This window comes from Schistocerca cancellata, unplaced genomic scaffold (genome assembly GCF_023864275.1).
Source record: "Schistocerca cancellata isolate TAMUIC-IGC-003103 unplaced genomic scaffold, iqSchCanc2.1 HiC_scaffold_1148, whole genome shotgun sequence".
NCBI lineage: Eukaryota > Metazoa > Arthropoda > Insecta > Orthoptera > Acrididae > Schistocerca > Schistocerca cancellata.
The window spans coordinates 2,184,219-2,328,397 of NW_026047147.1; positions in this window are offsets into that span (position 1 = coordinate 2,184,219).

Here is a 144,179-nt window from a genome sequence, read left to right on the forward strand (position 1 = left end):
AAAGACAAGTACGGTTTTGAGTGCATTTTCCTATTGGAATTTAATTTGGGGTCTATTTTTTCTGGGGGCTTAGGTTAGTGGATGTAGCACAATTGGTCTATTTAAATGACAATAAATGATAATGAATGTTAATAAATAATAATCAATAATAATCAATAATAATAATAAAGACAAGTACGGTTTTGCATGCATTATCCTGTTGGAATTCAAACTTGCCGCCAGTTTTTTTTCTTCTGGAGGCTTAGGTTAGTGGACATAGCACAACTGGTCTATTTTCCCGCCAAAATTCAAAATTCCCGCCATTTTTTCTGGAGGTTAGGTTAGTGGACATAGCACAATTGGCCTATTTTCCCACCAAAATAAGCCATCTTGGATGACGTCATGGGCTGTTGCCAAGTCTACATGCCGCCATCTTGGATGACGTCAGCGCCGCCATCTTGAATAAATGTGGCGACAATGGAGAGTAGGCAGCAACGAACCTTGCCCTGGTACTAATGATGATGACGATGATGATGAGGTTCCACATAAAGTGATGTACAAAAGTATTGTCCACGTGCGTGAAAGCGTTGGTAGCTGCTTTATTGAGCGACCGAAATTACGCTCTTTGTGGTAAGAAGAGAGAGGCGATCGCTGGTGTAAGAACAAAGACTTTAGGCGTTTAGGGATGTGCCAGAATACATCTGATCGAGTAAGGCCCCATCCGAACCGCTGTGCCCAGAGTCGCGGGATGCCGTGTCGCCGGCCACTGCTGGCGTGCGACAGCCTCTGCCGCCGAGTAGGTGGGTGGCTGTGGTCGTAGCTTCCGGTTTCCTGAACAGTTTCTCACACACCGCGTGGACTCGAAGAATACAGACGTGCAATATCAATAACGTTTGTTTCATTTACAGACTTTTAACAACTTCCATAAAAAAAATCGCAGGCATTACTTTACAGCACGCCCCTGTAGATGAATCTTGAGTCAGAGAGACAAAAATACGGAGACATGAAGACCTCTTGCTATCCTCTTACATACCTACGGCACAAGAATAATACTATACGGAACAAAAACACGTCATATATTCCTCCTGGCCAGAGTCTAACTTTATGACATATATTTACAGTTTTAACTACACTGCCTCACGTCTCAACGTAGGTCAACTACAAGAATTTAATAAGGTACCCGCTGAAAGTTTCCATGTTCATACTGAGGCACCAGTGTGGACAATAAAACAAACACAACGTTTACATGATCCACAAAACTAGTAAGGTGAAAATTTTTGTAAACTTGTTAGACGCGCATGGATTTTTTACATTGGTGTTACTTTTACACCCTTGGTCTCTGAATGACATTTACCCTGGTTGAATCGAACTTTGCAGTAATGTCATAATCATTTTTTTGAGAGTAGGAAAACAGTGGAATCTTACGGAGGTGGAGCATACGGCACAAGAGGCGTGTCCAAAACTCAAAAATACATCAGTCTATGCGTTCGAAGCCGCCTTATTAACCCCCACAGCACCACCGCACCCTGATTACGAGCGTTCTGTAAATAAATGAACTGGTCGCTGGTGGAAGATTATTCGACGCAAGGTTTCCGAGTCCAGGAATCGCTGCAAAACCTCCGACTGAGGAGAGGCACATAAACACTCCTGTACGTTCGGCTGGCAGCTGCGATGTCACCAGCCACCGGATGCGTACGAGAGCCTCTGCCACTCACTGAGGCGTTGGCTGTGGTCGCGGCAGGTTAGAAATCAGCCAGCGGTGGACGAGTCAGGACAGCTACGTGTCAGATGGATTTATGTGGTGCAGCAAAAATATAATTTCAGTATCTTCCAATTAAATAAAAAATTAAGTGCAATATTTTCAGTTAAATGCAATAAATACGAGAGCTGGAACTCAAATTGAGGCAACTATTTATTCACAACCGATACAAAAGAGTTACATGTTTTCACCTGTTACTGTCCTTCAAAATAGTCACCAGCCTTGTGTAGAACCCGTTGCCAGCAATGTGCAAGGCGTAGCAGAGCCTGATCTGTTGATGGTACAAATGGAGCGGACTGAAGATATGGTGATTCTCGTGTTCGACTGAGATGGTGTTATCCTAACGCATTACGTTTCTCCACGGCAGACCGTCAACGCACGGTATTACTGTTCGCTTTTGGAGCATCATCCGCGACCAGCTTTGCGAAAAAAGCGGCGACACTTTCTGCGCAACCCACACATCATTTTGCACGACAATGCGCGGGCGCATACAGCGCAAGCTGCGGCTGCTCTGTTCGGTCGATGGAACTGGGAAGTACTGTATCATCCACCATACTCCTTGTGACTTTGATTTGATTCCGAAGATGAAGGAACCAATTCGTGGCATTCGCTTCAGAACTGTTCCAGAGATTCGACAGGCAGTAGACCGCTCCATTCGCACCATCAGCAGAAGAGACTCTGCTGACGGTATACTACGCCTTCCACATCGCTGGCAACGGGCTCTACACAACGCTGCTGACTACTTTGAAGGACAATAACAGATGCAAACATGTAACTCTTTTGTATCGGTTGTGAATAACCAGTTGCCACTATTTAACTTCCTCCCCTCGTAACTTCTCGCCCGTTGCAGTAGTCATATATCTTTACACCGCATCAAATAACTTTGTCCACATTAACCAACATTTTTGGAAGCAAGAGGGAACGTGACAATGTGAGCATTTCCTAAAACGGTTGAGCGTCTCCGTGGGACCAAATATCGATTGTGGAGCTGGAACTCTTTTATCGGTAACCGCATTTCCAGAATCGATATAACAGTGTCAACATGACCAACGAGAAGCTGTTGTGTGAGATAGATCCGCCTTTGATGACTCCTCGTAGGACGCACTAAACAAACCGTACTATGCGTCATTCGCAGAAACGATTTCTGGATTACATACGCTTACCTTACGTGAGTGTCTTCCTGAGACGTTAAGGATTCAAATGCTAACAAATAATTCTAGCATAAGAGACTTGCTTGGCTCTTACTGGGACATGGTTTTGAAATAAATGCAGATACAGGCTGCGGACCTCTTTCTGTTACGGCTTTGTGCTGTCGACTGTCAAACACTATGGAGTATCGACATTATACTTGACAAGAGGTTATAAAAATGATAACTTTACTTGTTTCCGAATGTCAACAAGACTTGTTTGGGTCCGTTGCTACATACGACAGGACTGTTGATGAGATCACGGCACCATTTCCATACAGGAAATATAAATGTCACAGCAGTGTAAACACGTCGCCTACAGGGCTCGCGTGATCCTTGTGCTGAATCAGAAGACAGAGCGATTGATAATCGTATAGTTGGCAGCTGTAAACAGGAGAGTTAAAAGCGATCGGGCCGCGCGGGATTAGCCGAGCGGTCTCAGGCGCTGCAGTCATGGACTGGCCGGCTGGCCCTGGCGGAGGTTCGAGTCCTCCCTCGGGCATGGATGTGTGTGCTTGTCCTTAGGATAATTTAGGTTAAGCAGTGTGTAAGCTGAGGGACTGATGACCTTAGCAGTTGAGTCCGATAAGTTTTGACACACATCTGAACATTTTTTAACAAAACCGATCGGAAAGATTTCCGCCGTTTGCTTTTTCAAGATGTATCGGTGCCGACATTAGAACAAAAATGAGACACACTGGAAAGTAAAATTTAAAAAAAAAAGTTTTTCCATAAACGCACGGAACTTTCAGAGTAGTCATTGCATTACTTTAAGAAGCAGAATGTCAGAGCAGACACACTCGATTACAGGGGTAGCATATGCGGCAGTGCAGGATCGTTAATAATGAATGAGTCGCGAGTGTCGATGTTATGACGTCACCATAGTGTATCAGCAAGAGGCGTCCCCCGAGACCAGAATATACGTAACGGAAATGAAGCGAAGGGAACAGTTAATCCTGCGAGGCGCGCCATATTTCCAACATTTTCCGTCTTTTCTACTATAATATTTCAAACTAGTGTTTTAGGCGAAAATATTTACAGTACTGTTATCAACGCAAAACCGAGGGATACAGGTATTTTTTTATATCGTAAATAGGCTTCACATTTTCTGTCATCTGAGAGTCCTCACGGATCATATTTCGCAACAATAAATTCAACCTGAACAGCGGCTATTGTCTTAACGTCGAGTGACCACAGAGCAATTGGCAGAATTTATTAGGTATCCATGTGGGGAAACAGCGTCGCAGACATCGACACCTTATGTAGTAGCACGGCACCACTGATAGGGTCCCGGAAAAAAAGGCGATGATCATTTTCGAAATTATGTTGATTTGTTACTCAAGTTTGAGGGCAAGAATACGGATAACGTCTGACGCAAGAATGCTGTCGTGAACAATTCCGTTCCGGTTGTAAAGGAATTTTCGGCCTACAGTTGTTTTCGCGGCAATTTATCAACACCGTGTCATTATAATTGTCTCTCTATCTGATGCTGACGAATTACAGAGCGGTGAAGTGGAAAGACACGCGAGCACGATGATGAGATGGAGGCCATTTCTTAGCTGTAGTTTATTCGGAAGAGCCAGCCCTCTGACCGAGCAGTTCTAGGCCCTTCAGTCTGGAACCGCGCGACCGCATCGGTCGCAGGTTCGAATATGGATGTGTGTGATGTCCTTAGGTTAGTTGATTCCTTCAGCAGGGCATAAGAACGATTTGCTCTCTCCATCAATATTCCAAAGACAAAGGTGATGGTGCAGTCAACTCCTGGCTCCTCCGTTCCTGATTCCAGCATATCCATTTATGATACACCCTTGGAACAAGTGGACCATTTCCTCTACCTAGGAAGCATACTGTCATCTAACTGCTCATCTGGAAAGATGTGGAGAATGGATTACGTGCTGCCCATGTAGCATTTGGACGTCTTACAAAGCGTGTCTTCCTGAATAAAGATCTAAGTCTTACACCAAACTGATGGTGTACAAAGCTGTAGTCATTTCCACCCTGCTATATGGTTGCGAAACCTGGGCGTTACATTGCTGTGATCTGAAGAAACTAGAATGTTTCAACCAACAGAAGCTAAGATATATCATGAACCTGAAATGGGATGACATCATATCCAACATGGCTGTTCTTGGGAAAGCAAATATGTATAGCATGGAAGCTCTTATCATTGGGCATCAACTCAGATGGGTCGGACATGCTCTTCAAAACTTTGAGCTGGAACGTCGAAGAATGGAGAATGACAAACGCCGGAGACGTAAACTCCTCCAGGCTCAGCCACGTCCTCCACCTTCCATCAGCTGTAATGTCTGTGGCCGCCTGTTCCACGCTAGGATTGGATTGCTAAGCCATCAACGACACTTCCACGCGTGAACCGTGACAAAGGAAATCTCAGGAGAGAAATGAAAACTCGGATACGAGTATCAGCCGACGACGACGAGTTAGGTTTAAGTAATTCTAAGTTTAGGGGACTGATGACCTCAGAAGTTGAGTACCACAGTGCTCAGTGCCATTTGAACCATTTTATTCGGAAGAACGTAACTTTTCTTATTGTGTTTTCTGTGGATTAAGGGGGACATCACTATGCACTTTCAGTCTGTTCCCATAGGAAATGAAAGTAAAAGGCAGAACATTTGACGAGTTGGTCCAATCACTTCATCGCCTCGTTAGTAAGGGCGACCCGGTTTGATAGCGTCTCTGGTTTGGAAACGGAGATTCAGCCGTGGGCAAAAGTTTGCGGCCGTTGCTTAACTAGAGAGGCACGCCCCTACTCTCCAGACACAGCAGTGCACACATCGAGAGCTGAACAATAAACACAAAAATAAATGTGACGAAGTTACTACAGTGATTCTGTCATTTTTCTTCTGGTCTCAGTGTATATCTAGTGCAGAAGACTAACGTAATTTCGATGACGTTGTGGTGTACGTGGAGAAGGGGTTAAACATAATGTGTCGGAAAAAATGGGTGCTATCAGTTCCTTAGGGCATGACAACAACGTAGGTTCATTTGTTACCAATATTGAGTAAACTGAAAGTTGCTAAATATTGCCTCCAGAACCGTATGTGGATAATCTCTAAAACAGCAGCTACAAGATTCGATATTCACATCGAAGCATCGGTCTGAACGAAACAAAAGTAGAATGCGTCGTTCACAGAAATGTTCAGAGTACCGGAGAGGCTTTCCTACGTAAAGTCAGTCTACCAGAGAGAAATTAAAGACGCCACTAGTACACAGTACCTTTTGCTTAGCAAGTTTTTTTGCCCTAATTGGGACCTGGTTTTCAAAGATTAGCTATATAAACGATTTCCGCAAATTTCAAATACAGGTTTCTATTATGGACTATTCAGACACGTCGGAGGGCGGACACCAAATGTCGCACTAGCACCTACTAATGATAAATTTCTTCTCTTTCATTATCCATGCAACTATGATGCCGACTTGATACTTGGCCGGAATGTGTAAGAAATCACAGCATTACTTCCTGCAGGAGGATGGAACCACAACGTTAACACTTTGGCAACAGAGGTTGCACAATTTGATTGTGGGGTCAGAAAATAAAGCGATGGAAATTTGTGCGTTTGGCACTTGAACCCGCTGTGTGCCAAACGATTGGTTAGTTGTGCGCCAGTGATGTTTTAAGAGTGTTTAAAGCTGTAGCAGAGCAAAAAGGCAATCCCTTAGAAAGATAAACTAGATAATAGAACCAGTCTTTTGGAATACTGAACGTATCAACTTAGCTGCAAGAGTGTAAGGCCAAGCTCTGTAGATTGTAGGAGCTGCATTCTGTGGCGCTGAATAGTAAGACGCGAGTGTCCGTGTCACGTCGACAGTGTTTGTGTGTCACGAAACGAGGCCTGCCGTGACGTGTATAGAATACAGGGGAATGACTGTAATTCTGTCGTTCTTCAAAATATGGAATTTTCGGTATAGTGTTTGAAACGTTTGCTGTCATTCCACCTTCCCAAATGAACGGGGGTAGTCACGGCATTAACAATGTGAGTCTTGAGGAAGTTAGGTTAACTGAATTACAACATGTGTGATACTGGCACAACGAGGACTTCAATTGTAAAAATAAGTGCTCGATTCCAGCTACAGGTACTGTGACTGTCTAATTCATTTGGTTTCAAACAACTGCATACTTGCAGCGCTACAGAAACATAACTCAAATCTGACATACAGATGGCTTTACTCAACATGATGGGTAATATACAGAATGTGTATACATAAACGGGACCAATCGTCACGATGAGAACAAGATAAATTTCAAGTATCACTTACACGCATATCTGACTGAGCTGACGCACCAGAAAGTACTTTCTCAGAAGCCAACACAATAACATGTTCATGTTTCATTTTTGAATATTCCTTAAAAGGACCAAAGTAAATGGAATATGACCCTCCACTTAATTCACAAACTTACGTGTAACAAATGTTGAAACTGACCACCGTTTTCATGCTGGCGTAGCGCGTTAGGTATTCAATTGCGACCTCTAGGTTCTATACTGAGATTCCTTCATTTGACGCTGTCTTTGTGCCGTACACTTTCGGTCAAATTGTGTATCCGCACCCTGCACTTGCCAGACGAGGCGTCACGAAATGTCGGTCGAATTCTCAGGAGTCCAGTGCACTTAATCTCTGGAAGAAAGTGATGAAAACGGCAAAATGGCGGAACGCGTTGGTAGTGACCTGTAACTTTAAAATTCATTAGACGATAACTGTGATACGTTTAAGAAAGGCGCTAAGGAAATAGATGTAAAATACGTTACTTGATTACAAAAAGTCCTCTAGTAAAGTAGTAAATGTATAAGTGTCGTGACAAGAGTGTCAGTCATGTTATTATAGGGCAACTCATGAGACCCCACAGAATCGGTATTACAGAAAGCAAAGATTATGCACCGTTGGTCAATTGCCATAGCATTGAAAACGAAGCAAAATTTTTAGCTGCGTTGGTCACATTCTTCGTATCACCGTGAGTAATGACGGTACTCTTTTATATCGTCTGTGATTCGGTAACTGTTAAATACGGTGACATTAACTTCTCTTTGTATCTCAGTATATACCTACAACATATGGGCAATGAATGATCTATGGAACCACGCAGCCGTCTACCATAATTTAGTACTTGCTGCGTATTTCCATGTAGCCTGTTTACTGAGCAGGCAAGGTGAGCGGCACGACAGATACGACGTTTACACGGGACACAACATTCAGAAGGCGAAAATTTCGGAAATCGCTTTTCTCTAGTCGTGGTCACATATTGAACCTTAATAGGTTCTGCTAGTCTGAAGGAGCCTCCGTGTTGCGAGCTTCATAATTTTTAGGCGTATGGTCTCTGCAGTGCAACCGTCCTTGCTACAGCGAACTTGTCGTTGCTTTCCTAATATCGAGAGGAGACATTGCCAAGTAATGGAGGGTACGGATTTGTTACGGGCGGCAGTGAAAATATACGCAGGAAAAGAACATTAAACAAAAAGGTTTATCCACGTCCGTTAAAGCGTTCGAAGATACTTTATTGAGCCATCAATGTTACGCTTACTGGTGCACGGTTTTGAATTAAATGTAGATATACACTCCTGGAAATGGAAAAAAGAACACATTGACACCGGTGTGTCAGACCCACCATACTTGCTCCGGACACTGCGAGAGGGCTGTACAAGCAATGATCACACGCACGGCACAGCGGACACACCAGGAACCGCGGTGTTGGCCGTCGAATAGCGCTAGCTGCGCAGCATTTGTGCACCGCCGCCGTCAGTGTCAGCCAGTTTGCCGTGGCATACGGAGCTCCATCGCAGTCTTTAACACTGGTAGCATGCCGCGACAGCGTGGACGTGAACCGTATGCGCAGTTGACGGACTTTGAGCGAGGGCGTATAGTAGGCATGCGGGAGGCCGGGTAGACGTACCGCCGAATTGCTCAGCACGTGGGGCGTGAGGTCTCCACAGTACATCGATGTTGTCGCCAGTGGTCGGCGGAAGGTGCACGTGTCCGTCGACCTGGGACCGGACCGCAGCGACGCACGGATGCACGCCAAGACCGTAGGATCCTACGCAGTGCCGTAGGGGACCGCACCGCCACGTCCCAGCAAATTAGGGACACTGTTGCTCGTGGGGTATCGGCGAGGACCATTCGCAACCGTCTCCATGAAGCTGGGCTACGGTCCCGCACACCGTTAGGCCGTCTTCCGCTCACGCTCCAACATCGTGCAGCCCGCCTCCAGTGGTGTCGCGACAGGCGTGAATGGAGGGACGAATGGAGACGTGTCGTCTTCAGCGATGAGAGTCGCTTCTGCCTTGGTGCCAATGATGGTCGTATGCGTGTTTGGCGCCGTGCAGGTGAGCGCCATAATCAGGACTGCATACGACCGAGGCACACAGGGCCAACACCCGGCATCATGGTGTGGGGAGTGATCTCCTACACTGGCCGTACACCACTGGTGATCGTCGAGGGGACACTGAATAGTGCACGGTACATCCAAACCGTCATCGAACCCATCGTTCTACCATTCCTAGACCGGCAAGGGAACTTGCTGTTCCAACAGGACAATGCACGTCCGCATGTATCCCGTGCCACCCAACGTGCTCTAGAAGGTGTAAGTCAACTACCCTGGCCAGCAAGATCTCCGGATCTGTCCCCCATTGAGCATGTTTGGGACTGGATGAAGCGTCGTCTCACGCGGTCTGCACGTCCAGCACGAACGCTGGTCCAACTGAGGCGCCAGGTGGAAATGGCATGGCAAACCGTTCCACAGGACTACATCCAGCATCTCTACGATCGTCTCCATGGGAGAATAGCAGCCTGCATTGCTGCGAAAGGTGGATATACACTGTACTAGTGCCGACATTGTGCATGCTCTGTTGCCTGTGTCTATGTGCCTATGGTTCTGTCAGTGTGATCATGTGATGTATCTGACCCCAGGAATGTGTCAATAAAGTTTCCCCTTCCTGGGACAATGAATTCACGGTGTTCTTATTTCTATTTCCAGGAGTGTAGATTGCGAACATATTCTGATTGGCGGCTTTGTGGTATCGGCTATTCAACCACGATGGAGAATGGACGGCATACTTGATAAAGAGGTTACAAAAATGATAACTTTACGTGTTTCCACATTATCAACAAGACGAGTACGGGCCTGTTTTTATATTTGACCGGAATGTGCAGGAGATGACAGCACCATATCGGGAAAGAAGACGTCAGAGCGATGTAAACATGTCATCTACACGTCTCACGCGATCCTTTCGCTGTATCAGCAGACACAGCGATTAGTAATTATATAGTTGGCAGCTATAACCGGGAGAGTTGAAACCAGTCGGAAAGAAGTCTGCCGTTCGAGTTTTCAAACCGTATTAGGCCTGTACTAGAGCAAAAATGAGACTCATTAAAATGCGGGAAAATGTTTCTTCCGTACTCCAGTAATAAGAATGTGAGGCCAGGGTCACTCGATTACAGGGGTGGCGTGTTAGGCAGTGCAGGTTCGTTCGTAATGAATGAGTCGCAAGTGTGGATGTTACGACGTCACCATACGTCTCAACGATAGACGCCCTCCAGAGACTTGAATATATGTAACCCAACTGAAGCGAAAGGAACAGCTAATTCTGGGAAACGCGCCATATTTCTAACATTTACCGTCGTTTGCTACTTTCCTCTTCTCAGTGTCATGCTTCGCCTAGCGTTTTTACGCAAAGTTAGAACTGTTATCAACGAAAAACCGAGGAATACAGATATTATGTTGTATATGAAAAGGGTTTTTTTTCCTGTCATCAGAGAGGCCGCACTGTTCAGATTCGCAAAAATAATTTCACCCTGTTCAGCGGCTGTTCTGCAGAGCAGTTTGTCGAATCATTTGCTTCCCGACGTGGGGAAACAGCGTCGCAGACGTCGACACCTTCTCTGGCAGCACTACGGTAGTGATACGGTGCCGAAAAAATGGCGATGGACATTTCTACAGTGATCCTGAACTGCTACTAAGGTTTAGCTCGACAAGAGCACGGACAGCGTCTGGCGCAAGAATGCCGTCGCGAGCAACTCCGTTCCCCATTGTAACGGAATTTTAGGCCCACAGCTGTTTTCGCAGCAATTCATTGTGAACTCCGCGTCATCTTAATTATCCGTTACCTGACTCTGACGAATTACAGGGCGGTGAAATGGGAAGAACTACGATTACGATGATAAGCTCAAGGCTTTTCTTCGCTGTGCTTTAATCAGAAGAACTTAACATTTCTTATCGCGTTTTCTGTGGATTAAGGGAGAGAACACTATGCTGTTTTAGTCTGTTCCCCTAAGCAATGAAACTAAAAGACAGATTTACCCCGAGTTGGCAAATCGCTCCAACGTCTCGCTATTACGGAAGACTTCCAGCTTGAAAACGGAGATTCAGCCGTTGACAAAAGTTTGCTACCGACGCTTCCTCTGTTCCCAAACAGAGCAGTGCACAGAGCGAGAGGTGAGTAACACACAGGGAAACGAATGACTTCGCTAAGTATACTGATATCAGGTGTATTTTATTTCTTTCTGGTCTCACTATAAACTAGAGATGGGCAAAATTGTTCTTTTCAGAGATCGGATCAGAACTGTTCACTCCCTGAAATGAACTAGCTCTTTTTCATGACTCACCACTCATTCACAATAGAAAATAAATGGAAGGCACATTGCCCTTTAAACTTGGTTTATTCCAGTACTATACCTGTATTTTGATCTTATTTGATCCTATTTGGAAATAACACAGATAATAATTAAGAATTTTGTATTGTTTATTGAAATTTCCACGATATGACAAAGTTTTTGATTATTGATTTATTTTGCACTTTCGTGGTTTTGCCTTTGTAGCCATTATCATTGTCAAAGGTAATTTTGCAATACGTTTATCAGTTCGCTCGTAATCAAAGCGTACATTCGAGTGTCCATAATAAAAAATCCTATAGTAGGAGGAGTCGTGAGGAACCTAATCTGATCACTTTAAACAAATAAAAATAAAATAAAAACAAATGATGTATACATAACATAATTATGTAATATACATACCGGTATTACTACGAAGAACAATATCCAGTAGAGACAAACTCCGATGCAGAGGCGCTGAGTCGAGCAGGTCGAGCCGCGAGCTGTATTACTGCGTGAGCTGAGACCGCAGAGACCAGAGTGACACCTGAGTTGCTTTGCTCAACGTTCTGGCTTGAGTCGAGAAGGGTGGGGTGAGCGTTGAGCGGGCGAGTTCCGAGGGTGGGGGGAGTGGTGAACGGCCACCAGTCACCCGCTCCGAGACAAATCGTCCGTTCTCTTGCGAGCAGGTTGTTGCAAGTAGTTCTTATGTTCTCCGCCAGGAGGCTCTCTGTCCTGTTGCTCGCATCAACTGCCCTGAGGGCAGGACGTGCGACTGAAACGATCGCCAACAGAGTGCGATGCGAAGTTAAGCTGCGCCAGACACTGCATGCGGCAGACGACGCACAGAGACGGCACGGCATATGTCAAACACAAAATCCAATGGGGCACTGCACAATGCAGGCAGCCAAGGCAGAAGCAGGGCAGAGGCCGGCGCTGGCTGTGTTGTGCGGCGTGCACTGTGCTCTGACCAGCAGAGGCCCCACTCATCTGCTCCAACTCTCTCTCTCTCTCTTTCTCTCTCTCTCTCTCTCTCTCACTCTGCTGTAGGAAACGTTTGGAGCTACCGTTCTTTTTTTCTGAATCACTGATCGTTCACTCCTTTGAAAGATTCAACTCTATGAATCAGTTTAGGAGTGGATCCCCCATCTCTACTATAAACCAACGGCAGAAGAGTAACATAGAGTGACGTGCTGGTTGTAGGTGCAGGAACGGTGAAGTATAGTCGGTCAGAACAAAGAGGTGCTATCAATTTATTCTGACCAGAAGACAACGTACCCTACGTATACTACCAATATGTTACCAATTCTGACTAAACTGAAACCAGCTAAATACTTCCTCCCGAACCATATCTGCACTGGCTCCAAAACTTTAATAATGGCTGAAAGTTTCGATGTGTACTTCGAAGCAAAAGAGTCGTAGTATGCATTATTCATGGAAATTTTCTTAGTACAACAGACGCTATGTTACGTAAAGGTCAGTGTATCAATGACAAATTATGAATTCTAGTAGTACACAGTGATTGTAGTACATCAACCGTGTTTCCCGAAACTGTGTAACGGTTTTCAAAGATTATGCACATTTACGTTTGGCGCCAATTTCTACTACAGTTTTCTAGTCAGTACTCTTTAAACACGACGGAGAGTGCACAACTCATTTGGTAGAAGCAGATATTAATGACAAATGTATTCTTTGGCATTCAAACGCAACTTTGATACTGATTTGATACGTGGCCGGAATGTGTAAGACGTCGCAGAACTACTTTGCGGAGGGAGATGCAACACTTTGGCAAGAGAAGTTGTGCGATTCGATTTCCGAGACAGAAATCAAACCGATGCAAATTTGTACGTTTGGCACTTGTAACCCGCAATGTTGCTAACGAAGTCTTAGTTATACCGCATTAATATGTCGAAAACGTATATGAAATCTTCGCTCAACAAGGAGTACCCCTGTTTAAACGGTTAAACTTGATAATAGAGGAATATTTTGGAACACTAAACGTACTATCTTGTGTTAAGACCGTAATGTAGGATCTGTATATGTGACGTTTCAGAGTCGTCGTAGTAAAGAGGACGCGAGTGCAGATGTTATAACATCACCGTTGTGTATCAGGGAACGCGATGTGTATAGAACATACGCAGATTTTCCACACTAGGTCCAGACATCTGCATCTGCGTTTCTAGAGCCGGGCTGACAGCGATGAGCCGCCGCTGTGTCTTATGACGGAAGTGCTTGCCGACCGCCACAAACACACGTGAGAGAAAAGCCAAGTAGCGTTTTCTGGTACATCACGCTTCTTATCTCGATATTGTGCCGGTATCTGTGCTGGCTTAAGCACAAGTCATAGCTCTTTCTTCCGTGTAAAAATCGGACATGGCGGATGTCACTTCTTAAAGCATAATGCCACACGTGACACGCACTCCTGAGGAACTGACCAGAAGGCTACGTGCTTCGCGCCAAACCTATTCTGCGGAAGCGGCCAGCTAAATGAGCCACAGTCCAACAACGACAGGTATTCATCGAATTGCTGCAATTCTGTCGTTTATTAAAAAAAACAATTGTCAGGGCACTGTTTGAAAAGTTTGCTGGCGTTCCACCTGGCCAAACGTAACAAGGATAGTTATCGAATTAACATTGCGACTCTTGGGAAAAGTAGGTTACTTCAATTACTACATGTGTGACACTAATACAACAAACTCCGTTGTTGAAATCAGTACTTGATTCCATGTATAGACAATGTAACTGTCCAATTCATTTGGTTTCGAACCTAAACACGGCAGGAATGGATGCATGCTCCGTGTATCTCTACGGTCGAACACATGATACGTGGTGTATGTCCACAGTTTCACATGCGCCAACGAGCGGCGTATAACCAGTCAGGCACCGTAAATTAAAGCGTTGGTGGTCTGCGTTCTGCCGATCGGCGCTGCCCAGCGACACGACACAATAATATCTAAGACACGAGCTTTTTCCTTGTCATCGCCTTTTCAGTGAATTAACAGATTGTTTTTATCTGTTACCGTTTAACGAATGCAATTTGTAGAAACAGAACGTGAACAGTTAGATCCATTGCACCGAAGTAAAACAGGTTCTCGCACTGAGTTTGAATTTCGCTTCCATAAAAAACAGATCAAAATCAAATAGGGGTAATGCAGGAGTAGGTTTAATAATGAATAGGAAAATAGGAATGCGGGTGAGCTACTACAAACAGAATAGTGAACGCATTATTGTGGCCAAGATAGATACGAAGCCCACGCCTACCACAGTAGTACAAGTTTATATGCCTACTAGCTCTGCAGATGACGAAGAAATTGAAGAAATGTATAATGAAATAAAAGAAATTATTCAGATAGTGAAGGGAGACGAAAATTTAATAGTCATGGGTGACTGGAATTCGTAAGTAGGAAAAGGGAGAGAAGGAAACGTAGTAGGTGAATATGGATTGGGGGTAAGAAACGAAAGAGGAAGTCACCTGGTAGAATTTTGCACAGAGCACAACTTAATAATAGCTAACACTTGGTTCAAGAATCATAAAAGAAGATTGTATACATGGAAGACGCCTGGAGATAGTGACAGGTTTCAGATAGATTATATAATGGTAAGACAGAGATTTAGGAACCAGGTTTTAAATTGTAAGACATTTCCAGGGGCAGATGTGGACTCTGACCACAATCTATTGGTTATGAACTGTAGATTAAAACTGAAGAAACTGCAAAAATGTGGGAATTTAAGGAGATGGGACCTGGATAAACTGACTAAACAAGAGGTTGTACAGGGTTTCAGGGAGAGCGTAAGGGAACAAATGGTAGGAATGGGGGAAAGAAATACAGTGGAAGAAGAATGGGTTGCTTTGAGGGATGAAGTAGTGAAGGCAGCAGAGGAGCAAGTAGGTAAAAAGACGAGGGCTAGTAGAAATCCTTGCGTAACAGAGGAAATATTGAATTTAATTGGTGAAAGGAGAAAATATAAAAATGCAATAAATGAAGCAGGCAAAAATGAATACAAACATCTCAAAAATGAGCTCGATAGGAAGTGCAAAATGGCTAAGCAGGGATGGCTAGAGGACAAATGTAAGAATGTAGAGGCTTATCTCATTAGGGGTAAGATAGATACTGCCTACAGGAAAATTAGAGAGACCTTTGGAGAAAAGAGAACCACTTGTATGAATATCAAGAGCTCAGATGGAAACCCAGTTCTAAGCAAAGAAGGGAAAGCAGAAAGCTGGAAGGAGTATATAGAGGGTCTATACAAGGGCGATGTACTTGATGACTATATTATGGAAATGGAAGAGGATGTAGATGAAGATGAAATGGGAGATATGATACTGCGTGAAGGGTTTGACAGAGCACTGACACACCTGAGTCGAAACAAAGCTCCGGGAGTAGACAACATTCCATTAGAACTACTGACAGCCTTGGGAGAGCCGGTCCTGACAAAACTCTACCATCTGGCTAGATGTATGAGACAGGCGAAATTCCCTCAGACTTCAAGAAGAATATAATAATTCCAATCCCAAAGAAAGCAGGTGTTGACAGATGTGAAAATTACCGAACTATCAGTTTAATAAGTCACGGCTGCAAAATACTAACGCGAATTCTTTACAGACGAATGGAAAATCTTGTAGAAGCCGACCTCAAGGAAGATCAGTTTGGATTCCGTAGAAATATCGGAACACGTGAGGCAATACTGACCCTACGACTTATCTTAGAAGCTAGACTGAGGAAAGGCAAACCTACTTTTCTAGCATTTGTAGACTTAGAGAAAGCTTTTGACAATGTTGACTGGAATACTCTCTTTCAAATTCTGAGGGTGGCAGGGGTAAAATACAGGGAGCGAAAAGCTATTTACAATTTGTACAGAAACCAGATGGCAGTTATAAGAGTCGAGGGACATGAAAGGGAAGCAGTGGTTGGGAAGGGAGTGAGACAGGTTTGTAGCCACTCCCCGATGTTTTTCAATCTGTATATTGAACAAGCAGTGAAGGAACAAAAGAAAAATTTGGAGTAGGGTATTAAAATCCATGGAGAAGAAATAAAAACTTTAAGGTTTGCCGATGACATTGTAATTCTGTCAGAGACAGCAAAGGACTTGGAAGAGCAGTTGAACGGAATGGACAGTGTCTTAAAAGTTGGATATAAAATGAACATCAACAAAAGCAAAACAGGGATAATGGATTATCGTCGAATTAACTCGGGTGATGCTGAGGGAATTAGATTAGGAAATGACACACTTAAAGTAGTAAAGGAGTTTTGCTATTTGTGGAGCAAGATAACTGATGATGGCCGAAGTGGAGAGGATATAAAATGTAGTCTGGCAATGGCAAGGAAAGCATTTCTGAGAAACAGAAATTTGTTAAGATCGAGTATAGGTTTAAGTGTCAGGAAGTCGTTTCTGAAAGTATTTGTATGGAGTGTAGCCATGTATGGAAGTGAAACATGGTCGATAAATAGTTTGGACAAGAAGAGAGTTGAAGCTTTCGAAATGTGGTGCTACAGAAGAATGCTGAAGGTTAGATGGGTAGATCACATAACTAATGAGGAGGTACTGAATACGATTGGGGAGAAGAGAAGTTTGTGGCACAACTTGACTAGAAGAAGGGATCGGTTGATAGGACATGTTCTGAGGCATCAAGGGATCACCAATTTAGTATTGGAGGGCAGCGTGGAGGGTAAAAATCGTAGAGGGAGACCAAGAGATGAATACACTAAGCAGATTCAGAAGGATGTAGGTTGCAGTAGGTAGTGGGAGATGAAGAAGCTTGCACAGGATTGAGTAGCGTGGAGAGCTGCATCAAACCAGTCTCAGGACTGAAGACCACAACAATAACAACAACAAAAAAAACGATGATGCTGTCAACTTGATTATTATATGTTCACAAGCAGTGGCTAGAGACAACATATCCGCTAATCCTACTTAGATGATTAAGACTGCGCCTTGACTCCAGAGCAATTTTTCTATCCATTATATATGTCTTCAAAACCATGGAGTGTAAATACGTTCCACATATTATAGCTGTTCCTGTTCCGTACAACGCGTTTCATCCAAGTGAGTATAATAAAACTATCACATGTGTTAATTGGCTAGGATAAAAACATTGTGACGATTTCTACCCATGTTTATCGGGAGATTTTCTCACAGAATCGCCTCCTTCTCAGAAGCGTAGAGCTGGAGGCAGCTGAGACAGGAGGCCATCCACGAATGTGCGGAGTGCGAAACAGGAGGTGTGCGGGTGCGTCACAGCGGAGAGGCTGGCCAGCGACCGTCAGTGTGAGCCACATGTGGGAGTGGACACGCGTCTGGCAGCTGGGGCGATACGCGACGCTGTGCTGTGGGTTGATTTTATAAATGTAGTCGCCGCGTCAAATACGGATTCACTCTCATTTCGGTAATGAACTCGTGCATGTAAATTTCTTTACCGTTCTCATTTACTTCATATAACCGCCAATGCTCGCGGGAGAGTTAAAACTGCCAACATTCCGCGGAGCAAACAGCAACAATCAGTGGCTGAGGCAGCGACAAAGCTGTGTTGGTTGCAGGAGACGGAAAGTTAACGAAAAAATAAATTCAACTTTTACATTACTACTATCTGCACTTGCGATTTACATCTAAATGTGCTCATAATCGGTACACGTTAGGTATGCGGATCTGATGCTGCTTTCACGATGCGGGAACGTAATTTAAGACATAGGGACGTCTTGACTCAAAATGAAAGGAAATTCACAGAAAATGTACGCATGAACAGTCTCTGGACTAGCCAGTCTTCAGGATGAGAACAAGAAAAAATTAAAACATTACATACACTTTTATCATACTTGGCCGAAGTACTTCTTTAGAAATAAAGACAATCACAAGTCCATGTTTAATGTTTGAAGATGTCTTAAAAGATCAAACTAATGAAAAATGAGTAAAAAAATTAGTCACCACTTAATTAACGTAAGTATGTCGTAGCAAATGACATAATGATAGTCGAATTCTCAAGAGTCCATAGAAACTGCTGGAAACGGCAAAATGACGGAATGCGTTGGTAGCAATGTACAACTTTAAAATTACGTAGACCGTACGTACGTGAAGGAAAATGCGATACGTTTAACCATGGTGTTACTATGTAAGATGTAAAATATGTTTCTTGATTACAAAAAGTCCTCGACCGAAGTTGTAAATGTATAAATGTCGTGACAAAATCGTCTGTCACATTATTATGGGGCAACATATGAGCCGCTACAGCATCGGTACTAATGAAACGAGAGACAATGCACCATTGGTCAGTTCCCAATGCACCGACAATGAAACACAACTCAGCCCAGTTGCCCTCATTTGTTGTATTTATTTACAGTTTTGACTGAAATGTGGTAAATTTTGCCTGAAGTCCTCGATGTAGGTATCTAATACCTGCTGCAAGTTTCAATTTTTTTTACTCAGCAGTCAAGATGAACGGTACGACACAGACGAGGACAACACGGAACACAACATTCAGGTGAGGAAAATTTCGGAATCCGCTTTTCTCTAACCATGTGGTTATATGTTAGGCATTAATCGGCTTTGCTGGGGTCAACAAACGTCGATGTCCCGTGAATCATAATTTTTACACGCATGGTCTCTGCAATACAGCTGTCCTTGACGAAGAGAACCTATCAGTCTTTGTGTAATATGAAAGGCAGACATTAACAGGTAGTGGAGAGCACGGATTCCTGACAGACGCCAGTGAAATCATGATGCGGTGGAAGGCGAGGAAGGAACTGCGGGTAGATGGATGTTCAAAAGTCTCGTGCACGGCCATTGAAGCGTTCATAGCTGATTTGTTACGCGATCAGGATTACGATTGTTGTGGAAAGAAGTGGAAGATGGGCAAACACATTTCACCAAAGAGCATTAGGCGTTTAGACACGGCGACAAAACTTGTCAGAGAGTGAACACACAGTCACACCGCTGTGCACAGAGTCAGGGGGTGTCTTGTCACCGGCCACTGTTTGCCGTGGCCCTCGCCACTAAGCGAGAGGCTGGCTGTGGTCATAAGCACATTTCCAGGATAGGTGTCACAGAGTTTGCGTAATAGGACAGAACAGCTATTGGCAGATCGGCTTGGAAAGACTGCCCTATATGGTACGTAGTAGCAGTCCCTTCTGTTTGATGTTCAGAAAAATGGACTGAGTACCAGATACGCTTCCCTACGGAAGTATATTACTGGGAAACCGGAGATTCGAATACTAGAGAACAATTCTGTCATCGCTAATGTCCCGCAGATGGGTTTCTCTCATATTGGGCAATGACTTCGAGATAGTCTCGTAGATATACAAATCGCGCCGATTTGTGGTACAGCTTTGCGATGTCGACTGTTGAAACACGACGGATAGCACGTTTAATAACAGGAAATAAAAATCACAACTTTGTTTTCTTGGTCATCAAAAAAATTGCGGGTTTGTTTTAACATATAGCAAGAATGTGAAACCGACTTCGGTAGAATTTCGAGATGTAAGGCGCCCCAGGAATATTATTAGCATGTTGCCAACAGAGAGCACGTGATCCGTTTGTATAGGCGAACACAAGTTGTACTCTGGTGAGTTAGACACGATCGGAGAGATATCGACCATTTATACACTTTCAAAGTGTGTTAATAGCTATGCTAGAAAAAAAAGTGTCGTATTAAACGGAAAAAATCATCTCTTCAGAAAAGCATGGATTTTTTAGAGTAATTAATGTATTATTCTAGTGAGAACAAAAAGGCCAGGCTCACTCGATTCCAGGGCTAGGATATGTGGCAGCGCAGAACCGTTCGTAATGAATGAGAAGCGAGTCTGTGTGTTATGACGTAACCATAGCGTATCGCAAGAGACGACTGCCGTGGTCTTTAGTTAATGAAGTACTGTCACAAAGAAGCTGCAGAGTTACTCTTTAAGCTCTTAATAACAATAGATAAAATAATAACAACAAATATTTCTCTTTCCGTTATCATCACAATTGTAACACTCTTTTAATATGTGGCCAGAATATGTAAAGGGCCACAGCGCCACGTAGCAATAGAAGATGCCACATTAAGGAAAACATGTCAAGCAGTCAGCTGGTAAAACACATGTTTAGGCCGTAATAATTATACATAAGCGACAGAGTTGCAAACGGTTACATACACATCGCTGCTTTTAGAGCTCATTAAAGCTAGAGCCAAACAAAAAGCATGCCCCTTAAATTCCTTAACTTCCTAAAACGACGGAATGTTTAGGGTGCCAAATGCATTTTCTTAGTGTGCCAATAACAGTCGAAGGTCTGTCGATTCTAGAATACAAGTAAACTATCATAAGTAGCTTTCTAGATAAGCAAATTCGTCTCCAATGCTGGTTTGAACTTGTTTGCACTTGTTCATTATAGTGTCTGTTTACAAATTAATACAGTAGGAAATACAAATTGAACTGCCACATCAGACTCCTCCTTCTGACACCTTCTTGTCTGACATTTTTATTAAATCGACAGAAAATACCTCTCCACTTACACTGAAGTATCATTTACCATTTTCTATGTCAATTTGCGTCTCATGTCGTAAACTTGTCCATCCCCTATTATTAATTTGTCAATGATGAGGAAATGACATTTGACTAAAGTGTCCTATTTTAAATGGCATAAGTGCATGCAACTTCACTACTTTGGATTTGTTTCCACTGGCCGTCTGTATTCTACCGTTCTGCACTGGGAACATGAGAATTTTACCCCTTTCTCTTTAACTCTTGGAAAAGTTCAGTCGACATTAAGTTAGTCGTTGCACCTGTGTCTAGAACTAAGTGTACCTCTATGTCAGATATCGTTGTCTTTGTAACTGCGTGTACCTGCTCTTCGTACAACTGTTCCTGAACTTCCTCCTCATGTCAGTATAAACCATCTTTCACGTCACCTTGTTCGTCGCATGTCAGAAAACATGTGTTTACAGGTGTACTGGCCGCACTCGCTACCTGGTCAGCAGCGTGGGGCCTCACTGCGACCGGTTGGAGTTTGGAACCCCGGTGCAGGAGCGTTGACCTCCAGTCACCGGACTGAGGAATTTCAGCGAGATGTACGGTGTGTGTTGTGTTACGCCAGTTGGTGTCACTGGCTGCGGGTGACCCATTTTCGCCTGAATTCGTAGTTGTGAAATTATAGTTCGCGCTATTGTGTTGTCTGAAAGTGGGCTGAGGCACAGCGCGCGGCATTCGATTGTAGCCGACCGCTTGCCACAGCATCGGCTGGCTGTTACCACTTAATGGGCGGCGGGTCTTTTGCAGAGAGATGTTTTACATAAGACACTGTCTGTAAACTCAAGAGCGAGCAGCCCTTTTGGTGGGGGAAGTGGCCTTTCCCAGACGAACCCTGCCACTGGCCTACAGGGCCACCCAAAATCAGTTGCCCCTTACCTGCCTAGCGCTGTAGATCGGCGTGCAGTGATAGACGTCGTGGGATCTTAGTTGCCAGTGTCAGACAGTTAGTTCTGTATGCTTACTGATAGTCTTCGCTATTCGGAAGTGATGGATAATCACCCCGCATTGCAAGAAAATGTGCAGCGTTTGGAGAAGAGGAGGTATTTATGGAGTAACGAGCGTTCGATCTTCTCTAATGTTACAACATCATGTGTTGAAGAGGCGGCACAAAAAGAACTGTTGGCTAATATTACCAGTCCCAGTCAGAGGGCTGCAATTTATGCAAACGTCAGCCTCGCCACAATAGGACGCAGAAGGAAGAAACGCGAAAATAAACCGCGTGGTTTACTGGAACCGCCACGAGGTAAGACTGACAATTTTGGGAGGTCGTTATAGGCAGTTTCACAAAATAGTTCATTCGACAAACGATGGAGGACTTTCGCATAAACAAAAAAATAATGCCGACATTATGGACATTACTTACTGCCGTGAAAAAAAATCTATTTTCTTTTGCAGAAAGATGTCTTACATAAGACACTGCCTGAAATGGGATTTACTTGAAAAAGATCTATAAATAAACGAAAGATTCCGATAGAGAGAACGGATATAATTGACTGGCGACCAAGTGAGGAAATTATGGGAGCTAGGCAGAAAATTTGTTTTATATTGATGAAACTTGGGTGGACAACAATATTACTTACAGAAAATGTTGGCAGGGCCCTTGCGTTGATAGCATTATCGATAATGTTAGCTGAAGCAACAGGATTGTAGTGGTCAATATTGAGTAAAAAGATGGGTTTTAATCCAACGCACAGTTAATTTATAAAGCAGGATATGCAACAGGGGACTACCGTGGGCAAATGAACTACGAAAATGTTTCAAATTGGCTATCGACTAAAGTAATTCCGAATCTGCCACCGAACTTCGTTTTTGTAATGGACAACACTTCAAGTCACAACAAGGAGAATAACAAAGCTCCGACTAGGTCCTCGAATAAAAGGGAAATGATTGAATGGTTATTAAAAAAATGAGGTGGAAGATGAATTGTCAATGATAAAAACAAAATTATTTGATTTAGTTAAAGAACATAACCTGGAAGACAAATTATTTGAAATTAATAAAATACTTGAAGCTTATGGGCAGACTGTGCTGCGACTTCCACCATAAAACTGTGATTCAAATTCAATTGAAATGGCGTGGACAAAACTCAAAAATTTCCTCAGAGGAACAAATATTCTTGGAGATATTTACAAGACGAAGTTGCTGCAGTTGGTGAAAGAAGGTATGAAGCAGTTTTCCGAGATTCCGATTTTTATTACAAACTAAAGTTTGCAGTAACCGAAAAAAGCATATACAAACACTTGTCCCAACTGTAATAGGTTTTGAAACGATAGCTCAAGTTGACAGGAGTGCATAATGCCTCGACGTGGAGACACTTGAGACTACTGGGTTAAGGATGGGATTATTGAAGGCCTACTAGACGCCACAGTTATTAATTTAGAAAATGACGACGACGACGACGAGGACGATGACAATGATAGTGACAGTGACACTGTTGATGGTGACCTCTAAAGTAAGGTGTATGTAAATAGGGCGATAAGTAATTTCTTAACAAATACGTTGTGTATTCTTTCAAGCGTGACTCTGCTCATACACTATAAAGTTTCTTTTGGTAGAAATGTACTACATGGTAATAGAAGTGTTAAACAGTTTTCCAAGCTAAATACAGTCAAATGTGATTCAAAGCAATAAATACCTTATCACTAGTTGTACAAAATCAGTAATAATTTAAGAACTTTATGATAAAATTAATTAATTTAGAATGTGATTTAATCACGTAAAACCTTTGATGCTTAGGGAACGCCAGCATTTGACTATATTCTGTCGCTAAATTTCTATCTCGGTTACTAGTCAACTAATTCTAAGACATATTGCTTAAAAGCGCAATAACTACGCTAAACACTGCTAAAGTTTCCTTCGACACTTGTACACCGATTCTGGACTTCCATGTCAAAAGCTTGACTTAAGAGTTCCGTTCACATATTAATTTTTATTTTTTGGTAAGAACTTTATTTGTTAATCTACAGCAATGTTAACCTCTTCGAAATATTCCCCAATAGATACTCTATACTTATGTCAGTGATTTTTCCAATTACCGAAACACATTTGGAACGGTTTCTTCGGGATAGCTTATAGGTCTCCTAACTGTGTATTTTTAATCTCATCCATGCTAGTAAATCCGCTGTCTTTTAAGGCCTGTTGCCAATATACTAAAAATCTGATACACTTTATTCCATTCTTATAACAAAATTTACTATAGATTCTCTAATCTATTTATATACAAAACAAATAATCCTTGATACTACCAAAATACATGTAACCTTTTTGACAGCTGACAATAGAATAAATACCCAATATGCATAACATTATACACATACTCTTCAGACATGTTTCCGAAGACAGTGACAAAAGATGTAGCGCAAATAGGACTAATACAACAAGCGGAATTATAAATTTCTCCTTACTATTTAAACACTCTTCGTGTTGCAAGAATTGTCAAGTTTCGACGGAACCCTTCAAAGAAAATCTGTAGCTTTTAGTAGAAACACGAAATAAGAACAAGCCTTACATTCTACAGATTGATTGCACTATACTGGGTTCGTTTTACGAATAGCAGTAGAGGGAAAATACATTCACATGAACAGGCATTCGGTTCTGTGTTTGTATCAGAATCCTGACTTCCGTTCTTATGTTAATATTACTTACTCTATAATGTTGTGTTTCGGAAGAAGCTATCGTCTTTTGTATTCATTATTTATCTAAAAATAAACGCTACCGGGACGTATCTGTAGACTGCGTCGCCACAGATATGAAGCGCGCGCCGAGGCAGGGCCGGCACTACCTTGTGGGACAGCCTGTAGGAGCGCCTCGTGACGTAGCTGGGTAGGCACAGTGGGGACTCGCTCGCTCGCTCTTCAGTTCACTGACAGAACGTAGCCCTGTACTGGCGGACCGTAGTTCGCTTGCCCGTTGTAATTGTTCCTATTGTTCTGACAACCTCGCCTAAATCTTTCGTTTTTCCCATTTTCATTACCAAATCCATTCCCTTTTTGTATGTACTGTGTCGGTTATGGTTGCCGTACTTGTTGCGTAGTAACATTATTATTTACAGGTTAGTTTCCAAAGACGGGTTGAGGTGTTTCTTTATCTACTGATTTATGTTGCCGTGGCGCCTCTTCATAAATCAGGTCGATGGAATCCAAAACTGACAAAAAGTACTCAGTATCGTGTTGTGTTCTGATGTGCTTTTTCCCTTACGTGTGGCTGAAGTCGGCTCTTCAATATCTTCAATACATTCACCTGTGATATGGGAATTGTCCAACATGTGGTCTTACTTAAATAATCTTCGAAAGCTTTCGAGCTTTCAAGCTTGCCACTAAATGCAGTCGGTTTAAAGACTTCGTCTTAATCTGTCTTGAACGGCTTCCAACCAGTACTTACACAAGCGCGTTCAGATTGCTCGTAACTGTGACAACGTTCCGCCATTTCAGTGGCCCACAAAAGAACGCCACCTTGGGTGTAACCAACAACAAATCTTATCTTTTGAGCCTCCATCCCGTTGTGGAACGCACTGATAAAAACCACCCGGTTCATCCGCTTTCCGTCTGACGAATACGTGGCAAACTGCCTGTTTCTAAGTAACCCTTCACCGGCGGAGATGGATGTTAAACATGCGGCATTACGAGACATCGGTGTGTTGTTACAAGTGTGCGGAGCAGTGTGAGGCAATGGCGCTTGTGTTGCAGGTACTGCTGCAGGTAAATTACGAATTTTGCAATCTCCACTTGCGCTCGCTGTCGCGCTTGTGACAGGATGTGAGTTCTGTTGTTGATCGAGTCGTTACCAACGTGGTTGATGACAGGCCCAGTACTGAAATGCCTTTCTCGGATTCGTATACGGGAGGAATTGAGAGAACACCAGGCGACTGACCGTAAGTAATACGTTACGTGGCTTCAGTATTTAACTGTATGGTGAAATCCTTAGAATACACTTTTGCGTCACACATATCTCACGCAGATCGATTACCCTGCGTTTAAGTTAGGAATTTCCATCACTCGTGTTTTTAATTACAACGCTATGTTAGCTAAGAACGAGCGCGTGTTATGCTTTCTGTCTGGTCCCCTAAGAAACATGCGGTATTGCTGGAGTATAGCTAAACAGTATTTCATTCTCTTTAAAAATTAAATGACATTCGAAGCTACATTATTTCTGTGCTCGTCCCTTCTCACGATTTAACTGCAACGTTCAAATCAGTGCAGGTTAGTGCTGTCAAAGTTAAACGCGGTGGTAAAGCTGTTGTCCCGTTCTGTCGCTCAGTCGATGTACGCGTAACGCACAGCGCAAAACGTATCCTTATCATCGTACTTGACTCTACTCCAGTCGCCGGCCGGAGTGGCCGAGCGGTTCTAGGCGCTACAGTCTGGTTCCGCGCGACCGCTACGGTCGCAGGTTCGAATCCTGCCTCTGGCATGGATGTTTGTGATGTCCTTAGGTTAGTTACGTCTCAGTAGTTCTAAGTTCTAGGGGACTGATGACCTCAGAAGTTAAGTCCCATAGTGCTCAGAGCCATTTGAACCATTTCTTTTGTACTCCAGTCAGCTCGGCTTTCGCTCCATGTGAAACGCAACTCGATGAGATTCCAGGAAAAGCGGAGTAATACATGGTGTAACGATTACATCACGTTTACTCTTACGATGAACATAGTATAACGGCCAAATACTGTACTTGAACTACAAAATCCAGAGTTACTGATGGCGCTCTTGTTGAATTAAAGAACGAGACCAGGCAATAAAACATACTCAGTGCGACCTGTGGCTATCCTCAAAAACTTAAATACACACCCGTTCCAGAGACACAACTAATCGCTACTGAACCCACGAACGCGAACAGGCGTGACCACTAGCTGTGGGATTCCAGCGCCAACCAAACGTAGACCGAATCGCAACCGAGGCCAGCCGCTTCGTCGGCCAACGGAGCGGTTGCTGCCATTCGTTGGCCTCGGCTAGGGTGACCAGATTTTCCAAGTGAGAAAACGGGACATTTGCGAAACACTGGGATTAAAAAAAATGGAACAAATCGGGACACTAGGCAAAAAGAAAATATTCTGCATATATGGCTGAATCGCTTTACTAAAATAAATAAAAGCGAAAAGGCTCATAATTTAACAAGACACTTCGAAATAGGCTTATAATGGCAGAGCATCCTATGACACATCATTGTTTTTCCAGGAACTGATTACAATGCTAAATACTCAGAAACTGATTAAACGTTTTCTAACAAATGAACTCAAATGTAGACATCAAAAATATGTAAACCGTTTACCTTCTGTATCACGAACACTGCTGCTAACATTGTGCCAGACCTGTGGCCGAGCGGTTCTAGGAGCTTCAGCCTGGAACCGCGCTGCTGCTACGATCGCAAGTTCGAATCCTGCCTCAAACATGGGTCTGTGTGTGATGTCCTTAGGTTATTTGGGTGTACGTAGTTCTAAGTTTAGGCGACTGATGACCTCAGAGGTTTAGTTCCATAGTGCTTAGAGCCATTTGAACCATCTGAACTAACTTTGTGCTTATCAGAAGACCTAATACCTTTCAAAAGCTTTGACTTGGTTAATAGCACATTGCAGAACTCGTTGCAGATAAAATCTGCATAATGAGTCTTAACTATTCCAACTGCTGCAACAGTTTAGTGGTAAAACGGTTTTTCTTATCTATCCAAATGGAATTCACAGTTGAAAACACACTTTCCACATCAGCATTTGTGCCTGGTGAAGCAAGAACAAAACTCTCATGTGTCTCTATATTTCTACATGAAGTACCTGTGATTTGAAATGTATGGAATCATCACACCATGACTTACTTGTTTCCAAATTAGTTTTTTTTTCCCATTCCTCATGTTTCTGGGATACAATCTTGTTCACGCATCCAATCTCATCTGAAATATTGCACATCAGTCTACTGTCTCAAGATTCATCATACAATTTAAAAGTTAAGCCCAAGAAACTAAAATTTTCAGTGTTACCCAATGAAATGATTTCAGTGGTAGAAACGGAGAAGTTGACTTTTCTAAACAAGTCACGAAAGTGTCATAAAATAAACTGACAGCTGTCCCATACCAGACTGAAAATGCCTTTCTTTTTCAAGTTAATTACAATTGACTGCTCCAACTCTTCAGCTGATTGCGGAACTGTGGTTCTTTCCAATTTTTGAAAACATTTTCATTAGCTTTGTGTGAAATAAAGCCAAAGACGTATCTGTGGGTTCTCAAATTGCTTCAGCAATTTGGGACACCTATCTTGAGACAGAAAATAAGATTTCAAAGGTCCATGCATATCAATAACTCTTGTAACACCCGGCAACAATGACAACCATCTAGTGTTAATACTGCCTAGAACTTGTTTGTATTCTGTATCAACGAAATCACGGAATGATTTGAGTCCCCATACACACACCGAACGTAAATGTCAAAATACTGAAATATTTAATTCACTACTTTTTCTATGTTAATGGGAAGAATTTCTGCACTTGATCTCCACTTGTACCACATGGACTGCACAACCAATGCCTTAAAAGGTACTCTCGAGAACACTGTTAAGTTTGGAATAACCATTGTTTATTCCTGCCCTCTTGTATTCACCAAATTTGGTATTACAGTCATTTGTACAAAATGTGACAATCTTGTCAACCATATTTTTCTTTTTTAAATTATCGAGACTCAAGCTAGCTAATAATTCCGCCATTTCTCGACTAACGTTCTGAAGATGTATTACGTTGGATTGAACAACTTTTGTATGAATGAATTATCTAGTTAGGATTGTCACCAGCTTCAAGATTTTGTGATTTGATGCCTCAGCTATTACTCACACAGACGTACTATAAGCATCCTCAAATTCTGGTGCGGGATTAGTCGAGCGGTCTCAGGCACTGCAGTCATGGACTGTGCGGCTGGTCCCGCAGGAGGTTCGAGTCCTCCCTCGGGCATAGGTGTGTGTGTTTGTCCTTAGGATAATTTAGGTTAAGTAGTGTCTAATATTAGGGACTGATGACCTTAGCAGTTAAGTCCCGTAAGATTTAACACACATTTGAACATTTGAACTCAAATTCTGCGTGAACTTCTCGCAATTTGTATGGCTATAAAACGTTCATGAAGATCGACTCGCATTTTGTGTAGTTGTTCTCAAATTCGTCTCTGATAAGAAGAGCCATGAAGGCCGTAGAACGGAAAGAACGACCGTGTTTAGCGGTATGGAACCCAAACAGCACTTCTTCCGTAGCGGCACTTTTCTGTTCCTCTGTTTATAGTTTATGCGTAGTTACAAAGAAAGTTATGCTGCTAGAAATTCTTGCAGAAACTTTGTGTGCTGCGTTTTGTCGACACGTCCCCAATGTTCAGTGGAAAATACCAAACGACACGGCGTACATTCTACCCTCGTATAGTCGTGCTTTCCTACATCGTTTTAGAGGAAGAACACTTTCTTTCCCTCGTATTAACGGGCATGAGTTAGTTTTACACATGCAGCACACAACAATGGAACGCACTAAGGCGAGCTCTCGGAACCCATTGTTTCAACTGTTGTCTACTTCTCATTGTTGTCTGTAAAACTCCGAGGACATCGTGCCGGTTGCATCTACTACAAATTTGTCACAAACAGCGAATAACTAACTCGTAACTACAAATACAATTGAACATTGATAGCCCTATAACGTTCTTTCAACGAAAACTTGTTACATCTGTCCATTTCTGCAGTAGCAAATCATCGATACAAGCCGCCAAGGTGATTCATACGCCACTAGCAGTGAGCACGATGACGGAAAATCTCCTGTTTAGACCTCTCCTCATGCGGTGACCAAAATGCAGCTTCTTCGTTCCAAGACTCATTAAAATGTTAAAAAACCATGTCTGTGATGCTAAATTGATGTTAAAATAAATACAAAACACAAAATGAAGCAAAAAAAAAATGGTTACTCCTGATGTCGAAGGAACGGGGTATTTGGCAACCCGTTGAATATTCTGCTGGACAACGGGACGCAGAACGAGAAAAAGGGCGGCCTCGTTAAAAAAGGGACCACTTAAGTCACCCCAGTCTACGTGCTAGTGCGTACGCGACTTAAAACGGCACCCGTCACTACGTTTACGTGAGGCACATCTTCTGAAAGAAGAAAACTGTTTTTTGCTGTCTTGTTCACATATTAAGATCTGAAGCGCATTTGCTGGCGCGTGGAAAAGAGCTGTTACACTTTCTGATTTAGTCAGCGCAATCGCTATTTCTGTTCAATCAGACGAGCTGTAAATAGTTTAAAATTTACACTCACCCTTTACTGTACAAAAAGCCACTCTATGCATATTACCCGAAAAATTTTTAAAAATAACGCGAATGCTGAGAGCGCAAGCACATTTCAGGACCGGTTGCTTTTACATCGGAGCGAAAATCGATTGCGGAATTGGAAAACTGGCAACTAGAAGTGGTTTTGCAGAACTGATTTTAAAGTCTTTACATGACCACCCAGTAGTGGTGTTGGGAAATCGGTTTACGAAATCGGGTTTTTGGGAGCCGCAGGTGATCGGGGCTTGTGTCAGCAGCCGCATAGCGCGGTACGAGATAAGCGGACTGTGGCGGGGAAGCAGGCAGGCGGCGCGGCAGTGGCGACGGCTTACGCTTTGCAATATACAAACGGGCCTTGGCCTTGGCCCGAGGTGTAGGAGTTTAGACTTATTACAGTCGTTCCTCCTGTTTCTGGTGATGCGATGGTGATGTGGCCTCACTGTATGGTTTGTCCTCTGGTTGTCCGGTGTCTGTCCTGTCCTGGCTACTAGCATGCAGGCATACTAGTGGACTTTGATGTTTTAGGTCTTCTTTGTCTCGCGAGAGACGTTCTGCAGCGCTGTCTGCAGGTCTGCTCTGACAGCTTCCTCGTGCCGCCGCGAACCTCGTTCCTCAGCCGCACGACTGCGTCCTCTAGGATGTATTCCCAGTCGCGCGGCGTGAAGACCGGGTTCGTGTTGATGGTGTTGAGATCTTTCTTGGTGACGAACTCGAGCAGAATTGCCCGATGCCCGCCACGTATCTCAAACGGCCTGTGCGGGAGCGACGGCTTCCGTATCCCTTCCGCCTGGGCGAAGAGGTACGGGCTCTTTTGGGCGTTGAAGCGCCCATCCCGAACCATGGTGGCAATCTTCTTCAACACGTTTGGCATGTTCGTGCTGTCCGGGAAGGGTATGATGTCCGTGCGGAGATTGCCATCGTCTTGTTGCTTCCCCCTCTGTGTTGCCTTCCCGCCTGTAGCTGGAGAAAGAGAGGATGGTGCCACGTCCGTGGTCGTCTCCCCGGTGTCCTGCATTGCTACGTCCGTTTGAGTGGCCACGTCCTTCTGCGACGGTAGGTCCGTCTGCGTGACGGCGTCCACTCCCACCGGGCGCACCGCAAGGGGGGCGCGGGCGCGGGAACCATATTCTTGTTCAGACCCCGCAGCTCCTCGCGCAGCTGCTGGAGCTGCCGATGAACTTCGACAAGTTCTCCTTTGAGCGCGGCCGGTTCTGCCGCAAAGGGGACTCGGTGGCCGGCCGTGGCGTCGTCAGTGGCGGCTTCTGCTTCGTGGCGGCGCGGCTCGCACCCGTCGCCGGAGCGGGGGGCAGGCCGCACGCCGTGGCGCTTGACGCCGCCGCAGCGCGTGGTGCGGCGGGCTGACGGCGTGACTCCCTGAGGCAGCCGCAGCTACGCGAGTTGGCGGCGTGTGGACCGCCGCAGTCCGCGCAGCTGCTGGCCGCCCCGCGAGGCTTCGTGCAGCTGCGCGTGTCGTCAGCCGCCGCGCACTTCGAGCACGCGACGGCGTTCTCGCGGTCACGCGCAGTATGGCCCAGCTGCTGGCACTTGTAGCACTGCTGAGTCTTGCTCTTCTGCTGAGTGCGCCTGCGCTTTGGCTGCCGTTGGCGGCAGCTGTTGTTCCCCATCGCACGGATGAGAATTCCCAGTGCGGCTGCAACCTGCTTCCCCTTCCGTCCAGCCGTGGCGTCGGGCTAGTGGCGTCGGCGTGCGCGAGCGACGGTAACGATGTGAGCCGCAGCGAGTCGAGCAGCGGAGTGCGGTGGCGACAGCGACGTAGACGCCTCGCCCGCCCTGCCGCAGCCGTTCCCTCGCCTGCCTGGCAACCCGGCACCGTGACGTCATCGCCGGGTGGGGGCAGCCGCGCGCCCCGGCTGTCTGTGCGGCCCAGTTGTGTGCCAGGCGTGTAGCGGCGTGCGGCTCAGTCCAGCCTCGGCGAGAACACCGGAGACAGGAGGGGCGGGCAGCAGGGCTCTACTGGATTATGTGGAAGCGGCGGATGTTGTTCTGCACGCTTCTGTGTGGTTTGTCCCGTAACTCACGACAGGGCAACGTCAAGCAACAGCTGCTCCTGTCTAATACATTCTTACGTTAAAAAATTAGGATCGGTACGAACAGAGGGATGGCGAATACTGTGTTGAAACAGCGTGTCTAGTGCTTAGTAATTTATTACTCGTTATTTATCGCCTTCTTTCAGTCGTTTAATCGCTGATAATTTGAGCGAGAATAACGTGGAACGAACGGAAAATACCGCCACATTCGGCCGGGTACTGTTTCGATCTTCCAGTGTCGAATCCTGCAGAATTCTCGTACCACAGCTGTTGAAAACGAAAACCACGCGTTCCTGATTATGTCACTGCAAAGCAATAACCAATGGTCGTAGGACGCAAGTATGAGAAAACCATCAAAATCAGCACTTCGGACTAAGGGAATTTTACTGCTAGACGGCGTCTTCCGCCACCGATTCCATACTCCAGCAGCCGTGGTGGTCTGTAATGCTGGACCGCCAGCCCGCAAGCCGAGAGCGATTGCAGGTCGCCTATGCGGCGGCTTGCAGGGTTGACAATTTGCTTTTCAGCATTTCGCTTAATTTGGCCGAATTTAAACATCTAAAATATTGTCGTAATATTCAGAGGTATAATCTGCCATTACGGTTTGCATACAGTGAGGAAAGTATCACAGTTGGAAAATTGGCGTGTCTGGACGTAAGGTAAGGTAACGCACAGGGCTGAAATACGCGGACGTTATTCAACAAGTACTTGAGAATGAACACTTCGCGAGTTGGAACACACGTTAAGAATATTTTCAAACCGTTCCTAAACCTTTTCTCGCTTACGTGCTTAACGCCAGATATTACACACGTTAAGTCGTCTGCAAAGTAATCAGACGTCGGAAGTTGTTTTGTGCATGGGCATTCCGAATCCTGTGATCCACTCGCGATTCACAACACTTGGCGCCATGCCGACGTGCTTCTGGCGATCAAACGCAGCACTCGCGTTCATTTCACTATTGTTACAATTCTCTGGAGTTGGAAGTTGTCATGCACGAGCGATCTGTTGCTTTCCGTAACATCCTGGTTAAACTGAGGCGAAGATTTGGTTAGTAGTTGGCGAATTCTGGAGAATTCATCGTAATGTTTGTGCTTCGTGAAATAAACCCTTCGTATTATTTTTTATTGTTCTGTGACGTCTCGTCTCGGTTGAGATTTGCCGATGAAACGGAAGCGATCACACGCCACAATTCTTTTTGCACGATACAACGCTTTGTTTGGCAGTTCTCGTGTTAATATTTGTCTGATAAGAGAGCGTGGTGTCTTGACAAAGCAACACATCAGCGATCTTTGAGACGCGCCGTGTTCTGTGCAGCTCGTGTAGAAAAATTGTCGCAACCGTCCTTCCGCATTAGTCGTATCAAATGGTTCAAATGACTCTGAGCACTATGGGACTCAACTTCTGAGGTCATCAGTCCCCTAGGAATTAGAATTACATCACACACATCCATGCTCGAGGCAGGATTCGAACCTGCGACCGTAGCTGTCTCGCGATTCTAGACTGTAGCGCCTACAACCGCACGACAGCAGAATTTGGACTCAATTTCTCATTTTGAGTGCTATAATTGCGAGCATCGAGGTAGATTTCTGTTACTAGTTTCCGTCAGAAGAGTGAATCACGCCAGAATTATAACATTTGTGGAGACATTTGCTGATTATATTTGATTGAAACCTGTAGTTAACACTTCGTTTAGCCACGTACTGTTACAGCAGCCTCACATGTAATTGACGGTAAGTCACTGCCCTGGAGTGACGGGCAGCCCCTGACGTCGCATTTACCGACACTGTGGCATGACAAAGAGTCCTGAAAATGTGTGTCAGTTAGACGGCACGTCGTAAAATGTGTATCAGTTAGACCGCACATCGTCATAAAACGCAAATTTGAATACCATAACTATAAATTGTTAATTTTAACTTCACATACCGGTAGATCAACACAGCGACTGTCCAGTTTGGTCCCCGCATCGAATCGCAGCGCAGGACGCGTGATGTCACGGAAAAGTGACTGTGGTCAGACGTGAGGGACATGGTGATTTGATACAAGTTGCGCAAATTTTATGAATAATAAGTAACCCGATATCGGTGCTTGAAATGGCCTTCACTTTGGTGACATTGAACTGTCCGGTGGTTTCCGTATTTATACTGCTCCATCGTAAAATACGCAACGCAATTGATGCACCATATTACAGACGCGTCCAAAACGTCTCGTTTGTAGCGAGATTATTTGTGCTGAATTGTCGGGAAGTGTGACGTTGACAGATGAACAGTAGCGACGGCCACAACAGTGTCATAAAAAGGTCGCCATTTAATCGCTAATGTGTGGAATCCGCGCTTTGAGACACATCGATTGAACCATAATACGGGAGTAAGATCACTTGTGACTTAGGAATGGGTACCACGTTTCTAGGTGCTTTTAATTCTTTCGGTGTCTTGTCCGGCAGCAAAATATTTGATAGTGCGGTGTCTCACGTGATACTTGGGCCGGCGGTGGACGTCACTCGCGTGGAGAAGGTGGCGAGACCGCCCTGTCGCGTGGCTGGGGGTATCCTGCGTGGAAGAGCACCGCTGGCTGCTTATAATTCGTAGTCGAGCAACTCGCACGGGCCCAGTGTGGACTGTAACTGCTGTGTGGTAGCGAAACTTGGCACACCGATGCGCCCTTGCGGAACCGATTTGCACTGCGAAGGAATTATTTCCCATTCTGGCCACCAAGTGGCGCTATGAACGGAAGGAAGACGTTAATAGAAGTGTCCGTATGTGATGGAACGAAACGTGGGGAGGAAGGGTGAAACAAGTGAGAAGGGCAGAATGTTGATCCTCTTACTAACCGCCACTTGCACAATTTGTTCAGTATGAGCACCGCAGACTTCGGCGAGATGTTGCACAGCGATAGATTCACACCTGGTGTCCAACGTAGGAACTAATTTCCTCCGACGCAAACTGGTTTCGCTTTAATGCATTAGCATGTTATCTACCAAGTTTCGTTGCCTCACGATAATTACAGACCACAGTGGACCTCGGTGAATACCTGCAGTTTACTTCCGACCGCCCAGTACTTCCATGCCTCTGTTGAAGAAAACAACTATTCGTGAAAATTTCGCTGTAGCTTTTGTGGCCCATTTGTCGATAAACGATTTAGTAATTAGTCAGTTAAAGCAAATCTGCAGTTGTCTCAGACTTCCGTCGTGTGTTTCACTTTTCGTAAAGCACCAACACTCGTTACATTCTGAAAATACGCGTATTTCCCTTACAGGCGGCTGTCCGAACTGGAGTAGGTCGCAATTACCGATACCGGACGTAGCCACTGCCCCGTGGCGTAATGATGCGCTCTGTGTCGTCACACACTCTTACGGACGCAACAGAACGCAGTGATGTTTACATGGCTGGTACATTATTTTTTTTAATGTAGGCTGTGGTGGAAAACTGATCTGTTGCATAGCCCCAGGTCTAGGCTAGTCGACAGGTTCACAGTACGGTTGTCAGCGGAGCCAAAGAAATGGAATGTTATAGCAACAATAATTCTTGCGCATGTTTGATTTTGAAGAGTTGTAATGTTGTTGCTTTAATTTGATCTGCAAGCGGTGCTAACTGACAATAAAAGCGGGTTAAAGCTGTGAGCCGTCTGTAACGTTGTTACTTTAATTTGCTGTGAAAGCGGTACTGATGGACAATAAAAGCGGTTTAAAAGCTGTGAGCTGTCTGGGGAAGTTAACCTTGCATTACTGCGCAACTGTTTCACCAGGTATCCAGTCTAGCTAACCAAATTCCCAACCAGACTAACATTAATTGTAATCTTTTAATAGTCATACGACAACCGGTGATATATATAAAAAAAAGGAGAATTTAAATAAAGAGAAATAAATCAGTTTATATTTGGAAATTTATTTTAAGATTGATCATTGAAATTTCAGCATATTAAACTCGATTCATAACTAAGCTGGTGCCTTATTTAGGATTGTGAAAATGTGGGTTTGTAATCTTACGGAACACATCAAATATGGAGCCAAGATTGGGAGACTGCATACAACACTGCATTCATAAAATAACACACGAAGAACGTTGAAACATATGCAAGAGGAAATTAACCACAACCATCCGATTCAATTTTCACCCAAAGAAGTTACGTTCGTAGCACAATCCTGTCCGTCATGTAATTACCACACACTGGTATACTAAATTCATACTAACTCTCTGTGAAATCTTCCCAAAAAGAATAGCTGAGGGCTACTTTGATGATTACACCACATGCTTCACGTGGTCAACTTGGTTTACACAAAGCGTATAACTCCACAATAATTTTGATAATTAAAGTAAATTAGATCGGATAGCAATTTACAAAAGAAAAACCTCGAACTGGTTACTAACGTCTTACTATTAACCTGATGGGTCAAACAGTTATATAAGCACGTGGTACTGGTCTCGCAAAGTACACTCCACGTGGGTTGAACATAAAGAAAAGTTGCTATATTGAAAAATATTGTCAAGACGAGACGTTATAATCACACAAGCATTCGCATTTAAGATTGATCTTAGTTAGAGTTACTGATCAACACGTGGTTCCACTTTACTCACAAAGTAGTGACAAAGCAACTACCGGAAAATAATCTGAACTTCACACGAGAATTACACTGCGCTGCAATTTGAGATAACATTAGATATTTTAGAGCTAAACCTGAAATAAAGGTGATTAAATTTTCAGTTAGGCTGAACTTAAGAAATCCATTGTCCTACGGACTTGGCAGACACGCGCTTAGTCGGAGATCTTACCACTTCAGACGCTCGCCGCGGACAGACTGACCTGGGCTCCTACCAAGGGTGCTTCCGTATACAAAACGGAAGTGACCAGAGAGGCAGCTTCCTCTACCAACATGACAAGGGACGGACAGGACCATACTAAGGATAGAAACCTCTTTGCTTTTAGAAAGCGTAGCTAGCTGTTCCGACGTTGGTCCTACTGTTCTCTAGCAGACAGCCTTGTCTGCTACCCTCAAGCATGCAACTAGAAATACATTTGCTCATTCATCCTCTCACACAGAAGGGAAGGGGGATGACAGTATCTTATCATATACAGTATATAAAAGAAAGCGGATGTAGGTTCCGTATGAGACTGTGTGACATGAATTACATATAAACTGTGTTTTAAAGTGTAGTAGTGTGACAGATCGTTCTTGTTTATGTGTAAAAGTAACACGTTCCACTACTCAGTCTCCTCCCAGATAGAAACGCCACAGTAAATTTAGAAGAGGAATTTATGCCGTAAATGACAACAGATTTAAGAAATTAAACATGAAAGGAATCCAACAGAGACCTTTCAGAGTGTTTTATGTCTGTTTTGACATCGTCATGGATGGAAATGTGGCTGCAATCGGCAGGTTCAGTATTTTTCGGTATTGGGCACCGTTCGTCCCTGGTGCAGAGGTACGTTCCAAGACGCGCGCAGCCTGTGCACGAAGAGGCGTGGGTGCCGCCGGCCAGCGCCGCACGCCCCTGGCACGTGAGCACGGCGCCCCCGCGTCCCAGGCGAGTGCAGACGGGGCTGCTCCGTCCACGGTTTCGTTTCGGTTTGCTCCGTTTTACTGCGTCTTACTTTTAAGTTGGTCCAAAAAGAAACAAAACGGATCTGAACATTACTGTGCATATTTGTGACGCGAGTTATCGGTAACTTCCAGTGTGGCTTCTGAATGATGTAATGACAGGGTGTATACGACCCGGGACAACCGGGAGATTCGGGAAAAACCCGGGAATATTTTAGAATTCCGGGAATTTTTCATTGTTTTAGTTTTCAGTGAAATTTTTGTGTCTTCGGCTGGTAAGAAGCGATATTCTAACAAAGGATATAACTGTATTCCCTTACTACAGAATAATACTACAGCAATAAACGCTTCCCGCGCCCGGGTTCCCGGGTTCGATTCCCGGCGGGGTCAGGGATTTTCTCTGCCTCGTGATGACTGGGTGTTGTGTGCTGTCCTTAGGTTAGTTAGGTTCAAGTAGTTCTAAGTTCTAGGGGACCGATGACCTCAGATGTTAACTCCCATGGTGCTGAGAGTCATTTGTACCATTTATTTATTTATTTATCTTTTTTTTTTTGCAGCAATAAAAGATCAACGAGAGGAATCACGAAAATAAAACTTCAGTTGCAAAGGAAAGGCGCCACATACAACAAAAAACAAAGTGCTCATACAAGCGTTTGCCATCGACAAAATGTGTCAAAGGCTTTAGGAAGACAATGCAATGCTCAAAACAACAGATTGGCTCCGATGAATGTGACGTCACAACTGTTTACATTACATTAGTTTGAGACTTGCGAGTGGGATTATGCGCATGCGCAGTTGAGCCACGTATGAGTAGTACATTCGCGCGCTTCTGGCTGCTGAAGTGTGGCTGTTAGCTGTACAAGCAGTGGCAGCAAGCAGCCACATGCTACCCGTAAAAATCGACAGTTTCAACGGAGGGGGGGGGGGACGCCAAATTCATATTCTTGAGGGAAAAAACCTTGTTTCACATAGCGTCTAGCATCCAGAGCATGTCGGTCTGTGGATTATTCATATGATTTAGAAACGCATTGCTGTTGATTTCTTAATATTTTTGAACGTATTCCAAGTTGATTTCTGAATGAATCATAAGTTGATTTTTGAATGCATGCATAGAGTATGTGATGTCTCTGCCACAGGAACCTCGGTCGCATCTAGGAATAAACTTTCCTGCACACAAAAGCGGACAGGGCTATACGAGCTGAGCGGAATAAAGCCAAACGGGTGAATGCCTATAGCTGTTTGCTATGTGGTTGACGGGGTTTGCGAATGATCAGCTTTGTTATATATAATTACTAGCTAAATCCGTAGGTTTAGACTACCAGAGTACAAATAAACGACAAACACGAATAACAGTTTAAAGAAAGATTATATATTATCTACTCGGTGTATCTAAGAAAATGAAATTTTGACAGAAAAGCACGGCCAGATCGTTACACTTACTAGTGTACAGTCCCCAGCTAGCAGCCGCTTAAGTTAAATTCTGGGAGTAGCGCGGAAAACACGTTGTACGGATACGTAATAACGCATAACTAGAGAATAAACGCGGGATAACTAAACTGGTGGTTGTGGCAGGGTTGGTGAAGCTACGCAGAGAATGAGTCTTACTTAACACTGGCACGAAAAGTTACAGAATTAGTGATGACAAGGTTGTTCGTTGGAATGAGGAAGGAGAAGAAACGGGGACATGACACAAATTATGGAAGAATATGATGATTCCAAATTTACACAAAAATTTCATACCACTACTTTTCGATCTCATGCTTGAGAAGCTGGAGCGTATGAATGAAATGTGAAACTATTTCCTAACATAAAGCTTTTTGCTATTAATAGGCGTAATAGGCATCAGATTTTTTTTGTTGATACTTCGTCGTGATTCTGTCGTGCTATAAAAATGACTATTTCTGCCAAAACAGTCTTGGTTGCATTTTAATTTTTTTATTTTTCAACTACGCGTTTCGCCTTACTTAGGTATCTTCAGGTTGATCTTAATTTGATACTTCTTAGAATGATCCTTTAGACAGTGTAGCCAAAGGGCATCGTCAATACACCAGGCCAACATAGCCTTCGTTAAACTCGGTGAAAGCTTTTCTAGATGGACGCGAGTATGCACACTACCTGAGCCCCATCTCATTCTGTTACTCGCCACAGCTTTCCCACGAGCTGCAAACGGTACCTTTTGAAGTGTAAGCGCCGACGCACGGTCTTCCACACACTTTGTTGCGCTATTTAGAGTTCGCGGCTTGTGCCTCCTGTTGACTTCTTTGTACAAAAATCTCGTTCAGCCCCCCTCGCCTCCCACCCCCCTCCACGGTTGCAGCTGCCCACATTAGGTCGAGTATCTCGCGTATTCCAACGCACGAAATCGCTTCCCTTGCCTTGCCTCGTCGGCATTTTGGCAAGCCGGTGAATTCGTGATGTCAGGTGGTCGGCACAGTTTAAAATAGCTGCGTTTGTATTGATGGTCCAATAATATTTGTGCACGTAATATTTTGGAATATTCAGAATTCAGGAAACAAATCATTCCTGGTAGCTCTGTATTTCGCCTTCTGTCTGTCGTCTTGCTTTTCTACGCCAGTATGGTCACTGAGCCACTGAACTTATAATTTCGATCCGCTTGCTGCCTTCATGTAATGCCAAAAATTATTTTAATTTTTCGTCAGATCTGTTGAGAAATTTGTATTCGCGAGTTCTTCGAATGACCTAGAAAATATTTGTACACATAATCTGCCTCAAAGAACACTCCCGACAATGTTTACAACCACAGTACTCCTTTGCCCTTGCTATTAATCACTGCACCGTCCAGTATTAATTCACAGAGTAGCATTTTGGTATTTACTGACCACACAGTGCTGCCTATAATGCCAGTACATATACTGTGTACGTTACTGTCGGGAATCTATCCGTAAGCAATCAACGGTAACGTAGATAAATGGTGAGTATATGCCTATCGGTATCAGACCCATATTACTCCTTTGTGGTACACACTTTAATTACGCACATAGACGGGACCAACGCAGTTTCGCGTGTGGCTGACGTATACATAGACAAAAGACCCAGGTGTCGTTAATAGGTTGCGTTAAGTGTTTCAATTCTGGAATTGGATCTAGAAGTTCATTATGTGCAGAGTCAAGTACGAAAAACCACTGCACCACTGGCTTCATTCTTCTTGCTAAATAATACTGAGAAATTTGTCATAGTGTTTCCTAACACGTATGGTGAGCTATCAAAACAAATGGTTCAAATGGCTCTGAGCACTATGGGACTTAACTTCTGAGGTCATCAGTCCCCTAGAACTTAGAACTACTTAAACCTAACTATCCTAAGGACATGACACACATCTATGCCCGAGGCAGGATTCGAACTTGCGACCGTAGCGGTCACGCGGATCCAGACTGTAGCGCCTAGAACCGCACGGCCACTCCGGCCGGCGGTGAGCTATCAGTGTTGCTATTCATTAACTTGTAATTCACGTCTTAGTGACAGTTTACTTATAGTATCATTGGTTTCCTTGTGTAACATTCCGATTACAAGCTACGAAAGGCCACAGTAAGTGATGTAACGTTCTGTAAAGCACAGTTGGATCTCTACTATATCTCTGACTTGTACAGATAATACAATTAAATTTCGATACCACTCACGAATTAATCCATCTCTCGTTCATTCACGTTTAAAATGTTAAGTAGTTGGCAAATCTAGTGATAGCAAATATTGTTCTACTTACACTTTATCAAAATACGGCCTCGACCTTCGCGCCTTCTTTCTTTCGACGGGTAAATTTTTCCAACTCCAAGCATACATTTAACTGCCAAGTCAGAGATACAGTTTTAGTCCCCTTATTTATCAGTTTCAAACAGCTATTTCTCTTTATCTTTTCCTAGTGAGAAAATTAGTTTCGAATATTTCTTTGTTCGTATCGCGTGTGCAAATCATTTCATGTTTTTACTTCACAAAAAATATGCAAATGATCATTAGCACCTAGCCAGATGTAAAACAATTGATTCTGTGGTCGGTTACTCTCTGTTGCGGCTAGAAGAGAATTAGTTTCTTCTTCGTAATCTCTTTTGTGTTGGGGTCTTCCAAAACATTTTTCTTTGAAACCAAAAATTAATTAGGAGAAATTCTAACTTGAAATGATAATGAGGGAGCCGATTTTTAATTTTTTTGTTAACAAAATCTTTATTTGATGTTTATTGTCTTTACAACAGTTTATCGTCGGCTGTGAGCAGGTGGCGGCAAAGCTAAAACAACGAAAGTGAATAAAAATAAACAATGGAAAGAAAAATCCAGGGTCCCCTCCACGCCACATTCTTACACACCGCGACGAGTCACGGCTTTCTGAGTAGAAAAGCAACTGCTGGGAGAGAACCCACGACCCCTGTCGTCGATTCAGCACAGTCAGGACAGAGGAGCCGACACGGCGGTCAAATATTGTCCAAAATGTGCAGACACCACCCAGGAGGTCTTGAAAACAGTGTAATGACAGGTGTAGCAGTCTCCATTCTCACAGTGTGAAACGTAATACCCAGTCTTTACACGATGAATGGCGCAGTTTTTATAAATGCATGCAAGACTTTACTAACGTGAGTTTTCTCTAACGAAATATTTCCGACACGACTAAAGAAAACTACTACGGCATCAAGACTTGACAGTTTTGTGTCCACAGTGCTGACCTTACTGTAGTTAGTTCCTTACTGTAGTTAGTTTGAAAGGGCAGAAATTAAACTTGGTGTTTGACCCCAAAGTAAGTGCAGCTTGCGATGATGACGTCGTCATATAGCGCGTCATTTTGCGCTGTTCTATTGTAAGAATTCGCACCTATAAGTACGCGTTTCCGAGGGTTCTTTGTTTCCTTGCACTTATGTTCAATACAAAGCCACTAAATGTGGCACCAGTACTCCCGTAGTATAAAACCGAATACGGGACTGGGTAGTCTGTACTGCATCAACCAATCACAGCACAATAACAGCCAGTTACTAAGAACTGTTAAAAAATACTAGCGCAAAAGTGACGGTTACTACAAAAACAGCTGCCACGAAAGAACAATTTAGGCCCTCGTACTGGGCACAGCACAAGGGAACAGACGGAAGAATTTAAGTTCCTGGATGGATACCAGGGCAGCCAACAGTAAACTGAGTCGGTGAAATGTACTGAATGGCCATCTGATACGAATTAATTACGTTATGTACTTGCAACCCACCAGCTTCTCTGAAATCGAAATAACTGTAGAAAATACAAGCGGCCACCACTTCGAGTTAAAAGTACTTGTAGTACTGTAAGTGAAAATAGCCTTTAAGGATACGTTCGGAACGTAAGATTTTCTTGAGAACACGGGACTAGCGTCTGTTCTGTCGATGCTGAAAATGACTGTGGAAGACTTACAAGGGAACCTCCCCATCGCACCCCCCTCAGATTTAGTTATAAATTGATACAGTGGAGAGGCCTTGAAAAACTGAACACAGATCAATCGAGAAAACAGGAAGAAGTTGTCTGGAACTATGAAAAAATAAGCAAAATATACAAACTGAGTAGTCCAAGTGTAAGATATGCAACATCAAGGACTATGTGGTCCCGTGGTTAGAGTAACTGCGGAACGAGAGGTCCTTGGTTCGAGTCCTCCCTCGAGTAAAAATTTTACTTACTTTAGTTTCGCAAAGTTACGATCTGACCGTTCATTCATTGACGTCTCTGTTCACTGTAATAAGTTTAGTGTCTGTGTTTTGCGACCGCACCGCAAAACCGTGCGATTAGTAGACGAAAGGACGTGCCTCTCGAATAGGAACTGAAAACATTTGATCGCAAATTCATAGGTCAACCGATTCCTCCACAGGAAAACCCGTCTGAAATATTCTATACGACACTGGTGACGGCATGTGCGTCACATTACAGGAATATGTTGTCGACCCACCTAACTTGCACACTTGGCGAATGGGTAAAAAGTTTCTTCTACCTTGCCTGATTTAGGTTTTCTTGTGGATGTGATAATCACTCCCAAAAAAGTGATGAAAACATAAGAGTTTGTCACATAAACGGCAACAAATGAATGCAAGTTTCACAGTCGCACAGTTTTCCCTGTGCTCTGTCAAAACATACGTTTTTAACGTTTTCCAGTTTTTCCGTGTGTAGACCGTCAAATCCTGCATGTGTCCAAGCAAATCTTAACATGTCCTGGAATTTTGGAGAGCGAAGTTGATCATGTCTGAGTGCATGAACTTTCATAATTGTCTGAAAATAAAAACTTTTCACTCGAGGGAGGATTGAACCAGGGACCTTCCGTTCCGTAGCTGCTCACGGTAACCACGGGACCACGGTGCTCCTTAGTGCACACGTACCTTGATGTGGCTTATCTTCCACACGGACTACTCAGTTTGTATGTTTTGCTTATTTTTTTCATAGTTCCATACAACTTCTTCCTGTTTTCTCGATTGATCTGTGTTCAGTTTTTCATGGCCTATCCCTGTGCCAACTTATAACTACATCTGAGGGGGGTGCGATGGGGAGGTTCCCTTGTTAGAGGCAAGTGGAGGGCGAAATTGTTTATTCGGAATGCAGCGTTCTGTCACGGGAAGCGCTGCATGTGCTCGCATCTTGGAGAGAGAAAAAAAGCGGCCGAAGCGCCAAGGTCACGACTTGCAGCGTCCGTTGCTGGTGGCTGTTGACGCGGAAGTGGGGAGGGGTGGGGGAGGGGGCCACGTGACGTCAGAGCCGCTGCCCCGCCACTTCAGGGAACAGTGGCTCGCGACGCGGCGCTCAGTTACTTTCCTACATCACGGCGTGTGTGTGTGTGTGTGTGTGTGTGTGTGTGTGTGTGTGTGTGTAATTTCTCAGGTGGTAAAAAATATGTCACATGTGAGTCTCGCTTACCTATTTGACACTGACATCTAATTACTTTTCTTAGTTGTTATGCTCGGAATTTACGTGATGTGTGCAATTTAATTCCTAGACCTTGATTCAGAGAATGTAGGCACTGTCTGGTAATGCTGCGTAATATGTGGGTGACCTGTCTAAATCCTTTCAAAACCACAAGACAGCGTCTTGTTGCATGTTCCAGTATCGTCTGAATGCGCTCGTCGCTGCAGACACGCAACACCGCATACCCAGTGACGAACTCACCTGTACGACACGTATCACGCCCTGCTCTCTGAAGTGTGGACGCCCCGTATACAGAAAAATGTTGCGACCGTTGCCGGTAGCAATACCTTGAATTCAGTATAAAGAACGGCAAGTACGGACTGCTATTGTAACTGAATTGCCTCCCAAAACAAGGTTGTAACCGACAGAAGCAATTTTTTTTATCCAGGAAGAAGGAAAACATTATATTGCACAAATGTTTGTACTTCTAAATCCAAAATTCTAATGAAACAATTCTAGTGACTTCGTCATTTGACTGACAGACACTTGCGAACGCCACACGTAAACTAAAAAAAGAAATAATGGATAAACTACCATCTTGACAGAGAACAAGGTTTCAACCTCACACATAAGTGTACAAGATTGTAACCAACAACAGTATACAAAGGATTGTATTTAACCACAGTATTTAACAAAATCTTCATATGAAACATTGTGAATACTAAATTGTTGTTGCTATTGTGGTCTTCAGTCCAGAGACTCGTTTGATGCAGCTCTGCATGCTACTCTATCCTGTGCAACCTTCTTCATCTCCCAGTACTTACCGCAACCTACATCCTTCTGAATTTGTTTGGTGTTTTCATCTCCTGGTCTCCCTCCAATCTTGCCCTCCAATACTAAATTGGTGATCCCTTGATGCCTCAGAACGTGTCCTACCAATCGATCCCTTCTAGTCAAGTTGTGCCACGAACTCCTATTCTCCCCAGTTCTATTCAATACCTCCTCGTTAGTTATGTGATCTGTCCATCCAATCTTCAGCATTCTTCTGTAGCAACACATTTCGAAATCTTCTATTCTCTTCTTGTCTAAACTATTTATCGTCCACGTTTTACTTCCATACATGGCCACACTCCATACAAATACTTTCAGAAACGACTTCCTGACACTTGAATCTATACGCGATGTTAACAAATTTCTCTTCTCCAGAAACGCTTTCCTTGCCACTGCCAGTCTACATTTTATATCCTCTCTACTTCGACCATCATCAGTTATTTTGCTCCCCAAATAGCAAAACTCATTTACTACTTTAAGTGTCTCACTTCCTTAACTAATTCCAACATCACACGACTTCATTCGACTACGTTCCACTATCCTCGTTTGGCTTTTGTTGATGTTCATCTTGTATCCTCCTTTCAAGATAATGTCCATTCCGTTCAACTGCTCTCCCAAGTCCTTTGCTGTCTCTGACAGAATTACAATGTCATCGGCGAACCTCAGAGTTCTTATTTCTTCTCCATGTGTTTTAATACATACCCCGATTTTTCTTTTGTTTCCTTTACTGCTTGCTCAATATACAGATTGAATAACATCAGGGATAGGCTACGGCCCTGTCCCATTCCCTTCCCAACCACTGCTTCCCTTTCATGCTCCTCGACTCATATAACTGGCATCTGGTTTCTGTACTATTTGTAAATAGCCTTTCGCACCCTGTATTATATTCCTGCCACCTTCAGGATTTGAAAGAGTGTATTCCAGTCAGCATTGTCAAAAGCTTTCTCTAAGTCTACAAATGCTAGAAACGTAGGTTTGCCTTTCCTTAATCTATCTTCTAAGATAAATCGTAGGGTCAGTGTTGCCTCACGTGTTCCCGTGTTTCTACGGAATCCAAACTGACCTTCCCCGAGGTTTGCATCTACCAGTTTTTCCATTCGCCTGTAAAGAATTCGCGTTGGTATTTTGCAGTCGTGACTTATTAAACTGATAGTTCGGTAATTTTCATATCTGTCAACCCCTGCTTTCTTTGGGGTTTGAACTATTATATTGTTCTTGAAGTTTGCTGGTATTTCGCCTCTCTGATACATTTGTTCACCAGACGGTAGAGTTTTGTCAGGCTCTCCCAAGGCAGCCAGCACTTCTAATGGAATGTTGTCTACTCCTAGGGCCTTGTTTCGACTAAGGTCTTTCAGTGCTCTGTCAAACTCTTCACGCAGTATCATATCTCCCATCTCATCTTCATCTGCATCCTCTTCCATTTCCATAAAATTGTTCTCAAGTACATTTCCCTTTTATAGATTCTCTCCTTCCACATTTCTGCTTTCCCTTATTTGCTTATAACGGGGTTTTCATCTCAGCTCTTGGTATTCATACAAGTGGTTCTCTTTTGTGCAAAGTTCTCTTTAATTTTCCTGTAGGCAAGATCTATCTTACCCCTAGTGAGATATGCCTCTACATCCTTACATTTGTCCTCTAGGCGTCCCTGCTTAGCCATTTTGCACTTCCTGTCGATCTCATTTTTGAGACGTCTGTATTCCCTTTTGCCTGCTTCAGTTACTGCATTTTTTTATTTTCTACTTTCATCAGTTAAATTCAATATTTCTTCTGTTATCCAAGCTGGGTGTATACGTACCGGGAGATCCGGGAAAAACACGGGAATTTTTTAGAATTCCGGGAATTTTTCATTGTTATAGTTTTCAGTTAAAGTTTTGTAATTTTGATCGGTAAGAACCGATACTCTACCTAAGGATATTACTGTTTCCCCGTACTGCAGAATACTACTTCAACAATAAAACATAAACGAGAGAAAAAAAAAAGAAAATAATTTAAATTGCAAAGGAAATGCGCCATATCAACGACACCCAGTGATCATGCAAGCGTCTGTCAACAGCAAATGTGTCAAAGGCTTCAGGAAGACTATGCAGTGCTTCATAACAACAAATTGGCTCCGATGAGTGTGAAGCCGCAACTGTTTACATTATTTTCTTTTTAGCAGTTACGAGCGGGCTCATGCGCATGCGCAGTTGAGTCGTGTTTGAGCAGCAGATTTTCCCGCTTCTGGCTACAGGAATGTGGCTGTTGGCTGTGCAAGCAGTCGCAGCAAGTAACTAGATGCTACCGGGAAAAGGGGGCGCCAAATTCATATTCTCGTGGGGAAAATAGGTGTTTCACAAAATGCCAAGCATCCAGCTCACGTTGGTTGATCGATTATTCATAAGATTTTGAAACGCATCCCTGTTGATTTTTGAACATTTTTGAACACATTTTAAGTTGGTTTCTGAGTGAATCATAAGTTGATTTTTGAATGCGTGCATAGTGTACGTGATGTCTGTCAGGAAAATACTCGTCGCATTTAGAAATAAACTTCCGCAGACCAAAGGGAACGTGACTATACGAGCTGAGCGGAGTAAAGCCGAACGGATGAACGCCAATCGCTGTCTGATTATGTGGTTGACTGGGTTTGTAAATGTTCAGCGTTATTAACGAAATCCATAAATTCAGACTACCAGAGTGGAAATAAACGACTAACAGGAATAACAGCTAAGAAAGATTACGTATTATCTTCTCAGTGTATATAAAAAAATGAAATTTTGACAGTAAATTTTTGGCCAGATCGCTACACTTGTAAGGACCAGTTGTACAGTCCCCGGCTAGCAGCCGCTTAAGTTCTATTCTGATAGTAACGCGGAAAACGTGTTGTACCAACACGTAACAACGCCTAACCGGAGAATAATCGCGGGATAACTAAACCCGTGATTCTGGCAGGGTTTGTGAAGTTAATCGGCGAACAAATTTTCACAGTGGCAGGAATAGCCAGAGAATTCTTGATGACGAGATTGTTTGTTAGAGCGGGGAAGGAGAAGAAACGGGGACATCACACAAATTATGGAAGAATAAGACGATTCCAAATTTATATAAAAATTTCGTAATACTGCTTTTCGATCTCGTGCTTGAGGATCTGGTGCGTATGAATGACATGTGAAACTATTTCCTAACATAAAGCTTTTTGCTTGTAGTAGGTCTTATAGGCATTTGATATTGGTACTTCGTGAATTATATTGTCATGCTGTAAAAATGAACATTTGTGCCAGAACAGTGTCGTTTATTTGTTGTGTGTTTCAAAATTGCTGCAATATTAGAGAGGCCTAGTTTGTTTTATCTATCAGACAGTGACAAAATAGACGTAATCAGATCGAGAAACCACACCATCTTGGGTATGATTTGTGTCAACAGCTTTTTCAGTATTAGATAATGACATTTCGATTTTTCATGTAGCAAAACGTTTGACGAACTTTGAGGTAAGCACACCATGTAAAGCTGTAGCAAGATTAGAGGGAAAAAAATGCTAGGAGCTAAGGATTGAAGAAATGTGTACTTTCTTGCTTGTCTCTTGTCTTTATTGGTTTTGTGTATCCTAATATTTAATGTTATGCCCCACAAAAGAGCAAGTTATTAGCTAATAGACAATAAAGAGTGAAAATTTTCTGAAGAGTTCTTACTCTCCCCTTTACAAATAATCCCATTCACTATTAATTGCGAGATTTTTTTTTTTTTTTTTTTAAGGAGGAGCAGGCTGTCAAACGGGCCGACTGGGGGCAGGAGAGGCACAACGGGACATTTCAGTTTCCACTGTCCTAAATATAGTTTGATGGCATCCATTACAAAATACACACGTTTAAATTCCAGAGAGCGAAATACAGTGACGTGCTATAGAAGAATGGTGTATGAAGAGACGTGGCAATGCACTTTGGCGCACTTCAGACCATATAACATGTCTTACATTTCCTCGAACACATATGTTTTATGTTTCAGACTTTTCAGAAACATGTACGCTACAATATGAAGATATTTTTGAAAATTCGATTTTTTCGTATTGACCCGGTTCGCAAATGTCGTAGATCCGGGGCTGATGCGCAGAGCAGTCTGAGCTATAGTGGGCAGTCTCCACGTGACCCGTGTTTACATTTAGTGATTCTGCTGTTTCCCCTTCGTTTACTCTCACGTCAAATGAAAACAAAACGGATGGCTGTGGCCGGGAGCTATCATGTGAATTAAAATACATTCACATAATTATGGAAGGCTAAAATATCTTATTAGTTTCAGATTTTATTTTATTTCCACCTTTCTGACAGTCAAGCATTAATCACGTTGCAGAACAATGTAGTTATTTTTGTCTGTTTGCTAAAGAAATTTGATTTTATTAACCTTTTCCGCAGAGGCAGTCAATGTATTTGAAACGAAATTCCACAGTACTGGCTAGTTTCAACTGGTTGCTGAATTTCAAGTGCACGTTTTCATCTTCTAGCACGTATGACATTTTGCCACAATTAAGAGCCAGACATGATATAATACAGTACTGGTGCTCCAATAAAATTTACATCCCGAAAACCACACTGAAAAGCTTAGTATCAGGTCGAGGTCTACTTCATTGGGAATCTGGACATTGGAATGTGCACTTTAAATATGCACTCTAAATGTGCACATTTTAGTATGGTTCACGAAATTCCGATGCTCTTGCAGTAATCTCTGACGTCTTGTTTCTTTTGTGACATAATGTGTGATCTTTTAATGTTTTACACGTACGCACATACGGGCTTCCTACGTCATGGCAGCTTCGCAAGCGCGGCGTCGCGTTATCTGCGCTCTCTGGCAACTGCGGAAGCGGACCTGTTTCTAACAGGTCGCGGGAAAATATTGCGAATGGTGGTTTGAAAAGCGTTACTTTCAAAGTAAATATCCTTTTACGTAAGTTGAACTATGTGCGAGAATGTACAATGAATTTCTTAAATCAAAGAGCGTTTGACTCTCATTTACAAATCAGCTCTTCGATGACGAGCCATTTAGAAGGATTTCGAACCCTGAAGATCAGACATTTACGACATTATTGAAAATTTTACTGGCACATTTGTGTGATATATCTTAAAGTGTAACACGCGCTGAAAAGATCAACATTATATGCGAAAGCTTAGCTTCTCTTGCAGATTATTAACCTTAGAGACTAATTTTATATGTGAAAGCTTTCCTTTTCTTGTAACAACACAATGTATATTAATTTAAACTATTAACTTTCCCTGTTTGTGTGTTCACGCTACTTAACAGTGACGTTGCTCTGAATGTCCGCTGTCAACGGCCGGCGAGATCACGTGACATGAGCTGTGACTGGCTTACCAAAGCGCATCGCAATCTCGATTTCAATGATTCCGAAAGTAACATGCAGTGTTTGCTGGAATTCCAATGTGTACTTTCGTAATACGCAGCGTACATGTTGCTGCACGTTAGACATCTTTCCAAACGTGTTTTTTCCCCCGTGAGTTTCGTTTTCTAAAGTGCCGGGAAATTCCACGCCCGTGCATAGAACCATAACCATCCAAAGGATTGATAAGTTTTACAGTTCCGAGAGAAAATATAGTGTCACTTAACACAGAGAAATTGTGTTTTCACCCGGGAGAAAAAATATATTTTTTACCGGGAAATCCGGGAAAAAGCCGGGAATTTTTTTTCATTTTCCGCGTATACGCCCTGCCAAGGATTTCTACTAGTCCTCGTCTTTTTACCTATTTGATCCTGTGCTGCCTTCACTATTTCATCCCTCAAAACTACCCATTCTTCTTCTGCATTTCTTTCCCCCATTCCTGACAATCGTTCCCTTATTCTCTCCCTGAAACTCACTACAACCTCTGATTCTGTCAGTTTATCCAGGTCCCATGTCCTCAAATTCCCAACTTTTTGCAGTTTCTTCAGTTATAATGTACAGTTCATAACCAATAGATTGTAGTCAGTCCACATCTGCCCCTGGAAATGTCTTACGATTTAAAACCTGGTATCTGAATCTCTGTCTTACCATTATATAATCTATCTCAAACCTTTTAGTATCTCCATGTATACAACCTTCTTTCATGATTCTTGAACCAAGTGTTAGCTATGATTAAGTTATGCTCTGTGCAAAATTCTACCAGGCGGCTTTCTCTTTCATTTCTTACTCCCATTCCATATTCACCTACTACGTTTCCTTCTCCTCCTTTTCCTACTATCGAATTCCAGTCACCTATGACTATTTAATTTTTGTCTCCTTTCACTATCTGAATAACTTCTTTTATCTCATCATACATTTCATCAATCTTTTCGTCATCTGCGTAGCTAGTTGGCATATAAACTTGTACTACTGTGGTGGGGGGGGGGGGCTTCGTGTCTGTCTTGGCCACAATAATGCGTTCTCTATGCTGTTTGTAGTAGCTTACCTGCATTCCTATTTTTTATTTATTATTGAACGTACTCCAGCATTATCTCCATTTGATTTTGTATTTATTACCCTGTATTCACCTGACCAGATGTCTTGCTCCTCCAGCCACTTCACTAATTCCCATTATATCTAACTTTAACCTATCCATTTCCCTTTTTAAATTTTCTAACCTACCTGCCCGATTAAGAGATCTTAATTCCATGCTCCGATCCGTAGAACGCCAGTTTTCTTTCTCTTGAAAACAACGTCCTCCTGAGTAGCCCCTGCCCGGAGATCCAAATGTGGGACTATTTTACCTCCGGAATATTTTACCCAAGAGGACGCCATCATCATTTAACCATACAGTAAAGCTGCATGCCCTCGGGAAAAATTACGGCCGTAGTTTCCCCTTGCTTTCAGCCGTTAGGAGTACCAGCACAGCAAGGCCGTTTCGATTAGTGTTACAAGGCCAGATCAGTCAATCATCCAGACTGTTGCCCCTGCAACTACTGAAAAGGCTGCTGCCCCTCTTCAGGAACCACACGTTTGTCTGGCCTCTCAACAGATTCCCCTGCCGTTGTGGTTGCACCTACGGTACGGCCATCTGTATCACCGAGACACGCAAGCCTCCCCATCAGCGGCAAGGTCGATGGTTCATTGTGGGGGGGGGGGGGGGCGGCGGCGAGGTATCAAATATATGTGATAACATTGATAACATATATGGCCTCCCCGTAGATTTGATCGTAAGCGTCGTTCATCTTCCGTTCAGGGCAATGTAAAATGTAAGCTCTTGGAGCGCTGGTGTCGCTACAGCGTTTTGAGGTCTCCATAGTGTGTTTGTAAAGATGGCTTCAAAGTTGGTTTGTTGCTTTGACTCTTTTTTTTAATACTTTTGCTTCGACTAGGATGCGGGGTGAGCGAGGGGCACAGAGCACGCTATTGTGTGCTGATGGGCAGGTGGGGTATGCTGCAGGCGACTTCCTGTCCACAAGCACAGCTACAGCCAACCACCTCTACGTCTGCAAACATACAGGCAGATTTCCAGCAAGGCCGAATAGAGCATCTGGCCACACTCTAAAATAAAAAATCCTTTCTTAACTTTCCATCCTACTTTCTCTATTTTCGAACGCTGGATGCCACAAGTTAAAAAGCGGTTCATCTGTTTCGTAATTTAATTTTGTTGTTGTTGGAACACTAATTCCATTACTTAAATTATACAACATTAAGAATAGTTTTTATTGCCCATATAGTGTAGTAAACGTTTACTTACCTTGACATACTCCCCCTTCAGTGCTTTACAAATCACTGCTCACGTTTCTGGAATTATTTTGGTTAATGTGCACTGTGGTACTCGAGGGGTGTGTTGTAAACAAGAGTAGCTCTCTCGTGTTTTAAGAAGTCGCAGTGTCACAGCTTGTCTGCCTTCTGCATATATAGCATTTCTCAAGAGAGTATTCTGTTTTGTAGTATGAGAATGCACTTTACTAAGCAAGTACTGAAATACACACTGATCCATTCGCAAGTAATCTACATATTAAGACTTGAGTTCCTCGACTTGCAGCTCTCGTAACAAATGTTCGTCAGTGCTTTTATTGTCTCAACGCTGTACCTAGGGTTCATCCAAGCATGTTTCCTTTTTGCCGCCGCTTTTCTTCCAAATAAACACACAATGCAGTTGTTGTACAAGCAACTGCACGGCATAACAACTTTTCGTACGCGACCTTGAAATTTGACGAAAAATATGATGACAGTGTAATACCCCTTTCTAGCGCCACGTCAGAGAAATTCGACGAGTATTTGATCATTTTTCTTTGCCAAAGAAATATAACGGTCTTTGGATACACAGAGCGGCGTCAATAAAACAGGGAGCAGTGATTCCATTCTTTCAAAGTCGCCTCGTAGTGAGATGCAGGTTTTTCCGTTCCCACGGCTAAAATGTTGGCCGCACTTCTGTTTTGGCGTCGTGCTTCAGTCGGGTGGGCACCGGCTGCGTGCGTTGGGATTCACTGCCCGCCGAGGTGCGCGCGAGCTGTTTCAGCAGGTCGCCGGAGCGCCATGAAGTCCTCCACAAACAGGTAGTTGGTGCGGAAGTGTTTTACTCGCTACGTGGCGAATGTTTGCCATGAGATGTTGGTAGCACCGTTACCGCCAGCCACTTTCTCAGAGGGCTGTGCTCTGACGGCCAGTTCGTACTCCTCGCAGGGCTGGTGGAGGAAAATTCACGCGCTGGGGCTGCCTTCCGATTAAAACAAAATAAACCGATATTTATATATATAGGTAAATGACTACACTGGATGTGGTTTAGATTCTCTCTGTTACGACTTAGTGGAAAGGGGGGGGGGGGGAGGGGGCTTTTATTCAAGATCTAATGAGCATTAAACCCGAAAGTCAAAATGAATGAGAATAATACGTTGACGAGCGTCCCATTTTGGGCACGAGTATTTTGACAACCATTCTTGACCGCACCTATTACTGGCCCTGTTCAGCCGCGCGGGACTACCCGAGCGGTCTAAGGCGCTGCAGTCATAGACTGTGCGGCTGGTCCCGGCGGAGGTTCGAGTCCTTCCTTGGGCATGGGTGTGTGTGTTTGTCCTTAGGATAATTTAGGTTAAGTAGTGTGTAAGCTTAGAGACTGATAACCTTAGCAGTTAAGTCCCTTACGATTTCACACACACTTGAACACACTTGAACCTGGCCCTGTTGAGCAGTCAGAGCCGCCAAGTCCTTAGAAACAGGAAGCGAAAGGCCGCAGTGCCGGCTTACATTGTGTTGTCCTGACATAAAAATTGACCACCACGCACTGTACACCAGTTTCCAGAAGTGACAGAGCGCGCGTCGACCACTCAGAGGGCGGGCTAAACTTCGGGCCTGAGCGCAGTCGGCATCAGCCTCTTCAGTGTCCACACTTGACGCTTCTCGAATCTGTTTAGGGCGTTTGAAAGTCGGGTGGTGGTGCGTCGGCTCGATCAGGACAGTTCGCAGCGCACAGCCGCAGTCTGGTGAGATTCTCCACGAACGAAAAGCACGCCCACTGTCTGGACTTTACGTTGTGGGCGCCTGGAAGGCTCCAGCAGCAAGTCGTGTGACGGCTCCAGCCGCGGAGTACTGAGCGGTGGCCTTCCAGCGCGCAGCCCCACACCTGGTGTGCGGCAGGGCTGGCGGGACACGGGTTTGTGGAGCTGAGCCATGGCTACTGTGTCGTGAAGCTTCACGCTCGTCAGGCTGTTGAACGCTCTTTTTAATGCTCTGCCCAATGCTGCGTAAAAAGTATTTACTCCCACTTCAAAAAATAGCCGGGCTTCCCGCACCCCTCGATACGTTTACTCCGTTTTGGTTATACACAGCTTTTCCAAAGAGCGTGCAAATGCAGCGGGACGTGGAGAATGTTCCACTGGTGACTTTGAAGCAGGGGAACCTGTGGTCGGAGAAGCCATCTTAAAGGAGACGTGCAAGTAAACTTGCCACTGCTGAGTCTGGCATTACTGTTTTCAAGTTTATATACGACTAACACGCGTACAAGTTTATAGGTGCTGTCCTGTTTATTTACATGTACGTTTTTCATTTCCTGCATGCAAATCAGGAGGACGAGCCTGATTACTAGGAAGTACTTCGTGGTCGCCGGATTGGATGGGGAGGTCCTATTCAGAGGTCAACTGACCTGAATACCCTCGGTTATATCCTGTGTGGATTGTAACGGGACATCTTCCTCTAGCATTACTTTTCCTCAACACTAGTAGTCGATATCCGTATATTTTTCGAATTTTGGATAGGTCAATGTTATCTCAGCGGTTTTTCTGAAAAATTTCATACAATTTTATAAACAATGTTATATTTCAAGCTGAAATTCATGAATAGTAATTATTATTTTGGATGTTGTTATCAATAAATACTAGTTCTGAATGTACAGCTAAATTTATTTTTTAAAAAACGTTTGAAATTACGAATTATTTGGCACACTTCAAATTTCTATTATTAATTACGCAGTCTAGTACTGTTTATTATGTTTGTTTCTAGATTCATTTATGAAATAATAATCGAAAATAATAGGAATTCATTTGTCAAGTTAAAATTGTAAACCCTTTCTAATGTTATTACCGCACAGTGAAGTAGTAGCAAGCATGCCTCTGATGTGATCGGACGTATTTTTCTCTATTTTGGGCGAACAATGTAATTTCGGCTTTGTTAATGTGAAAATTCAGAAGGCTGGGTGATACACTAAAGTGTGACAAAATAAATTAACGTAAAAACAAAAGTTCTTCAACAATAATCTTCAACCAAGATGGCCAGAGTGTCACAATTTCAGCTTTAAGAATCAGACCCCTCGATAAGAACTAGAGCCAACTCTACAAGAAAAGGTAAGTAAACTGAGTAGTTCATTGTGATCTAACTCTTATCAAATCTTCAGAAAAGACTTTGCACATTGTGCACAATAGCTGCAACTAGGAAGGAGGGGATAGATTACAGGATGTCTACAGTCACTTGTCTGTGAGGACCCAGTGGAAACGGAGATGGAATTAACTGCCATAATTGTAGCTTCCTGTGATGTGATTCGAAACACACCAGGCATATTTGTCAGGGTGCGCCAGAATCTAGTTCGCCGATGTCATTCTTGCACTGATGTCGAAGGCCATCAGGTTCAGCACATTTTGTAACATACAGTACAAATGATACGTTCATTGGTCAGTGATATTTGCTCTTAATTGTAACTAATGTAAATAAGAAAGTACACATTAATGTGATTTTATTCCTGTCATCTCCTTAAGCTGGCTTCTGTCACCCCAGGTTCCCTGCCTCAAATTGTTGAGTGGAGTATCCTGTGTCCTGTCAAATTTTTGCACTCTCTTACGGAAACACCCTGCATACGAGGTGGGCTGCCTCGCCACATGTCACGCATCTCCTGTCCGGTAAGACTGTGTATCATGCGATCTCTGCCACCTGGTCAGGTCACCACAGTGTTGGTTCTGATCAGGTTTGAATCTTCGTCCGGAATGATGATTATGTGCCGGGCTCAGCCGTTGCAGGTGGTGGACTCTGTGCGATACGAGAGCTGTGCTACGTGATCCTTGATTAACTGTGCGTCAGAGACAGACTACCGTACTCTTTTTCCTGTTCCGTGCGACACTCGAAACTTAGAGGGTTGACACAACAGGAGTCAGACGTCTCTTCGTCGCAGCCTGCCGGTATGTAAGCGGCACACAGAAAACGAGCACCAAAGACGGAACGAGACACTTGACTCGAAACGTAAGTCACCTGTCCATTGGAATGCGCGCTGACGATGACAACCCGTACTGCCCAGGAAATAGCCGGTTAGTTCCAGACACGTCCAGACACTAGACCCCAGTATTCCCAAACCTGCGGCACTAACATCTGTTCACAAGGTAGTAAGAATCTGTAGCCCACAATTACTTACGATCGACGTGGAATTTAAGCGTGAACTCCACAGAGACAGAAATACTGACACGGTCTGGGTAGATGGATGAATGTGTGGGCAGAGTGCGGGCACTCCACCTCAGTCCTACCAGCCGCCGCTGCCCCGCCCCCTCCCTCCCCCGTGACGCACATTGCGAGTAGTTGAGGCCCTGTAACGCCCCCTCGGGACACTGCCGGGCTGACCTTCCCACCTGTTGAAGTGGTCCCATTCAGATCGACGAGTCGAGCCCCATCTGCTACGGACTCCTGAACCCAATCTCAAACCTGGTGCCCCACTCGGCAGGCTCTTATTTCGCTCGCTTTAGCGACTTGTGTGTCTGTGACGTACCCGAGCTACGCAGCGGTCAGAGGGCAGCTGCAATCCCCACCGCGCATCGTTCTTGTCGACTCCGTGAAGCTCAGACTGAAGCCGCACGCGGAATTTCTGTGGTGCGGCTGGGATTCGACAAGGCGACCCCTCGGTTTGCGGGCGCGCGCCCCACCGCTAGGCCACCACACCCAGCAGTCTCAGCAAACTGGAGGCAGCCATCGCTCCCCCCTGCACTGCCGACACAGCTGTAAGACTAGGCGACAGTGGTAAACCGGTAGAAAGGCGATGTCGAACAACCGGAGAAAAATTTTGTCATCGTTTCTTTTTATGGTTTCAGACCATTCTTTCCCACTTCCGTTTCGCACTGCATCTGTAATTTCGTCACTGCCGCGAAATTTCCGCTCTAGTTTTCTATTGCGTTTTCACGGGCTCGCTCATTGGCGAGCTTGCCTCCTAATTCATTGGCAGGACTGCCTACTGTTACTTTCGACCATTCCTGGATCAGGTACCACTTCCCCTTGCACAGCTCTCGTTTATACCCTTATTTATCTACGATTGCTGGAATTTTTCAGGGAATCCAGCGTAACTGGACTGCCTGTGCGTATTTGTCGTGAGTCGCCCTAAGCTTCAGTGCCTAAAACTGGAACACGCAGCATTTTCTTAACTATATTTTCCATTTCCAAAACTCCTTCTCTGCTCTGCGGCTCCAAATGCCTCCCTAATGCTCACACGTAGGTGATACACGATGTCAACTGTTATTTATTCTAGTCGTTTTGAACGAAAATAGCGATGGATTACCAGGTATCTCTACAAACACGGCAAGTAACCTAATGAACGGTGATCGTTGTTCCTCAGAATTCTCACGATGCCGAATTGACGTCCAGGTGGGGGATATTTAAACTTTGCCGCCAAGACACAAGTGACTCCTCCACTGGTACAGACATGTTCGTAAGGTACAAAGAACGAAATTCAAAACGACTGACACATTGGAAAGAGTGATACAAAAACTATTTACTGCTAGTTTCACAGTATCGATAATGAAAAAGTGCTCATAGCTCACAATGTATGTATTTTAGGACTTTGGTTTACTTGAACTTTTTTCTGTCACTGCCCTTGTTAGAGATGTCTATTCTAACTGGCTAATGATCTATACATTATTGCAGTATCTGTAGCCTCAGAGACCTTTAAGCGTAGCTCTTCATTCCTTAGTGATTCCCACTTGTGTGCACTCTGTTTCTTCCCGACTAGTCTCCTAAACTTCAGCCTGCTCTTCACCACTACTAAATTGTGATCCCTGCTCCTGGGTACGCCTTACAATGCAATACCGGATGTCGGAATCTCTGCCTGGCCACAATGTAATCTCACTGGAATACTCTTGTGTCTCACGGCGTTTCCCAAGTATATCTCTCCCTCCTGAACTGAATATTCGCTATTACTGTCCTCTGTTCGAACTCTGTTGCAGAATTCTTTCTCGTTCCTACTATACCAAGCCCATATTCCCCTGCTACCCTCCCCCTACCACCGCATTCCAGTCCCCCGTTACTACTGCATTTCCATCTTACGTACTGAATCGGCGATTGAGTATCCTCATACACTTTCTCTACGTCTTCATGTTCTGCATGTGACGTCGGCGCGTGCACCTGAACTAACTGTTGCCAGTGTTGGCTTGCTGTCTACTCTGATGGAAACAACTCTGTCGCCGAACTGTTCGCAGTAATACTCCCCCTGTTCCACCTTCCTGTTGGGAACGACTCCTACTCCCGTTGTACCACTTCCTGCCGTTGTTGATATTGCCGATACTCGACTGGCCAAAATCCTGGTCTTCTTCCCATTACCATCGCTGACCCCCACTGTATCTACATTGAGCCTTAGCATATCCCATTTCAGATTTTCGACCTTCCCTACCACGTTTACACTTCTCATATTTCGGGCCCCACGCCATAGACCGCAAGCCTTTCGTTGGTTATTCAACCTTTTCTTACAGTCACCTGCCCCTAGGCAGTCACCTCCCAGGGATCCAAATGGCGGACTAGTCCGGAAACTTTTGCCAGTGGAGAAATTATCAGGCCACTCTTTCAATTACAGGCCACACGTCCTGCGGATACATTCAGTCGAGACAGTTTATAGCGACATCACTTTTAACGACTTGTTGGCTGTAGGACCGAAATCCAATGGTTCCACCTAACCCTATGTGAACGCTATACTGTATTTAAAAAGTCGCTTAGTACGACATCCCTTTTTGCGACTTACCGTATAAAGCTGCGATTTTTATTCCATTTTCGGAGAAAGGCATCGGCTGTAAGGTCCAACATTCGGTTTTGTTTCTTGCGTATTCGGGGATGTAACGCTTATTTTCAAACAATCGATTTCTGCAGACTGTTGTTAGCAAATGAGGCGTCACAACGAATACATCGTCAAATGCAAAATGCGTAAGCACATCTTGGATGCGAAAACAAATAAGTATAACAGATAACCTTAACTAGGACAGTATATTGTAGTATTCGTTACTGTACTGCAGTTAAAGCTAAACCGACTGGTTAAAAAAGTTACAGCACTGACTTGGCTGTCGTCATAGGAAACTAGATGATTAAATCCCAATGTGTGTTGCTTTTTCAAAGAACAGAAATGGAGTAATAGTGTACTCGTTATTGATGTTTAGTGGTTACGTGTGTTCAGTATTTCCAATGTTTTAGGTAGAGTTCATCACATCTGTGGAATATTTTAAGGGTGTTGTGTGATGTCATTAGGTTAGTTAGGTTTAAGTAGTTCTAAGTCCTAGGCCTAGGGGACTGATGACCTCAGAAGTTAAGTCCCATAGTGCTCAAAGCCATTCGAACCATCTCGACCGGCTGTGCTGTTGTGATAGTTTACAATTATGAATAAGTTCGTAACAGCAAAGAAGAGGCAAACCGATTTTGATTCGTCCGCCAGCGTTACGGTAACTTAAAAATATGTACATACTACTGTCATTGCCCAATTACCTGCCTACAGCAGTTCAATGTTAGCCCTGGAGTCGTTATTCGAAGGCTGGTAGAACTTTGGAGTTGCAATATTACAGTGGTTCTGAGCACTATGGGACTTAACATCTGTGGTCATCAGCCCCCTAGAACTTAGAACTACTTAAACCTAACTAACCTAAGGACATCACACACATCCATGCCCGAGGCAGGATTCGAACCTGCGACTGTAGCTGCAATATTACAGTATTTCACAAGGCAGCGAAATGGTAAATATCATAGAAAATAACATTAAATTAAAATCAGTGGATAAAAATACACTCGGATTCAGCTGTGTCGCCCAAAAATATATCGCCTAAATGGCGATGGCTGTATTGCTTTAAAAAAAATTTGCTCGGTATTCTGTCATTAGTAGACGAAATGACAAAATATCACCCAATCTGATGACTTTCGTGATATCAGTTACGAAAATCAGTTCCGGTATGGAACTTTTTTGGGGGGAGGGGGGTTGTGGAGAAGGGGAAGCGGACGGGGTACAGGATGACAGCGCATTCCGCAGTGAGTTCGTTTATATAGGCGGGCTGCTTGAATTCCTCTGAGCTGGCAGCACGCTTCATCCTTCCCACACCCCTTCGTACGAAATCTATTTCTGCTCTTGTAATAGCACAGTAACTGAAGCCAGCAATTCCATGCACAGTTAAATCTTAAAAATATGAACTCACTCATGCAGTGTGGAATGACCAAACATGCACATGTAAAGGAAAAACAAGCTATGTAAGAATTCAATCTTTTGTTGCGATGCATTTTATTTTATTGTAAAAAAGTGTACAGCAACCGGTTTTCCTCGATTCTCCACCGACTCCGGGTAGCTCTGCGAGACGAGCCGCTGAACTAGTAGTCCCTGGATTCGGGAGGTGAGTTGGTTCAAATCCATGCGGCGTCTGTTGAAAATGATTGTCAGTGGATTGTCATTTTCACTTAAGGCAAATGTTGGAGGCCACAGCGAATTGCTTCCGAACGCCTTTCTGTCCTGACAAGATCCATATCCCTTAAAGACGCACCCCTCTGTTTAAATGGAAAGAGCAGCATCAAAGGCGTGTCGAGCATCTCTTCAGACTCCCAGCACTAAAAGCATTATGGCAAATAGATGGCAATCCAAATGCTCCTCATCTGGGCTCACGCATCTGTCTGCTGAGTTGTTCTTCAATGCAGAAAATGATCTCCCTTACATTGCAAGAATTGATAGATCCATTCTAAAATGAGGAAATTTGGGGAAGTGTAACGCTGAACAATTCCAAATAGTCTGCATGTTCGCCGCCAGAAATTATTCTGCGTTCTCTGTCGAACAGGGGTCTCTCTATTCCTTTTCACTGACAAGGGCAGCTCAACTGCTGGTCAACACATACTTCCTCCAGATTTATGGTCTCTGCATGGCTTGGCCAGAAATCACTGTGACATAAATGAGGGCTCCAGAACGCCAAGCGTTCAGCAAACGACGTTGGGTCTTTTGGCGCGGGTCGGGCGGGGAATGAGTCATTATGTCGGCACAGCTCACAGCCAGCGCTCCAGAGAGTTCCGAGCGGTAATCCGAGGGTCGTGGGGTCGAGTCTCTTGGTGCAGTCTTTTTAGTTTATTTCTCATGTTGTACGTCACAGAGCAAATAAACCGTAGTAATACTCCAGACAACCTATTTATTAATATTTTATTAAAAGCCATGAAAACGAATGGAAAAGTAAAATTTGAGTTTGGAAATATCAAGGCTAGCTGTCGAATTATTTGAAAACTCTTAAAGCGCTTTAAATAAGGCAGACTTTATTAACATTCTGCATTTTCTCTCCATGTTTACGTACCTGTAATCAACATAGCCGCCCTTGCGACGAACACATTTGTGCGAACAAGAGACCATATTCTCGGTGCCGTCACTGAAGAATGTTTGACTTTGTTGACGAACCCACAACCTCAACTCTCGACGCACCGCTTCACCACTACCTGAGCAAAGTCCTCGGTGGCGTTTCTTTAAGTTTCGGGAGCAGATGAAAATGGGATGGATGGGGCCAAGTCGGGAGTGTGCGGGGGGTGGCAGGCGGCAGTGAAGCCAGGGCGTCGGACGGTCGGAAATGTGTCGCGCCAGAGGGGAGGGCGCTCCGTGTGTGGACGGACTCTCCTGCGGTCAGCAACTGAATCGGCTTGTAGAGTGTGCACGAGAACTTCGTACGTAAAATGCGATACTTTTAACATTTTACAGTTGATGATTTACACGTGCTTGGTCGATATTAATCCACTCTGAATTTTTACAATTGCATGCCTGTTTTAAGAATTCCCGAGAAAAAAAAAACTTGATTTAGATACATAAAAGCTTCTCCCTCAGTGCATAGCTTGGCAGCAAACCAAATGCAACGCACCAATTCGTCAAATATTGGCAAGGATAGCTGGTGATGTAGAATGGAATATATTTTGATGCAGTCTTGTTTGGATGTGATTTCCTTTTCACTCACGATAAATATGGTTGTGAAGATTTTTGACCAAACTCTGTGCCTGATGACGACGGACTATATCTCGGGAAGAATCACTGTAAACACTGCACTATGGCGATTGTTTAGCCTGAAAAATGTCGTCGTATATCTGTGGATTTGCTTGTCCCTCCGTTTTATGTAAATGTTGATATATACGATGTATCGAGCATTATTTTGGTTTATTTGCAGTACACATAGGGAGATGTACAACTTTATTTGGGATCTAATTTGTTTAACCTATCGTTATAAAGTTTTCGGTTTACTTGAGAAGGGGATCGATTTACACTGTTGTCGTTCGGAAAAGTAAGCGCAGGACCGTTGGTCGGAAACCCAAAGTGGGTCTGGACTGTAGAATGACTCACACTACAGAACAGTTGAAACATCAGACCAAAACGATAACTCCCTTGCAAGCCTTCCAGTGTTTCACGTACATATGCGGCTTGTCTTGGTATGACCACAATCCTAGATCGAAGCTTTAATTGCGCGAGTATGGAAGGAAAGATAACGTCGATCATAAACTCCCCAGACAGCATGACTTTGCCTCTGTGAAGGAAGTCACACGAGCTGGAGTACAAAGTTATAAACTGGTATAATAAAACCTGCTAGCAGCCATCTGTCAGAAGTACTTTCGTTTGTGAGTGATGTCTATGTGACACAATCATCTGGAACTAGAAATATGTCCAACACGGCATTCAACGGCTACGTCCCGTGCTAATAGAGAGCTGTTATTACCTTCAGTATACTAATCAAAGCGTTCTGACGTCCAGTCGATGAACTGGGTCCTGCTTTACAGCAGTAGTTTTCGTGAGCAGGCATAACATATCGCTGTGTATCATTTTTTGCTGTTATGTATTACACCTGTGGAAAACAAGGAGTAAAATTGTACAGGACGAAAGCAACATCCATTTAACGCTTACTGTGTGTGTGTGTGTGTGTGTGTGTGTGTGTGTGTGTGTGTGTGTGGCCAGTGTAACCACTGCCACTACTGCACATTTTTGTTTTTTCCATTTTTTTAGCCGAAGTGAATTTCTGAAAATGTGGCTTCACCATTTCATGGAAATAAAGTTACTATTTCCGCTTAAATGTTCAGTAATTTTCCCCTTTTTTTTAAAAAAAAAGTCTGCCTCCGTAGTCTCGCGGTAGCGTTTCCGCCTACCACGCATGGGGCCCGGGTTCAATTCCCGGCAGAGGCCTGGGTGTTATATGTCCATCATCATTGACCCGCAAGTCGCCAAAGCGCGTCAACTAAAAGGATGCGGCGGCCGAACTCCGACGCATGGGGCCTCCCGGCCAACAGTGCCATACGATCATTTCCATTTTTCCTTTTTTAAGTCAGTCTTCTTTCTATATATAGAAATTAAAATGTTTCTGTCAAGATGCAGGGACAGTTTTCCTCATGCACTTACATGACACATGAGAGCCTAGAGCCAAACTTTCACTTTCATTGCTCCCACTTCGACACAACTGATGAGATTTTGTCACCGGCAAGTCGTTTGCACTACCTGGACCGCTACTCCCGTTGTCGGCGTGCGTTCTGCGTTTGTGTGTGTGCGTGTGTATGTGGACGGGCCCTCAGCAGTGCTGGCTGCAGTGAGCCGCGCCCAGGACCCCACGAGGACACGCCAGCCTGCTCACACTGTGCCTCTCTCTCTCTCTCTCTCTCTCTCTCTCTCTCTCTCTCTCTGTGCAGCCCACCAGCCGCCACACAGATGAGGCCTGCCACCACCACCACTGCCACCACCGCCGCCCCCGCCGCCGCCACCTCTGCCAGCGCACCTCGCCAGACACCTGCTGCTGCACGGCCCACGACTCCTCAACCTGACGAGGCCACTGTCTCTCGCATGCGGTGAGTTCTCACCACACACACACACACACACACACACACACACACACACAACATTATGTGGTAGATAATATATAAATACCAAAAAGCCAACTGTAAATGCTCAGTCTAGATTTAATTAGGGCCAGGAAAGTCAACTGGGAACATAATCAGAACATAGATGAATAACAGGCTGGTATCCACAGGATTAGGTTGTAGTAGCATAAAGAAAATTGAAATAAGTGTATGGCACTGTTGGGCGGGACGCCCCATTGTGGGGAAGTTCTGCCACCGAGTGCAAGTCTTACTCCAGTCGATGCCACATTGGGCGACTTGTGTGCCAGTGGTGAGGATGAAACGATGGTGAGGACAACACAACACCCAGTCCACGAGTGGAGAAAATCTCCAGTCCAGCTGGGAAACGAACCTGGACCCACTTGCATGGGAGGCAAGCACATTACCACCCAGCTAAGAAGGCGGACTGTAGCATCATGGGAGAGTGGTTAATTAAGAATAGGTTGGTAGAGAAAATAGTGTTACTGTCCACACTTCAGTGATTCATTCTCATCAGAATCAGCAAACCAATGTCTGCAATAATTCAGGCATGTACACTAGCATCATACAAAGAAAATCTACTATAAGAGGTAGGGTGGTATGCACTGAGCATGTAACACTTTAGGTAAAGATTGATAAACATCTAATACTGCCGATGTACTGGAATGGTCTAGCAGAGGTCAGATAAACACATGTTTATAAGACCATTAGCGGTGGTTGGCATGAATGAGAGAGGACAAAAAAACCTAATTATTTGCTGTAAAACTTCTGCTGGTAACAAGAAATATGCTAATAAAGCACCAAACAGAATCAAATGTCTTCGGAGGCCAGCCGGCCGGAGTGGCCGTGCGGTTCTAGACGCTACAGTCTGGAACCGAGCGACCGCTACGGTCGCAGGTTCGAATCCTGCCTCGGGCATGGATGTCTGTGATGTCCTTAGTTAGGTTTAATTAGTTCTAAGTTCTAGGCGACTGATGACCTCACAAGTTAAGCCGCATAGTGCTCAGAGCCATTTGATCCATTTTTCTTCAGAGCCTCAGCTTGTCAGGTTGTGGATCACCTTGTCACCCCACCGTAGTTTGGTGTAACAGCCACTCTCAGTAACAAAACATGCATAGTAGAAACTCTGCCTGCTGTACATGATGTTTCTGCCTCTTTGAGCACCAGATTTAGAGTGCCATGAGCACCCAAAGTTCACAATCATTTCTGGTATGCATTTCGATCTGTCTTGCCCTACAGTTTTTACCTTCTACAGCTATTTCCATTACCACTGCAGTTAATCCCTGTTGCCTTCACATTTAACCTATTACGCTGACCCTTGTAGTGTCATGGTTTTCCATGTATCACTATCCTCACCTACTCTGCAAAGATATTCTAGAGTTCCTATGTTATGTATTCACCTAACTTCAACATCCTTCTATAGCACCACATTTAGAATGCTCCAATTCCCTTCTTGTTTTTCCCATAATCCACAAATCATTTTCCTGCAGTACTGAGCTCCAAACATACATTCAGATATGTCTAACACAAATTAAGGCATATCTTTGGTATTAGTAACTTTGTTTTATGTGGAATCTCCTGTTTTTCCATGCTACATTACTCCTTATAAAAACCACACTTTGTCCCTCAGCATAAATTGGCTTCAGGGTAGCAGTTTGTCCTTATTTCTGATGTAAACTTTGCCACCAATGTTATTTTTGCCACCCCCTAGCACTTTCGTCTTTCTTCTGTTCATTAATCCTAATTTGGTCATTCGACTGTTTACTATATTCCTTTCTCACTTTCAGTTGGCATAGCAATATCACCAGTGAATTTTATCATTGAAATCCTCTTCAACCTCAGTTTTAATTACATTTCTACAAGTTTCTTCAATTCCATCAACGATTCTTCAGTGTTCAGTCTGAACATTTTTGGAGGCTACCTGCAACCCTGTCTTTCACTATCTTTAATCAGAGTACCAATCCTTGTTGATTATTGTACATATTGTATGTTACGTGCTGATCCCTATGTCTTACACCTATTTTTTTTTAAGAAAAAGGTCTTACATTTTCACAATTTCTCCTTATCAAATATCATTTAAAGATCTACAAATCCAATAATCTCTTGATTTTTCTTACACACCCATTCTACTATCAAGTCAAAGGTCAGATCGGCCTCTGTGGATCCTTTACTCCAACTGTAGTATCCTCAAACAGATCGTCAGCTTTGTATTCCATTCTTTTGCATGTTGTTATTATTCTTGTCAGTAGTTTGAATTTATGAGCTGTTTAGGTCATTGTCTGAAAGCTATCGCAGTTACTGACCCTTGGTCGCTTCTGTAGTGTCTAGATGGTCTTTTTCTGGCAGTCTGCTGTTAAGACTTCCGTCTCATGAATCACACAGATACGTGAATACTCATTTGATTGCCATCTTCCCCAAAGATCATGTAAGTTCTGAAGGAATGGTAACTAACCATTCCGTCTTGTTTGTGTGTAACTTTTCCTGAGCTTTAAATTCTAATTGTCAGTCCCCCACATTTTCCAATTCGGCTTTCATCTCTTCTTCCGTCAAGTCATGTGGTAGTTCCTCCCATGAACTGTTTTCTGCCATCTGCTCTTTCCTGCACGTTTAACAGTGAAATTCCTTTCGAACTCTTGTTGACTGCTGTGCATTTAATTTCACTGAAGATTGTTCCGAATTTTCTATGTGTTGAGTATGTCCTTGCTACGTTCATTTCTTCTAATTCTTCCTGTAGTCATTCTGCTTGTACTTTCCTCAAATTTTGTATTGATTTCATTCCTTAGTAACCAGTAATGATGTATTCCTGTCTTGCCCTTTTTCTTTTCGTCAAACAGTTTAAATATCTCTTGTGTTTGCCGATGATTCTTCAGATTTCCTCTCCTTGTACCTAGATTTGTCTGTCAAACTTTGATTATTGGCCTTTCCAGAGTCGCCAACCACTCTTCACCTGAACTTCCAGCTAGGCATTCATTATCACATTATCTAGAGCCTCATAGAAGTTAAAATTCCCGTTCCATTCCTCAGTACTTCCGTATTCCATTTATTTACACATTGATTTCCTCGTGACAATTCTCTTAAAATTAACTTCATTGATCATCATAACTAAATTGTGATTTTACTATACGTTTGTTCCTAGGTACACTTTACAATTCAATACCTGACTTTGGAATGTGTGTCTGGTTGTGATGTACTCCAGCTGGAAACCTCTTTACCAACTATACCTCCGCCTCCATCCCAAAGAGCCGAAAATGCTGAGACACAGATGCAGCCATACAAATGTCACAGAATACTTAAGGGCGTAGTCCTTCAGTGAGTCCACCATCCAGAAACTGTTCTGGAATGCTGCAGGAGGCGTCCTCCACAGGGAGCACTTATAACGGTAACACTGGCCACCTTAAACAGCAGTTGATGCTAACTTTAATCCTTTGTGAGGAATTTTTTTTAAAGTTATGGCCTTGAGATAACAGAAAGGGAACAGAACAATCAGATGGGGATTTGTTTCCCTAAACACTTCAACAGAGTATAAACAACAGTAAACTGGTGGGTCTGAAAAAGACATTCTGCCAGCACAAAAGCTAGTTGTAATATTAGGTATTAATATCGGTCATCAGCCTAATTAGGCATTCTTGTGTCAAACAATATAATAAATCAGAACACAGTGTTACGGCTAACCTAAACTTCCTTGACACACACACACTAAATTCTTTTATATGAACACACTACAACACAGTAACCTAACTTTGCAGATAAAAGTAGTACTGACTTGGAAGACAGACAAACAAATGGCCAATGAGATAGCAACAGTCTTCAACACACATGATGCTAATAGCAATACTAAACAGGTCAGAGCATGAAATGATTCTGATTTAAATCAGTGGGTCTATTAATGATTGTACTCTATAAAATAATTACTTAGTATAGGGTCTCTATGCCTGTGCATTAACCAAATTGCTTTAGAATAGCTAAAACAGGAAATCTTTCTTAAGCTCAGTATGAAGCAATTAATCAGAGTGCAAATCTAATTACACTGGCTCTGAAGGAGTCTTTGCTTTTCTTCATTAACTACCCTAGCACACGATGGTCGTTATACTTTCATGGTTTGAAGAACCATGCTCATTAACAGAACTACCCAAGTGTGTGTGGGAAATGGTAGATATTGTCATCAACAATTATTAACTGAAGCACAACAAACTGTAACTCTTTAAATAACAAATGTGCTTTGATAAGCAGTCTTTTAATCTACTCAAAGTATATTTGGCTGTGCAGATGCCAACACAACATTAAATTCAAGTTCAAACAGTTTCTCATGAAATGAAGAGTGGTAAAACTTTGTAATTCTGATCAAACAGCATAAGTGCAACAATTAATCTTTTTCACCTCAAATCAATATTTTTTCTTTTAAATAGTAACTGTACTACTGTGGGCAGCTTTTCAAGTAAAGCAAATTATTTAAGAAAATAACTGCAGATCAATTTAAAAATGCACTGGAAGTGGAATATTTCTGAAACTATAAAACTGAACTTTAAACACTATAACTCCACACGTTACGAAGCAATCACAATTATTTTTACAACTGCTGAATAAGTCTTTCCTTAATAAGTTAGGCTACTCGGAATTAAATTCATTAGGATGGGATTCCTGTGCAGATTTGAGATTTGGGATAATCACGGGTGTAAGACAGATTTAAGCAGATTATTATTAAAATCAATAAAAGTTCACAAATGCCTGGATAATTTACAAAGTGCCAAATATAAACAGTTTGGTGGAAGGCTGGTTGCACTGGTGGCGTAATTTGCAGTGGCTGTTAACATGGCGGCGATGCAGTCATGGCAGTAGTGTTGGCCTCGCCCTGCTGCAGACCTTCTTGGAATCGGAATTATATTTTTAAAGGGCCAAAAACAATGCCATGATAACAGTGTCACCAAATGCATCACCCGAGGCCCATAAATACTGCTCTTAGGCTCCTCTGCCTCAAAACTGCAAGAACGTGAGCCAGGATGTTCCGCTACTGCTAGCGAGGTGTTAACCACAGTACTGCTCAGCCCAGACTCCTTACCCGTCACAAAGGACGAGCTGTCACTTGCGTACCAACCACACCTTTTTCAGTCCGCCAGGCTACTTCAATAACTGTATCTTGGACATTCAACCCTACATTCCCTAACTGTGGACCAAGTCATTTACAGTACATTATATAACAATTATTCCAGTAGTTATTTAAATCCACAAGCACGATTTAAACAATATTGTTCAGAAGGTTCACATAACTGAAATACATAGTCAAAGAATTTCCATGATAGATACTACAGTCTACATAAGCAGCATTACAAATTGACATAGAAATATTGATACAAAGTAGGTCAAAATTGGATGTTACATATGCCCCATGGTTCACTGAAGTCTGCTGTCAGGTTAACATCAATAACACCTTAATGGTGTCGAACAGTCAGAGAAATAATCAATTCTACCAGAGTTGGGTTTGAAAACACTATACACTCGATACACATAATTACCAAAACAAGACATAAGCATCATTATTCAGCTATGTACACCTATCATAACTGGATCTCATTTTGAGAAACAGTTAAGTTGAGTAGTAAGTAAAATTTTTCTGTATTGCCAAGATTATTGAGAGTAGCATGTTGTAAGCATTCAAAAAATGTAGGTACACTTATACAAGTATACCCCTACAAATATCACAAGAAATTTGACATTTTACGTGTAACACATCCTATTGCATAAGTTTGAAGTTACGAAACAGGAATCTACAAATGCTGCTTCTAATAATAGCAGTCCATTCTTTGATATTTACATAAACAAACAAAGATATTTAAAGTGAACCTAGTATTCTTTCTCACTGTCCTTATTTGAAACACAGTCCCTCTTTGAAAACCATAGCAAACACATAAAATACTAACAGGGGTGATAATCGAATAATTTTCCTACCTGCCATAGCATCTCACAGTCTGACAACATTTGACACATCACGTATCTCATCAATCGATTGACTGCCCATTTTTGGTTTTGGAAGTCTTCCAGACACGTTTTCTTGCCCGACTTTGGCAAGTGTTTTATGCCGCCCACTCTGTATTTTAGGCAATCCACATTTCTTTTCAATTCGGCAACATTTGCCTTTAGCCATTTCAACATAGAGTTTCACATTTTACAACAGCTTTTAGAATGTGTAACTTACAAGAAGGTATCAGCAATTTTAGATAGGTACCATCATTTATGTACAGACATAAATTGCAGTTAAGTACAGTACAATATCTTCATTAGAAAGATGTACGAGGGTCAGCCACAAAGTAAGTTCCGTTTCTATTTCTATCCGCGGCAGCGCTACGATCGCAGTTCCGAGCACGCGCGGCTGTTACTCTGACTCAAGGAGAAGAGTGTACGCCATTTTCAGATCGCTGCTGCCGACGTGTGCTTTGTAGTGCTTCCTTATATTGTCAGCCGTAATTGAAAACGGGGCCGTATGTGAAAACAGATCTATGATTCGTTTTCTTAATGTAAAGAAAGTTAAACCAAAGGAAATTCATCGGTAAATCTGCAAGGTTTACGGACAAAATGCTAGGAGTGATTCAGTGGTTAGAAGATGGGTGACACTGTTCAGTAAGGATGTGATCAAGAGCACGATGAAGAACGAAGTGGACTCCCACCTGTGGTTATTGATGAACTGGTTCACACAATTGAAGAGAAGATTAAACACAACCGTAAGTTTCCACTTAGTGCCCTTGCTATGGAAGTTCCGCAAATCTCGCAATCACTAGTTCATGATATAGTTACTGAAAAACAGAAATTTCGAAAACTTTCTTCACGTTGGGTACCAAAAATTCTTACTGAACAAAAAAAAAAAGACAATGGATGAGCAGTGCACTTCAGGCTTTGACACGCTACAATGAAGAAGGCGATGGGTTTTCGACGGTTTTCTTTCTCGGATAATCACTGGGGATGAAACTTGGGTATCGTATGACGCCCCTACGACAAAACGGCAATCAATGGAATGGGGGCACACTTCATCCCCAATGAAGGTTAAGCCTAAGCAAATCTTGACACCTTGAAAAGTCATGTGCACAGTTTAATGGGACAGAAAAGCCATTTTTGTTATAGATTTCTTACCACAAGGCTAAACAATCAATGCACATGGTTACTGCGAGACCATTAAGAAATTGCGCCGCACAATACAGAACAAGCACCGAGCATTACTGTGAAAAGGCGTTTTTTTCCATGATAATGCCTCGCCTGACACGGCGAATGTGACCAAACAACTCTTACGGGAATTTCACCGGGACGCGTTTGATCATCCTCCGTACAGCGCAGACCTCGCTTTTAGCGACTTTCATGTCTTCTTACACCCAAAATCTGTCCTTGGTGGTCAACACTTCAATCCCCATCGACGCGCAGGTCGCCGAAGTGGCGTCAAATCGAAAGACCTGCACCAGGCGAACGGTCTACCCGCGGGAGGCCCTAGCCACACGACATTTCCATTTCCAACACTTCAACGATTATGACGAGCTGAAAGAACATGTTACCATATGGTTAAATACACAGGAGGCAACCTGCTTTGAAGAAGGCAAACAAAAACTTGTGCCATGCTATGACAAGTGCCTACAAAATTTCAGAAGCTATGTAGGAAAGTGGTTCAACAGTTGTAGATTTTTGTACAGTAAATATTTTTTCTGTATTTGTACACATCTGTTTTATATAACCAAACAGAACTTACTTTGTGGACATACCTCGTATTTCCTTTACAGCATAATACACATTTTAATTTCTGTATCACTTCTGAATATACTTCATTTACTAATTCCTAGGGACGTACGGTTTGAGATCCGCTATATTATGGACACCAAGGCGCTTCTTGGACTTTGGATAGATTAAATAGAAGTCATTGTTGTAAGGTATATGTTGTATTATGAATGGCGTGATATATATATTTTTAATTTCATGCTTAAGTTCACTTGATTTTTCATGAGTCTTCAGAAGAACATAGCGTCCAATTTTGAACGTGGCAAACTTCAGGTTCCTACTGTGCCTATTAGATCTCGTTTCTGCTTTGTTTCTTCTTTCATCAATTATTTCTTCTGCACTAATCCCAAATCTGTACATGGTGGGAACTAGTTTTTTTCTCAATTAAACATTTGTTCTTATTATTGTGCATGATTTCCTCAGGTGTGAACCCACTAGATTCACGAGGCAAGATATTCATTACACACTCAAATTCAGATACAAATCTGCCCAGTTGTCGATGGAATAGGTCCTACGTAACCTTCCTATTTCCCTCACATACCGTTCAACAGTGTTGCGTGCTGGATGTTAGGCTGAAATATATTTAGTTTCTACACCATTTTGCTCCATGCCATCTTTCAAGATTTTGTAATTGAATTGGGAGCCATTATCGGACAGTACTGCTTTGGGTTTTCCAAATACTCAATCATCCTATTGAACACTGACTTTGCTGTCACCTACAGTTTTGTAAATGTAGAAATTACTTCCAAAATCACTAAATTATATTTGCAATTACGAGAAGTTTTGGGGAAGGGGCGCCATACAGATCCACGGATGGTAAATCCATGGTATCTTCAGGTAACGTGTTCTGCATTGGGCCTTGGTTAATTCTGTTGGTTACCTTAGCTCTCTTGCAGGTGTCAGAAGATTTAATATGTTCAGTGGCCTTTCTACGCGCACTATTAGCAATCACTATAACAATAGCCAGTTTATCTAGACACCCCTTTGTCTCAATGATAGGTGAAAATAATCTGACATTGGTATCAAATTTGATGGGACAACACACCTTCCATTCTTCAGTAACGAAGTCTTTCCTCCTACGCAAGATACTTTTAAAAACTTCTCAGTCTGGGGATATTATATATTATCAAAATTTACTTTCACAGATTTCAAGTTGGATCCTCATTTTCTTGGTATATCATTTTTTTGTAAATCGTTCAGTTTTCTTTTTGTCTGAAACTTCCTTCATGTGATTAATGTGGAAAGATTAATCTTCATTGGATCCCTTGAGTACCTCATAAATACCATTGGGACAATGCATTGCCACATAAGTTTCTGTTCCCTTTACATAGCAGATTTCGCAATTAAATTGTTACAGGTATAAAGCCCATAGAGTTAGCATGCCATTTAGAAGGCAAGATTCTTCAAAATGTTGGACCCTAGTGGTCAGTGTGTATGATGATCTTATAACCCCACAAATAATTTCTAAATTTCTTTAGGCCCGTACTATGACCAACTCCTCCTTCTGTGTATGGTATAGTTCCTTTCGTATTCCGTCAACATCCCACTGGCAAAAGCTATAGCTCTGTTCTGAATTTCCTGAACCATTTACCTCTTGGAAAATTTCAATACCAATCCCATAGGTGCTACCGTCGGTATTCATATGGAAAGTCTGACAGTATTGGCTGATGTAAAACATTTATTATGTAAAAGTTCATTCTTCAGAGATTCGAAATCCAGCTGACATTCATCTGTCCAAACAAACGCACTATTCCTTTTTAAGAGGTTGTTCAAGTATGGGTTATTGAAGCCTTGCCTCTTAACAAATTTTTTGTAAAATCCACACAAACCTGGAAAGGCTTTCAACTGTTGTCTATTTTTTTTATTTTATTTTATTTTATTTTATTTTATTTTTTTTGCGAAAATAACGCAGCGACTCGGTGACAGGTATGGGTGAGGCGTTGCCAGACCTCGGAATCGTCAAAAAATTAAATGAAAGAAAAGGGGTTAAGGGCGTGAATTTCTAGTCTGCATGTAGTGGGTTCGAATACCGCAACTTGCATGAATTTTAATTCGTGATAACAGTTGTTAGTTAAAAATAGTTGAAATGATTCTTGCTACGTATGCTGAAGGTCTGGGTTCGTTTCTCACATCCGGCAATCATTTTTAACAAGCATAAGTGGCAACTCTCCCACCACTGGTAGCCTGGAGGAGAGTCGGTACAGTCTGGGCCCTGACAGAGGAGGAAGTCATGCCAGGTCGAAACTCTGTCCCCAGTTACCTTTCTTAAGCGATATTTTTTTAAATCAGTCAGCCAATCGCCGTGCAGGACCACAGGGCACTTGACTCTTACTGTATTCGAGCCTGAGATGTGGAAAACTTGGCGCTGGACTGGGATTCGAACTCAGCTCTCCCTTTTCGCGACGTTCGATTCCTTTCAGATGATACATTTCCACCGCGTCATTGTTTCCACTTGTCTGAAAAGTCATAAAGACCTTCACAAAAGACACATGTCTGGGTTGGAATGCTGGTAAGTCATTTTGAGTTGTACCATGCGCACACCAAACTACATGTGACAAGTTATTATGATTTTTAACGCCTGTCTGCGCTTTGTCAACAATAATGGTGGGTTCTAGTTTTGACTCCCAAGTCTGACAGGCAGCTTTTCGTTCTCTTATGTCAGTTTCAAACGTGCCACTCCTAGCAACTGGTGAAAGAGAATAGTACAGTCAATGTGTCTTTGTATGTAGTCAACAACGATGTGTCTAGGGTTCGATTCCTAGTCAGCAGAAAACATTCATCATGGTATTTACAATTCATACATGTGCACATTTCGCTGCTCATGAAGTAAACCAATATATAACGTCTACGAGTGACTATAACCCGTTATTCATAAGAATAAACCTGATGTAAACATTGCACTATGTATTCTTCGGCATTTTCTGGAACCTCATTGGATTTCTTTTCACGTGGAACTGCCGCCAAGCTGTCTGAAGTACTGTCAGGTACGATAATAAGGGTATGTTCTGTGTGGTGCGTTACGCGCACATGGACTGAGCGATAATACGGGACAACAGCTGTACCGGTGCGTTTATCTTGGACAGCACTGGCCGGTCAGCTGGTGCAGCTAGCCTGGTGTGGCGTGCCCAGCTGCAGTTCACACGTAAAAGGAGACGACCAGAGGAGCAATACAGCTTCGAATGTCATTTAATATTTAAGCAGAATGAAATAATACACTGCAAATCTTCCTCAATACGCTCCTTAGACGACTAGACGCAAACCGCAACACGTTATCGTTTTTAACTAATGTTTTATAGTAATTATAAACAAGAATGATGCAAAAAATGAAATGAGCATATGGCATTGTTGGCCGGGAGGCCCCATGCGCAGCAGTTCCGCCGCCGTATCACAAGTTCTTTTTAGTTGACGCCACTTCGGCGACTTGCTTTCGTCAATGATGATGGACACACAACACGCAGTTATCTCGAGGCAGAGAAAATCCCTGATCCGGCCGGGAATCGAACCCGGGACCCCGTGCGCGGGGAGCGAGAATGCTGCCTCAAGACCACGAGCGGCGGACAGCAAGAAATGATGAAAAGTCCTGGCTGAACCACGTGGTATTTTTTCTGTATAAGCTGTGTGAAACGTAAGAGAAGAGTGAAGTATTTCACTGTACAGGTAAATATTGAAGCCACTGAAGTATTACTTCTAGTCAGTCGTGTGGTAATCTCTTAGCTCCTTCCTTACCCGAATACGAGAAACACATTCAGTTCACCTGCTGCTAGAATCCACGAAGCCAAACAGGCACAGCATTTTCTCTTATTCTTTTATGATGAACCCGTTCTACGAGGCGCCAGCGTACGACAGTGACGTGAAAAAGCTGCGTGCGTTAGTTCCGGTACGTCTGACAGCTTAACAGTCTTGTTACTTCTTGGGCCAAATCCCGCTGCTTGGCTCCAGCTCAGTTCTGTTGGGTTCATATTACGTGTTTGTATGATACTTATCTACCTCTGTGGCATAAAACGATGGACATAGTCCAAATAAAGAGGATTTGGTTTCTCATTTTTGCATTAAAAAATTAAACTGTTATATTTTTTAATTTAAGCAACTTTTATGAACAGTATTTCATAAAACAGATAATTAAGAATTTGTATTTGAAATGTAAACAGGAATTTCTCATCCAATATGTAATTAGAAACAAGAAGACATGCATTATTCTTAAAAAATGATGAGTAGTTCTATAATTGCGAGATGTAGCTATTTCAAATTGAACGACAAAAAAAAATGATACTGGGGAGATTTAAACAAACGCACGAATAACCGCGTGTGGTTTGCATTTCGTTACGCTACCGACTAACCTACACTTTTTTTGTGTTACTGTTGGGTAGAATGTGAAGCGAATTATGTTAGATTTTCTATCGGACTCGTAACTTTAGACGAGGGCCGAAATGTAGTAAAAAAAAAAAAAGTTTGATACACTCGGACGCGAACACGTGACTGTAAGTTTAGAATGTATGACTATTACCTCTTTTTTTTACGATTACCACTTTTTTTCTTTTTTCCTTTCCGACCGGGGCTCGAACGCGGGATGTCATATGGTTAAAAATGGCTCTGAGCACTATGGGACTTAACATCTATGGTCATCAGTCCCCTAGAACTAAGAACTACTTAAACCTAACTAACCTAAGGACATCACACAACACCCAGTCATCACGAGGCAGAGAAAATCCCTGACCCCGCCGTGAATCGAACCCGGGAACCCGGGCGCTGGATGTCATACTTAGATGGCAGACACTTTTTTTTTGCTCGCTCACCCCACAGTACAATACCGCGGCCAATTTTAATTTTTCTTTTTTTCCCAGACACAGGAAAAACATCGAAATTGTACACTCAAATGGCAGTGTATTCCTTCAAAAAACGAAAATAGTCACTCTTTTTTTTCCAAAGTACTTATTGAAGGCAATCAATTAAAATAAAAGAAAAGAAGTCACTTCACTTCGACAGTCCGGATACCATTATAACACTGCAAGCCGTATGACTCCAAACGGAAGCAACGCTGTTTTAAGAAATGAATCGTCCACTTCAGGAAATAAATTCTAACCGGAGTATACTCGAGTGCCACATTTTCAAGGAGGACTTGACTAACGGAACCATCGCGATGTGTAAACAACACTTTAGGACCAACCCGGGAGAGAAGTCTTTCTGCTTGAACGGGATCATAAAACTTCACAAAGAATGCATACAAATCAGAATCAAAGTAAGCGGTATCTACCTGATAAGGTGTACCACGGATAATATCAGCCAACCAATCCTGAATTTCTAAGGAGTCAGGTTGAACACGACGCGTCAAAACTGAAACGAACAGTGGCTCGACGAGGAACAGATTTTGGAGACTCGACGGATACTATGACGCGGGCAGAAAACACCGCCGCCAAGAGGAAAACGACGACAGACTCCGCTACGCCAACTACGATGTGACTCCGGCCGATACACCAACAAGACTGAGCTGAGCGGTTCCGACACTAGCGGCGCTGCGGCACAGGCGGCAGTTAACGACGACCTGCTCGCTCGAAGCGCAAGGCGATTCTGTCACGATCAATTTGGATTTGTAAACAACTGCATTATGTACAACTCTGGAAAAACCTCAAAGCCGATTATCTCTGTAAATTTATGAAAAAACATTAGGAACAGCCTATTTCTCGGCACTTTTTAACCGTGATTCATGTGCATTTTTCACCACGGAACAGAGAGCAGCCTCAGCCAGTTTCATACTGCGCATTAACAGCACGACAATCAGAGCACAACGCTGCAGAGGCTGTGACTGTACACGATTTTTGAAGTAAAAACTATGTGGCTAAAGCGTGACTAACAAAAACTTTGATGGCTCTTAATGCATTTGAATATCTTAAAGTTTCATTTAATGTAACTTAGTAATAAGGTATCTAATACATAAGTAGGTCCTACTTCCAAGAGTGTTGACAACACCAGGGTACGTGTGCTACGGCTTCTGACCAGTCATCGCGTTTGCATTTGTTTACACCAGGTTTATTCTTATAATGAACGGGTTATAGATGTCAGCGTCGATAGGTGCTGGGTTGGAATCCCCATAAGACAAGACTTTAGTCTCCCCATTTCAGTTTGTCATCTCGCTGTTGCTGAAAAATGATTTCTAACGTTTGACTGTGCTTAGTTAACCATCCGATTAAGTGTTGGGTCGGAATATCCGGTAAACACAAATCTGTGTCAGGTCATTTCAAGTTTGAACGTGCACACTCTTTGTTACTTGTGACTGAAACCATACTAAAAATTTGTCGTCTTTACTTGCTCGATTGAATTCCTAGACAGTAGCGCAGTAAAAAAAAGTTCGTCGAAGGTGGAAGTTGCTTTGAAGGTTCATTTTTGCAATAAATTTGAATTTGCAAGCGTAATGGCTGTGTAATCCCCAGCAACATGTTTCTGGTATTTGCATTATCGAAGTATTAATTTGCATCTAAACTGATGGTCGCACAGAGCAGTTGTCTCTTGTGGCCCATGAACATTCTGTATAGGCAAAGACTGTACCGAAAACAGAGCAGAGGAACAATGTCATGTGGACTGATCACGAATCAGGCGAATCACAATTCAGATCGTTCCACAAAGTTTAGGGTATGAAGCCACATAAATTCAGCCTCTTCTAATATTTCGGCTGAATACCGTCCAGCCATCTTCAGAGTGAGCCGAGGTGACTGACGCCGCAGCACTTGGTCCGTCCTTTTAAACCCGAGGACCGAACCACTGCGTAATGCGTAAAAGGACGGAGCAAGTGCGGGCGCATCAGTCACCTCCGATAACTCTGGAGATGGCTGGACGGTGTTCAGCCGAAATATTAGGAGAAGAGGCTGAATTTATACTGCTGGATGCCAGAAACTTCATGGCACAGTCTTTACACCGCGAAAACGCGAAGATGGACAACAAATCGGATTGTACAGATGCTTTTGTGCATGGTAGTACACGTTAAATACATGTGCACATGCTATCAGCCACACAAAATGTGATGTGCGCACACACACTCGCACACAGTTTTTTTTATGGGGGTGGAGTGGCCAACATGCTGTATGTTACGTCTGAAATGTTTCGAAGGCATGATTGTCTGTCAGAAAGTTTCAGTATTTGGTGAGGCTGTGTCAAGAAAACTGCCGGTAACTGCAGTGAAATTTTTGTGGCTGCATATCAGGAAAGTGTGTCTTTGAAAACCAAGGTATGGGATTCTTCTTGTGTGTGACCTCTGGCAGTGAAGCTGCAGACAGAGTAGTAGTATTAGCTGCAACAAGCCTGATCTGTATTGGAGGTGAGCGACTGGTTAGCTATAGCGTCCTGATAGAAATGGAGCTGAGTTCGAGAGATGAGTGTGACATAATGTGACAACGTAATTCTTTCAGAGGTTGTGTAATGCTATTTGTAATGGACGATGAGTGAAGAATTTTTTATGAGGGCGGATAGAACAGATAAGCTGTAGCTTATATTGTAGGCTTGTTTCATGACACTTTTGTATTCACAACAGTTGTTTCCTCGTGCGGTTCGATTCCCGGTGGGGTCAGGGATTTTCTCTGCCTCGTGATGACTGGGTGTTGTGTGATCCTTAGTTAGGCTTAAGTAGTTCTAAGTTCTAGGGGACTGATGACCATAGATGTTAAGTCCCATAGTGCTCAGAGCCATTTGAATCATTTTTTTTTTCTTGTGCGGCAGTTTTCCAAGTTATGTGGATGTGTTGTGTGTTTGTAGCAGAGAGTGGCAGTTTGTGTGTTTTGTGCAGGAGGCTCTCTGCAAAGACGAAAAACATGAGGCTGGTCCATGCGGCTGGGAAGAGGGCAGTGGGGCAGCTGAGGGCGCTGCTCGCCGCGGGGGCAGACGTGGGGGCGAGGGCCGGGCTTGAGGGGCGGACCGCTCTGCACTGGGCAGCGCGCAGGGGAGACGTCGAGGCGGCGAGGCTGCTGCTGGAGGCGGGGGCGGCGGTGGACGCTAGGGAGACCAGGGGCAAGCAGAGGACGCCTCTGCACCTGGCTGCAGAGGAGGGAGGCGCCGCTGTCGCGCAGCTGCTGCTGCGGGCGACCGCCGACCCCAACGCCAGAGATTGCAGAGGGTGGAGGCCTCTGCATCTTGCAGCAGCCTATGGCCAGGCAGAAGTGGCAGCTGCGTTACTCGACGCGGGGGCCGACAGGGGGGCCACAACTTGTGATGATGGGGAGACAGCGCTGGACATCGCCAGGGAGTCGGGCTACAGGCGGGTGGTGGAGATGCTGTCATGAGGCAGCCAGTACAACGAACTCTGTGCGAGAAAAGAGAACTGAAACAATTTGTAGAAGAGCAGTATTCACAATTTTTTTAAATAAAGAAGCAAATAACTCAATCCTATTGTGACTCACTAATTTCAGCCCTCCTCAAGTAGCATACAGCACAAAAATACTCTAAGCAACGCTGTAGCAAAACTGAGACAACGCCAGATAACAGCAAAATAATTCAGATAACAACAGACAATCTATCTCTCAAGAAAAATGTCGTGAGTACTCTTCCAGATTAAACTTGGCAAAAGTCAACAGGTCATTGTGAACAAACACAACTGTTCTATAATATCTGATTGCTGAAAAGTATTTCACAGTAGTCTATAAGGTGCTGTATCAGACTACTTTAATTTGCAACGTACACTGTTATATGAGTTATGTCAACCGAATTTTCGCTTCTGATATCACACTTACTTTACTTCAGCATATTCAGCATACATTGTATACTACCATACTCCCCGTGTCTAATTACAATGAGATATTAGTAGCAACATCCATCCCCCATAACGCGCCTGTCATCAGGAAATATACAGTCGGTCCACATTTAACTAAACACATTTAGAGCACAACCTCACCCCTCACAGTACCCCCTCAGCTGTTTGTACAAATTCGATACTTCACCAAACTGTACTTTCTCTCTAGTTTGTTTAGGAGTCACCTCTTTTATAATCCTAATATAATGCAACCACCAGACAAACTGTGACTCTGTTGCAGAACAGTCCTTAAGGCCGTCATCATGTTCTTGCAATAGATCGTTAAAATTGCACTTACGAAGAGCATTTAAAAGACGCAGAAGAAGTCGCTCAGACCCAACATTCCCTTCATGAATCTTTTCAACAGCAAAATGTCTTATCTGAGACCATCCCTACTAACTTCTACACTCTAGGAAGATTCGTCGTTTTCCTTACATCGTTGCACAGGAAACAACATGTTTGTGCTGTGTGTGGCTGCTCACACTACACTATAGTTTCATACAGCTGTGTATTACAATGGGAAACATTTAGTTAAAACTGTTCTTCCAGCTCTGGTTTAAATCGTCAGCTGGTGCTTCAACAACAAATCGTTTTCTTCTGCCTTGCCGTTTGTCTCCGTCATCAATCATTACATTCAGTTCAGGTGATATTCCAATATTTTCTGCTACTTCACAACTTCCTGCGTAGATAGTATCCCAACATTTCTCAGTTGATTTAATTCTTCTCCAAGACACGTATTAATACTATTTACATGTGTTGTAGCTTCTCTGGTTTGAAGTACAACTGTACGTATGTTTATTCCAGATAATAATTTCAAATACTTCTGAATGCTCCTTAGTTCAATGTGTTGCTCCCACAGTCCAAGTTATTAGCAAGTTCAACCAGCCTTTGTAATCCTGGCAAATTCTCAGCAAATGGATGCATGGTGCCAACCCACATAGACCATCTTGTTGCCGATATGTTCTTTTAAAACTTTCCATAGCTGCCACTTCCATTTTAAATGAGTTTCTTAGAAACAGCAGCTGTCCTGAAAACAGAGGAGAAACGTCTTCGGGAAGTATCACAGTTATCTTGAGTGCTTCTTTTTCCCAGATATTCCCCATATATGGCAGATATAAACTGACGTCTGATTTCTTTGTGTGCAACTATGACTTCCATCTCAGACACAATCTTACACACCTCCGCCATGATATTAAACGCTCTTCATGGAACTAAAACAGCGCAATCTTATGCCCCTTGCCGAAAATACGGGATGCACCTGACGCCCTTTGTCTGGTATTGTCTGCTATTTCCTCACATTGGAACGGTACAGCAAGCTTCAGCAGATTGGAAACAGCCCATAACTCCACCTCCTTTCCTCAAATCGTCAAACACGCCAGTATTCGCTACTGGTAACTGCTCAATAGCGGGACATCCTATATTCTGAAATGTGTTCCTATTTATTTAAACTCATGTTTGTGAATATATGGTTGGTATCTGAGATATTATTATAATTTATTTTGCTATAGAGATACGTAAATCTCCGTGCAGGGCAACAGAAATGCGTTAAGATTACATTTTGAGCGGAAGTACGTGAAGCACACACTACACGAAGCAGAATCCAGGCTAGCCAGTAAGTCACTTCGCCTGCGAGAGAGCAGTCCGTTTTTACGAATGCTATTTCACTGCAAAACGACTCACCTTAAAATGTTGGCCCTGAATAATGTTAATTTTTATCTTTAGAGTTGCAAACAATCACTCTATCAGAACTGTTATTGTAATCATAGAGCAAGAGAACATAAAATTTTACACATCTCACCTTGTGTTAAAAGTGCTTGAAAATAGACAAAATATCAACTGTCTGAAATCTTTTAGCGATTTGAAACGGATTTTAACGGATACATTCTGACAGTCACTGTACCTTACAGAGGGCATTAACTTTGCTGGTAATTACACTTGTTGGACTATCTGTGCAAACAGAAGGCTCGTCTGTTCTGCAACCTCTTACTACTATGATAATGATGGAACTGTCAAAAACCAAGTTTCATTTACCGCTCTTGATAACTATATTCAGTGCAAGCGGTATCTTATCAGTTTCCATAAAAATGTTTCTCCAGTATGCAACTCGCGATGTGTAGTTCCAGTACGCAGACACATTCATAAAGGTAAAGAATGAAAAATGCTGAACTAAAGTCCACCACTGATAAATGAGAACAAAGATTCCAAGTATAAGTGTGCTTTATTAAGCCACAATAGCAATACACTCTTTCACAAAATTCTCACAACTACACAGGTTAGCAAAATATTTCTTAATAAATTTCCCATATACAGTTACTTTCCTTAACATGTGTTTCAATTTTAGGACAAAACCTTATGTTGCATTATGCAATTTCCCCTATAAGCTTCAGCCATACGCAATGTCATAACAATAACGAACTACACAGTTACAAATATACAAAATAGGAACTTGTTATCATTACTCGAAATATGTTAGTATAATGTCCTTCTTAGCTAATGCTGTCTCCACCACACGGCAGTCCAGTTTCCAGCTGAGTACACAGCCAGACTGCCCTACACACACTGCCTGCTACTGACTGGAAAATAAGTGACACCTGTGGTCTCGGGAACAGACCTACAACGAATATGGTTATGCCGATACTACAAGAGTTGAGTGCATTTGTCACATTCACAACTACACTCACATTCATGGTCCAAAGAACTTGAAAATTCACATAGCAAATAGGACAGCCCATTTCAATTTCTCACTAAAATGCCGACACGAGTTATTTCTGCATTATGGGCATTTTCCAAAAAGCGTGTGGCTCCAGTTTAGCGGAAATATCAACTGCTGAATCCAGTCGAGGGTGGAACGGACAGTCTACAGTAGAAACAGTCCAACATTTCACCACCACTTACACACGTAATTTCATTGCCGCATTGTACACAGTGCAGGAAGGCCATCCTTGCATGAAATATTGCCCGGTTTCGGACGACAATTGTGAATTCTGTGTCTCTGGAGAGAGACCCATACAACCGTACCTCTTTGAATGCACTGATTCTCGTCCACCTTCCCAAGTTAAGCTACTCTGGATGGGGAGCACTTCTTGGCTGTAGTTTAGTTTTTTCTTGTTCTCTGCTATTCATTCCCAATGTCCCAATAGGAACTCAGTAAACATTTCGTATCATGTCGCACGCAATCTTCCAGACCGTCGCCTTGGTACTGGGTGTTGCAAGGTATGAGAGGTTATGGGAAAACAAATTGTGTTCTCCAGAATATTACGTGTGGTAGGAGAAAACCAACGGATACTAGGAACTGAAAGTAGTGCCATTAAGTAGATCTCATGTCCTACGTAATTCACGGCACACTCACTGCTTACACGTTTCGTTATTTATCCCTAGCGACAGCTTCACAACCCCAGTTTGGAATAAATCTGTACCATCATCTGATGAGCGTAATTCCTGTTCGAAAAATTCTTTGCATTCAATCTCGCCACACAAGTCATGGATAGCACTATGAATGTTCAGGGCTTGCTATGGAGATTTAGGATAGATGCGAACTGATACATCAAAATTAAACACGCATGAAAGGCAAACACCAGTAAGGACTGAAGAATAAAATTGTTCTTAACCTCTCAGATGAACGTTTAAACAGTGCAGTATGTGGTTCTTTAGGACTGAAATATTCCAATAAACCGACTGCAGGTTCTCTGACACGAAGAAATCGTAGGCAGTTACTCTCGTAAAGAAATGGACAACGATAGTGACGTAGATGACCAACAGATGTCTCCAAAATAAATTTAAGAGCTAAAATTTCCATGCCGGAAGTAGGACAAGCTTTGGTGCATTGAATGAAAGAACGTTCTAGTAAGTGTGTGGTAAGAAGTGCTTACATATTATTTAGTAGCCCTGATGGAAAGCAATTTCATGATATCCTTACTTATCGCGAAATATGTCGGCGGAAAAAGGAAGATGCAGAATAACGTGAAATCCGGTCATTAATAATCAAATGTACGTTATTTTATTGCTGTAGTTTCGGCCTTGGTAATCGAATTGTGAAACCTATATTGATCAATTTTTTGCGCTATAGTTGCATCTTCCTCCAAGAAGTATTGCTGTGATATGTTACCGGTACACATTCCGGCCATGTATCTAAATAGTACAATGGTTGCTTTGACTACAGACAATAAATTTATCTTTAGTATCTGCTCCTCCCAAACATCGTGTCCCCTCCCCTTCGTTTTTAAGTTGTCCATACTAGAAACATGTACTACAATTTGGCGCGAATAATGTGTACCTGATGCTACAAAACCACACCCCCACCCAGGGCTAACACATATGATGTGATAGAATTAATACTTACTCTTTCAGTAATGAAGTAAATTTTTTTAAGGAAACACATCTCGTACTCTGACCACATCTATGAATGACACATAGCTAGTGGCCGACTGCTTCGTTCAGGCCAGTGCTTTGATATAAACATCGAAACTTGTAGTTAGTATTAAACTCCTGAAGCTTATGCACGAACTGTTCTGGAAGCCATAAGTTAAAGCGTATGCTGGATAAATGAGAGACTGACGAAAATGTTTTCAAAGTTAAATGTGAGTGCTGTTCCGGATGGAATAGCTGTTGAGCACAGTATGGGATTTCCTCTGGGAGGGCTGAGTGCTCAGCAAGCAAGGGGGTGTCAAGGCAGGTACCTACCATACCAGCAGATTTTGCCCAGTGGCCGTCGTAGTTCTGCCGGAAGCTCGCCTTCCCTGGAGTGGGTGACTTTGGACACTGGAGAGAATTTGAGGCCTACAAAAGGTGGACATTCTTAAATAAGTATATGATCTGTTATTATTCAGGAGAAGATGGTAGATCAAAACCAAGCATTTCAAATAATCACAGTGTGATGTGTCTAATAAAATGTCATTCATAGTTGTATCAATAAAAACACCGAAGTTAGAGACTACAGCAAAACTGATAACATTTCAAATATTAAATGAGTTAAATATGGCTCTGAGCACTATGCCACTTAACTTCTGAGGTTATCAGTCGCCTAGAACTTAGAACTAATTAAACCTAACTAACCTAAGGACATCACACACATCCATGCCCGAGGCAGGATTCGAACCTGCGACCATAGCGGTCGCTCGGCTCCAGACTGTAGCGCCTAGAACAGCACGGCCACTCTGGCCGGTTTAAATGAGTTAGTCAGGTGCCTTGAACCATCTGCATGGATAACAGCTATCAACGAAACAAGCAAAATCACAGTACATGCTGCTTTCGTGGATGGTAGGTTTTTACGTATTTTATTGTCAATCTATGTCGAACCATTAGACTATTCCATATTCACTCAGGAAAATAAAACTGCATGAAGTTGTTATCTATGTTGAGTATTTCACTTATTCTTACGTAATTTTCTTTGTTTCATGGCAAGAGATTGTACGCTAGATTTATATGAACACTGAAGGGAAGACTATTGCTACATCCAAAATTAAGTAGTGTACAGTAACGAAATTTCAAGAATAGATTTGTCGAGGTAATATGTTTAAGCGGTTAACATTGCAAGATACAGATTGATGTAAATGTGAGATAAGCCATTGCAAAAGTGAGTTGCTGGTACATTAATAACTGGCGTAACCGCCAGAACGGCGAATGCAAGGACGCAAACGTGCACGAATTGTGTTGTAGAGGTGCTGAAGGTCAGTTTGTGTGATGGTGGATTCAGGGACTGTTAATGCTGTTTGTGGATGACGCTGGAGTTGTCGTCCGATGGTGTCCCACGTGTGCTCGACTGCAAGCCACAGCAGCATGTCGACAATCTATAGAGCATGTTAGCTCACAACAGCAGTGTGTGGGCGAGCGTTATCCTCTTGGAAAACACCCCCTGGAATGTTGATCATGATTGGCAGCGCAACAGGTCGAATCACGAGACCGACATACAAATTTGCAGTGAGGGTGTGTGGGATAACCACGAGAGTGCTTCATACGAAATCACACCCCAAACCAAAATTAGGGTGTAGGTCCAGCGACTCTAGCATGCAGATTGGTTGGTTACAGGCCCTCAACTGGCCCCCTACTGACCAACACACGGCGATGACTGGCACCGAGGCAGAACCAGCTGTCATCAGAAAACACAACAGACCCCCACCCTGCCCTCCAATGAGCTCTCACTTGACGCCACTGAGGTCGCAAATGGCGGCGGTTTAGGGTCAGCAGAATGCACGCTACAGGTCCTCTGGCTCGGAGCTGTCCTCGAAGTGACGGATATACAACACTTTGTTGTGTCACTGTGGTGCCTGCAGCGCGGGGTAGCCGCGCACTCAGGCGTCTTGTCGCAGCCCGCGCAGCTCCTCCCCTCAGAGGTTCGAGTCCTCCTTCAGGCATGGGTGTGTGTGTCGTCCTTAGCGTAAGTTAGATTGAATAGTGGGTAAGCTTAGGGACCGATGACCTCAGCAGTTTGGTCCCATAATACCTTACCACAAATTTCCACTATGGTGCCAACTGCTGCTCAGATTGCTGCTGCAGATGCATTACGATGACCCAGAGCCATACGCCAATCATGACGGTCTTCCCTCTCGGCAGAGCCGCGTGGCTGTCCGGAGCCCTGTCTTCTGGCGGCCGTGCATTCCCGTGACCACAGCTGCCGGGAACCACGCACACTGCCTACATTCCTGCCAAGTCCTTCTGCAGAAGGAACATTCGGCGTCTCGTAGCCATATTACATGACCTCCTTCAAACTCGGTGGGGTGTTGGTAATGGCGTCTTTGTCGCCTTAAAAGCAACTCCCACTGCTAAAGGCAACTAACGCCCACGACCGCTACTGTTACATCGCACGTTTGAAGCACACCTCATTTGCATCCTCAAAGCGGGGCTACTAGCTCCACTCTTATTCAACTGACGCGACATTTGAGATGACGTCATCTTTCAGATGTAGGAACATGCCTGCTAACTGTCGTTTATGTCACACAATTCCGTTTCGGTCTTTCGATTTTCTTTTTATATCTGTATGTTTATTTAAGGTGAAGTGTCAGTTTAACGAATACTGTCATTACTAGTGTCAGTATTGTCAGCCAGTAAACTTATAATTCATGCCTAGTTGGTAGCATTTTGGCACAGAAACGGTGGTCAGTTTTGTGCATTTTATGACAATGTAAGAAAGATGTGCCGAAACGCTGGAGGAGGTCTTGCGGAACAGGGTGTTGTGTGAATCCAATGAAATAACGTGGCGAACAGGACCGAATTTAATGTTTTAACCAGGAGCTGTAGTATGCGACGAAATAATAAGCAACCAGCTACAGAAAAGAAATTTGATTTCTGGCCCGTCTTCAGGATGTTATACTTGTCACATCGTTTGCAGGTGTCATCAGTGAGGTGCATACAGCAAAACGCAACTGGTTGCACATTATTTCATTAGAGCACCGAATTTCTCCCCGCCACAGACACAAGTAAACAGCATGGTTAATCGACCACGTTCACGTACTGTACCTTTCATAGCAAAAGGAAGTCGCTGAGCTCAGCTTTCTGATGAGGTTCAGCTTGCGATTTGGGCGTTTGGGAGTTATAGCCCTGACAGCAGCAAATATCTTCCACCAGTTTAATCCTATCATTTTTCTGGGGTAGCTGTTATCTGAACATGGAGCATTTTACATGAGTGAGTAAGTGGCGCAGCGCCAAGCCCGTTGGCGGTGTGGGGTATACCTACCACCTGTGACACCCCACAAGTAGACTCCATCTCCTCTCCAGACACACACAGTCTCTATATGCGTCAGAAATGGGGCCGTATTAGATGCAAGGATGACCTTCTGCTGCTGTGAGGAATGCGTCAAAGAGAATACGTCCGCAACTGAAGATGAGCTGAACACGAAAAATAAACAAATAAATACATTGGAGCCAACAGACAGAATCATCGATATCTAGAGAAATGGCAATAGGAATGTTGTTGCAATTCTAACACGGTTCTAGGCGCTACAGTCTGGAGCCGAGCGACCGCTACGGTCGCAGGTTCGAATCCTGCCTCGGGCATGGATGTGTGTGATGCCCTTAGGTTGGTTAGGTTTAATTAGTTCTAAGTTCTAGGTGAGTGATGACCTCAGAAGTTAAGTAGCATAGTGCTCAGAGACCAATTCTAACACGTCACGCTTTTCTTCCTCTTTCATCTGTAAGGTCGCTATAATTTCGCATCTTACAAGCACCCATCCACATTCTTTGTCACTGATCTACAAACACAATTAAGTATCATGTTGCACCTCTTATATATGAATATATCAAGGAGACCGACATTGCCACATACGCCTTGGAAATAACTGTTAACGCTTTTTGAATGAAAGGTGACGGAGTGTCTTTATTATCAGAACGGCGTAATGAATGATTGCCTATACTAGTAGAGGTTGGAGCTACAGTGGAGATGAAATGGCAGGTGGAACTCAAGCCCTGGGTGGAAGGCCCACACAGCAAGTACCGAGACGGACAGTCTGGACACCTGAGCGCGAGGACACAATACAAGGGCGACCGGCCGCTATTGAGTAGGGCCGGAAGTATAACTGGATGATACTTCCGAACTCTGCAAATCTTGGACGCAGGTGAGAGGAACGAAGAAGCGGTACCTCAGAAACCACGCAGCCTGGGTTATTTCCAAGAATTTTTACTCAGAAGCCTACCATTGTATGAGTATACGCATTTCCTCGTAAACTTTCCGCGCTGGACGACAAAATAGTAAAATATGTTTGGTCGGCGCTCGGAAGAATTTGTAGAGAGGAAAGTATTTCGTAGTTTCGGGAATATGATTCGTTTTCGGAATTACGATGGTGGGGAGCTGAGCCTTGCTGGGAAGCCAGCGGTGGGAAGACGAGGTCTTCCATTGTGAGTGGCCATGTGTGACGTTCAGTCGAAATCAGCTTTGTTGGGACAGACGGACTTGCTGTCTTTCCTCTCAGGAGAGTTTATACTTAGAACAGTTAGGCACTGCACTATACGATTCTGAGCTTCAATTCACCTCCAGGTTGCAAGTCTCCATTGAGTACGCAGCGTTCAGTAATTGGGAGCACTTGCTCTGCCTATACTTACGTTGCGCAGTTATCTGAACTCCGTCCTTGTGGCTGGGAGTTCACATTTCTCGTTTGTAGAACACAGAGAGGGGGAAACAGTATTACATTCGGCAGAGGATCGCCTTGTGCCGTCCTAGTGTTTGAATGAGTTTATTTTTGGCTGGAGTTCTTCCATCGTCACAGGCGAGTACGAGAACCATCACTTCGACGCACTGAATGCAGTACACACGGTGATATCGCAAATTGCTTCAGTTTATTAGGGCTATAAAAGCTAAACAGCTGTGATCACTTTAGCTTATATGCACTGAGGTTCCACACCACCGGAGATCATCTTTGAAAGTAGTGTCTTCTAAAGTTTGGTACGTAGATGATGTCAGTCATTTCACGTTATTGGTATTAGATCGCATTAGTAATTTTACTTAGGAAATGTAAACTTTGTAATATAAAGTTTTTATATACAATAAATATATAAGCAGGAACAACGTTTATCATTTAGTAGTATTAGTTGTCTTATTCATTCATTTATGTTTACGTTGTAATTTACATGTTAAAGTCCATTAAGAGATCCTAAGATCTGCTTCAAGGGTAGTCAGACAGGGCCAAATGTTCATTTTAGCATTTATTATTTTCCGTTGTGCACGTTCATTTAAACCTCTCTCTAGTAGCATCTTGGATATGGCTTACCCTGCCAGGTTCGTTTTGTTAGTAGTCACAAAGTGGTTTGAAACATGGGAAATTTTCAAAAAGTCTTTATTTCCATTTAATGTTTAGATGTTGTTGATAGTGATCACAAGCTTGCGTGTATAGTTTGCAGTGGCATATTCACGCGATAACATTAAAAATAATGTTTGTGTATTTTAATGTATTTCTCTTCAGAGGCGTTGCGCTTCATCCCTCTGGCTGCAGTTCACTGATATTCATGTAATGTATTTATCGTTGTCTTTTGCTTAAATTGTAACGACACTGCTCGTTCATGGCTGGTTCAAATGGCTCTGAGCACTACGGGACCTAACATCTGTGGTCATCAGTCTCCTACAACTTAGGACTACTTAAACCTAACTAACCTAAGGACATCACAAACATCCATGCCCTAGACAGGATTCGAACCTGCGAGCGTAGCGGTCGCGCGGTTCCAGACTGAAGCGCCTAGAATCACTTGGCCACACCTGCCGGCACTCGTTCATGACGTAGCCATTAGTTTAACTTCCTTGTTGTAGATATTTTATGTTACTTGCCCGTTACATAATAAATGTGGGTTTTGTAGATTGTGTACCTTTATGAGAGGACTGTTATCAGGGGTCAGTCCATGTTAACTAGGGCGAAAGCGCGCTAAGTAGCACAGCAGAGTACTAGAAATGGCAGATACACGGGGTAGTCAAGAAAGCCTATGGGATGAGAAAGAGTCAGCTATGTTAGCAGCAAAAGGCACTGGTGAGGAGAATAACGATCCAAGGGTATTTTGTGAGGATGATACACACAGTCAAGCCCGTGGTGGGCAATCTGATAGCGAAGATGAGGAACAGCGACACACTGAAGCAATCATAAAGATACGGGAGTATTATGTAGGGAGTCCAAGTGAATGCGGAACAACTAAGATTTGTGCTATATCGCCGTCAGTGACATCGTCACGAGTCAGCATATAAGGGGCGCGTGGTGATGACTCTTTTGAATACCAAAAAATGGAAAGGGAAAAGGGGAGAAGTTCACGTAAGAGTAGTGGAATGCAAAGTCACGACAGGAGAGAAGATTTAGATAACACAGATGTGTTGGGCATCCTATGATACCTAAAAACAATGCGAAGTGAAATGGGAAACAAAATTCAAAACGTTAGTGCTGAAATGCCGAAGGTCGTGCCTGAATTGGGAAAGCAAATAAAAAAGGGGAATGATGAAGTACGCTCAGAAATGGGAAGTAAAATTCAGGAGGTCAGCTCTGAATTGGGAAGTTAAGTTCAAATGGCTCTGAGCACTATGCGACTTAACTTCTGAGGTCATCAGTCGCCTAGAACTTAGAACTAATTAAACCTAACTTACCTAAGGACATCACACACATCCATGCCCGAGGCAGGATTCGAACCTGCGACCGTAGTGGTCACGCGGTTCCAGACTGAAGCGCCTAGAACCGCACGGCCACACCGGCCGGCTGGAAGTTAAGTAAGAAAGGGGACCGACGAAGTACGCTCAGAAATGGGAAATAAAATCCAGAACGTTAGTGTCGAAATTCAGGCAATAAAAATGAAACGAGGGAAGTGAAAATGAGGTAGTGACGCTCAGAACAAAACTAGAACGACAGACAGCGGAAGTCAGAAGAACCGCGAACGAGGCGCGATTACTTGCGAGGGGCGCAAAGCGGATTGCTATTGAAACATTAGAGAAGACTGAAAACATGACAAAGACAGGTAGAGGTGCATTAACGAAGTTGCAGAGGCGCATGAGACAAGAGAGCTGCAAAAGCCAGAAATTGCATCAAATAAGGCGTTGACTGTGGAGCTCTCCCAATTTAAACAGAACATAGAAAGCGAAATTAAACAATTATCTCAGGAAGTCAGGTCGCAACCAAGACAGACAAAAATCACCTCCCGGAAAAGAAATAGTAGGTAATTTGGAAACAACAGAATGTGAAAGAGCCTGTTCAAACTCTTCACGGTCACGTTCAAGCCCAGAAATTATTAGAATATGCTCCAATGTAAGAGTTGCTCGCCAACTAGAGACTGAAAGCGTATCTGCAGAGTGACGAAATATCGCTAGAGATATGGATCCCACATCTACACAGAGTACGACTGGATCGCAAATTGCGAATACGGAGAAGAGCAATGAAATGTTTCAAATGCTTAATTGTTATCCGTTAATGCGCAACACGGAACATTTTTCCAGTGAGGGAAACGTGACAGAGAATAAAAGAGGGGACGCCCAAAGTAATGGTAGACCGGAAACTTTAGCACCAAGTGAGAATGTGATGGGACGAGCGGGGAGAAACTCTAATGAAATTTTCGATTCTATGCATTTTATCTCTCTACGAAAATTTCAGCATTACAAAGACGAGGGTAATGTTTTACACTCGAAAACTTTTATTGGTCAAATTGATTTATCATTACCTCACTGGACTTCGTATGTTCACATATCGAGGGAACAATGGCCGAATACATGTGGAACATTGCAAAAACGTACAGGTCATGCGAAGAGTTTCGTGACACATTTTTAAACAAATACTGGTCCAAAGAGACACAGGGCAGGATCTAATGATGAGCAGAGACTTGGAGAGTTCAGGGTTCCATAGTCCAGTGAAGGTTTTTGAAAACTTGACCAAGAAAAATCAGTATTTGGACGACCCATGCACACCGGCTGAAATAAGATTGTGTTAGATGAAGCGCCGAATTGCCTACCCGCAAAAGCTCGTCGACCGATGTGGAAGTGGTGTAGAAGACTTCAAGAGTTTCTTAACAGAGTTGGAGTTCGCTTTCAACGAGCAGCAGGTGGGAGAAAAACGTAGACAGAGAGACGTGCAAGGCGAAAGAAGGGAGAACAGCAAAAGGAATAATAGAGGCCATAATTAGCAAAACAATATAAATCGTCCGCACCACGAAAACATGGGCGCGAGAGATCGTAGTGGGAATAACGGGCAGTGGAGAAACTATGGCAGAGAATATAGGCAACAAAATGGCCGGAGATGGGAGACACAAAATAATGGCGCATCATGGGGCGACAATAGAGAAACCTGTCACTGGTCTTACCGAGGATGGGGTGGACTGAACAACAACAGGAATTGGAAACAATCGACTGAAATTAGACCACCTAACCCTGGGAGAGTACGCCAAAATAACATGGAAAATGAACAATGACTAGGCCAGACGAAAGACACTAGAAAAAATGTGCCCATAAACCGTCTCGGAAGTAATAACATAAATATTGTAGAATATGAGGACTTAGGGAGATATTACTTGATAAAAAGGAAACATTACCCATACAGGAAATCTACCTGGTGGTAACAGTACAAGTTGGAGGAATTATGGGTATTGCTGTAATAGATAGTGGAAGCGAACTCTCAGGTATTTGAAATAGGCTCTTCACTAGATGCAAGAAGTCAGTTAATCCACCTATGCTCACAGTACACAAAAACAAAGGTATGAGGTGCGTTAGTTGGATAGAGTATGGAAATATCTCAACAAATATGTCTAGACTTTGATTGCCAAGGACACCATATGACTGTAAATCTGTTCATAATACTGAAACTAATAGCTGATAATAATCGATGTAGATTTTCTTTCAGTGCAGAAAGCTATCATCTATCTAGGAAGAGGGGAGTTAACATTAGGGAAAGAGAATAAAATAAAAGTCAGACTTGATGAGAAGGCAATGAAGCTCAAATTCCGGTTAGCTGTTTATAACTGCAATTCACAGGTCAACATGCAGTTCGGAGGGAAGAATGTAAAAAAGATACTGACAATAGAGCAGATTTCAAGGCCGAACGTGAACATGTTAATGAAATTAACAGTAGGACTGATTAGAAACTCGAGAATCTGAATAACATAGAGAATAAGGATATAAAAGGGTTGGAGCTTGCACTCAAAAATAATGCAGAGATGTTCGTACCCAAAACCGGATGCATTAAGGGGTATCAGTATAAATTTGACGTAAAGAAACAGAGACCATTACGTAATCCCATGGTCATACCGGGAAAGGGTTCTAAGTAAACAACGAAGAATGGAGGATGAGGGTGTAATTGAAGCCGCGAGATCTGAGTGCGATAGTCCACTAAGCATAGTAGACAAAAACAACGGTGGAACTCGGCTGGTGTTAGACTCACGGCAAATAAATACCATTATTGTGCCAGAGACGGATCGCCTTGAAATGCTTCAGGAGCTCCTTCAAAGATTTCACGGGGGTTTCGATGTTTTCCTCACTTGATTTGGGATCGAGCTTTTGGCAGATAGAGCTCGATCCTGAATGGCGAAAATATACGACCGTTATTGCCTTCGGAAGGTGTTTTCGATTCAAAAGACTCCCTTTTGGATTGGAAGCTCACACGTTATTTAGACGACATATTGATAGCAGAAAACACCTGGGGGAGACATAAAAAACTCTTAGAGGAAGTGTTAAGCAGTTTGAAAAGGTATGGGGTGACCACAAACATTGAGTTTTTTTGGGAGCAGTAGGGTTAGCTTTCTGGGACACGTGATAACACGACAAGGGATTAGTCCCGACCCAGGGAGGATGGCAGCAATTACGAAGTTTACCACTCCTACAACCAGAAAACAACTGAGAGAGTTTCTAGGAATAATAAATTTTTATAAGAAGTTTATCTATGTGGAAACATTAACTATTTCCCAACTCTGCCAATTGACAGGAAAAGGAACACCCTTGGTGTGCGATGAGTGTGCAGACCGGGAATTCAATAATTTGAAGGTGGCACTCGTCACTGCTCCTATTTTATCACATCCTGACTCATCACAAGATTTTTGTATGGCCTCTGGCAGCGTGAAGATCGGTCTGGGTGTTATGGTGTTTCGGGATTTTGAACAAGATGGCAAATTAGTACACAGAACAATCGCATTTGATAGCAGAGTATTATCCAAAAGTGAAAGAGATTACTCTGTTACCAAACATGAAGCCCTTGCAATAGTATGGGGATTTAAAAAGTTCAGATACTTTCTGTTTGGTAGAAAAACAGAAGTCTATATGGACCATAGGGCCCTAGAATTTCTCCTAACCGCAGAACTTCCGCATGGAAGACTAGCGAGATGGGTATCTGTGCTTCAGGAATACCAGTTTCCAATGGTCTATGTACCTGGTCCGACAAACGTTATCGCTGATGCCCTGTCCCGCTCACCTATTGGTATAACAGAAGAGACGGCTAAAGCATTAGAACAAGAGCACTTTTCGTTGTGCTACCTCAACGCGTGGTATTTGAAAACGTCGTTACTGGAACGATGCAGAATAAGTAGAATGTGCAGGATCCAGATTTACTCAAAATAAAATAAAAGTGGAAGGATAGGACGCAGGCCCACATAAGACAGCACTACGTTTTGAGAAAAGGCATTCTGTTTTATAGGGCAAACATTAATGATTCACTGTGGGTGGTGTGCATACCAGATGAATTAATAAATAAGCTTATATGGTATACACACCTAAGGTACGCACATTTCGCTCCACATAAAAGCTTTACAAAAATGTGTAGTGCCTGCTGCTTTAAAAACTTGGAGAAACGCATCCAGAAAGTACTAGCCATCTGTAAAAACTGCTAAAAGGCGAAATCCATAACTAGGAACCCATGCCCCTTTATACCCAATTATTCCTGAGCAGCTAAGGCATATGGCAGCGACGGATTTAATGGGACCATTATCCAAGACACCGAGGGGCCATCAATATATATCGGCAGTATTGTAGCTGAGAGCCAAATTTCTGGCGCAGACGCCACTGAAAAGGGCGACTGGTGCAACTGTAAGTAGAGCCTTGTGCAGAGACTTCATAAACCAAGTGTGTGGTGTAGACTGTATTATCTCAGATAACAACACTAAGGAGGTATAAGATAAAGCCCATATCTATTAGTAGGTTTCACCCGAGTTCGAACCCCGCAGAGAGACCGAGGAAAGATTTGAGTAATTTATGTAGATTATACTGTGGAAAGAATCATGCTAGCTGGGATGTATTTCTTGAAGATTTTCAAGATGTGATAAACGAGCTTCCTCACAGTACTGCACTGATGCCACCTATGATGGTTCTGAAGAATAGGGACCTTCCAGACAAAATTCGAGGACTGATCGATTTTCCACAAAGGACGCGCCGACAACATAAAGTCACAGTGGAGGAGGCTTTGCTCAATATTCAGGTCGCTGGAGAGAAGCGCAAGGTGTGCACAGACCAAAAGGCGCATGTAAGGGAATTTGTAGTTGGACAAAAGGTCTTAGTTAAATGGTATAGGTTGTCCAACAAACATATGTCAAAAGTTCTTCAACAGATACAGCGGCCCTGTACGAATAAGAAGACTAGCACATGCAAATGCGGGTGAAATTAAGTCTGTGGAATCTGGAAAATCTTTGGAACTCCATCATGTGAGCCATCGTAAGCCATTTATAAAGTAAGTAGGGAGAACTGAAGGGATCTTTTATGGCAAAGGTATAGTCTTGTATATAGTTAGCAATTAAGTTAAGTATTACACTGAAGTTATTTGTAAATTTATCGAATTTTCTACTATATTATCAGGTTAAAAGAGGTACTACAGTACATGAAAGGGCAGGATGTCGTGGGTAAGAAAATAAGGGTATGCTTCTTTGTGTAGACTATAACTACGTTAACAACAAAATGAGTGTACAATTTTACAAGGTGTTCAGAGCGTAAAATGTGCTATCTGTCCACGAAGGAATAAAGTAAAATTGAGAAACATGTGGTACTGCAAAAATGTTGTAAAGATGTGGTGCAGCGTAGCAGATTTTTAAAAGACACGCTCGCACTGAGTGAAGCAAGCTGCAAAATTAATGCACACATACCTGAGTACAGCGTTCATTCACCATCCATTGCTTTGCATTTGTAGGTACTATGTAGACGATATTGAAAGCAGCATTGAACAAAACCATCGTTGATACTTACGACTGCGTAGTCCGCGTAACTCACGTAACAAAATAAACCCGCAAATCTCTAGTAATAACGGGCAAAAGTGGATGCTTCCTTCCTTCATTGAAAATGTCTGCTTATCCATACTAATGTTTGTTTGTTTTTTTTTCTTTTAGTTATGGTGTCAACAAGCCCACATTTACGTCGATATCACATCCACTACTAGTTCATGCAGCTTATGTCACACTCAAGAAATATTACGAGATTAATACAGTCTATGCTGTGCTATGAAATGAGTTTCACATTCGGTCCTTTTCAGTGGATTCTTCAGCCGGCCGCGGTGGTCTAGCGGTTCTAGGCGCTCAGTCCGGAGCCGCGCGACTGCTACGGTCGCAGGTTCGAATCCTGCCTCGGGCATGGATGTGTGTGCTGTCCTTCGGTTAGTTAGGTTTAAGTAGTTGTAAGTTCTAGGGGACTGATGACCGTAGATGTTAAGTCCCATAGTGCTCAGAGCCATTTGAACCATCAGTGGATTCTTCAAAGGGAAATGCTCGCCTAAAACTGTTCTGTAAATGCATACTGAACACGCCACGCAGAATTCTTCACAGAAGCCAATTGTTACACACATGGTTTTCTCTACAACACTCCACAGTCTCCCGAATTTTCACAGAACTCTCCGTAACTACATCTGCTTGCACGGCGATATGAATCGAACGTGAAATAACGGTCACTTCTTCATTTTACAAATAACTTTTTCAGACACGTCTAACAGGACCTCCTCGTCCGGCAGCACGTCATCAACTCTGCGAGAGGCTGGTAACCTGACGGAATCAACAATGGGCTGAGGGTCCAAAGACTGACTTGTAAAGGCAACACGATCTCAAATAAGCTTTGCCTCCTAAACTTAACAAAAAAATCTGTTGATTCCATCCCCGTACACAAATGAAGAAGAAAGTGTGTTGTGAAATCCGAATCAGTGTGTGACTCTTGATAAAAAAAGGTGCATAATGTAGTGAACACTGAACAAGTCCATCCAAAAAACTATCACTTTCCGATATCTATCATTGTGTAAACATTTTGTACTTATTTTTCAGGGTAGCCTTAAGAAAATATTTGTGTATGTATTCATGTAAAAGTATTGTTTGACATTCTCTTTGATAATGATGTGATGTGCTTCACTGTTTCTGTATATTTGTGTATTTCCAGAATTCTAATTATGCATGTATTTACGTAAAACTATTGTTTGTCATTTTCTTTGTTGATGATGCTATGGGTTTTTAATGTTTTTATGTATTACATTTTATGCACTGTGAACAAACACATAAGTTTAAATTGGTGGTCAATCCGAACTCTTATTAAAAATATTAGTGGGCACAGTAAATGTAAGGCCGGCCGGAGTGGTCGTGCGGTTCTAGGCGCTACAGTCTGGTGCCGAGCGACCGCTACGGTCGCAGGTTCGAATCCTGCCGCGGGCATGGATGTGTGTCGTGTCCTTAGGTTAGTTAGGTTTCATTAGTTCTAAGTTCTAGGCGACTGATGACCTCAGAAGTTAAGTCGCATAGTGCTCAGAGCCATTTGAACAGTAAATGTAAATGCAGTTTGTCAAAGAATGCGTTAGAACATTAGATTTTTTAACTGTTTAAAGGGTATAAACATTACGGAAACACTACACTTGGTAAATCAGTTTGTGAAATGTCTTATGAACGGATGAAGGACAGAGAGCGTCGGTCTTAAGTCTAAAGAAAGATGGGAACTGCCATTTTTGAAAGAGAATAAAAATTTGGTAATGTTAGTTAAATTCCTTTGATATTGTATATTACAATTGTCACATCTCGGAACAATGTTCCAAACATAAGGGGTAGACAGATTATAATAAAAATGTAATAAGTACATATATGGCAGTAAACCCATGAATGAATGCAGAATAACTGTAGATGAACTTATCATGATTCAAGTGTTCCTCTGCCCTCATATTATTATTAGTTCCCTTGTACAGACAATTGATGGTTATATGATTTCGTACTGGGTGAGATAATACTATAAGAATTAAACCATCCTAGTACAAAATAGTTCTTTAGGTGGGGGTATTGTAAGGTGACTATAATTTCGCATCTTAGAAGCACCCATCCACATTCTTTGCCGTGATCTAAAAACACAATTAGGTATCATGTGGTAGGTTGTAAAAAGCATATATGAATATATAAAGTAGACCAACATTGCCACATACGTCTTGTAAATAACTGTTAATGCTTATTGAATGAAAAGTGATGCAGTGTCTTTATTATCAGAACGGCGTAATGAATGATTGCCTATACTAGTAGAGGTTGGAACGACAGTGGAGATGAAGTGGCAGGTGGAACTCAAGCCCTGGGTGGAAGGCCCACACAGGAAGTACCGAGACGGACAGTCTGGACACCTGAGCGCGAAGGCACAATACAGGGGCGACCGGCCGCTATTGTAGTAGGGCCACAAGGATAACTGGATAACACTTCCGAACTCTGCAAATCTTGGACGCAGGTGAGAGGAACGAAGAAGCGGCATTCCGGAAACCACGCAGTCTAGGTTATTTCCAAGGATTTTTACTCAGAAGCTTACCATTGTATGAGTATACACATTTCCTCGCAAACTTTCCGCGCTGGACGACAAAATAGTAAAATATGTTTGGTCGTCGCTCTGAAGAATCTGTAGAGAGGCAAAGTATTCCGTAGTTTCGGGAATATGGTTCGTTTTTGAAACTACGATGGTGGGGAACTGAGCCTTGCTGGGAGACTAGCACTGGAGAGACGAGGTCTTCTGTTGTGAGTGGCCATGTGTGACGTGCGGTCGAAATCAGCTTTGTTGGGACAGACGGACTTGCTGTCTTTCCTCTCAGGAGAGTTTATACTTAGAACAGTTAGGCACTGCACTGTTGCGAACCTATACGATTCTGGACTTCACCTCTAGGTTGGAAGTCGCCATTGAGTAGGCAGAGTTCAGTAATTGGGAGCACTTCCTCTGCCTATACTTACGTTGCGAGGTTATCTGAACTCTGTCATTGTGGCTGGGAGTTCGCGTTTCTCGTCTGTATTATATTAGGCAGAGGATCGCCTTCTGCCGTCCTAGTGTTTGAATGAGTTTATTTGTGGCTGTAGTTCTTGCATCGTCGCAGACGAGTACGAGAATCGTCACTTCGATGAACTGGATGCAGTACAGACAGTGATATCGCAAATTGCTTCGGCTTATTAGGGCTATAAAAGCTAAACAGCTGTGATCACGTTAGTTTATTTCCACTGAGGTTCCATACCACCGTAGATCATCCCTAAAAGTAGTGTCCTCTAGTGTTTGGTACGTAGATGATGTCAGTCATTTCACGTTATTGATATTAGATCGCGCAGTCAGAATAAGGGGCAGAGTTGGGCAACTGATTGGTAATTTTACTTAGGAAATGTAAACTTTGTAATATAAAGGTTTTTTAATATACAATAATTGTATAAGCAGGAACAACGTTTATCATTTAGCAGTATTAGTTGTCTTATTCATTCATTTATGTTTAGGTAGGAATTTATATGTTAAAGTCCATTAAGGGACCTATGATCTGTTTCAGGGGGTAGTCAAGACAGGACCAAATCTTCATTTTAGCGTTTATTATTTTGTACCGTTGCGCACATTCATTTTAGAACCACCTTCTTGGAGAGGAAACAAATCCCTCTTCTTTGTAGATTTGTGTTCAGATGAACGAAATAAATCTCGAGAGCTGCCGTCTTTCCCAACCGGAATTAACCAATGTGCTGTGGCCAGAAAACAGTTCGACTCTTTCGCTAAACAGCTACTTTGTACATTCTGCGTCAGACGTCGGTAACGACTAAATTAAGTTTATCCGTTGTCACTTCTACAACGGGAAAAAGTATATTCGATTTCTGGCGAGAATTTTTTGGGGCCTTTCGTCTTGCTACTACTGCCTACGTTCGCCTGAGCAGCTGCCAGAGAGCGCCAGGAAACAGGCGTCACTGCGCACGCGCGGCTGCGACTACGTAGGAGGCCCGTGCTCGGTGCTGTCTGTCTGCTCCGCTCTGCTCACACGCCTTCCGTCGCATTTCCGTTCGGAAGGTCGTGTGTGGTGAGGCATCACGTGATCAGGCGTGGCACTGGAACCTGCGTGTCCGGAGGGGACACACAGAGTTGTGGGACTCGGGGCAGCTGTTTTGTCCCATTCTGTCCGGACGGGGGGTGCAAAATTACAAGCCAGTCCATGGCACGATAGACTCTACGACTCAAAATACGTTCATATTTTACTATGTGGTGAGTTTAACATGGATCTTTTCTTATTTGTTATTTGATACACTGTTACCTAACATTCACGTTTACATGCACGTTGCACTGTTAAAATCTAGTCAGAAACAATAGAAATTTCTTGAAAAAATAAAAAAATCTGTTGCTTGTACAAACGGGAACTACGAACACTTAGGTTTTCATGGCTTTTTAAATCTCTCTAAAAATTAACAAGGTTATTTGTGAAACCAAGAAACTGTGCAGTTGTCAGTTTATATTCTGCTCCAGAAGTAGATAAAACACGGTGAGCTGCCTGACTATTACTGAAGAATGGCGTTCTGTAAATTTAAGACGTAAACAACGCAAAACAAGAAACGTCGACAAGCCTAGGGCGCACACTAGAGGAGCGCTGAGACGCGCACTTCCCCCGAGCAGTAGGCAGGCCGGCGCGGCCGCCGCCTCCGCGCCCCCTGTGCCGGGCGCCCACCTGCTGCCCCTGCCGGTCGGCAACCAGCGGACGCGCGCCAGTCTCAGGCGGAGCCTGAAAGTGCACTTGCGGCGTCACCGGCTTCTGCGTTGCGGGGGGCAGGTGGTAATAGCACGGTGGACGGCGGGAAGTGAGCACGGCTGGAATGATTAGACAAGTCGGCGAAACCTATGAGAAAATAGTATCGAATAGTTGAAAGTCGCACAAATTCAATGTTCAAAGGGATGCTACTCCTGCCGCATGTAAATAACAAGAAGGCGCCGCTGAAAGCATACGACAAGCTTCTCTCCGTGATTGGGGACAGAATTCACTCAAGTGGCACAGTCTTGAGGGAACAAGTTCCACCAACTCGATAATAAGAATCAAATCGCAATAAGACTCGAGGATCCATTTCTAAATATGGCGCGGACGTAAACATTACGGTCCACTACTGGTCAACCTGTTACCACAACCATTATCTGGCTCTCACAGTCGTTGCCTTCGCGACACAGAAGCACATCGTCGCCTTTCAGCTTAACGTAGACCTCCCGCCGTGGTACAAATCAGACTGTCTGCACAACGAAGATTTAATGGGGCAGGGGCACTGCAGGTGTTTTGACCGTAACTCTAGTCATGCACTTTGGTTTTTTTACATTTAGCGAAGCGTGTGGCTGTTCCTACCTGTAGATAGTTTGAGAGGTGCTATAGGATTAACGTTTCTGCAAAACATACACGGTGTTATCCAGAATATTACGTGCAGCAAGAAAAAGCGACGGATAGTAGCAAATGAAAGTAATGCCCGTAAGTGTGCCTCGTGTCCCACGTAATTCACGCCACACTCACGGCTTACACACATCTTTATACACTCCTTGAAATGGAAAAAAGAACACATTGACACCGGTGTGTCAGACCCACCATACTTGCTCCGGACACTGCGAGAGGGCTGTACAAGCAATGATCACACGCACGGCACAGCGGACACACCAGAAACCGCGGTGTTGGCCGTCGAATGGCGCTAGCTGCGCAGCATTTGTGCACCGCCGCCGTCAGTGTCAGCCAGTTTGCCGTGGCATACGGAGCTCCATCGCAGTCTTTAACACTGGTAGCATGCCGCGACAGCGTGGACGTGAACCGTATGTGCAGTTGACGGACTTTGAGCAAGGGCGTATAGTGGGCATGCGGGAGGCCGGGTGGACGTACCGCCGAATTGCTCAACACGTGGGGCGTGAGGTCTCCACAGTACATCGATGTTGTCGCCAGTGGTCGGCGGAAGGTGCACGTGTCCGTCGACCTGGGACCGGACTGCAGCGACGCACGGATGCACGCCAAGACCGTAGGATCCTACGCAGTGCCGTAGGGGACCGCACCGCCACTTCCCAGCAAATTAGGGACACTGTTGCTCCTGGGGTATCGGCGAGGACCATTCGCAACCGTCTCCATGAAGCTGGGCTACGGTCCCGCACACCGTTAGGCCGTCTTGCGCTCACGCCCCAACATCGTGCAGCCCGCCTCCAGTGGTGTCGCGACAGGCGTGAATGGAGGGACGAATGGAGACGTGTCGTCTTCAGCGATGAGAGTCGCTTCTGCCTTGGTGCCAATGATGGTCGTATGCGTGTTTGGCGCCGTGCAGGAGAGCGCCACAATCAGGACTGCATACGACCGAGGCACACAGGGCCAACACCCGGCATCATGGTGTGGGGAGCGATCTCCTACACTGGCCGTACACCACTGGTGATCGTCGAGGGGACACTGAATAGTGCACGCTACATCCAAACCGTCATCGAACCCATCGTTCTACCATTCCTAGACCGGCAAGGGAACTTGCTGTTCCAACAGGATAATGCATGTCCGCATGTATCCCGTGCCACCCAACGTGCTCTAGAAGGTGTAAGTCAACTACCCTGGCCAGCAAGATCTCCGGATCTGTCCCCCATTGAGCAGGTTTGGGACTGGATGAAGCGTCGTCTCACGCGGTCTGCACGTCCAGCACGAACGCTGGTCCAACTGAGGCGCCAGGTGGAAATGGCATGGCAAGCCGTTCCACAGGACTACATCCAGCATCTCTACGATCGTCTCCATGGGAGAATAGCAGCCTGCATTGCTGCGAAAGGTGGATATACACTGTACTAGTGCCGACATTGTGCATGCTCTGTTGCCTGTGTCTATGTGCCTGTGGTTCTGTCAGTGTGATCATGTGATGTATCTGACCCCAGGAATGTGTCAATAAAGTTTCCCCTTCCTGGGACAATGAATTCACAGTGTTCTTATTTCAATTTGCAGGAGTGTATATTCCCAGCCGCAGCTGCACGACCCCCAGTACGCAATAAACCTCTACCACCGTCTGATGATCAGTCGCTGGGCGATTCCAAACGATCACCATACTTACAAAATGGAAGAACTTCAAAAGCTGACTGGTTGTAATAGCGAAAGTCATTCCCAGACGCCATTGTGGGTTCACTGCCGGCTGTGTTATCTCCTCATTCCCCACGCCGCTATTTTTGCATTGTTGTCGAGATAACAATCTTCCACAGAGTTTAGTTGTAAATTATTCCTGAAGCCATTTATGACGATTTTCAGTGTATTTCGTAAGAGAGAATAGTCTCAAGTATCCTGTTGCTTATGTGATTGATAAAACGTATCGTCGACCATTCACTTAAGAATCAGGTTGTACCGAAATGAAAGTAAGGGACGGTCCCAAATTTGCTCTGTTTCGGGTAGCTTGTGAAAAGTGACGTCATTTTATACAAACTGATGTTCTGAATTTTTATACACGCCTCCAAGAAACCGACGTTTGTGTAACTGGAAGCTACATGGAAAGCCGTGGAAGCTGTCCAGAAGAAGGAAATGGGCTAATTCCAAGCTCCCAGAAACTTCACAGTACCTCTGTAAACTTTAGAAGACTACGTGGAGAGGCACTACGAACAAGATGTCAGTGTAGTGCTTATGGGCAGAAACCTTGCGTTTCTGGCACAAACAGATGCTCATCTTGCTGCGGTATTGCAGGAATCTGGACCAGAGGTGGTATGGACGTCAAGCTAGAGATATCACATATGTAGCATTGCAACTTGCACAACACTAAAAATTACGAAATTTTTTCCACTACGATGAGTTTTCTGCATGTAAAATCTGGGTGTGATGGTTCGTGAAATGGCGTCCTGATCTGAGATTTCGGGCACATGAGAAGTTAAGGGCTCCACAAAGGAGGCAGTACACCTTTTCTGTCAGAAACTCAAAGACGACGCAAGAGCCAAGCAATCTGCTGCTGGCATAATTTTCTACTGTGTCGGGACTGGAATCACTGTAGCACAGTGTTGATCTAGCAGGGCTTTAATTTTGGAAGCCTATAAGTATGTCCCAAAAATATCTTCACGTTTAATTTTTGCCACGGTAGTACTTAAATTTTCTGACTTAACAGGATGGCATATTGCCACAATTTAAGGAATGCTAGGTCACTCTAGTGGATAATGGGGCACTAACCCTGACGCTCCCTAAGGAACCGAAAACAAACTAGAAAATCAGGCTTCTTTAGACGATGAATCTGGAGGCTTCCATTAAAAAAAGGCGCGAAAACATAGTGTTTGGAGGTGACTTTAAATGCACCACAGCAGAGGAAGGCCAGCTGACGATGCAAAATCCGTCACACAGAATTACAGGACGCTATCAGTGAAATGCGACACAGGGGCGTGTGGAGACCAAAGTACCCACACACAAATAATCTCACATTTTTCGACATCAACGGAAGCAGTAGACTGGACTGAATCTACGTATCCTGCAACCTTGCCCAACCAGTATGGTGGAGTGGTGACAATTCGTAGGTCTGTGAGGCAAGGCTGCCCGCTTTCAGTGGTTCTGTGTGTCTTATCCTCATATCGCTCTCTTTAGAATGGTCCACATATCAATAACTGGCATTTCAATCGAAACAATGAAAGCAGCTTGCACTGCATATGCTGATGATGTGGGCCTCTTTCTAAAAGACGAATCTGACTTTAAACTAGTACAAGCTTTATTCTCTATTTCAATGAGAAATAGTCAAATCATAAGTTTTCACTGCCCACTGGGTCCTGAAGCTCCGCCACTAACACATTTAAGATGATCCTTGTGCAGATAATATCTCGTCCCAAAAAGGTGATAACATTAAACCAGTCTGACACTGACTACTGTCGACGATCTATTGCTAGCTGGACCGCATCAAAACGCTGAGCCAATCAACATCTTCCTGCTGCCACAGGCCCGGTGTGTCGGCCGGCCAGGCTGTCAGCGTCCCCACACAGGTGGGCGGGGCCACTGCCCAGGCCGTCAGCTGGCTTCTGTGGCGGGCAGCATGTCGGCGCAGCTCGCCATGTTACTTCGCTCGATTCACATCCCCCCCCACCCCAAGATCTGCCCAGGAGACACACCACGAATTTCTTCCAGTGCCATAAAATGCACAAAATAGACAACCATTTTACTGCAGAAATACTACCAACTAGTGGCGTATATTAAACAACAGCGCACTTGCTAACGTTTCCAAATACTGAACACGATATTCCCAAATCGACGTTTTGACATAAGTACGTACACATGACGCCCTTCATCTGTTCTCCTCTGATATGTCGGCGCACTGGAACGGTACAGCACGCTCCAGCAGAGGGGAAACAGCCCAGAACTCCATCTCCTTTCCTCGTATCGTCAAACACGACGGTATTCACCGCTGATATCGCTCAATAACGGGACGTCAAATATTGTGAAACGTGTCCCTATTTATTTAAACTCGGTTTTTGTAAATGTTCCATTGGTGTCTGAGAAACTAGCAAAATTTATTTTGATACCTAAATACGTAGATCGCAGTGCAGGGCGACAAAATAGTGTTAAAATTGAATTTTAAGCAAAAGTGTGTGAAGCACACGCTACACTATGCGAAATCCAGGCTGGCCAGTACATCTAATAATTCGCCTGCGAGGCCAGTCCGTTTTCAAAGAAATTTATGTATGCTATTTCACTGCAAAACAAGTGGCTCACATTAGTATGTTTGCCCTGAATGTTGCTAATCTTTATCTTTACGCTTGCAAACAATCATTGTATCAGAACTATTATTGTTAATTACAGACCGAATGAACACGAAATTTAACGCAACTGAGTTTGTGTCAAAACTGCTTGAAAATTCACAAGATAACATCTTTCTCAAATCATTTACCGATTTGAAACATCCGAAATAATATCATTTTTTCACATACACATTCTTACAATCACTATACCTTACAGTGAACATGAACTTTGATGATAATTAAATTTGTTGGCCTACCGGTGCGAACGCAACGCTCGTCTGTTCTGCACTATTACTATTAAGATACTGATGAAAACCAAATTTCATTTACGGTAGGTACTTGCGAGTGATAGGCAGTGCCAGACGGTATCTTATCAGTTTCCATAACAATGTTTCTGCAGCACACAACTCGCGATGTGCAGTGGGAGTAGGCAAACCCATTCATAAAGGTAGAGAATGAAAAGTGAGGAACAAAAGTTAACCACTGATAAATGAGAAAAAAGACTCCAAGTATAACTATGCTTCACTAAGCCATAACAACAATATACCCATCCTCAAGTTCTCACACCTGGACAGGTCGGCAAAATATTGCTTAATAAATTTCCTACGTGCAATTACTTTCCTAAACACTTGTTTCAGTTGTAAGAAAAAACGTTACATTGGATTCTGCTGCAAAGTTCAGCCATACTCCATGTCCTAAGAATAATAAACTACACAGTTACATGCTAAATTACCTTGTAATTTCCCCTTTTAACGTAAGATTTCTCATTGTATGTTAGTACAAGACCCTTCTTGGCTAACGCTGTCTGCACTGCACGGCAGGCCAGTTTCCAGCCGAGTACACAGCCAGAGCGTCCAACACACACCGCCTGCTGGTGTCTCGAGAAGAAGCAACATCTACAGTCTCAGCAACACAGCTACAACGAATATGGTTACAACGATACTACAGAAGTTGAGTGCATTTATCAAATTCACGACTTCATTCACATGTATGGCCAAAACTTCATGAAAATCGACTTAGCATGTAGGACAGTGTCTCTTCAAATTCTCACTTAAATACCGGCATGGGGGTGGAACGGAGTAGCTGATAATAAACACCGTGAGAGAATAAGTCTACCGTGAGTAGGTTGACAGAACGCTCAACTGCGTAGAAAGCTGTCTCAGAGAACGTTAATCTATGTATCTGCCAAAAATTAAATAATACTGAGTTTCTAATATTTGCTAAATATGCTCTTCCAACGTAGGCAATTGTTAAATGGGTCCGTTCTTAGAGAGGATGCGAGAGTGCTGTTTGACGAACCCTGACAATCGTTCAGTTTAACTTTTAATTCTTACAGAATAGACGCAGAACGCATGCTTTTCTCTCCCTGAATCCACACGAAACACTCTGCAGAACGATATGCTCCTCCGATTTAAGTAAGAAATAATTCGTGGCTCTCCATCTGTGGTTGTGTGACTTTCGGTTTGCATTCCTGTCAAGACGTTAGTATGCGTACTACTTTACCGGAGCAGTTTGCTTTATGAAGACACGTGGTTTAAGTTCTTTTTCAATAGCGCTACAGCTACACATGCCACATTTATGTCTACATAGGTAACATCTATATGCATTGTAAAGTTAAAATCGCTACCAGTGCATAACATCGCTTTTTCATTCATTGATATACCTCACTTCATGCTCACACTTGTGATTCGTTATTACTCTTTTAATTTTGTTTCATAACACGCCTGACTTCTGCGGAATGAGGCTGTCGGTCGGTGGCGTCACGCCAGTCGCGTAGGGATGGCCCCCCGCAGCACAAAAGACTATTTTTTCCCCCACATGTGGAGTGATGAAGATTTTCAAAAGCGAACGGAAACGGAAAGAAATAATAAATGCAGAACCATCACTCAGACTTGGTTTATTACGTTTTACATGAGAAATTACTATAGTACATCTCGGATAAGGCAAAGACGAAAAATTTTGCTTTCTTCCCAACCGAAATTATGTAGCGTGTTCTTGACGGAGAAAGTGTTACTGACATCCATTGACCTGGCACTCAGTACGAAATAAACAATACTCTACTTCAGGCAGTAATTACAGTTAAATTATGTTGAACCAACGACAGAGCAATAACAGAACGCGGTCTCAGAATTTGTGGCGGGAATATTTACAACATATCGTTTGATTGTCGGTGAATTCTTCTGTGACCTTAAAGAAACGGAGGCAATTGAAATACCAAAAGGCAAAGGAATTCCCCTCGGTGAAATAACAAGAACTGACGCATTTCTCAAAAAAATTCAAGGCTGATGCTCTAATGCAGCTTCACAGAGTTCTGTTCAACAGAGTTGGGAAAGTCACTCTTGTGGGGAACAACATATGGAAATTCTGTTGGTTTGACTTGGACAAATGGTCAGACTAGTATGAAAAGAAGAAACACATTCTGAGCAAGATGGAACTGACTGTCTTGAAAACAGTTTGTTGTATTTTAGACGTTGATTGAAAAGGAAAATGTGATGAATTTTAACATTTTTGTAACTGTGGAGCGCCTGTTCCTGGCAGCAGACCAAAGCGCTCTACAGCCCAAAAGGCCAACAACAAGAGATATTCAGAATCGGAAAATGAAACAGAGAAACAAACACCACGTTTAAAGAGGGCTAAAGCGCATAGAAAGAGCTTAAGGGAAGATTCATTCGATGGCGAAGACAACTTGGATTGAGAAAAGTAGCACCTTCCGAAATCAGAAAATTAAGCAACACACAAAGAAAATTAAAGGGATAAGGAATATGTGGAAGATGCACCTGATGAAGAATCTAGTAGGAATGATTCAGAATCCAAGTCAAAATCAAAGGAAGGTCACAGAAGCCAATCTAAAAAAAGACATCCAAGAAGGATAATTCTAAAAAGACTCCAAACAAAAAGTCTAAGAAGAACAGGTAAAATAGAGAAATACTCTCCTAAGAGTGATGACAGGTCTTCATCTGAAGATGAACCCCTCTCAACAAAGTCGAAGGCACCATCTACAGATGAAGAAATAAAGTCATATGTCAAAGAATTTTTGGAAGCAGCTAACCTTGAACAATGAAGACTGTTTATGCTCATTATCCACATTCTGACCTGGCACACAAGAAGGATTTCGTTAAGGCAACAGTAAAATCATTGATATCTACATGAAGAATATGCTGCTGCAAGTTTTAGTGATTATTGTACTTGCACTTGACATGCATCTTGCAGTGTACTATGCAATATTAAATAAAAATGACCACATCAAGAGAATGTTATTTGAATTGGTTATTTCATTTGGTTTATAAAGTAACAAGAAATAAGCTCTTGCAGTTGCAAAACCAAAAAACCTTGATAGAAATACCATCGGAATGAGTCCAGACATCTACTGAAATGTGCATGTTTGTTTCAATGTTTCAGCATTCTACATTAATAGAAGGGTATACGTTGGAGAGCCGTTTTAGGCTACTTTTATTAGCAGAAGCTTTTTCATTTACTGATACATTTTTGAAGCTTATTATGAATGTAATATTCCAGAGAATCTATAACTCGTCAGTTTCTTCAGACCTTGATGTTCCACAGTTAATGTGAGATGTATAAACAATCTTAGTTGGCAACCCACCGAGAGGCATAATGGAAACCTAACAGCAGAACTTCACACAGCATCGAAGGCAATCATTCGCATGGTGCAACTGCGAGATTATTACAAGGTAACGGAAGAATTAGAATATGGCCGACCAACCATCAAGAAAGGCAGAGTGAACTCACTTCATCCCTTTCTGGACGAGGAACAGTTGTTAAGGGTGGGCGGCAGATTAGAACAATCAAAAGTTTCTTATAGCCAGAAGCACCCCATGATTCTTCCTGCTAAGCATCATGTCACTAAACGAATAGTCTTGAGCGAGTCGCGGTGGCCGTGCGGTTCTGGCGCTGCAGTCCGGAACTGCGGGACTGCTACGGTCGCAGGTTCAAATCCTGCCTCGGGCAGGTTAGTTAGGTTTAAGTAGTTCTAAGTTCTAGGGGACTTATAACCTAAGATGTTGAGTCCCATAGCGCTCAGAGCCATTTTTGAGCATCCTCGTTTGTTGCATGCAGGATCTCAGCTGCTGTTAGCGAGCCTCCTGACAACCCAGTTGAATTCTCGTACCTCACTCTGTGCCATTTCCTTATCGGTGAACCCTAAAAAACTATCCCAGAGCCATGTCCCAGGTGCAAGAGGACAGCTCATCCAGCAGTGTAAGCAGTACGTCTGGAAACGGTGCACCAGGGCTTACCTGTCACAACTACAACAGAGAACTGACTGACTGGCGATCAACAAGGGACAATCTACAGCCAGGTACATCGGTTCCACTGAAGGAGGGCAATTTCCGACCCCTCGTGTGGCGGGCTGGGGTCATTGTTGGTACACACCCTAGTGCTGATGGTCTGGTATGAGTTGTTTCAGTGCGCACAGCAACGGGAACTTATCAACGACCACTGCCGAAGATCTGCATTGTTCCACAGGAAACATAGACTCTAGTGCACATCACTATCAAAGTACTAACTGAAGTGTTTCTTTTGTTTACCGTGGACAATTTCTTACAGCATTTTATTTCCTTGTTTGTTTGTGTTACATGTGCTGCATGTGATTATTTGTATTTAGTGTAATTTATATAAATTAGGTGCGGGGAATGTTCTGCATGGTGCAACGTGCCACAAGGGTGCAGCAGCAACCGGACTCTCGCCGCAGGTAAGGATTTTTTCTGCCCGCCCGTCGACACAATGCACGGCCGAACTGGCCGGGACAAGGGGGAGACGGGCCGTCACAGCCAAGCGGCGCGCGCGCTTCTGCAACTGTACTTCTCAATGTACTCTACAAATACGGTCCACTTTTACCAGTCACATATGTACTTTAATTTCAACCGCCCTTGCTTTGCAACGAGTGATCTGCATTCGTTTGGACTGTGGAAGGAGCGAGGCAGCGCGTTTTGCGGCTGCCTACGTCTTGGTCCTCCAGGCCAGATATAACCAGTCGAACATAGAAAAGTTATGTGCTTTGATTTGCACGTACCGCGAATTACAGGTATCCGGTTATGGTGGCTTTTTGTGTGATTCTTCGAGATTTCCGTACGCTCCGCATGTGTCTCGAGCACCAGCAGTGACAGACGTCCGCGGTAGAGTTTGTAAGTAGGTTGTTTATGTTTTCTTATTGGCAACGTTACGTAGCGCTCTATATGAAAATCACTGGCTGTGCTGTGTGCAGTCTGTGGCTAGTTTGCATTGTTGTCTGCCATTGTAGTGTTGGGCAGCGGCAGCTGGATGTGAACAGCGCGTAGCGTTGCGCAGTTGGAGGTGAGCCGCCAGCAGTGGTGGATGTGAGGAGAGAGATGGCGGAGTTTTGTAATTTGTCATGAACTGCTATATATATATATATATATATATATATATATATGTATATATATATATTTTATGACTATTAAGGTACATACATTGTTTGTTCTCTAAAAAAAAAAAAAGGTAGTGTACAGGGGAGAAAAACTATTTTGAAAGAGGATATGAACAGAATACAGAAGGCCGGCTTAGATAGTACTTTTGGGAATAATGATGAACAAGGGAGATTGTAATATTGTAACTTTAATTTTTGTTAGCTGATGTGTAATGTTGTAACTTTAATTTGCTATGCTGAAATCGGTGCTAATTGACAATGAAAGTGGGTTAAAAGCCGTGATCTGTCTGGGGACGTTAACCGTGGATTACTGGGCAACTGTTTCATCAGATATTTAGCAGACTAACATTAATGATAATCTTTTAATAGTCATACAAAACCGGTAAAATATATATATAAAAAGGAGAATTTAAATAAAAAGAAAGAAATCAGTTTATACTTGGAAATTTATTTTAAGATTGTTCATTGAAATTTCAGCATATTATACGTGAGTTATAACTGAGCTGGTACCTTATTTACGATTGAAAAGAATGTGAGATTGTAATCTTACGGAACACATAAAATATGGAGCCAAGATTTGGGAAACTGCATACAACACTCCATTCATAAAATAACACACGAAGAACATTGAAACATAAGCAAGAAGAAATTAACCACAACCAACAGATTCAGTTTTTACCCAAAGAAATTACGTTCATACCACAATCCTGTCCGTCATGCAATTACCACACACTGGTATACTAAATTCATATTAACTCTTTGTGAAGACTTCGCAAAAAGAATAGCTGAGGGCTACTTTGATGATTACACCACATGCTTCACGTGGTCAACTTGGTTTACACAAAGCGTACAACTCCACAATAATTTTGATAATTAAAATAAATTAGATCGAAAAGCAATTGATAAAAGAAAAACCTTGAACTGGTTACTAACGTCTTACTATTAACCTGATGGGTCAAACAGTTATATAAGCACGTGGTACTGGTCTCGCAAAGTACACCCCACGTGGGTTGAACATAAAGAAAAGCATAAAGAAAAGTTGCTATATAAAAAAAAAATTCTCAAGACGAGACGTTATAATCTCACGCACATTCGGATTTAAGATTGATGAACTTAGTTAGAGTTACTGATCAACACGTGGTTCCACTTTACTCACAAAGTAGTAACAAAGCAACTACCGGAAAATAATCTGAACTTCAAGCGATAATTACACTGCGCTGCAATTTAAGATAACATCGGATATTTTAGACCTAAACCCGAAATAAAGGTGATTAAATTTTCAGTTAGGCTGAACTTAAGAAATCCATTGTCCTACGGACTTAACAGACACGCGCTTAGCCGGAGATCTTACCACTTCAGACGCTCGCCACGGCCACACAGCAACTGCCTTACTTCCGAGCGTGCTTCCTGAGGGTGGCTTACAAAGACCAACGGAAGTGGCCAGAGGGACAGCTTCCTATACCAACATGACAACGGACGGACAGGACCATACTAAGGATAGAAACCTCTTTGCTTTTAGGAAGCGTAGCTACCTGTTCCGACGTTGGTCCTACTGTTCTCTAGCAGACAGCCTTGTCTGCTACCCTCAAGCATGCAACTAGAAATACATATGCTCATTCATCCTCTCACACAAAAGGGAAGGGGGATGACAGTATCTTATCATATACAGTATATAAAAGAAAGCGGATGTAGGTTCTGTATGAGACTGTGTGACATGAATTACATATAAGAATTACATATAAACTGTGCTTTAAAGTGTAGTAGTGTGACAGATCGTTCTTGTTTATGTGTAAAAGTAACACGTTCCACTGCTCAGTCTCCTCCCAGATAGTCAGAAACGCCACAGTACATTTAGAAGAGGAATTTATTCCATAAATGGCAACAGATTTAAGAAATTAAACATGAAAGGAATCCAACAGAGACCTTTCATAACCCCAACGCTCCAGGAAAAGACTGTGCAGGGAATTTTCTGGCCATGCTAGGACATTCCCAAGCAGGCTTCTCACACCCTACTTAAACCAAAAGTGTAAAAGAAAAGGCAAAAGGACACCAGCTACTTGCTAAAACACAATAATTTCAACACATCTTTAGAATCTACCAATTTCAAACAGAAAAAAAAGAACACAATCTGTGACACCTATTTAAAAGGTAGTGTAGACCTAATTCGGTCAGCAAGTAAAAACAATGGTTCCTGTGTCATTAATATGAAAACAATTTCTGGTTGTTACCCTTATGGAGTTCACCAGTATTTGCTCATTGCAAGAGCCAACTGATCACAGGAAAATTTATGACTGTTTATTAACAAGCAAAATTTATGAAAATAGCAAAGGTGCCACAGCAATTAAAAAAAAGAACATCAAATAACATCGGTATTAAAAAGCAGAACATTACAATGCACAATCTGCAAAAGCAACAAAATGATAAGAGAAAAAAACATGTTTTACAAAGTGGTTATCGCAAAAAAATTCTATATCGTATAAAACTAATAATTTGTAGAATTAAAATAACTATGTGGCACTCATTTAATCACTCTACTATATTTCAATTAGCTAGCAAACAATGAGCACTGTGTCATTATACTGAAACTACAATAATTATGTGATTGTTACCCTTAAGGGGTTCCTCACAATAAATATGCCCCATGCAAAGGCTAATCGATCACAGTTCAATGAGAATAAAAAGCTATCTGACTGATAAACGAAGCAATGCCACAGCAATGAATTTACGAAACAAAATATCACAAATCTAATACATCACACAAAAACAAACATTGATAAATAAAACAGTACAATAGTCAACATCTAAAACAAAAAACACCTATAAATAAAACACCTGCAAAATACAAGAGTCAATGTCTAAAAAAAAGATAAATAGAACACCTGCAAAATACAAGAGTCAGTCTAATAAACACCAATAATCGAACTCCTGCAAAACACACGAGTCAGAGTTTCTCTGACAGAAACACACGTATATGCACTGGACTAAGAACCGTATAATCACTGTTCACTGACACACTCAGTACTTCCACTGTTCCGAGGCACAATATAGGGGAAAGAGGGGGGGTTCGTCGCCGCAGCTGTCAGTAGGGATTTTTTTTGTCCATCTGTTGCGTGCGATCCCGCCGTCTCTGCCCTCTCATGAAGTTTCTCCCGTGTCACGTCATCTCGATTTGGTTCCATGTTTGTGTTGTCAAATTCGTGCGGTATCCTCGTTTGACACGCCAGGTTGATATTCCTGGCCAAGGATGACACTTAATGGCTCTTCTTTTGTGCCACCCTTAGCGACCAGAGAACAACGAACCATGATTTACTGTCGCTTGACAGTGGGCATCCGTCAGGAGATGTTGATAGGCGTCATTGAAGTCTGCCAGTTACTCTGGACAGTATGTGTCAAAAGGCTCCACGCCCTTTGTGTTGTTACATTCTTGGGTTATCCTCAATTGGCTCGCCGGTTTGATATTCCTGGGCAACTGTTTCATCAGATATTTAGCAGACTAACATTAATGATAATCTTTTAATAGTCATACAAAACCGGTAAAATATATATATATAAAAAGGAGAATTTAAATAAAAAGAAAGAAATCAGTTTATACTTGGAAATTTATTTTAAGATTGTTCATTGAAATTTCAGCATATTATACGTGAGTTATAACTGAGCTGGTACCTTATTTACGATTGAAAAGAATGTGAGATTGTAATCTTACGGAACACATAAAATATGGAGCCAAGATTTGGGAAACTGCATACAACACTCCATTCATAAAATAACACACGAAGAACATTGAAACATAAGCAAGAAGAAATTAACCACAACCAACAGATTCAGTTTTTACCCAAAGAAATTACGTTCATACCACAATCCTGTCCGTCATGTAATTACCACACACTGGTATACTAAATTCATATTAACTCTTTGTGAAGACTTCGCAAAAAGAATAGCTGAGGGCTACTTTGATGATTACACCACATGCTTCACGTGGTCAACTTGGTTTACACAAAGCGTACAACTCCACAATAATTTTGATAATTAAAATAAATTAGATCGAAAAGCAATTGATAAAAGAAAAACCTTGAACTGGTTACTAACGTCTTACTATTAACCTGATGGGTCAAACAGTTATATAAGCACGTGGTACTGGTCTCGCAAAGTACACCCCACGTGGGTTGAACATAAAGAAAAGCATAAAGAAAAGTTGCTATATAAAAAAAATATTCTCAAGACGAGACGTTATAATCTCACGCACATTCGGATTTAAGATTGATGAACTTAGTTAGAGTTACTGATCAACACGTGGTTCCACTTTACTCACAAAGTAGTAACAAAGCAACTACCGGAAAATAATCTGAACTTCAAGCGATAATTACACTGCGCTGCAATTTAAGATAACATCGGATATTTTAGACCTAAACCCGAAATAAAGGTGATTAAATTTTCAGTTAGGCTGAACTTAAGAAATCCATTGTCCTACGGACTTAACAGACACGCGCTTAGCCGGAGATCTTACCACTTCAGACGCTCGCCACGGCCACACAGCAACTGCCTTACTTCCGAGCGTGCTTCCTGAGGGTGGCTTACAAAGACCAACGGAAGTGGCCAGAGGGACAGCTTCCTATACCAACATGACAACGGACGGACAGGACCATACTAAGGATAGAAACCTCTTTGCTTTTAGGAAGCGTAGCTACCTGTTCCGACGTTGGTCCTACTGTTCTCTAGCAGACAGCCTTGTCTGCTACCCTCAAGCATGCAACTAGAAATACATATGCTCATTCATCCTCTCACACAAAAGGGAAGGGGGATGACAGTATCTTATCATATACAGTATATAAAAGAAAGCGGATGTAGGTTCCATATGAGACTGTGTGACATGAATTACATATAAGAATTACATATAAACTGTGCTTTAAAGTGTAGTAGTGCGACAGATCGTTCTTGTTTATGTGTAAAAGTAACACATTCCACTGCTCAGTCTCCTCCCAGATAGTCAGAAACGCCACAGTACATTTAGAAGAGGAATTTATTCCATAAATGGCAACAGATTTAAGAAATTAAACATGAAAGGAATCCAACAGAGACCTTTCAAGATCTCCATGCAAAATACTACAGTAAAACAAACCTGTCCTTTCCTTTTGTGTTATTCCACTATGTGTTTGTGTACCCTTGTGTATTTGTTTTCTTCCTGTCTGTGTAGTTTCATAGAATTTTTTCTTCTTCTAATACTAAGCTACATTCACTATGATGAGGAATACTGTTATCCTCAAATATAATTGGCATTAATAATATGTTATTTACCTTGTAAATATGCTTAGACATTATTTATTCTGTTTTGTTTTAATGGTCATGTGTGAAGTTGATGTTTCAATAATTATTCTGATCTTTTATGTATGTACTCATGTCACAATTCCTGTAACACTGATGTTTATGTTAGTTCGATTCTTCTGTAAAGCCTGTATTACTACAAATGTTATCTGTATTGTTATGCTCTTTAATGATGTATTTTGTACCTTTGTTATTGTATTTTTATGTTATAAAATTGTAATTGACACCAGTTCATCAAATTAAGTAACTTGTAAGTTACATTTCACTGCACACGTTTCTGTTGGTCATAGTATATGGACAATATGTGAGAAGTTGGGGCTCTTAGTGTTTACATGTGTGTTGATAATTCAGCAAGGGACTGGATAACAGCATTGCTGGTTCTAAGGACAATTCCAAAAACTTTGTGAGTGCACAAGTGGTGGTTATGGACTTGCTATATTAACTGCAAGACTCTTCAATGGTGATTGTGCACCCTACAGTGGGCCTGTCCACAATTTCTACAAGGACTGCAGTGGGTCTGCACCTCTGGTGGCTCACCAATACCATACTCTCTACCAGGACTATAGTGGGCCTCTCCACAATTTCTACAAGGACTGCAGTGGGTCTGCACCTCTGGTGGCCCACCAATACCATACTCTCTACCAGGACTATAGTGGGCCTGTCCACAATTTCTACAAGGACTGCAGTGGGTCTGCACCTCTGGTGGCCCACCAATACCATACTCTCTACCAGGACTACAGTGGGCCTGTCCACAATTCCTACAAGGACTGCAGTGGGTCTGCACCCCTGGTGGCCCACTAATACTCTCTACCAGGACTGCAGTGGGTCTGCTCTGTATGACCTACCTACCAATCTTCTTCAAAACGTCGAATGACTCTGCTGTGGGTTTCCTCTGTTGTGGCCCATTACCCGTCTGCATGTCAAGAGTCAGCACTGTCTTTCCATTGGAAGGACAACACTACTTCTTCAAGACTGCATGGAAATCCACTACTTCTGTGTGCAATTTTTTTTACTAATGAGACTTTGTGAAAAAAAACCTGTAATTACTATTATGATGAATGATCAGGACTATCTTTATGGACTGTGAGAAAATTTTAGCTTCTGACCAACATTGTATTAATAAGTGTGTGCATTTGATATCTTTCTTACTGTAATTATGAAAAAATTTTTCAAATCATTATTGGCCACTGCCCAAAAAAAATTTGTAAAATTTTTTGTGGGGAGCATGGGGGCTATGTAAGTAGGCTGTTTATGTTTTCTTATTGGCAACGTTACGTAGCGCTCTGTATGAAAATCACTGGCTGTGCTGTGTGCAGTCTGTGGCTAGTTTGCATTGTTGTCTGCCATTGTAGTGTTGGGCAGCGGCAGCTGGATGCGAACAGCGCGTAGCGTTGCGCAGTTGGAGGTGAGCCGCCAGCAGTGGTGGATGTGGGGAGAGAGATGGCGGAGTTTTGTAATTTGTCATGAACTGCTATATATATATATATATTATGACTATTAAGGTAAATACATTGTTTGTTCTCTATTAATATCTTTCATTTGCTAGCTATGCCTATCAGTAGTTAGTGCCTTCTGTAGTTTGAATCTTTTATTTAGCTGGCAATAGTGGCGCTCGCTGTATTGCAGTAGTTCGAGTAATGAAGATTTTTGTGAGGTAAGTTATTTGTGAAAGGTATAGTTTAATGTTAGTCAGGGCCATTCTTTTGTAGGGATTTTTGAAAGTCAGATTGCGTTGCGCTAAATAATATTGTGTGTCAGGTTAAGCACAGTCGTGTAAAAATTGTTCTAAGGGGACGTTTCATAAGTTCTCCACAGTACAAACGCCGCGAGAACTGTGTTGTGACGTCATAACCAGCAGCTAGCCAGTGCCGACAGCGCGACGCCATTGCGGCTGCAGGTACCATCCTCCTGCCCTGTCCTGTCATCTATTATCCTTTGTGCTAATCTCCTGAAACACGGATCCTGTGGTGAAACGAAATTTAGTTAAGGAAAGAGCAGTTATCAAGTCACGAGTGACTAGACTCTCCACATTTATTAATAGCTTCCAAGAAGCAGTCTCTGCTAAATACGAGCAAGGGCGAGTACAACGACATCCAGACTCAGTTAGAGATTAACGATGTAGAAGAAACTGGTGATGCAGACAGGGAGTCGTTTGAAGACTTGTGCTTAGTTTTAGAATCAAGGATAGCGACATTGCTCCAGTAAAATGTTGTGTTACCACCTAAATATACAATTTCATGCAGTGCACGTGAAATAAAGCTACCAGCAATTTCATTACCAAAATTCAGTGGTAACATAGAAGAATTCATGCACTTGTTCGATACCTTTAAGGGATTAGTAATTAGCAATGAAGCCTTACTAATATCCAGCGATATTATTATCTGTTGTCATGTGTGTCTGGTGAACGTCGCAAGTTGGTTGAAAACTTACCAGTTACAGAAAGTAACTTTAACATTGCATGGGATTTTATTGTTCGAAGGTATAACAATCTCAAGTTAATTGTTGATTTACATGAAAATTAACTTCTGAATCTGCCCATCGTCAAAGTTGAATCTGCTACGGACTTACGAACGTTAATTAATCAGCAAAATGTAGGCAGCCGCATAAGGCGCTGCCTCGCTCCTTCCACAGTCCAAACGAATGCACATCACACGTTACAAAGGAAGGGCGGTTGAAATTAAAGTACAGACGTGACTGGTAGAAGTGGACTGTACTTGTAGAGTACATTGAGAAATACAGTTGCAGAAGCGCGCGCGCCGCTTTGCGGTCACGGCCCGTCTCCCTCTTGTCCCGGCCAGTTCGGCGGGCGGGCAGAAGAAATCCTTAGCTGCGGCGAGAGTCCGGTTGCTGCTGCACCCTTGTGGCACGTTGCACCATACAGAACAGTCGGTAAACAACAATTGGCAGTTTGTTGTGACGAACACTGAGCAATAATTTCTAAACGTATCAGATATGATATTCTTCACAGATTTAACTGCGTGCTTATTTTCTCTTGCTTTCACGCAGTTGGCTTCTAGGTGGACTAGGGGAATGCTGTTGCTTATTGTCAAAAAGACAGTTGTAGCTACTGAGATGCAGTGGTGAAAACAGAGACGAAAATAACATTATCTTTAAAGAATTTGCCAAAGGTAAGAGGCCTACAACAAAAGTCTTGAGTATTTGTAAAGTAATTTGTCGCGATTACTTTGCAGATTTTTCTGTTTTGACGGCGAATGTGTGATGAACAACCATGATATAAATTCCTTTTCTACTATGAATTTAAGACTTTTTTTATGTATTTATGTTTGCGTTGCGCCGTTTTAAACTTGGCGAGTTGCAATTACGAAGCAAACAATGTTTTTGGCTTTACTCGTGCCTGTTCGTTTGTCACCTGTTGGAGACTTGTTTACGTTTCAGAGCTGACCGTCCCTTCACCAGACGGTTGTGTCGCCTCTGACGTACGCTTGCCATCTGTAACAACTGCCGTTACGGTAATGGGAGAGAAACAAAATTTTCCTAGTAATTAATGTATTTGTCAAGGTATGTAATTGAACACCTTCACGGTTGATAATACTTCGTAACGCATTCACGTATGTAATGTGTGATGGGCCGCTCCGAAGAGCATTCGTGCTGACACTTGCAGAAACGTGCGGCGACCGGGACGCGCCTGCAGAGCGCCTGGAGGCCCGGCTGGAGGAGCCGCGGAGTGCGGCTGGGGTCTCCTGTGGCAGGGCTGAGGCGGGGCTCGAACCAGCGGCCGGCGGGCTGGGCGCCTCTGCACACTAGCGGGGACCGGACTCGCCACAGGCGGACACTCTTACGTACGCCACGACCTGCAGCTATTCAGGGACAAACGGTGGAGCACATCCCATCACACCAAATAATCACCGCAATGCGTTGCAGCTAATAAAATGTTAACCACGACTGTACCAATGAAAACATACGAGATAGATGTCACACCAGAACTAACAACAATTCAAATATTAAACGCTGTAGTCAAGCACCGTCAAACACGCGTTTGATAAAGGCACAACACCCAAGCTATTACGGGAACTACAAAAATCGCGGTGTATTCTCCAGCTCGTGTATGCTGAGTACTTGGCTCAAATGGCTCTGAGCACTATGGGACTTAACTTCTAAGGTCATCAGTCCCCTAGAACTCAGAGCTACTTAAACCTAACTAACCTAAGGACATCACACACATCCATCCCCGAGGCAGGATTCGAACCTGCGACCGTAGCGGTCACGCGGTTCCAGACTGAAGCGCCTAGAACCGCTCGGCCACTCTGGCCGGCGCTGAGTACTTGTATATACTTTATTACGTAAATGTATGGAATCCGTTCCGAGAGCTCCCCCAGTCCGCTGCGCCCTAAATGCCTGCCCGAGCGTTGGCTTCGGCCGCCCCCTGCGCCACCCTGCCGCCGTCTGTGGCGCCGCCTCCGCTTCGTCTTCACGCGGTCTGCCAGCGTTCCCGCCGTCGCCTCCTCGCGGAGCGCTGCGTATTTCAGGCGTTTTACTTTCCTTCTGCAGAACCCCGTTCTTCCTGCCTTCTTCTGGTGCGCCACTTTCGAGCTGCAGATCAGGTGGTTCTGGTATCAAAAGGCTAACGGCTTGATTTCTACCCTCAATATTGCTTGGGCGAGGTTCCGAGGTACACAGGTTGCGTCTAGTCTACTCCCTCCGTTTTTGTGGAAGAGCGTGACTCCACGAGTGTGTGGCTGCTATTCTGCCACACCTCACTGAGCTGCATTCTGCTGGCAGCGTCCTGACACTGAGTGGACGCGCCTGGCATCGGCAGCTGGACTTCTGCACTGTGACGCAGTCCAACTCGCCTCCAAACACTCTGTTTTTGTGGTTTCCTGCGACTAGGCTGGAGATTTCCAGCCGAGATAACACAGTTCACGCCGGTTTGTTTTCGGTTCCTCAGGAAGCGTATCGAGAACTACCCAGTCATCTGGTACAGTAAACAAGCAGCCTCTAAACGAGCTGTACTGTTATTGTGGAAAACTGAAATACTAGTCTTGCAGAAACCTTCGAAATACTTCTTCACTCACTAATAGGAGAACAAATAATTAAAACGCGTAATTTTTATTTCTGGAAAACTATAGTTCCTAATTTCGTGTTTTCTAATTACCGGTTGGAAAGAAACGCAAAGATTTAATGACTTAATAACGTGGCCCTTGCTCACACCAGATGTTAGTTTCAGAGGTAAAGACTGCTGCTCAGCTGTTGGCTACTGAGCAGCCGCTTCGTGCACAAGAAGAAAAATGTTGGCTCTCTGTCGTGTTCGATACAGAAACCAGACTCAAAAGTCTCCAAGTACCCTCGCCGACCCCTCCTCAAAGCTCAGGACACAAGGGGAAGCGAGACGGCCGGAGTAGCCGAGCTGTTCTAGGCGCTACAGTCCGGAACCCCGCGACTGCTACGGTCGCAGGTTCGAATTCTGCCTCTGGCATGGATGTGTGTGATGTCCTTAGGTTAGTTAGGTTTAAGTAGTTCTAAGTTCTAGGGGACTGCTGATCTCTGAAGGTAAGTCCCATAGCGCTCAGAGCCATTTGAACCAGGGGAAGCGACCGCCACTGTCAGTCCAGGCGTCTCCAGAGGTGCCAGTTCCGGGCCTCTACACAGGCACCAGTTCCAGGCCTCTCCAGAGGCGCCAGTTGGGCACGGCTGGACGTAGCAGAAGCGCTCCCCATCCTATTCATGTCCAGACGGCGGGTGTTAGAGCATGCTTCCACCGTGGCTGGAATCACAGTCTTCCTCGCCATTATCCTGCCCTTTCGCTGCTCTCTGGATCTTTCTTATGAACAGCTTCCTTCTGGCACCTGCAGGTGTCGCAGGTTCCTCAGATGCGTCGTGTGGAGCTCCTGCAGTCTCGCTACTGTTTGTCTGTCTGTCTCTCTCTCTCTCTCTCTGCTCCAAAGGCTTTTCTAAAAGCAGCTGACGTCATCACTGCTGCTTTGGTTTGACGGTGGAAGCAGAGCAGGCTGGCTGATCTCCAAAGTAGAAACGCGTCTCTTCCAATCCACTACCTGCAGTCGACAATGTCCTTGCTGTGGATCCTGGCGACCTCCCAGCGTTCTTTGCAGGTTGCTGAGGAGGAAAAAAACAGCAGGTCGTAAGGATGGATCTCAAATGTTTTTTTAACTACTTGCGGCCACTACTGTAGTTGCAGCTCCGCAACACGCCGCACCCTTTGTCTTTGTCTTTGGAACAGTGGGAAGCACGCACAGCGAGCCAGTCTACTGTCTCTCGAGAACAGTTTGTGTAAACTGATACCAAAGTTCGGCAGCCCAAAGTACAGCAGCCTACTACTGCCCGCTCCTGTGAACCACACCTTAGCTCTGTTTCATCAAAATCTTATTCTAAATTGAACGGTGGTCGATGCATTTTAACACTTAGTTAAGAAATAGGGTAGTTGACACTATTCTAATGAGTGAAATGCGTTGAAAATACGAGCTGACTGTCTTCAGGAGTGACTTGCAACTGAGCTCCGCAGATATCTTTTATCTTGATGTCGATCCGAATTAGCTGGGGAGAATGAAGCGTTAACACTAACGGCACTAAACTCACAGTGACTGAGAATGACAACGAGTAGCCTTCTGTGATTCTTCGATTTTTTTCTTTTTTTTTTACCGTAACCGATTTCGATTCGCCTAGCGATTCATCATTAGATGATGGTAGAATGAATGGTGTAACTGTCGCAAGACATAAAAATGTACGTGTAAACACTGAGAGTGCCGTGATTTATTTCCAACATGAGGTCGGCTTAACGACATTACTTACTCTTATAAGTAACTGGTGGTTTGTTCCTGCTGCGCATAATACACCGGAAAACGCTAAATAAGTCTTACTGTGACGTTAATTCTACCGCTCTTCACAAATTTTGTTACAGGTAGCATCATCCATGTACTTCACAGAATGTTAATAAACCAAAGAGCGTGACTAAATTTACGTTCTTTGCTCAGCTGTCGCATTCCACATTAGTGACAGTATGTATAAATGGTTCAAATGCTCTGAGCACTATGGGACTTTATAACTTCTGTGGTCATCACTCCCCTACAAGTTACAACTACTTAAACCTAACTAACCCAAGAACATCACACACATCTTTGCCCGAGGCAGGATTCGAACTGCGATCGTAGGGGTCGCGCGCTTTCAGACTGTAGCGCCTAGAACCGCTCGGCCACTCCGGCCGGCGACAGTAAGTATACATCGATCTATACTGCAGTCAGTATAACAAAAGTAAGCTGCGTTATCACTGTAAAACTGATATGAGCTATTTACAAAGTTCCAAAACAAAGAGTTTAGTATAATATTTCATGAATAGTTTTAGTATTACATTCGACATGTTACTTTTTGGTTAACAGATATTGACTGTTGCTTATGGATTAAAGATTATATCTTAGCTTGTGAGTTGTTTTAACGAAATGCGAAGCTATGTAGGCATTTGTGTGGGTAGTATATATGGGAAGAGGGAGGGGTTTGTGTGTGTGTGTGTGTGTGTGTGTGTGTGTGTGTGTGTGTGGAGCCGCCCTCGGCCCTCGCCACTGGTCCGCCCCCTGCCGGCGCTGCAGGGACCGCTGGCCGCCCCCGCCTCCCACCCTCCCCTGTCACTCTATCCTCCTCCTCCCCCTCCTCCTCCTCCTCCCCCTCCTGTTGGGGGGACTAACTCTGGCGCTCAGGCCCGCCGCCTGCCCTGTCCAGCGGCCGCGCCCCGGCAGCTGCGTCGAATGCCGGACATTTTGCCACGCCGGACGTTTGCCACACACTCGCCCCTTCGGCCGGTAGCTTGAGTAGCGATCCCTCAGGTAAGGGACGCCCTTCCTCGTACTTCTTCTGTCCGCTTTCAAACCGTTGCCTCCACATCTTACTCGATACAACCAGTACGTAAGGGACCTTCTTCTTCGACATCTTGGCCAAATACAGAGCTTCTTTTCCGAAATCGAAATATTTATAACTTTTGGGAAACGGAATCAATAGCGACGATTATGTCGGTAGGTAATTAGTTCTGCCAAGTATAAATATAGATCCTTCTGTCTGTACGGTCGCTTCCTTTCATGCTCACTGGTTGCGATTGAAACAGTCCATCGGCAGGGGAGCAACAAGAAACGAACGATGTACAGAGAATGCGAATGTACGCTAATCATTTCTTTTAGTTCACTGCATTCGTGCCTAATTACTACAACTGCATGCCCAAAACACAAAAAGGAAAGAAAAAATGGGAATGTGAATGTTCGAAAAGAAGAACGACATACTCCATATTAATTTACTCTCTAAAATGCGACATCCCTTGCGGCAAAACATTAGTTAATAACGTGTAGCGGGACAATGTTCAAAACATGACTGAAAATACGTTCACTAAATAGAGATAAGAACATCTCTGACTGACATGTCATCAAAACTCGACGTACATTTTTAAAATGTTATAAATAAGGAAATGAAGTAATACAGAATGCTATGCTTGTAACGTACATTGTTCTTCTACATTGTTTAGCTGTGGTATTTACAGGGTCACATAGAAAGCATTCTACGTTTTGGAGGGAAAAGCTGTAATTGCAATGATCTCCACTACAACAGAAACAAGAAGCACAACCTAAGGAAAAATTATGTAATGACACTGAAGCAGATAGTTCCTGTGACTTAGTATGGGCAAAGGTTATATTCGACAACCGGCCAGTCACATAGCGGGGCCCCCGCGTCCACACACTGCGGTGAAAGCTGACACCTGCTTCCGTGACGCCATTTTTACACTCCAACCGAATTTACTTGCATTCTGTATGCGCTCGACTATTTCTCCCTACCCAGTCTCCTTACTTTCCATACATTTTGTTGTTGTTGTTGTGGTCTTCAGTCCTGAGTCTGCTTTGATGCAGCTCTCCATGCTACTCTATCCTGTGCAAGCTTCATCATCTCCCAGTACCTACTGCAACCTACATCCTTCTGAATCTGCTTACTGTATTCATGTCTTCGTCTCCCTCTGCAATTTTTACCCTCCACGCTGCCCTCCAATACTAAATTCGTGATCCCTTGATGCCTCAGAACATGTCCTATCAACCGATCCCTTCTTCTAGTCAAGTTGTGCCACAGATTTCTCTTCTCTCCAGTTCGATTCATTACTTCCTCATTAGTTACGTGATCTACCCATCTAATCTTCAGAATTCTTCTGTAGCACCATATTTCGAAAGCTTCTATTCTCTTCTTGTCTAAACTATTTAGCGTCCACGTTTCACTTCCATACATGGCTACACTCCATACAAATACTTTCAGAAACGACTTCCTGACTTTCTCTTCTCCAGAAACGCTTTCCTTGCCATTGCCACTCTACATTTTATATCCTCTCTACTTCGACCATCATCACTTATTTTGCTCCCCAAAAAAGCAAAACTCATTTACTACATTAAGTGTCTCATTTCCTTAACTAATTCCCTCAGCATCACCCGATTTAATTCCTCTACATTCCATTATCCTCGTTTTGATTTCGTTGATGTTCATCTTATATCCTCCTCTCAAGACACTGTCCATTCCGTTCAACTGCTCTTCCAAGTCCTTTGCTGTCTCTGACAGAATTACAATGTCATCGGCCAACCTCAAATTTTTATTTCTTCTCCATGTATTTTAATTCCTACTCCAATTGTTTCTTTTGTTTCCTTTACTGCTTGCTCAATATACAGATTGAATAACATCAGGGAGAGGCTACAACTCTGTCTCACTCTCTTCCCATCCACTGCTTCCCTTTCATGTCCCTCGACTCCTACAACTGCCGTCTGGTTTGTGTACAAATAGTAAATGGCCTTTCGCTCCTGGTATTTTATCCCTGCCACCTCCAGAATTTGAAAGAGAGTATTCCAGTCAACATTGTCAAAACTTTCCTTAATCTTTCTTCTAACATAAGTCGTAAGGTCAGAAGTGCCTCACGTATTCCAATATTTCTAAGGAATCCAAACTGATCTTCCCCGAGGTCGGCTTCCACCAGTTTTTCCATTCGTCTGTAAAGAATTCGCTTAGTATTTTGCAGCTGTGACTTATTAAACTGATAGTTCGGTAAGTTTCACATCTACCAACACCTGCTTTCTTTGAGATTGGAATTATTATATTCTTCTTGAAGTCTGGGGGTATTTCGCTTGTCTCATACATATTGCTCACCAGATGGTAGAGTTCTGTCAGGACTGGCTCTCCCAAGGCCGTCAGTATTTCGAAACGACTCAGTCTTTCAGTGCTCTGTCAAACTCTTCACACAGTATTGTATCTCCCATTTCATCTTCATCTACATCCTCTTTCATTTCCATAATATTGTCCTCAAGAACATCGCCCCTGTATAGACCCTCTATATACTACTTCCACCTTTCTGCTTTCCCTTCTTTGCTTAGAACTGGGTTTCCATCTGAGCTCTTGATATTCATACAAGTGGTTCTCTTTTGTCTAAAGGTCTCTTTAATTCTCCTGTAGGCAGTATCTATCTTACCCCTAGTGAGATACGCCTCTACATCCTTACATTTGTCCTCTAGCCGTTTGGAAGTTCAAAAGGCAATCCGTTCATATATCCCAGAGCCACAAATCCAGTCATGGAAGTACTATGCAATCAGTACTTTAAAGTTACCTTCTAACATACATTGTATTGTGTTTACACGATCAGAGCTACCGCGATTTTCCACCACGAGTACAAAAAACACAAATAAAACGAGGTTTGAACACGGCAAGGTGAAGGTCGCAGCTACCTGTGGTCACACAGTGGTGGCAAAGTAAATCTCGTCAGCTTCGAATCGAACTCGGGACACCTTTGTGACAAGTGGGCATTCTATCAATGCACCACTGATGCCAGATGTGGGGGTTCAGAGACGAATAACCCCCATGTACGGTACCATTCCAGTGCGACAGCCATCTGGAGACAGACAGGGCGCCAGCATCACAGATTGAGCAGGCACATTCAGTACCAGCGCGAATCTGCACATGCTCAGGAGGGAGGAGTACTCCAGTACGCCTTCTGCTTGTCGCTCGGGTGGCCACCAGCCAATTACGTTAGCTGATGTCCAGTATCTGAGCTTTATTTCCACGTTTTGAGTAAACTGATCCTTGCAATACGTTCTTTGATATTCTGGAGAACAGTCTACACGAACCGTGTAAAGAAAGTTGACTCAATGAAGATCAGGTGACTAAATTTTTCTCCAGCGACAGTAACAGCAGTGTACAAATAAAAGCTTCGGAAACTACAGACTTTTGTGTGTCAGAAGGATGGATCGCTAGTTCAATCAACTAAAATACTAACGAGTGCTCTGAAGTAAAGTTTGAATTTCATTTTGAATTATTTGAAACTTGTAAGAATATTTAGTAATTGCCAATACGCAAACCGAAAAAATAATTCGTTCACTTCTCATACATGACATATCAGAACGTAAATAATACAAAAAATGTTAGCAAGTCCTACATACGACTTACTTATTTACTGATCTTTCATTCGGGGAATAGTAAACAGTTATATTATGTAAAAAATCTCACAAATGGAACCAGGTTCCCTACATCATGTCTGTTAACTGGAGAAACACTGGCCACGACGGCAGGAGAGAAACAAGTAGGGGGGAAGCCTTCGACTGTAGGCGGCCGACTAACTGGGCGACATCTTGGAAGAAAACCTACTGCAACTGACAGCAAAGCGAGGCCGTACACATCGTGCAAAGTGTGTGGTGACAAAGCTGAAAAAGGAACTGGAGAGTGGAAAAGGGCAGAAGCAACGTACTAATGTGCAATGTGTGTTGTTGCGCTGTACATGCCAGAATTCTGTGAGCCATTTCACACAAAAGCCGATTATAGATAGAAATTATTTATAAAAAATTGTAATGTAATTTAGTTGTGTATTGTGATTTTTTGAATCAATACCTTTCAGTTTGTTTTTATAAAACATAAACAAGTGCAATATTCTTTCTACGTACAATAAATCCTACTATAAAACTTTATTTTTCCTGTTTCATCTACAAACTAGTAATAACAGTGTAAATTTAAATGAAGTTGGTAACTATAATGTGTTACTTCAATTTGAAGTTTAAAGTACAGTGGTAAAACAGACAGAAGTGGAATGATTTATCTGTAACCGTTCCTGAATTACGATTTTTTGAAAACGACCAGAAACCCCAGTCTCGTGTGCTAGAGTGTCGTACAGAGCCCGACACTTTGAGGTGTTAACTTGTCGGTCCAGTGAGAGACAACAAGGCCAGGCTCACTGGGTCACGGGGCCATCACGCGTGGCGGTGCACAGCCGCTCGTGGCGACTGAGACGCGGGTGTCTGTGCTGTGACGTCACCACAGTGTATCAGCAAGAGCCGCCTGCCGCGGTCTGTAGTAAGTGACAGACTGTCGCAGAGAAACGGCACAGACACTCACTAAGGTCTTCATAATACGAGGTAACTTTTTTCTTTTCCATTATCCTCACGACACTTTTAATATGTATAACGTAATAGTAAAAATGTTAGCCAGATGTAATTACCAAATGAAAGAAGGAAGTCCACATTTGGCTACATCTCAAAGCCAGCGATCGACTGGGTTGTCATTCCTCTTGAGATGAGACGCAGTCGATTGCAGAGTAGATACTGGCAGGCAGGGGGCGCTAGTTAACCTGCCGAAACAGATCAGGAGGGCAAGCCTGTTGCTACATTTCATATTGGGATCTGTAGATAGAATTTTAATCAGCAGAATGTAATATTAAAACTGTTAACAAGATGAAATGAAAGGATGAGCTATCCCCATATTTCAAAGCCAGCTTTCGTGTAAGGCTTTCTCCAGTTGCAGATAAATTGCAATCATTGGCAGAGTAAATGGCGGCACCCATAAAATGTCCATTAACCTGCTGATAAAGGAGTGGAGAACACCCCCATTACCATATTTCGTGTACAATGTGTACATAGTATTTGAAGTAGCAAACTGTAATGTTTCATAGAGTAGCCAGATCTAATTACGTAACAGGTGAAAGTAAAGAGGTACTCATGTTCCCTACTTCTCAAAGACGGTTTTAGAGTAGGGCATCTTCCATTTTCAGATCGAATGCAATCATCGGAAGAGTAAACTAAAAGACGTCCGTCAACTTGCTAATAAAGAACAGTAGACTACCTCTATTACTGAATTTCATATAGGAATCAGAAGACAGCATTTGAGGTTGCAGAATCTCATATAAACAACGTTAACCACATCTATTTACCTAGCAAATGGAAGAAGGGAGGAGTAGCTGTGTCGCTGGAAGGGGTGCTCGTTTTTGTCATCGCTGCTGGGGAGAGAGAGGGGCAAGGGAGTTCCAGCGTTAGGAGGGTAGTTGCGAGTTAGACGCCGAGCAGGGGACTCCTGGCGGTGTAGACATAGTGTCAAGTGCACGTCTGTTTAAGTAAAGTGAGTGTTGTGAAACAGAGGAGAAAGAGTCGATTAATGATGTAGAATGAAATGAGATGCAAGGATATTAGAAAAGAGTATGAAGTGGAATGAAGGCAACATTTTTTTATTTGGTGGCACTGCAGTCGCGCGTAGTTGGATTCATTGTTGAATTAGACAGCCGTGTGAAGGAAATTGAGATTTTTCATTAAAGATTGTTTAATTTTCACTGTAATGATTTTTCGTGTTTGTCAATTACTTGTCCAACATCTGTGAGAGTAAACATTTGATATCAATGTTGTCTTTGTCAATGTTAATGCGTGTGTTATAACACGAATTTCAAACAATTAATAATATTTCAGATAATGTAAAAACAGTTTGCTAAAGGAATATTTCTCCTAAGAGCATCGTCCACATCCTCGGTCCAAGACATTTTTATTTAAAGGAGTGTCTGACTAAGTGATGTGTATAAAATAGTTTACTTGCTGTCTGGAGCATTACACTAGGCTCTCAGCAACTGTGGTTTTTCTAACTGGACAGCAACTGGACCACAGGGAGCAGCAAGCGCCGCGTTTGCAAGCACTTACATTAGGAGGTGAGACATTTTCATTTCAAGATCTATTTTCTACGAAAATAATCAACGCACAGGTACCATTTCATGAGCAGCATTATTTGGCAGATCATTAAAGCACAGGGCAACTTTGTTTAATTCAAGATATTAACAAAAAAGTTCAGGATTTATTCAGTTTGCACATTTTTACAATACGAACACAGTAACAGTACGAAATATCACGTTGGAAGCATAAGAGACACATTATTGCAGGAAAAAAAATAGCCACATAAGAATGTGTACCATCCGGTTATAAACGTACAAGCTGACTCACATAATTTCACCGCAGCAACTGACTACGGCTCTCCAGTTACATTGTTTTGTGATGCAGCATATAATAAACGCAATGCGAATAATTCTTGCTCTACAATCCTATTACAAAAGACTAAAGTTAAAGGAGCAGTTTCAGGAACAGGAGTAGATGTAAAGCTACAGACACAGTTAAAATTTACTCTTCATGGCCACACATTTATGCAAATTTTTGGATCTCTCACTTTTAATTACTGAAGTTATGCTGCGTATGGACTTTTTGGTAGAACGTGAAGCGATTTTCGACCTTAAAGACTCTTCTATTCTACTACGCAACAATAACGAGCAAATTGCATTACAGTTTCAGCAGATCATTTCAGTTGACGAATAGGAAGTTAACTGATCAGAGATTTTTCACGCACAAACAATACACAATGGTGAATACAATTTTTCACTGACACGTCTTTTGCTACCGACAATTCAGATGAAGAATCAAAGCCAAGACAGACACTTGTGAAGCAGCAACAGATGAACCAAACAACACACTGAATGGGACAGATATTTCAGCACACCGTTAATACAATTCCTAATGATTGAACTTTGCTCTCACCACATTTAGTTTCGAAGAATAAAAATCCGCCAGACAAAATAAAAGAACTTGTTTCTTTCCCCAAGTCACAGTGTTTACGTCATCGTGAACTGATTGACACTGCAGTTATTAATACAAAAAAGGCAGTTGAGAAAACGAACATGCTACAAAATAAGGTAAGTCACAGTATAAAATTCGAAGCTGGACAAAAAGTTTTAGTTCGAGCACACCCATTACCTTGTAAAGCAAACATGTGTCAGAAATTTGTATTCCTGTATAGCGGATCATTTCGGACTCGACGAATCCCACTTCCGAACTACATCTTGAAATACTCAGAGCGGAAGTTTCGAGAGGTTTCCATCACCTCACCAATAGAAAACCCCTCATTGCAAAATTATTTTATTTTCTACTCGTTAATGATGCCAACTCCGATATATAACAGTTACGTTCTGACAACACTTATTTCATTTTCTTATGACGTCAACCGTTTGTACGTACTAGTTCAGCTTTTACTACAGATTTCCTTTTATTAACGTGTATGTGTAAGTGAGAATAACTTTTTTTTCTCATACTGTTCTATAAGTAAAGGCCATTTTATATGTTTATTTTCACTGTGTCATGACTTTTATGTAATGGATACAATGATTGTTACAGAGCATATCCCACGTCATGTTCTAGCGTAACGGACCCCGATATTTACCATATATCATTTTAAAAGCAAAGACGTTTCGTAAAAGAAGACAGTAACGATTTTTTCGTCAAAGACAAAGGCATCACGAAAGACAAAAGCAACATGAGAAACAATAACACGGAATTTTGAGCGTCATAATGCATTTTCTCTTACAGGTTAACGTACAGAAGTATGTTACAACGGGTTCCAGATAGTACTGATAAAACAGGTAGAGTACATGTATTTTCACAGGTATAATACGTACTGTCAGTAATTGAAGGAGATATTTAATTTCAGCGTCTTGCACTGAGATACTCTAACCCTGAGATATAACCAGGATTTCTTTATTGACTGTAAGAATTTTACTGTAGGTGTCGTATGTGAAGTGAAGACTTAAGGCTTAATTATAGATGAAGTATGTGTAGCAATGATTTATAGATTTTTGTAATGAGAATATGATGAGATAATATGAAGTGAGAATAGCGAGTTTTTTATGATTTTTATGCACACGTTTATGATTTATAAGTGCCATATTGATGTTAGGGATTGTCAGGGACTACGTGATGATTTTACCCTTGTTGCGTGCTTTGTTGATTGTGTTTTGGTGTGTATCTCTGACGAGTAGTATTTCTTCAAGGGAACTTCTTGTTGGCCAACTCCTTCTACTCCATCGATGAATATCTTCACAAGGATTATGGCTAATAACTCTGTCTTCATTACAATCGTACAATATCCATGTATCTGAGTCAAAAAGAAAACTTTGACTCTTTCCACATCCCAGAGACTGCTTTCCAAGGGATCCATGGAAAACGATAAATGTGATGTAAAAAATGTACTAATGGTTTGAGAAAAGTTGTTGCAAAACGATAATACAAAGCTATGTATTTGCAGGAAGGTAAACACTTTCTTTCAAAAATATGCGTTTTTTTCTTTGTGAACAGCAACGTGAAGGATTGATGAATTTGTGACTTTGCGCTAATGGAATTTCTTCTCAGTAATAGGATAATATCATTTCTCACTGTTTTTCGCCTATAGTAAATCGACTTCATCGGAAAGAGATAATTTCTTAATTATTTTCACTCTGCACGTTGACTTTAGTTGTTCATAGATATTAAGTACTCGACTTGATAACACTTAAATTTGGCATTTGGGATAATTATAAGTAATTAAGGTGTTGTGAACACATTTACTTGCTTTGATGAATTTGTGACTTTGATTGCGCTAATGGATTTTCTTCTCAGTAATAGGATAATATCATTTCTCATTGTTTTTCGCCTATAGTAAATCGACTTCATCGGAAAGAGATAATTTCTTAATTATTTTCACTCTGCACGTTGACTTTAGTTGTTCATAGATATTAAGTACTCGACTTGATAACACTTAAATTTGGCATTTGGGATAATTATAAGTAATTGGCACGTGAGTAAGTTAAGGTGTTGTGAACACATTTTCATTTGCTCTATGTTTTGCGACTGACAGACAACAGACAAATGTAATAATGAATGTAACTCCATCTTCTGGCTGGAGTATGGGACTACAGCTGTTTAGTATTCAATAAAGGAATACCAATCGCCGCTATTTAGGTTTACTTCTAGGCAACCAGTTTCTAGGTTACATTACATGCTGCTGTATTTTGTAACACGAAAGTTATGTACTGAAGCAGGCCTGAAGATGATGTTGTGTAACGTCCAGAATGGTTGCCCAGAATTAAACCAAAATAAAGGCGATTGATATTGTTTTATTGGAAATGTAATCATTTCTTTATTTCTCTACAGCAGTAAAATATTGTTCACATTTCTTTCCCTTCCTTTCCTTTAACCTGTATCCTTATGGAAGTCTACTCGAGTATATAAAAACATACACGCTGCAGAAATCACTATTGCACAACAACACGAGTGGTCGACTTGTGCTCATGTAAAAAGTACCAAGACTGATGACAATGTTTGCCTATTGATATTTTCACAGAGCTTTGTACATGTAATGATTACTATATTTTAATATCGCTTCTCTCTCACAGTGTAAAACAGCTTTACATTATGAGTCTTCTGTTTGAGATGTCACTATCGACACACCTGTGTAAACTGAAATTTCGATATTCGTAAGAAATCTTTGTTATTCTTTTTCGTTTCATCTGAGAATTCACCATATGTAGTTTTAGATAAATGTGTAAGCTTCATTTTCTTCCACTGTATTGTAACAATATATATGAAACCAGCACATTAATGGACTCGAGTAGAGTTATTCTCTGCACTGTGAGAAAGTTGGACGTATTATGAACGTTTTCTTTCCCACGACATGCCACTACGATTATCGTGATTTTAGATGGCTTCACAGACATTTTGTTAAAGTGACGTGGAGGTACCTTTTGTGAGCGGTCTGGCTCTGAGTTGTCACTGGGTTTTTTATTGACAGGTACAGCATCCACTAAGTCTGCTCTCAGCCGCCTACCAAACAGTCACGGTACGACGCTTTCACCTGGTGAGATATTACAACGTTACAAGTGCTGGAAGACACTTCAACATGCCCTGCGTAGCGTACTGCGTACACTGGTGCCAACGGCTTCGTGTATAAAAACCACGAATAGACATTGCTTCGATACACATTTGCTACGACAAAAAGACGACGTAATCACAGCCAGTGTCACGACATTTTGTGCAGAATAACGGCAAAGGAAAATGCCATGAACGGCATTTTTCCCACAATTAATGACTTTATAACTAGTGCACACCAATGTATGGAGAATTTTCTTCAACTTGTGCACACTGCTTTTAAACGGAATGTAGCGTGTTCTGAGTACACCTGAGCACCAATGTAATCAACATTTGTAATCTTACTTGGAGTGCACCTGAGCGCGAAATGTACGAGGCCTGTCCAGAAAGTAAGTTCCGATTGATCGCGAAATGGAAACCACAATGAATATCATAAATGTTTTGTTTGTAACAGTTAGCTGCACCGTCTAGCTACTTGTCTACGTAGTCGCCATTCTGAGTTAGACATTTGTCGTAGCGTTGTACCAACTTTCCAATACCCTCATCATAGAAGGCAGCCGGCAGTGCTTTTCGCCAATTCTCCACGCTGGCCTACAGCGGTTCTTGTGACCAGAGATGAAACCCAGAGCGAGACAATTACGGGCTGTATTGTGGGTAATCAAACATTTCCAATTGAAAACGATGCAGGGACATCTTCGTTTCCCCTGCAGAATGCGGCTGAGAATTGTCTTGCAGAAGAAACAGACAATTACGTAACGTTGGCTGCATAGCTTCAGGCGAAATTTCTCACCAGGCCCTCGTACTTGGCGGGAGAAACTATTTCCTAGACATCTTTACGCGCTTCTTTCAGATCAGAAATGAGAAGAGCGACGTGATGCTATCTGGGGTCATACTAGAGACATCTGTGCAAAGCTTTATCGGATTTTCATAGTCGTTTCCATTTCGCTACCGATCGGAACTTACTTTCTGGACGCCCCCCGTACAAAGCTTTTTATACTTTAATTAATGAGCGACAGAGCACAGTTACTTGCAAAACAAAAAAGTTTTTCGTGACTTCTTTATACTGAATATGTGCCAGTCACATGTTGTTGTTGTTGTAGTCTTCAGTCCTGAGACTGGTTTGATGCAGCTCTCCATGCTACCCTATCCTGTGCAAGCTTCTTCATCTCCCAGTACCTACTGCAACCTACATCCTTCTGAATCTGCTTAGTTTATTCATCTCTTGGTCTCCCCCTACGATTTTTACCCTCCACGCTGCCCTCCAATACTAAATTGGTGATCCCTTGATGCCTCAGAACATGTCCTACCAACCGATCCCTTCTTCTGGTCAAGTTGTGCCACAAACTTCTCTTCTCTCCAATTCGATTCATTACTTCCTCATTAGTTATGTGATCTACCCATCTAATCTTCAGCATTCTTCAGTAGCACCACATTTCGAAAGCTTCTATTCTCTTCTTGTCCAAACTATTTACCGTCCATGTTTCACTTCCATACACGGCTACACTCCATACAAATACTTTCAGAAATGACTTCCTGACACTTAAATCTATACTCGATGTTAACAAATTTCTCTTCTTCAGAAACGCTTTCCTTGCCATTGCCAGTCTACATTTTATATCCTCTCTACTTCCACCACCATCAGTTATTTTGCTCCCCAAATAGCAAAACTCCTTTACTACTTTAAGTGTCTCATTTCCTAATCTAATACCCTCAACATCACCTGACTTAATTTGACTACATTCCATTATCCTCGTTTTGCTTTTGTTGATGTTCATCTTATATCCTCCCTTCAAGACACCATCCATTCCATTCAACTGCTCTTCCAAGTCCTTTGCTGTCTCTGACAGAATTACAATGTCATCGGCGAACCTCAACGTTTTTATTTCTTCTCCATGGATTTTAATACCTACTCCGAATTTTTCTTTTGTTTCCTTTACTGCTTGCTCAATATACAGATTGAATAACATCGGGGAGAGGCTACAACCCTGTCTTACTCCCTTCTTAACCACTGCTTCCCTTTCATGTCCCTCGACTCTTATAACTGCCATCTGGTTTCTGTACAAATTGTAAATAGCCTTTCGCTCCCTGTATTTTACCCCTGCCACCTTTAGAATTTGAAAGAGAGTATTCCAGTCAACATTGTCAAAAGCTTTCTCTAAGTCTACACATGCTAGAAACGTAGGTTTGCCTTTCCTTAATCTTTCTTCTAAGATAAGTCGTAAGGTCAGTATTGCCTCACGTGTTCCAGTATTTCTACGGAATCCAAACTGATCTTCCCCGAGGTCGGCTTCTACTAGTTTTTCCATTCGTCTGTAAAGAATTCGTGTTAGTATTTTGCAGCTGTGGCTTATTAAACTGATTGTTCGGTAATTTTCACATCTGTCAACACCTGCTTTCTTTGGGATTGGAATTATTATATTCTTCTTGAAGTCTGAGGGTATTTCGCCTGTTTCATACATCTTGCTCACCAGATGGTAGAGTTTTGTCAGGACTGGCTCTCCCAAGGCCGTCAGTAGTTCCAATGGAATGTTGTCTACTCTGGGGGCCTTGTTTCGACTCAGGTCTTTCAGTGCTCTGTCAAACTCTCCATGCAGTATCGTATCTCCCATTTCATCTTCATCTACATCCTCTTCCATTTCCATAATATTGTCCTCAAGTGCATCGCCCTTGTATAGACCCTCTATACACTCCTTCCACCTTTCTGCTTTCCCTTCTTTGCTTAGAACTGGGTTTCCATCTGAGCTCTTGATGTTCATACAAGTGGTTCTCTTATCTCCAAAGGTCTCTTTAATTTTCCTGTAGGCAGTATCTATCTTACCCCTAGTGAGATAAGCCTCCACATCCTTACATTTGTCCTCTAGCCATGCCTGCTTAGCCATTTTGCACTTCCTGTCGATCTCATTTTTGAGACGTTTGTATTCCTTTTTGCCTGCTTCACTTACTGCATTTTTATATTTTCTCCTTTCATCAATTAAATTCAATATTTCTTCTGTTACCCAAGGATTTCTACTAGCCCTCGTCTTTTTACCTACTTGATCCTCTGCTGCCTTCACTACTTCATCCCTCAAAGCTACCCATTCTTCTTCTACTGTATTTCTTTCCCCCATTCCTGTCAATTGTTCCCTTATGCTCTCCCTGAAACTCTCTACAACCTCTGGTTCTTTCAGTTTATCCAGGTCCCATCTCCTTAAATTCCCACCTTTTTGCAGTTTCTTCAGTTTTAATCTACATGTCATAACCAATAAATTGTGGTCAGAGTCCACATCTGCCACTGGAAATGTCTTACAATTTAAAACCTGCTTCCTAAATCTCTGTCTTACCATTATATAATCTATCTGATACCTTTTAGTATCTCCAGGGTTCTTCCATGTATACAACCTTCTATCATGATTCTTAAACCAAGTGTTAGCTATGATTAAGTTGTGCTCTGTGCAAAATTCTATCAGGCGGCTTCCTCTTTCATTTCTTCGCCCCAATCCATATTCACCTACTACGCTTCCTTCTCTCCCTTTTGCTACACTCGAATTACAGTCACCCATGACTATTAAAATTTGGTCTCCCTTCACTATCTGAATAATTTCTTTTATTTCATCATACATTTCTTCAATTTCTTCATCATCTGCAGAGCTAGTTGGCATATAAACTTGTACTACTGTAGTAGGTGTGGGCTTCGTATCTATCTTGGCCACAATAATGCGTTCACTATGCTGTTTGTAGTAGCTTACCCGCATTCCTATTTTCCTATTCATTATTAAACCTACTCCTGCATTACCCCTATTTGACTTTGTGTTTATAACCCTGTAGTCACCTGACCAGAAGTCTTGTTCCTCCTGCCACCGAACTTCCCTAATTCCCACTATATCTAACTTTAACCTATCCATTTCCCTTTTTAAATTTTCTAACCTACCTGCCCGATTAAGGGATCTGACATTCCACGTTCCGATCCGTAGAACGCCAGTTTTCTTTCTCCTGATAACGACATCCTCTTGAGTTGTCCCCGCCCGGAGATCCGAATGGGGGACTATTTTACCTCCGGAATATTTTACCCAAGAGGACGCCATCATCATTTAATCATACAGTAAAGCTGCATGCCCTCGGGAAAAATTACGGCCGTAGTTTCCCCTTGCTTTCAGCCGCTCACAGTACCAGCACACCAAGGCTGTTTTGGTTATTATTACAAGGCCAGATCAGTCAATCATCCAGACTGTTGCCCTTGCAACTACTGAAAAGGCTGCTGCCCCTCTTCAGGAACCACACATTTGCCTGGCCTCTCAACAGATACCCCTCCGTTGTGGTTGTACCTACGGTACGGCTATCTGTATCGCTGAGGCACACAAGCCTCCCCACCAACGGCAAGGTCCATGGTTCATGGGGGGGAGTCACATGTATATATTGCATATTCTGTTATCTTTTTATGTTTCTTTATAATATACAACACTATTTCCTAGATTACTACTATTTTTGTGTAATATTACATAGACGAATTTTTTAGTACAATCTTCGTCATATGTAAAAATCCTCCTGCAAAATTCTGGCCGGAGAGGCTGTGGTACAGTGAAATAGATCTATTGTGACTTTGTTATTTGCATTTCAGGAATTTATACGTACTATATATGTCTCAGACGCCAAGCAACAATCGTGAATCTCTTATTCTTCACGGGCAGTCTGCCTGGCAGCGAGGAGTGCGGAAGTTACGTCGTTAGAGGGGTAGCGAAGCAGGCGCCGAGCAAGGGGCTCGTGGCAGTGTAGGCGTGGAGGTGGGCACATCTGTGTTCAAGGAAAATATTTGTTTGAGAGACAGAGGAGGAAGATTTGACTAGTGATTTGGAATGAAATGAGATCAGAAAAGAGTATGAAGAGGAATGAAGGCAACATTACTTATTTAGTGACACTGCAGTCGCACCTAATTAGACTCACTGTTGAATGAGACATCCATATCAGGGAGTTTCAGATTTTTCATTAAAGACTGTGTTATTTTGACTGTGAGATATTTTTCATGTTTATTAATTATTTCTCTAACGTTTATGAGAGTAAGAGTTCGGTGACGGTGTCGTCCTTTGTCAGTGTTAATAAATGTTGTAATATCAATTGCATACAAGTAATAAGACATCAGATAATTTTAAAAAAGGTGGTTAAAGGGATTTTTCACCTAAGAGCATTGTCCAAAACCTCGATCCAAGTCATTTTTATTTAAGAACTGCCACACTCAGTGATGTGTGTGAAATAGTTTACTTGCAGTCTGGAGCATTGCACTAACCTCTCAGCAACTGTAGTTAGAAGTTTGCAACTGGCGTGCAGAGAGCAGCAAGCAAGCACTGCGTTTCCCGCATTTACATTACCAGGTGAGATATTTTCATTTCACGATCTGTTTGCTACGAAAATTATCAGCGCACACAGAGACGATTTCATGAACAGCATTATTTGGCAGATCATTAACGCACAGGGACAACTTCATTTAATGAAAGAGACTAATACTAAAGTTCACATTTTTTAGAACGATTATGCAACATGTCGCATTCTGGCAGATGTATTAAGTTTCTCTCGTAGTTGGAAATGTACCCAAAGCTAAACAACACAAAAGTAGTACGAAATCTCAAATCGAATGAAAGGAATTATTTTAAACGAAACTTTCAGTACTACATTGCATATAGGAATCTGTAGATAGTATTTGACATAGCAGAATATAATAACAAAAATCTTAACGAGATGCAATTACTTAACAGCCTAAAGAAGGAAGCACTTATTTTTCTACATTTGAAAGCCAGATTTCGTGTAGGGCATTTATCTTCGCAAAAAGAAAAAATAAGGCTGTCGATTGGACAGTTAATACTGGAAATCAGAAGAAGGTCGTTAACTTGAGGATAAAGGACAGGAGAACAACCGTATCATTACGTTTCGTACAGAAATCTGTATATTTCATTAATGTAGTCTTATAACTGTTAACCAGTTACTTATCAAATGAATCACGGAAGTACTCATCTCCCTACGTCTCAAAGCTATCCTCTGAGTTGGGCATGTTCACTCTCCAAATAAAACGCAGTCGATGGCATAGATCTTTTCGATAAACACTACAAAGAAAATTTAGAAAACACAGTTGATGCTGACAGCCGAACGATCCTACTGCCACCAACATACATTGTGCGTAAGGTCCACGAAGAGAAGATACGAGAAATTAGGGCTCATACAGAGGCATATGGAGAGTGGTTTTTGCCTCGCTCTGTCTGCGAGTGGGACAGGAGAGTAACTGATAAGTAGTGGTACAGGGTACCCTCGGCCACGAACCATACGATGGCTTCAGGGATACCTATGTAGATGTACTACATTTCATACAGGAATCTGTAGACATCGTTTTTATCAAATAGAAGAAGTACTCGTTTCTCTACCTCTGAAAGACATCTTTCGGTAGGGTATGTTATGTTTCCAGGTAAAAAGCAGCTGATGGCAGAGTAAACAGTGGCAGCCACAAGACGCTTGGCAACCTGCTGCAATAAAGTACTGCAGGGCAACCGTATTACTGCATTTTATATAGGAATTTGTAGACGGCACTTGAGGCAGCAGAATATAATACACTGAACAGCCAAAGCAACTATTACACCTGCCTAATATAGTGTAGGGCCCCCGTGAGCTCACGGAAGTGCCGCAACACGACGTGGCACGGACTCGACTAATGTCTGAAGTAATGCTAGAGGCAACTGACACCATGCATCCTGCAGGACTGAGCATGAATCCGTAAGAGTGCGGGGAGGTGGAGGTCTCTTCTGAACAGCACATCGCAAGGCATCTCGGATGTGCTCAATAGTGTTCATGTCTTGGGAGTCTGGTGGCCAGCGGAAGTGTTGAAACTCAGAAGAGTGCTCCTGGATCCGGTCTGCAGCAATTCTGGATGTGTGCTGTGTCGCATTGTCCTGCTGGAATTGCCCAAGTCCATCGGAATGCACAACGGACATGAATGGATCCAGGTGATCAGACAGGACGCTTACATACGTGTCACCTTTTAGACCCGTATCTAGACGTATCAGAGGTCCCACATCACTCCAACTGCACACGGCCCACACCACTGCACAACCTCCACCAGCTCCAACATTCCCCTGCTGACATGCAGTGTCCACGGATTCATGAGCTTTTCTCCATACCCGTACTCGTCCATCCGCTCGATACAATTTGAAACGAGACTCGTCCGGCCAGGCAGCATGTTTCCACGCATCAACAGTCCAATGTCGGTCTTGACGGGCCCAGGTGAGGCGTGAGGGTTTGTGTCGTGTAGTCACCAGAGGTACACGAGTGGGCCTTCGGCTCCGAAAGTCCAAATCTATGATGTTTCGTTGAATGGTTTGCACGCTGTCACTTGTTGATGGCCCGGCATTCAAATATACAGCAATTCCGGAAGGGTTGCACTTCTGTCACGTTGAACGATTCTCTTCAGTCGTTGTGGGTCCCGTTCTTGCAGGATATTTTTCCGGCCTTAGCGATTTGATGTTTTACCAGATTTCTGATAGTCACGGTACACTTGTGAAATGGTCGTACGGGAAAGTCCCCACTTCGTCGGTACCTCAGAGATGCCGTGTCCCATCGATCGTGCGCTGACTATAACAGCACGTTCAGACTCACTTAAATTGTGACAACCTGCCGTTGTAGCAGCAGTAACCGATCTAACAACTGCGCCAGACACTTGTTACCTTACAAGGTGTTGCCGATCG